The sequence below is a fragment of the Notolepis coatsorum genome (assembly GCF_963971535.1).
Source record: "Notolepis coatsorum genome assembly, chromosome: 11".
Taxonomy (NCBI): domain Eukaryota; kingdom Metazoa; phylum Chordata; class Actinopteri; order Aulopiformes; family Paralepididae; genus Notolepis; species Notolepis coatsorum.
The window spans coordinates 77,784,065-77,919,249 of NC_140175.1; the positions used below are offsets into that span (position 1 = coordinate 77,784,065).

Below are 135,185 nucleotides of genomic sequence, written 5' to 3' on the forward strand. Positions count from 1 at the left end.
TTCACGTGTTGTCATGGAATAACCTCCACTGGTTCCATCCTAGAGGCAAATCTTTCCTGTGACAAAATGGCATCCAATGTAATAAAAAAAGTCAACCAACGAACAAGATTCTTGTACCGGATATCCTCTCTGGTAAACAAGAATACCCTGAAGACTCTCAGGCAGGAGCACTCATTCAAGGGTACTACGACTTAGGGGTGGACGGTATAAACGGTATTAATTTGCTCTACGGTATGGATTTTGACTATACCATGTAACCGGTAGAGCAGCTCTAAAATAGCAATGATGTCATGTAACCACAGCGCGACTATTTCAATCGCATTTGCCCCTAAAAATAGATAGAATTAGTCATAGATAATAGATATGTGCAAACTGGAAAAAGTAATTTAGGAGGCTTCGCGCAGTGGGCGTGTCAACACGCAATTGTCATTTCATAATAAACGCATATCACCGCGGCACACAGCAAGTTTTAATTTCAGTTCCTGGCATTTTTAACCAGTGGAGAAAGGTAAGATATTTCCCTATCATTTTTCTTATATGAATTATTCTACGTTAATAAAACATACCTGGTGATCAACTACAGTTTGCTGTAAACATTACGATATGTGTGTAGTGTTATGATAACGACGGCTGCAGCGGGAGGACGGCTGCAGCAGTGGATTTGCGAATAGCATGCAGCTGCAGAGCCGCAGAGCCAGGGGCTCTTTCAGGTCTGGTCACAGGCCCGTCAAACAGCGCCCCCCCACCCAACGGCTGAATTGCCAATGGCTGAATTGGAGTATTGCACTGTGCAATACTCCAATTCAGCCATTGGCAATTCAGCCGTTGGGTGGGGGGGGGGGCGCTGTTGAGCGGGCCTGTGACCAGACATGAAAGAGCCCCTGGCTCTGCAGCTACATATGCTTCTAGCAAAATCCAGCATCCAGCCCAGCTGTTTGCAATGGGAGCAGGAGTCTCGACTCGGGACTTATTTTATTTGGAATATAATGACTTTATACGCAAAAGTAGCCTAGTTTTAAGTTAAAATATTATAAATCTACATGCCTTGAGGATGTCATTCTTTATATAGCCTGCCTATCAGGCAAAAAAAATTATTCTAAAAGAAACACTGATACCGTGATATATACCGTTACCGTCTATGCTTCAAATTATACCGTGATATACATTTTAGACCATACCGTCCACCCCTACGACTATGCTTGCACCTCAAAGGCACTAAAAACAAAATTACAAACATCACAAAACAAACTGGTCAGACTACTGCTTGACCTTACTCCTAAAACCCACCTCACCCCTGCCCATTTTGACAACCTAGGATGGCTTAGAGTAGACGACAGAGTACAGCAACTTGCAATGGGCCTGGTCTACAAGATACACTACTACACCACTAAGGTACCCATTTACAGGTCGAAATACTTCCCAACGGTCAGTGAATACCACGACCACAATACCAGAGGCCGAGGGAGTTCCACAAATCATGTTCAACCCAGATTCGGCACAAACAAGGGTTTAAACACGTTTCGCAATTATGCCACATCAATGTGGAACGCCCTACCCACAGCCGTAAAAAAAATTGAATCGCTACCTACCTTCAAAACAGTCCTCAAAAAGCACCTACGGGAGGCTGAAATTCGAAACTGGCCCCCGTAAATGTCCAACCACCCCCCCCCCCCCCCCCCCCCAATGTACAGTTTCTTCCCCCTCGTATGTATATATTTACTGTTAGGATATCTGTTTAACAGTACTATATATTTGCATATCCTGTATGGCACAAATGTAACAGTACTGTATACCTGTATGTCAAGATATATATCTGTATATCTGTATGTTATTAATGTCATTATTAATTGAAAATGGGGGACCCTGATGCATCCCCTTAACAATTGTGTGTATTGTACCCATTCTGCAATCTGTTAATAAAGTTTTCAATCAATCAGTTTTTTTTCAATAAATCAATCAATCAATTAAATGTTATATCAGTCTAGCCGGAAGCATGAAGTCTCACTACCAAATTACAAAGCCACATTTCTCTGTAACTTGTTACCGTCGTAGTGTGTAGGATTGCTAACGGGATGTTAAGTAAATTTCACTTTCTTTGATAACTTGTCTTCGGAGTATCTGAGCTATAGTGCAGCAACATGCTACTCTATCCAGGGGAGATTCTGATGTAGTTTCACCAAATCGCCAATGGGTGTCGCTCAAACACGTCATGGACACATCAGAAGAGCGATGGGCCTGCTTCGTGTTGAGCAAGGCTCTGGTGTCGAGTAGATGCTTTTTCAGTGTTTAGATTAGAATGCCAATTTATCCTCCATGTTGGAAGAAATTACACGTGCTATGTGTTGGTATATGAGAAATATGCAAACTAAAATATTTTGGATTTATTACTGAATCTTGTAAACAAGTCACAGTGGAACAGTCATATGCTTTCCCAGTCTGTACCTATTCTACCACTACACAGAATCTTTTTTTCTATAGCGGCTACCAATTGTTACAGACGGAGCCATGTTGGAATAAAGAGAATTACACTAGCATTGTGTGCATTGGCCTTTGTAAACATTCAATATGTTCCTTACTTAATTTGACCATGTCTCATGGTCAGCAAACATAGGATCCCTTCATGGATTAGAATCATGTCGCTGTTGTAATCACGGCGAGAGCCTTCCTCACCCCTCCTCCTTCCTCACCATCACGGCGGAAGCCTCCCTCACCCCTTATCCTCTCACACCCTTATATGGGCAGCATCCGTTCCCCGGTTTCCCACGCTGCCAGCCCATCAATCAACACGGCTGTGACGGATTCCCTCATCAGCGTGAGGATACTTCAGCCCGCAGTTCCTGTTCTACCCTCGTCAGAGTGTTAACCTTACTTCCTAGGTACGACGACTAGCTCTAGCCTTGCTACTCAAACCTTGTTGAATTGCCTTGTCGCTAATCCTGTTCTCTCTGTGGCCCAGGACCACCGGTACTCCGCTCACCTGGACGCCCCGTGCGGCACATGGAACGCACCATTCCTCATCCCAAGAACATTCTTGTACCTGTCGCACATTCCTGTTGTGAAACTGTCTGCTTGGGGAACCTTAATTAAAACCCACCTAAATCGCTCCATTCTCTCTCCTCCTGTGTTCTGCAATTGGGCTCCGCCAAACCCCTATCCTAACAGTCGCTTGCAAAACAACACATTATGGTGAACCTGCAAGTATAACACAGCACACACAATAAAAAAAAATTAAATGAACAGAAACAACCATAGACAATTGTAATTTATTTAAAAAAAAAAATAATACATCTAACATATTGTAAAAAAATATATATATATTTAAAAAAATCTAAGTAGAAAAATACAGCCTACAAGAAGATACACAAACATCTAACACAAGATAGAGACAGAACACGTAGAAATTAATAATGAATAGAAACTATCTCATGTAAAAAGACCCAAGCGTGTGAGTGTGTGTGTTAGGGTTGCCCCTCCATATAGTGTCTTTATCCGAGCACCTGCATCTTTTGTCACTAGTTCCAAAAGAGCAGAGAGTGTTTGTGGAGGTCTAGAGCATCTAGGTCTGTCATCTCCCCAGGTCAGTATGAATGGTTTTCTGCAGACTAGCGATGCTGGCGTCCAGTGCTTCCAAGCCGCTCCTGAACTCTTCTTCATGTCTGGTGTTGAAGGTGGAACCCGTCCCAACGCTCCAATTAGACATCACAGATCTCACCTCACACTGGGAGAGGGAGGAGCCGAGAGACAAGTCCAACTCCCTCTCCAGCCGTCTGCGAGCTGGTTGGGTTAAGCTTTGGAGGGTGGGCTCCGGTGGGAGGCAGTCCGGTTGGTTGAGGTGAGTGGCGCCAAGATGTTTTGATTGGTCGAGAAGTTTGAAGCTCTTGTCCAGGCTTTGGGTATTGATCGTCGAGGTCGCCAGGGCCCCGCCTCCTTGTTGTGACCTCACAGCAGGAAGTGATGACATTGGCTGTTCTCGTATTGCACACATGCTCGCCTCCTGCTCAGATAAATTCACACCTCTCTCTACACACGCATGCATACACACATCATCCTCTGTTCGCACAAACTTACTCTCACCGGCAATCTCACACCCACTCTTTCCGTGATCAGGGTGCGTGTTGGAGTGAGCAGGGGGACCCTTACAGGGCGGGGATGCGGGGACGCGCCCATTCTGACCCAGCGAGCTCAGGTATTGGCTGACAGGGTCAAGGGCGGGCTCTGAAGGATCCTGCCTGAGCTGGTATTGGTGCAGAGCTTTCTTAGTGAGAGGGGCGCGGGATACGTAGCTGTCAATCACTGGCAGATAATCTGATGGAACAGGACCCTGAAGAAGCCTGAGAGAGAGAGAGATAGATAGAGAGAGATGGAGATATAGATAGAGAGAGATAAAGAGAGATAGATTGAGACAGAACGAGAGAGACAGGCAGCCATACAGACAGAGAGCGCTATTGGACTGTTGTAGATATTTAAACTTATACTAGCTAGTGTCCACAATGCATAGCTGAGGTAGTTCAGCCTGCTGCCATGTTAGCCAAAGGAAGTGGTGATGGCAACTCTGTTGCTACTGTGATTAGTTAAGGATGATGCAATCTCTAATTACTTACTTAAGGGGAATACCACCAATTTTAACTCATTCTGTGCCATCGCTTAATGCGCGAGAGGGCGCTAGAACGCCACCGCTTTAATCAATGGGGGGACTGCGAGATTTGCAAGTGCTTAAAATATATCTTAAATTATAGCTATATAGGTCTAATACTGATCAGTGAGTTGCTTCCAATCAACATGTACAAAACGGATTGTTTTTTCATCCGTACATTTCCGTTTTGAATATGAATATAGTTTGTGATTCTTAGTAATCCCAGGAAAAGACGCGATAATAGCCCTTTAGTTGAATACACTAAACACGTTGTCATTTTTCGCCTGATTATCTAATCATCCTGAAATCAGCGCTAGATCATCGTTATTATCCTTCCTCATGCAAGAATGAAAAGGGCCTCGAGGCGCGAGGCTCCCCCAGTCCCCTCCTGTACCCAACGGCACACAGCCACACACAGACAGCCGCGATCGCGGTAGAAAGAAATATCAGATCAACGCAAGATTTCATATATAGAGTCCTTACCTGGTATCTGATGTAATGCAAAAGAAATAATCCAATTATCTGATCACCATTCCAAATACTGCTCGTGGAGGTCCGTCCCACATTACAGAGCGTTACACACCGACGGGCGGGCGGGGTTACTGTTCCATGCCATCGTTGTATAGGCCTACCTCGCCTGAGTATTTAAACCGCACGGCTCGGATCGTCCCAGAAAAGAAACTACACCATTTATAATGGAGTGCAATACCAGTTGGAAGGCGTAGGCGGCGGTATTTGCCCTTTTGCGAGCTCAGACCCATTCCCAATGATAACATCAGGCTGGATGGATGAAAATGAATGGATATCTCTAATAATAGAAATAACTATTAAAACCCGACTATACTCGTGATTGGAGCTGAACGGTCGGCGAGTTAACCCGACTATCATCGGGTCTGGCGTTGAATGAGTTAAGAATTCATGTTTTTCCTGTGCCCCACGATAGTTCAGTCAGTACGCACCACTCTCTCCTAAAGCTAGAAATCAGAGAAAAGACCCTCCAATCTGTGATGTCACTAGTAGGGGTGGGAATCACCAGTTTCATCACAATACGATATCGATTCTTTGGACAACGATACGATATTTTCCGATATCACAAAGTCTGCCACGATACGATACGATTCGATTCAGGTGCCTGCGATCGATATGAGACTATATTATATGCCCATTTAACACAATCAGTAACATTTAAATCAACAAAAAAAAGGCAATGGAAATATCATGACATTTTTATTTTTGATCTCTTCCAGACATTTAAATGAAAAACAATCTATTGTTTTTAATACAAATAGACCTCCTGTTCACTGTTTTTGGTTCGTTTTTCTTTTTTTTCAATATTAATATCCTATCACAGCGCTGTATTTTGGCTGGAAAAGGCATATTGGGAGTCAGAAGGTGCAGTACCGGCCAGATCCTGTTAGTGGGGCTATCACGAGAATGCAGTAACCCCCCCGCGTGAATATTAAAGGCAACCAACTTGTGTTCGGCTTTTCTCTGATTGGCCGCGCCCCCCCGCCCCCACGCGCAGGCAAGCGCAGCCGTCCCACGTCGCAAATGAAATCCAAAGAGCAAGTGCGGCAGCGCGGGCAACCAACTTGTGTAGTGTTGGGCTGCTGTTCCAACGCACTTGTGTTGGGCTGCGGTAGCAGTGGAGCGCTGCTGACTGATTATTATGTTTCGCGTTTTTAACAACCAAAGTTAGATTCACTCGTCACTGTACATGTATAAACAAAGCCCATACAGTTATGAAATAATAAACACTGACTATCTGACTCTTACTAATAAACACTGTGTTAGGACTATAAACACTGTTAGGACTATCTGACTCTTAATAATAAACACTGTTACAGACTAGTGTTAGGACTATCTCGATTCACGCGTCACTACTGTAACTAGAAACTCTGGGTGTCACTGTACATCAGTAACGTTATTTCGCGTTTTTAACGTCAGCTGGGCGATGCGGTGGTTAGTCCCCGGCTTCCGTGCACCGCCGCCGGCTCTACTCGGTCCAGCTCCAGCAGCAGCGACGTGCTCCGTTGTAGAACGAAGCCCTTCAATGACAGAGCTCTCATATTTTGCGAATGCATAAACTATATCTTAAATTGTGGCTATGTGTCTAATATGGCTGTCGCTTATCAATGACTTCGCGACAGCCATATTAGACACGCGTTGTTTTTTCCCCGGCTTGCGTGCGCCGCCCGCGGCTTGACTCGGTTCAGCGTTCACCCTGATGTAAAGTAGCGATTTTTATTGTTTTGTCATGAAAACCCAATTACATAATCCAACATATGTGTAAAAAAACAACATATTCCAGTTAACACTTTGGTTGCCTTGGGTTAAATTAATGATATACCATAGATTGCCAGCGCTATTTGTCTATGGAGAAAGTCCCCTTCTTTGCAGGGCTATAACTTTTTAAATTCTATTGCTACATTGCCATTATTAGGGCCCATTCAAAGTCCTATATGTATTGTTCATTGTGTAGCAACGTTAAACTTTTTCATTCACATATTCATAGTAAAGTATGGTCTAATGTATAAGTATGTTTTCATCTCTTTCTGCAGCTTTCTCCAGAACGTGATATATAGCCCCAAATGCATTATATTGATGATGAAATACAGTTTGATGGCAATCAGCGCGATATAAAAAATTCCAACTAGACGTACTTCTAGAAGTTACTACACGTCATCTGATGTTGACCGGATGGGCGAGGGGGCGTTTATAATTCCGTGGGCAGCGTTATACCAATCATCTAATGTGGGTCAAATGTTGATAAAAGCAGTTAGTATCGAAGATGGTAACGTTACACGCTGAAACTCACCCCAGTCTCCGCGCGCCGTTGGGCGATCATCGTCGAGTAGAAATTTTATCATTATGGGATATATTATTACCCGGTCCATCTCCAGCTTGTATAATGGTATATACGTCCAAATCATGTTGTTTATCGAGTTATTGGCAATCGATCGCTATCTAGTGTGACAAGCTAGAGTGCCGGAACCTATCCCGAGTGGCCGGAAGCAATAGGGCCGACCAGCAAAACCTCTACTGCGCTTCCTGTTAAGCAGTTGCGCCGATCGGCCACCAGATGGCGCTCCTGAACCGCCAGAGAGCTCAGTGGGTCCTGCTGATGGATCTCAGGCCAGCGGAGGGGGAATATGAATCCGATTCCAGATTTTTGAAATATTGATATAAGGACGCTGTACAGCGTCCCCCGGCAACTTTAGCATGGCCAGCAATGACGCTGTAAAGCGTTTTTAGGCAGTCAAAGTGTTAACGGTATATTTTTTAATTATTCATTACGGTATAAATTAGGTTAACTGGAGCTGTGGAGGCTGCTTGTTGAAGAGCCAGCGGGGCGACGCAGTTGTTTTTCCCCGGCTTCCGTGTGCCGCCCGCGGCTTGACTCGGTTCAGCTCCAGCAGCAGCAGCGGCCGTTCCTCCGTTGTAGGAAGCCCTTCAATGACAAGCGCTCTCATATTTTGCGAATGCAGAAACTATATCTTAAATTATGGCTATGTGTCTAATATGGCTGTCGCTTATCAATGACTTCGCGACAGCCATATTAGACACATCGCCATAATTTAAGATATAGTTTATGCATTCGCAAATATGAGAGCTCTGTCATTGAAGTGGGTGGTGGCAGATTACTAACAGTAGCCATTTTTATTGTTTTGTCATGACCAAACATAATCCCAACATAGATAGGAGGTGTACTGTATGTCAAATGTCGGTCATGTGGTGGAAGTGTTTAGTACAGTCACACAACAGAACACCGCTGTAGAGTACAGTCACACAACAGAACACCGCTGGCTCGACCAGCGCTTTTGCCGTGTCTCTCTTTGCGCGAGGGCGTGTGCTAGTGGATTGATTGATTGGCCGTGTGGCCAATCAGAGAAACGCTGAACGAAAAGCTGAACACAAGTTGGTTGCCTTTAATATTCACGCAACCCCCCCTCCTTCCCAGTCTCTCTATGGCTCTATCAGATTAGCTTAGTTAGCTCACGCTAACGCAACGTTAATTTCGGTATTTAACGCGACGTGGGCATAAAGGAATGGCGAGGATGGAAAGCATGTTAGATGCATTTGACCCCTTGTGGGGGAAAAAACAACAGGCACTTATTTCGGGCAAAATAGGCGGACTCTGAAGCAATGCTGTCTAACGTCTACACACGCTGAGATATTGTTGTTGTTGCAGCCGGGCGGATATGCTCACGAGGGGATTTTCAAAATAAGAGTATCGCAATATGAATCGCCCTTTTTTCCTTTGCATCGATCCTATTTGATAATTGATAATAGATCGATATATCGATCTGGATCGATGTATCGTCCCACCCCTAGTCACTAGGATGTAAAATTTGAGTAGATCTCAGCCTGCCTGCCCGACATTTCCACCTCGACCAACCACCTCAAACTGAACCCAAGCAAAACAGAGTTCCTTCACCTGCCGACCAAATCCTCCCCGCTGACCGACCTTTCCATCACAGTGGAGAATGTAGCCGTGGCTTCATCCACGACCGCCAAGAACCTAGGTGTAGTCCTTGACGACCAGCTGTACTTCTCTGCTCACATCGCCTCAACAACCAGAACCTGCAGATTCTCCCTGAGCAACATCAGAAGGAGCCGCCCCTTCCTGACAAAAGAAGCCACCCAACTCCTCCTGCAATCAACACAGTCATGTCTCGACGCGACTACTGCAATGCACTGCTAGCTGGTTCACCGGCTACCACCACCAAGCCACTTCAACTCATACAGAACGCAGCGACCGACCTGGTCTCCAACCTACCAAAGTCAGTCCACAAGTTACCCCACTTCTTAGAGAGCTGCACTGGCTTCCCATCGCCACACAAATCCGCTTCAAGGTCCTTGACCTGGCATACCGTGCAGCAAGGGGAACAGCTCCCTCCTACCTCCGGTCAACGGTCCAACTACACATCCTCAAGACCCTTACACTCTGCATCTTCTGGCCACCCAATTTTCCATATTTTACTATTGTGCACTTTGCTACTAATTAATCTACCATGCCTATATTATATACACTGTTACTTACCCTTAGCTGCCAGAGTTGTTCTGACTTAGAATGTGTAAAGTCACTTTGGATAAAAGCATCAGCTAAATGACTAAATGTAAATGTAATGGCAGAAAATCATGGTTGCATTCAGCCGGTCCTCATCAAATGGTAAAGTCAGCGTATGTACAGCGTGTACCTGTATGTGTGTATCTCCTCTAGTCGTTGTTGAGCCAGTAGAAACAGCTCAGTCTTCTCTCTCTGAAGCTCCAACAACCTGCTGCTAGTGACCTTCAGATCTAAACACACACACACATGTATACGTATAAACATCGAACAAAAAGTTCAGAAATCAGTAACAAGGAAGAAACAAGACATATTGGCAATTTTACAATTAATTCATTTAACAAACAGTCAGGAGCCTCAGTAGCGTGTGGAAGAACCAACATACACAGCCACAACAGCCTGGCACCTCCTCAGATATGGACCTCGATCGGACCTTCCTACGCTGAGCTATGGTCACTTTTCCGCACCTACCCCCTACCAGTGGCAATCCCATATCTCCAGTCTGGGACCGAACCCCATCCTCCAAGATGACAACGCTCACCCCCACAGAGCGGGGTTTATCAGAGACTACCTCCAGAATTTGGGAGTAGAGGGAATGGAATGGCCTGCCAACAGTCCTGACCTCAAGCCAATTGAACACTTGTGGGATCAGCTTGGGCGTGCTCTTCGTGCTAGGGTGATCAACACAACCACGTTGGCTGACTTGCAACAAATCCTGGTTGAGGAGTGGAATGCCATCCGCCAGCAGTGTGTGACCACGCTGGTGTCCAGCATGAGGAGGTGCCAGGCTGTTGTGGCTGTGTATGGTTCTTCCACACGCTACTGATGCTCCTGACTGTTTGTTAAATTAATCAATTGTAAAATTGCCAATATGTCTAAATTCTTCCTCGTTACTGATAGACTTCAATCATCCAATCCACCAAACAACACCAAACAAGAGTCAATAGCAACAGCAGAATAAGCAGTTTGGCATTGGCAGAGAAGATTTGTCAAATTTTTCATGGGCGCAACCCACATACTCAGCTGTGTTGCTCATCCCACAAATGCATGTTCCTTACAAAATGGGGCACCATTTAAAAAGGGAAATAAACAGGCTTTCCAACGGTATAAAATGTATTGCCAAGAATCATTGTACAACAGAGAAATAATCTAGGAAACACAAATGTCCTAACTTTTTGTTTGATGTTTATATATATATATTTATATAGAAATAGTTCAGCTTCAGGGTATCTGCAGCTTTCAACAAATTAAATGTAAGACTTTTTAATACAAATAAAAAAAGGGATTCGGTTCCAATTACCGATGACCGCTCTGAAAGTGTACTGGCAGGAAGGCATCAAAACCTACATCAGTGCACAAGAGGCAGCGAGGGACATAAATCGGGATGGAGAGGGAACGCCGGGACGAAGAGAGGGGGGAAAACCCACATATACACCCACCCAGATGGAGAGACTGGAGAAGACGCGCAGGTGGAACAGAGTCAAGAAGAGGAGGACGGAAGAGAGATGGGGATTGGAGATGATTCGAGACAGAGCAGCTGAGGAGAGTGACAGAGGGACATCGGAGAGAAGCACAGGAAGAGCGCAAGGGACCACGATGCTTCAAAAGGAAAGATAAGTACAAAACAAAAACATTTGACTAAAACCATGACTAAATGTGAAAGATACAAAGAAATACACACGACATAGAATATGAGTAATTGTAAACATGAAAAAAAAAAAAAGACTTAAACAGAGAGAAGGCATGGGATACACAATACAAATGAATGTGAACATGAAAATGACTGATTCTATGTCTCTGAAAATGACTGACATAGAGAGAAAAACACACGTTGGACAGATAATAATATAAAAAAAATAAATAAGAAATATTCATATTACCGGGAGCTCAAGGGCAGGGCAGCACACAGACAATGCTGGACTTACATGGTGAGCTTTTTTCTTTAGCCACTAGGGGGAGCCCTCTCACTAGGAGAGCCTTTTCTCCCCACCCCCCAGCAGGGGATAGAGGAAAGAAAATAATTACCTCCGACACCATGGAATTGTCAAACTTTGTGAATGTTGTAAATGTTTATTATAGTTCTTTGAATGTAAGTTGAGTAGAGTTAGCAGTGGCTACAACTACAAATATTATTTTATGTGACATGGGTAGAACGGGAGATCATTTCGAATGGAAAGATGACACAAATTAAGGGTATTAACACTTTGATTGCCCAAGGTTAAATTCATGATATACCATCCCTTGCCAGCTCTATTTAACATGGAGAAGTTCCCCTTCTTTGCAGGGCTATAACTTTTTAAATTATATTGCTAGATTGCCATTATTATAGTCCATGGGCCAGAGGCCAAAATTTCACTTGTCGGTGCCACTCACGGTGAATAAACTTACATATCATTTTTTCAAAGATCTATGTCTGTAGATGATATTTTTGTATGATAGCCCTTCCAGAGTGGTAGCTTAATCTTAATTATCAGGTCATGAAGTATACCTACCCCCTCAGGAAATTGCATTTCAGATGCTGGCGCATATCCTGTTTAGACTCACATAGAGGACATCTGTCAATGTTTCACAATATTGTGTTTGGTATCATTTTAAAGGGGTTATGCACTGCTATTCCTAGCACTATTTGGGCAACTTTACACACTTCCTGTGAGTCTATGTAACACATCTGTAATTTTTATTCAAAAAATAATCATTGTTTTATATTTCTAATCTTGTACTCAAAACCAGCATTTTTCAGCCTCATGAAAGCAGGCTATTATTGGCTTGGCTCCACCCATACTAGCAGAATGCTTTGAGTGACAGCCACCCACCAAATAGTATTGAGCAGTACTGTAGCAATACAAATATGGTATGTCATAAATATAGAGATGTAGCAGTACTGTCTATCTATATATATGTTACCACTATTTGTAAAAGCCACAACCACGTTACCATATTTGTAATAAATGTAAATCATTGTGTCGTTGTACATATTGTGTATACACCGTTAGAAGCTAACATAGCTTAGCTTGGTAGCTATTGTGCTAACAACATATCCCGACGTCCGGCTCGCTGGCCGGCATGCACGCCCGACACAAAATGGTTCTCTCCTCTCTGTACACCCCCGTCCCCACGGGTACCCTGCCGGGGAGCCCATGGACGCGACAACGGCGGCAGCCGTAGGGTGCTCGAGCACACCGTAACGCTAGTGGTACACAATAGCTATGAGCTAACTAACGCTACGGCCGCCGCTGTTGTCGCGTCCACAAGCTCCCCGGCAGGACACCCGCGAGAACGGGGGCACACAAGGAGGAGAGAACCACCCCAAATCGAGCACTCATGCCGGCCGACAAGCCGGACACCGCGGTTGTTGTTAGCACAATAGTAGCCCACTGTGATGCACCGAGTGGGCCACCATTGATCAACATGCAGCGATGTGTAGCTTGCATGATGCGTGTGCAGTGCTTTGCCACACAGGTCTGAGAAGAGGACCTGCACATGATAGCAACCGGGAGCGTCGCGGAGCATTCAGCCTGCTGGCTACCTAGATCCACTTCAACCAGCCGAGCGTCGGGAGCTCCAGCAGCTTGTCGATGTGCTAATAGCCTGGAGCCAGCTAACGTTAGCTTGCAGAGGCTCCAGCACACCGACAAGCTGTGTAGCCAGCTACCGTTAGCTTGCAAAGGCTCCAGCACACCGACAAGCTGTTTAGCCAGCTACCGTTAGCTTGCAGAGGCTATTAGCACACCGACAAGCTGTGTAGCCAGCAGGCTGAATGCTCCGCGACGCTGGTTGAAGTGGATCTAGGTAGCCAGCAGGCTGAATGCTCCGCGACGCTCCCGGTTGCTAACGCCGGCCCCGGCTGGTGCTAACTAGCTAGCGATCGCTCCCGAGTCCCGAGAGCTAACGCCGGTCTGTCTGTCGAAGACCGAGGGAACCGCATCAGGCTTCAGCTGATTAGTGATCTTCTGGACAAACCTTCCACCCTGCAGGTAGCAAGAATGGAGGCGGGCATTACTAAAACCACAGAGCCAATCACATCACCGTGCGCTATAAACAGCGCCCTGTGACGTGCACCAGGTCGTCAAATCAACATGACCTGATTTACTAGAGGCAAAGAGGGGATGGGCTGTAGCTGAGGAATTCGCCAATATAGTATTTAGGCCCAAAAACACATTGATACGAACTCCTATTACTATAATACAATGCTAGAGACTGAAAAATGACATTTATAATGCATAGCACCTTTAAAGGGGACTATGTAATCTTTCATTCAAGCTAAGATGTGAATCTTTCTGACCAATATAGAGGTCACTGGAGCTCTTTGAACAGTCAACAACACACATTTTACACGATTTTCGCCTAAATGATATACTATCTTTTAGCCTTGTGTCATCTAGGAGCAATAGGGACACAAAATACAAAATCTACAACACTCTCAGGACGATAAGGATTCAGGAAATGTATAATATGCCTATACTATTTCTTATCAGGGGTGATTGTGAGCCTTAAATTAGAAGAGCGGTATTAGGCTCCTATTAAAACTATACAGAACAGCCACTAGGATAATGTCACAAAGTGGTCGGTCTTTATCATACATATACAGGAGCAACAGGGGCACAAAATACAAAATCTACAACACTCTCAGGACCATAAGGATTCAGGAAATGTATAATATGCCTATACTATTTCATTGTTACGGGTCATTGTGAGCCTTAACCTGTCCATGAATGAACTTGCCAAAGAAAACCAGTCTCTTAAAAGGGAGCTTCAGACCTTGAAAAGTGCTAGTGCCCAAGATGTCATAGCCAACACAGCCATCAAGATGAGAGAGGACATCAATAATCAAGATGTTCCTCAAGCCTGGCCACCTGACATCAAACCAGAAGCAGAATGTCCTGTCATTCCAGAATCCCTTAGAGCAGTGGTTCTCAAACTTTTTACACCAAGTACCACCTGAGAACGTAGCTGGCTCAAGTACCACCATATGACCGGTGTTAAAATACAGTCTATTCAGCTATGCACAGTTCACGCAGGAGGCAAATGTATTCCTAATACCATTATTTATTGTTAACTTTTGTCAGACCAACTTTGACCATCACTTCTTCATTCAAGGACAAGCTTCAAACAGACACAATGATTAGCAGCAACACAGATTTTGATGGATTTTTTGTAATGTCAGATTTAACACCAACTCTTTTCAGAAAAGTGGGAGTATTTCATTTTTTATCTGACATTACAAAAAATCTAAAAAGATAAATGGTTATGATCAGGGCTGAAGTTGAATTAAAGATGTATGACTGTTTAGACTGCACTACTCTCTGTCACAGTGATCTCCTGGTTGTTCCCAACTTAGGTTATCTAACTATCGCGCCGCCGCAACCAGAAACACTGGCCTGACCTGCTTCTAAGTTCAGTGGCCTGACTGAAAATCACTGCTTTTTTGTAAATGTTTTCAAGTACCACCAGCAGTACCACCAAGTACCACTAGTGGTACGCGTACCACAGTTTGAGAACCACTGCCTTAGAGTCTTCCTGTGCTCTAATGATCCTGATCATGCATCCCAGAAAGTTTTGCGGCTCATACAGTCATTCGGCCATGACATGGTATATGCAGTGACAAGCATCATGCAGTGCTTAGACCTGACAAAGATTGTCTGTGTCTTTGACCAAGCCCTGTATGCAAAGGCTGTTGAGATCACATGGAAACATGCTGGCAAGTTCCAGAATATCATCATCAGACTTGGGGTATTTTACACCATCTGCACACTGCTGGCAATCATAGGAAAGCGTTTCCAAGATGCTGGACTCCAAGACCTGTGCATTCAGTCTGGCATGATCGCAGAAGGCTCCATTGCTGGGGTCATGGGTGGCCGCAAGTACAACAGGGCAGTGCAACTACACAAGCTCTTGTATGAGGCTCTCATGCGACTGACATGGAAGGGTTTCCTCTCTTGGTTGGAAACAACTGAATGAGATGGTTTATTTGGATGAAACACTGAAGGTAATTGACAGCCTTGGGGAAAATGTCTCACAAGCCACTTTGAAGGAAGCCCTCGAGAACAGCTCTTGTGCACGCATCATAGAACTGTTTGAAGTCTACCGCAAGTTCCTCAGATGTGGGAACAGCAGCCTCTCCAGCTTCTGGGTGTCCTATTTGGACATGGTCGAAATCTTGCTGGGGCTCATCCGAGCATCCCGAGAGGGAGACTGGATGCTACACTTGGCAAGCATTCGAGCAATGATCCCATGGTGCTTTGCCTATGACAGGATGAACTACGCACGCTACCTCCCCTACTACTACGCCCAGATGTCTCAGCTGTACATCACACACCCAGATGTGTACACAGAATTCATGAAAGGAGGTTTCTCTGTCCAACTGGGCCCCACTAATCCCTTTGGCAGGATCCCAGTTGACCAAGCTATAGAAGAAACAGTGAACAAAGACACCCAGACAGCTGGAGGGACGAAGGGATTCAGCTTGAAGTCAGGAGCTGTGGCCAAGTATTACCTAACTGCTGAGTATAGAAGCATGTACCTCAGACAGCTGAGAGACCTGACAGATCAAGGCACGTCCAAACTGTCCCATCCAGATCTACAGCGTCCAAGAATCAAGAGAGATTAAGCCGATGTCCAGTCTCTTCTTGACCTTATGCAGAACAAGTGGTTCAATCCTATGTCCCCTGATGAGAACGATCTGGTTAGCCTGTCCACTGGCTTCATGGCTCCACCTGATGTGACAAGAGATCTCCTGAGAGCTCATGAGATAGGAGAAGAGGCATACCAGGTATTCAAACAAACAAGGTTAGATGAGGACCCACCATCTTTAAAGTTTATGACAAGATGACCAAGCAAAGCCTGAAGACATTCTCCAGTGTCGGCACAAAAAAAGCTAAAGGAAAGAAAGGGCAGGATGTGGTGCTGAGGGCAGACAGAAACCTGTTCAGCCACATGATCCTGTTGGCTGAAAGCAGGAAGATAGACATGAAAGATGTCCTTGCCCACCCACTGGGCCCACTGCCATGGGCACTTGCTAATGCTGATGGGTCTCTATGAAAAACAAACAAGGCTGCACTTGCCAGAGAGCTGGAACAGAATGTGTCTCCTGTTGAAGAGATCCCAACACCATCCACTTCCATCATTGATGGGATGAGCCTGGTCCAGAAAATGAATGGCAACAACAAAACCTTTGGACAGGTGGCAGAGTCACTCTTCACCCAGGTCCTCCACGAGGGGGCACAGAGTCAGAGGATTGATGTTGTGTTTGATGTTTATCGCCAGACTTCAATCAAAGATGCTGAATGACAAAACCGGGGTGCAGACACTACGGTCCAATACAAGAACCTGGCAGGAGGACACCACGTACAGCAGTGGAGAACTTTCCTGTGCAGTCCTTCCAACAAGACCAGTCTCATCAAGTTTCTGGTGGAAGAGTGGAACCTCCCACAATACAGAAAGAGGCTGCATGGCAAAGTGTTGTACACAACCTGTGAGGAAACCTGCTACAGGTTGACAGATGGTGGGTGTGAAGAAGTAGCAGAACTGCAATCAACACATGAAGAAGCTGACACTCGCCTGCTCCTGCATGCATCAGATGCTGCAAACATGGGCTCAAAAGCAGTCATCATCATAGCTGAGGACACTGATGTCATGGTGCTTTGTCTTGCCTTCCAGAAGGACATCACCTGTCCCATCTACATGAAGTGTGGGACCCAGAACCGCACACGATATGTGAACATCAGCAAACTTGCAAGCTCAGTTGGAGACAGCCTCTGTGACAGCCTAATTGGCTTACACGCCTTCACTGGCTGTGACACTGTCAGTGCATTCGCTGGCCGGGGGAAGCTGAATGCCCTGAAGATGGTGAAGAAGGATACTTCCTACCAAGAAACCTTCAGTGGACTAGGGCAGTCATGGGATGTGAGTGAGGAGCTGTTCCAGAGAATTGAGGAGTTTACATTTCACATGTACTCTGCTAACAGCAGCACAGTAGAGGTGAACCAACTGCGCTACCAGCTCTTCTGTACTAAAAGGGGAGAGGTCGAGTCCAGCCAGCTTCCACCATGTAGGGACTGTCTCTTCCTGCATGTTGAACGAGCCAACTATCAGGCAGCAATCTGGAAGAGCAGTCTGCAGTCTAACCCTGTGGTCTCAAGTCCTACAGAGCATGGATGGAAAGATGATGAGGGCAAGCTGGAAATTTACTGGATGCGCTCCCCACCTGCACCAGATGTAGTCCTGGAATTGCTAAGATGCAAGTGTGTCCGTTCATGCAAAATGCCAAGCTGCACATGCTTATCAAATGGACTGGCATGCACAGATATGTGCAAGTTACAGACATGCAGCAACCAAAAACTGCAGGATGATCCAGAACCTGACTTCGAACTCGAGGAGTCAGAGGATGAGAGAGACGAGCAGTTTGAGTGATTCAATGTACATTTAGTATATAATGTTGTTCTGTTTAATAGGTTGTTCATAAAACTCTAAGTGGTTCCTTATCTCATTGTGGTGTCCTTTATGTCCTGTATATGTATGATAAAGACAGACCACTTTGTGACATTATCCTAGTTATCTGACCCAGTTAATAATGCCCATCTAATTTAAGGCTCACAATGACCCGTAACAATGAAATAGTATAGGCATATTATACATTTCCTGAATCCTTATGATCCTGAGAGTGTTGTAGATTTTGTATTTTGTGCCCCTGTTGCTCCTGTATATGTATGATAAAGACAGACCACTTTGTGACATTATCCTAGTGGCTGTTCTGTATAGTTTTAATAGGAGCCTAATACCGCTCTTCTAATTTAAGGCTCACAATCACCCCTGATAAGAAATAGTATAGGCATATTATACATTTCCTGAATCCTTATGGTCCTGAGAGTGTTGTAGATTTTGTATTTTGTGTCCCTATTGCTCCTAGATGACACAAGGCTAAAAGATAGTATATCATTTAGGCGAAAATCGTGTAAAAATGTGTGTTGTTGACTGTTCAAAGAGCTCCAGTGACCTCTATATTGGTCAGAAAGATTCACATCTTAGCTTGAATGAAAGATTACATAGTCCCCTTTAAGATGATACCAAACACAATATTGTGAAACATTGACAGATGTCCTCTACGTGAGTCTAAAGCAGGATATGCACCAACATCTGAAATGCGATTTCCTGAGGGGGTGGGTATACTTCATGACTTGATAAGTATGATTAAGCTACCACTCTGGAAGGGCTATCATACAAAAATATCATCTACAGACATAGATCTTTGAAAAAATTATATGTACGTTTATTCACCGTGAGTGGCACCGATATCTGGTCTGGCCCATGGACTATTAGGGCCCATTCAATGTCCTATATGTATTGTTCAGGGTGTAGCAACGTTAAACTTTTTCATTCACATATTCATACTAAAATATGGTCTAAAGTATAAGTATGTTTTCATCTCTTTCTGCAGCTTTCTCCAGAACGTGATTTATAGCCCCAAATGCATTATATTGATGATCAAATACAGTTTGATAGCGATCTGTGCGAGATCAAAAATTTCAATTGGACGTACTTCTAGAATTTACTACACGTCATCTGATGTTGACCGGATGGGCGAGGGGGCGTTTATAATTCCGTGGGCAACGTTATACCATTCATCTAATGTGGGTCATATGTTCATCATAGCAGTTAGTAAAGAACACGTTAGAATATAACGCTAAAACTCACCCCAGTCTCCTCGGGCCGTTGGGCGATCAGCGTGGAGTAAACAGTTTTCCATTATGGGATGTCGAAATACCCTATCTATTTCCAGGTTGTATAATAGTATATACACGTCCAAATCATGTTGTTTTTTCGAGTTATTTCCACCGATCGATGTTCACTGTGTGAAGACTGAGTCTCTCTAACATTAGCGAGTGCTCGGACCACATATGGAGTGAGTCCTGCCGGGTTAAAGGTTGACATCCGGTTTTTCGATCTGCCGATCGGCCACCAGATGGCGCTCTTGAACCGCTAGAGGATTGAGAGGAGATCAGAACTGTGTGTCAAGGCTGCAGAGGGGAAATATGATTCCGATCACAGATTTTTGAAATATTGATATCAAAGACGAGTTCCGGCATCCGCGGCAACTTGAGCATGGCGGGGAATGACGAGTTCCGGCGTTTTCGGCAGTTAAAGTGTTAAGATATTACTAGTAGCAGCCAAGAAAGCATTGACGAAAATGTGGTATAGAGTAGAAGCACCGACGAGGGAACAATGGACAGAGATAGTGGGTGGGATACAGGAAATGGAGAGAATCACACATAGGCTGAGGCTACAAGACGAGAAGTTTGAGTCAAAATGGGAGAAGTGGGAAGAGTATAGGAAGAAAAGAAACGACATCACAGGAGTGAAAAGGAGACAAGAAGAGAAATCGAAATGAAAATGAAAATAAACTATCATCATCATTTATTTATTCGTACATGGAATTACCACAGTCCAACAGTACATATTCATATAATTCACCAAAAATACCATGGCCGAAAGGAACAGGAAGAAGAAAAAATCGTATATACCTGCCCCTACACACACACAACACACCGATAGACATATTGTGTAAAACCAAACAGAATATACCCATTTTGCAAAAAAAATTTAACATCAACACAACCAAATTAAATCAACATAAATAAACCCATTTTATTTAGGTTCATTCATTTACACACACACACCCCCACACACACACTTATATAATGTATTATACTTCTATATACTATCTCATTTCTATTTTATTATAATATAACTAAATCATACTATTTATTCTACACCATATTGGTACAGTATTATACAATATTTTAATATATTATTATTATTTTTTTTTTTTATTGGTCTTTTTCCCCCTCCATTTTCCTCCGATTTTTCTCCCATCCCAATGTTAGTCGTATGCCAATTCCCAGTCCCTTCCTGGTCGCTGCGCACTTACCCCCCACAGTCAGATCATCTGGGAGAGTGGAGGCTACCACATGCTTCCTCCGACACACGCCCAGCCAATCACAGCTTCTTTTCACCTGGCAGCGCGGATTCTCATCGAGAGGGCGTAGCGTGTGGGAGGACCACACTATCCCCCTCGAGTCCTATCCGCGCTTAGCAGGCGCCCCGACCGAACTGTAGGAGTCGCTGTTTACAACGACCCGGACCCACCCCGCCAGCTTCTCCCACCCTCTAATACAGCCAATTGTATTAGTGCAGACGGCCAGCCAAGCAGTATACTATACTCATACTGGCCTACACTACAACTCTATGCTACGTCATCCTGACACGCTAAACTGCAATATTATACTAAACTGTGCTATACTGTCTATGTATCTTTTCTTTGCACAACCTTTTGAAGTGAAATATATTATTGGAACTCTTTTCATCGTTCTGCAAAGAGTTCCATAGTTTGATACCTATAACTGAGGTGCACCTTTGTTTTAAGGTTGTTCGTGCAAATTGGTGTTTAAAATTTAATTTCCTTCTGCTGTCATCTGGACAGGGAACGAACAACCTCTGTATATTTGCTGGTAATACTCTGCATAAACTATGAAGGTACCAAAGAACCCATGTCACTTTATTTTTTTTATCTCTTTTCTTTGTTTTTTGTTTTGTTTGTTTTCCCTTTTCCCTTTAGTTAATTTATTTTAGGTCAACTCTTCATTTGATTGATATTATTTTCTACTATCAGCTATATCTTTTAGTTCTTATCTGTCGAATTGTATTGTACTGTCTTTTATCATTTTGACCGCCAATTGTATTGTTGTATGTGGATGTTTGTTTGTAAATCAAGAAACTGAAAATAAAAATGTAAGTAAAAAAAAAAAGAAAAAAAAAACCTTTTTAATACCACTTAGAGCTAAATTGAATACCAATTTCACAACCATACTAGCAAAAAAAAACATAAACCACATAGTAACACTGAACTGGCTGCACTTTGCGCGCCAATTTAATTTCTTGCACGTTCCATACAAACTCTCACCAGACGCACCAAGCTCCCAGTAGCCCCGCAAAAAATTACGACTTGAATACAAAAACATTTAATATATTTAATATTATTTCATCAGCCGGGCTGCCCCCCCCAAAATGTATTACCTGTGCAAATTAGACTTTTTTAATACCTTTTAAGGCTTTAAATTGAGAATTGTGAATTTAATACATTTTAATACCCTACAGATAGATGGAAGGATATAGGAATAGAAAACCTAAATCAAGGATAAGGACTGATCCTGGGTCAGTTTGTTCTATATATTGGATGAATAGGTCTACCTATCTCAAAGATAAGGACTGATCTTGGGTCAGTTTGTTCTATACACAGGAGGAAAAGACATCTATTTCAAGGATAAAAAGCAGCATGCACTGAAAAGCTACTCGTTTGCATGTGATAATAACAGACCTGTCCTGATGCATATGTTTTCAGCCTTGCTTGTTCTCAGCTGGCTCTGTGTGTCCTGCAAGGCTTGCTGTAGTTCCATGATGTCACCCTGGAGCTGCCGGAGCTGTGATTGGGCCTCGCTAAGCTCCACCTGCATAGAGGGCACTAAAGGGGGTGGGGTTATACTGAGGTTAGGACACGTGTAGTCTTTTACCAACGCACTTGCAGTTCCGCGTTCGGGTTCCGCAATCTGATTGACCAGTGACGTTTCTCTCTCTGCGCCAATCGCGTAGCTGCCGCCTCGCAGGTTCTCATTCAACTACTGTCCAAGTTGCTGTATAACAGCAGCGTGATTATGTTAGCGTAGTAATATCTATACTTTTCAAGAAAACAAATGGTGTATCAGTCGGTAGAGCATGAGACTCTTAATCTCAGGGTCGTGGGTTCGAGCCCCACGTTGGGCGCACACTTTTGATCTGAGTGAGGCAAGAAAGAGAAGAGAGACGAGTGAGTACAGCTGGCTTGTGAATTTACGACAAACTACACATGATACAAAATAGTATACGTGTATGTACTTGCATACTGCATAGAACTAACCATCCAATATATAATTATGCAACATTGAAACTGTTGAGTATCTCACTGCTTAGAGTTAAAATCTAATTTCTCAAAAAAATTGGCTTTCCAGGTAATAAGAAAAAGAACATTCTTTTGAAATTACACCAATGCATTTTTCAACTACAATGGATTTCTATAGTTTTTCCCCTAAGCTCATGGAACCTTTTTATACCACACACACAATGAAGTGCCATTAAATGTACCTTAAGTTTAGATGAAAACATGAGACAGCCATCAAGATTTGTTATGAAGTTTCCATGCAACTGAACCTTTATGCATGGTTCATATTATATTACTTTATATTTCATAGATAGTACATTGATTTAATACTAGGGATGTCCGATATTATCGGCCTACCGATATTATCGGCCGATATTGGCATTAAAATGTGATATCGGAAAATATCGGTATCGGTTTTCAAAAAATATATAATTTATTATTATTATTTTTTTTTTACATTTCTATAACCTTTATTTACCCAGGCAAGCAAGTAAGAACAAATTCTGATTTTATTTATTGTCAAAAGTATGCATAATGTTGTGTTAATTCCACAACAAGAGATATGTAATGTTAATTACCTGAAATTATTCAGTTTTTTGGGGGGGAAACCCTGCATATATCGGTATCGGTTGATATCGGTATCGGAAATTAAGAGTTGAACAATATCGGTATATCGGTATCGGTAAAAAAGCCAATATCGAGCATCCCTATTTAATACCAATATTTACCAGCCTAAAAGCTTTCCCGTTGTCGGCAGGATTCGAACCTGCGCGGGGAGACCCCAATAGATTTCTAGTCTATCGCCTTAACCACTCGGCCACGACAACATAAAGTTAACTTCATGTCACGCCCAGGTTGCGGAGTAATCTGATATAGGCGCGTGTGTGTGTGTGTGTGTGTGTGTGTGTGTGTGTGTGTGTGTGTGTGTGTGTGTGTGTGTGTGAGAGACTTCAGGGGAGCCAGAGTTAAAGTGAAAATACAACATAACTAGAAAGGTACGTATAGTAGAGAGCAAATCTCCACCAGGCAGCACGCCGGACACACAGATAAACACACAAAAAGAAAACAAATATTTGACTCCACCTGGCTACTCTGTCTAGTGAGATCTAATCACATTAGATAGACAGTAAAAATCTATCAAATCAATATTCACGTAAAAAGTTAATCCGTTGTCGGCAGGATTCGAACCTGCGCGGGGAGACCCCAATAGATCTCTAGTCTATCGCCTTAACCACGACAACATAAAGGTACCCTCATGACACACCCAGGTTGCTGAGTAATCTGATATAGGCGCGTGTGTGTGTGTGTGTGTGTGTGTGTGTGTGTGTGTGTGTGTGTGTGTGTGTGTGTGTGTGTGTGTGTGTGTGTGTGTGTGTGTGTGTGTGAGAGAGTGAGTGAGAGTGAGAGTGAGAGTGAAAGTGAGAGAGACTTCACTGGGCCCTATTCCCCGTACGTGGCTAACTGAGTTAGCCGGATAATCTTCAGGATAACTTGACATAAATCAGAATTTTCGGTTCCCCAAAGCACGTTTGTCTAAATCACTATGGCAACAGATCGAAAAGTTTGAACCTGCTCCAGTGCAGGGTTTAGTTCAGTTAGCTGGATAAACTGTCCACACCCTCGCAAGAAAATGCCAGCTCCCTTCCTCACAGATCCCATTATACCATTCTGAATTATGTTTTTGTGCTTCGTTTTTCTAGAGGGGGCTTTTGAAATGTAAAATAATATACCAAAAATTCTGATAATAAATCATATTCAGCCTATGGATTTACTTTGTCCTAAATAATGCACGTCATAGCTATAAGGCAGTCGCGACACACACTATGTCGCAAAATATTTTAAATTGCAATAGCCTACATAAGTGAATCGACCCACCCTTTCAAAACAAACGCACTCATATTCAGAGGAATTGCAATGTGATTTTATGTTGTGTAAAATTATAATTTACTGCATTTTAAGGTGAATGTGACTTGAAATTATATTTTTAATCAATAAATAGATCACTTGAGTAGCACAATGTAAATTCAGTTTTAGGGTGGAGTTTTTCTTTGAGTGTGTTAAATGGTTGAGCAGCCCGGCTAGCTCAGTCGGTAGAGCATGAGACTCTAGGTCGCTTTCACACAGGGGCTGTTTGGTCCGGACTTTCGGACCAGAATTCGATAGTCCGGTTTTTCGGGTTTGTGTGAATGCGTGTCGAACTCGGTTCGCGGACCAAACAGGCGAACTCTGGTCCGCCTGAAAACGTAGGTCTCGGTTCGGCTTCATCGAACCAAACGCGAACCAAATATGGAAGTGATTATTATTACCACTGCTCGCAGCACTCACTGCAAAACAAGCACACTGCATCTAATCTCTCTCTCTCTCTCTCTCTCTCTCTCTCTCTCTCTCTCTCTCTCTCTCTCTCTCTCTCTCTCTCTCTCTCTCTCTCTCTCTCTCTCTCTCTCTCTCTCTCTCTCTCTCTCTCTCTATCTATCTATCTATCTATCTATCTCTAACTGTGCATCTTGGGAAGAAGGAAGAAAAAATGCGGCTTATTATTATTACCGAGGCGCACGGCATTGGATCAATGGATCAATGCCACGTCAATACTATTATTACCTTACCACTGCTCGCAGCATTCATTCACTGCAAAACAACCACACTGCATCTATCTCTCTCTATCTATCTATCTATCTATCTATATACCGTATCTATTTATCTGTGCATCTTAGGAAGAAGGAAGAAAAAACGCGGCTTATTATATTATTAATAAAACAGCTACTTGTGGGCACTCATAAAAACAACGTGGTCTACAAGTTGTTTAGCGAGAAGATGGTGGTAATGTGCTTCAATAGAACAATGGATCAATGCCATGTCAAAACTCGGCTCCGCTGATCTGGAGGACTCCGCAGTCCACACACAGACACACACACACACACACGCACACACGGGCTCGCAGCCACACACACATTTCCACTGTCCAATAGACAAGCGCCCTTTTCGACCGCGTGACATTGTTCAGAAGGTTCGGTGCGCTGACAGATTTCTGTGTGAACGCAGGCGAACAAAATGAAGAATGCAACAATGTTGCAACTTCACCCCCAGAACCGCACCGAGTCCACCAAAACTATATGTGAAAGCGACCTTAATCTCAGGGTCGTGGGTTCGAGCCCCACGTTGGGCGCACACTTTTGATCTGGGTGAGGCAAGAAAGAGAAGATAGAGAGAGAGACGAGTGAGTACAGCTGGCTTGTGTAGAACATGTGATAAACAATTCTCAGGGACCTCTTCTACTGTGCACTATTTCCATCAACTAATGTTCAAAAACTCTATTGAGAGACATTTGATGCGTTTTGTGATGATGTCACCTTCAGGTCCAGTATGAAGCCTCCGAGAGTCTCTCTCTGATCTCTCTCTCTCCCCAAGCTGTTGGTTCAGGATCCTCACACGCCTGACAACACACACACATATATATATATATATATATACTGTATATAAACACTGTATATTAGATTAGATTAAAATGTATTGTCATCATACAGCACAAGTACAGTACAACAAATAGAAGTTGGCAACTAACCAGAGTGCAAATGTAACAGTAAAGGGCAATAGTAATATCAAATGTACAAGTGATTAAACCAAGTATATATATAAATAAATGGATACTACTAGTGATGCACCGATGTGAACATTGTGGCCGATACCGATAACCGATATTAATATTGCTGTTCTGGCTGATACCGATATTTACCGATGTCGATATCTCTGTATAGAAAACTCTTTTTTATGATAATCAAATAAAGAGCTATTTTCCAAAACGCTTTTTTTTACTTTTGTAACTTATTTTCAGAAATGACTGATATTTTGAAACTATTTAAGGCCAAAACATGTACAAAGAAGAAAAAAAAGATTAAAAAAAAAATGATATCGCCCCCTATCTTGATATTGGACCGATACTGATGTGTAAAAAAACGGCCATATCGGCCGATATTATATCGGCGGCCGATATATCGTGCATCACTAGATACTACTGAATAATAATGATAATCAGATGTACAGTGATGAGGTATAAAAACACCTTACTGGCCAGCGGTATAACTAGTAAGAGTAGGCAAGGGATATATTACAGATATAGGATACAGGTGTAAAAATCTCTCTCTCCCTCCCTCTCACACCCTCCCTCTCTCTCAGTACCTGCGTAGCACTGAGTTGTCTTTACGTAGTGGTTCCAGCATCAGAGCCATTTCAGCTTGGCGGTTCCTGCAGTCACCCAGTGCTGGTAACACACTCACTATAACCTCCCCCACAGCCCATAATAACCTCTCTGATTCACCACCTAGAGACACGGACACAGAGAGAGAAAGAGAGAGACATACAGACAGAGAGATGTATGTTAGAGCTATGAACCACTATTGGTAAGAGGGACATAAGTTCTCTGCTGAGATAGACAGGTAGATAGAAAGGTAGACAGACAGAAAGACAGACATTGACATATCTATCTAGACAAATGTAGATAGATGAATAGAATAGAATAGAAATACTTTTATTATCCCGTGGGAAATTTGACACTGCAAATCGCTCAACATTTAAACATTTAGACAGGACAGGTCACACATTAGAATAATAACACAAATCAAACCAAGTTGCCTAGGATAAGAGTAGAGTAAAATAGAATAAAATGAAATAAAATATACAGAAATAAATACACTACAGTAAGAATATACTGAGCATGGGGGAAGCAGTGTAAACAATTTGGTCAATATAATTATAATTTAAATCTAACTAAATGAAATATATATTCACAGTATTCACAGTGTCACATAAGGTGCAGTATGCTTCAGGTAGTGTATTGTCCTCCTTGGGTTCCTATAAGTCCTAGATCAATGTCTGGCAGCCGTCGCTGCCCCCTGTTGTGGAGCCTGGAGGGCGCTAGTCGCGGCCTCCTGCCACTATTGAGCTGCCGCTCTGTGCTCAGTGATGCAGTGAGGCACAGTGATGCATTATATAGTCTGATGGCTGTTGGAATGAAGGACTTCCTGTGCCGTTCAGTGCTGCATTTGGGTAGTGTGAGCCTAGCACTGAACATGCTCCTCCTGTCAGCCAAGTCTGTGGATAGTGGATGGATAGTAGGGGTGTGAAAAGAAAATCGATCCACATTATAATCGCAATTCTATCTCTACCGATTCAAAATCGATTCACAAATTCCAAAAATCCATGTTTAGAAAAAATTATATATATATATATTATGTTTTGGCTTGCTTTGCAGACAACTGCCAGTAACATGTTTCCAACTATTGCATTTATGTTTCATATTGAGTAGACTAAACTGAAAAGTAAATCTTACTCAAGGTTTACATTTGATTCAGTGTGATTTTCTTCTTTGAGACCTATTATATTTACATGTAGTCATTTAGCCGACGCTTATATCCAAAGCAACTTACAAGTTATGTACAACAAGTCATCAAGACGGGTACAACAGCTAAGAGTAAGTAACATTGTTCATCAAAAAGTGTTGAACTTGGGTGCTACAGTCTTGAGTACATAGTAGTATAGACAAGTCTCTACCACAGTCAAATGGGAAAAGTAACTCAAAAGAGCAATCTAGAATCAAATCTATGCAGGTATTGAATCGGGAATTGATTGTGAATCGAGAATCGATCGAGAATGTCTGTCAATCTACAGTATATATAAATAGGTAGATATATAGATGTAGACAGACAGATATAAAATAGATATTTAAATAGACAGACAGACAGACAGACAGACAGACAGACAGACAGACAGACAGACAGACAGACAGACAGACAGACAGACAGACAGACAGACAGACAGACAGACAGACAGACAGACAGACTACCTTGTCCAGTTACCAGGGTCTTCAGTTCTTTCAGTAGATTCTGGACTCTCTTCTCCATGATTTGTGGAGACGGTTCTGGTATTGGAGGGTATTGGAGGGTATTGGAGGGTATTGGAGGTTCTGAGTGATGCTGCTGCTGGCCTAGAGAGTCTGACATCTGAGATGGTGACAGTTGAGACTGTGACAGCGTATGCGACTGTAACTGCATTTGTGACTGTGGTGGCACTTGAGTCTGCGGTTGAGTTGGATCAGTTGACCCGGTTTTGTTCTGGGCCAGAGCCTGTATCAGAGGCACATGGAGTTGACAGAGGCGAACAGAACAGGAGCAGAACACACTCGGAGCTAGAGAGGCCTGAGAACCAGGCGGGGGAGCTGACCATGGAGGCCTGTCCGCAGAGGCAGCGCAGAGAGGCGGGTAACTTCCCTCACAGGGCCCCTGAGGTGCTGGAGAAGAAGCCCCAGGGTAGGGTAAGGAGCAAGGGAGGGATGGGGGGAGAGATGGAAGAAAGGAGGGAGGGAAGCCTGGTGGTTGAGGAGGAATTAAAGCCTGGGGCTCGCCTGCCTCAGCCGAGGAGGCCCGGCGCTGGGCTGTGGGGGTAGAGGCTGAAGATCGGAGGGTGTTAGCTGGGGGTCTGTCAGGGCTCAGAGTGGGTGTGGAGGTGGTTAGATGACCGTTGAAGAGAACACCTGGACCAGACTGAAGCTTTCTTCTAAAATAACAAATAAACACAAGAAAACTGTGTTCAGACTAATCCAAGCTCTTTGGACTGTTATGGGGTCAGGGTTAGGTGGTATTAGGTTTCAGACGGTGCAGGGCTGTCAAACTCAATTACCAAGGAGGCAGAAATAAAAAATACAGATGAATTTGCGGGCAGGACAAATAATAATACCCAAAAAAGGATAATTTCCCTGAGATCACTAGCTTAATTGCTAAATAAATCTATTTTATATATTTAATTTGTGCATACCAGCTCAATATGTTCAATTGCTAATTCAATTATGTTCATTCTCTGGTCCTCAATGAATACAAGGAAGGTTATTTGTTTAAACGGTGGGTAAGGAGTAGGGCTGTCAAGATTGGCCAAAAATAACATTCAACTATTCCTTCAAAAAGAAATCACATAGGTTCAAACCATTCGAATATCTACTATTGCGCATTATGTAAACAAAATAAATTACCTTTAAGATCAACATATACCTACACTAGGATACATATAGAATAATGTATTGATAAGTAAATTCAGTCTTGGGGCTGGATGAAAATACCGTAATTGGCCCACGGGCATTGAGTTTGACACATGTGGGGTAAGGATAAGGTCGGTGTAATTTCATTTTAAGGTTGTTTTGAAGTACATTTTGTAATAACTACAATGCCCCCTGTTTTTAAAACTGGAATATGTGTTTGTGAGCTGTATTTAATGATTCTAGCATAAAGTATGAATGTATGGCTTCTTGCTTGAGAGCTGCTAAGGGTAGGAGAGAGTAGGAAGAGTATTGAGAGTAGAAGAAATGCATCGTAGGTTTTGGTCTTTTCTATGTTGGCATTAAGAAAAAAAATGTATTACACTGGCCTTATCCTTTACAACAGGGGTCTCAAACTCGCGGCCCACGGGCCAATTGCGGCCCGCTGGATGATATTTTGCGGCCCCCTACTTGACATCAAAGTTTAGTGTTAGTGCGGCCCGTGAGCAACTTGTTGCCGAGTCGTTGTGCGAGTTGGATGTTTTATTTATTTTGTCACTTGTAGGCTACCATAGCGCAGGCTCATGACAGCAACGTTACGTTAGTGACTTGGTTGAAACGTGATTTCGGAGTGATACCAAGTGGAAGGAAAATATATCCAGTGCGTATGGCAGGCACTCTCGAAATTCTCCGCTGTCTCCTCTGCAAGCAGTGCTCTGCCTGTCTGTGTCTGTCTACTCTGGTCCAATCACATTCAGCGTCCCGTCAGCGTTTCTCCCCCCCACCCACAGTCTGCGAATCAGAGCAGAGTAGGGCGGATTTTCACTGAATGAGTGTTGTCTCTTTCAGCGGGTCCGAGTCAGAGCGAGAGTTGACAGCGCATCTACAGGTAGTCTAATCTGCAGGTACTGTAGCTAGTAACCTCGTTCCCAGTTTTACAGTATCTCTGTGAGATAAATGTAGCTAGTAGCCTAGTCGCCAGCAGGCAGTTAGTAGAAAAATATGGCATGCTTATGCTGAATGGACTGAAAAATATGCGTGCATCCTCCCAGCACCAAACCAATGTGCCTAATATGCCAAGAAACTGTAGCTGTTGTGAAGAGTGGCAATTTGAAACAAAACAGTTATTTTGATGCAGTCTTTCCTCAAAATTCAGTGCTAAGAACCACAAAAATAAATGGAATGAAATCATCATATCAAGCTGCAAGCAGAATTATTGTTAAAGCTATGTCACAACGAGAAAAAGCAACCAAGTCCTCACTCAGTGGCATGGGTGTTGGCTAAACACAAGAAGCCATTCTCTGATGCATACATAATAAAATAATGTATGACTGAAGTGATGGAGACCATGTTTGAAGGCAAACAAAAGCAAATCATCAGATAGCACAGCAACCAGAATAACTGAAATACTGGCTGATGATTTGATTAAACAGCTTTGTGATAGAATAAAAAATAAATGCACAGTGCATTTCCATAGCTGTGGATGAGTCCACTGACACCACTGAGAATGCTCAGTTGCTGGTGTTTGTGAGATGTTAGTGAGTTTGTGAGAAGATTGGATCAGTTGTACTTTTTTTTGAATACTTGAAACCCTTTTTTTGTGGAATATTTGATGCGGCCCAGCCTCACCCAGACTCTACCTCCAGCGGCCCCCAGGTAAATTGAGTTTGAGACCCCTGCTTTACAACTACAATTTATGGTAAAAATATGACATCACAATATTTTTCTTATATATATTTTGATGGTTTAATGATATATCGGACAGAATTTTGTTTATCCGGTGGGATTTAATTTATTTTTGATAACTTTTGATACGATCTTCTTGGTGCTTTTTTGTTGAAAACGGATACAAGAACATTTCATTTTAATCCAAATCTTTAGAATACTGCTGCAAGGAACACATTTTAGATGAACATAAATAACGATGTGTATAATTCTATGATTTATATACATTGTTGACGACTGTATACAAAAAATCCATATCTTTGCATGGACCCATTTATATTAGATGTTTCGCCTAGCCCTACTTAGCCTACTACAGTTGCCTAGAATATCTATGGTTTATTGTTGAGTGGTAAAATTTGTCATCTTACCCCTGGGCTGGATCATGTGGAGCAGACCGGTGGTTGACTGGAACACCTGGACCTGGATCCACTGAAGTCGACTGGGGGATGGCTGTAAATGGTGGATGTGGATCAGAGGCAGTGGCATAGCTGTCAACATTGGGATTCGAAAAAACTGGATATTTCGCCCCGCCCCCTTCCCGCCCCCTCCCAATGTAGTCTCCTCCCCCTCGTATGTATATTATATATATATTAGGGCTGTCAGTTTATCGCGTTAATTAGATTAATTAATTACACAGCAAATTATCGCGTTATGAAAATTAACTCAAAATTAATTACAAAAAAAAGTTTTCTTTTATAATTTTTTTTTGCATCATTCATCATCTCAGGGAATGTATTCCCAGTGTCAGAAATACTGTGGGCTAGATCCACAAAGAATGGATTGCACGGTGCAAGTTGCACCCTTACTTACAATTCATTATGAATTGAAAATGGGGGACCCTGATGTAAACAAGACGAAAGTCTTTCTCTGGTCTGCATGTCCTTAACAATTGTGTGTATTGAGCCGTACTGTATTGTACCCATTCTGCAATCTGTTAATAACATTTTCATTCAATCAATCAATCTGCGCTGTGATTGATTGATTGAAAATCTTATTTTGAGTCAATTGTAATGAACCAAATGAGAATATCAATAAATTGTTTGTTATCTTTGACTGTGAATAACACCATGCTCAAATTGACCAGACCTGAAAAATCTAAGCAAATTTGTAGATACAGTTCTGAATTCTGCCATCTGGACACATGCAATTTGAAATATGAATATAGAATATCAGGCATAAAATGGTTATGCGATTAAAATGCGATTAATTAGATGAATTAATTACAAATCCTGTAATTAATTAGATAAATTTTTTTAATCGCCTGACAGCACTAATATATATATATATATATATATATATATATATATTGTCTGCACTGCGCAGCCGTGGAATCGCGAGGCCATAGATTTAGAATAGATAGAAAGGGCACATTGTGGTGTATCATAATTAACAACAAACAATAGGATTTTTATAACGTTGACACAAATTAAAGAATATTTACACTAAGTTCTCTTTTACCTCTTATTTAATTCATTCATTAATTTAATTGCAGGCACTGTTTATATTGTACATAGTCCTGTGTGTTGTATATTGTGTCCTATGTTACTTTTGTGTTTATTGTCTCTTTCTATATACACCGTGGGAAGGGGGGCACGTAATTGAATTTTTCTGTATGTCTTGCACAAATTGGAAAATGACAAAGTTGACTTTGACTTTTAACATGTGTCTATAGTGTCAGACACTAATTGTAATGTTAAAAACGGATACTGCTGTAATATAAAGTGAAATTCTACCATGCCTCAATGTATCAACTTTAAACATACACTAACAATCCCGGGAAAAACGGGATGGTTGACAGCTATGGGCAGTGGACTGAGAGTTGGCTGGAAGACCAGTCTCAGTAGTCAAACTATGTATAGATTAGTAGTCTACCTATGTATAGATCAGTAGTCTTAACCAGTGATGCGTTCTTCATATCAACTATGGTTGCACGCACGCTAATGACGCCACGTGTGCGCACTCCCGCGCATGCGCATAAATGTTCCCTTGCTTAAGCACAGACTAAAGACGGTGCCTAATTGCCTCTACGAATGGAATGTAACACATTTAATTCACAAGTTCTGTGTGAATGTATCTGAGAACGTATTTAACACACCTGACGACCGGCGCTATTGATATGCAAAGTAGGCCAGGTGGGTACTTAGCAAGTGCAGCGCATTCCTGTGTGCACGCGCGTGCCTGTGCGTGCCTGTGCGTGCACGCGCTTCTGCTCACAAAACTTTGGCTGCACTGCGTGCAACCCCGTCCCATGAGGAACGCATCACTGGTCTTAACTATGTATAGATCAGTAGTCTTAACTATCCATAGATCAGTAGTCTTAACTATCTATAGATCAGTAATAATAATAATAACTTCGTTTCATATAGCGCCTTTCAGAAGACCCAAGGTCGCTAAACTATAGGCTTAACTATCTACATATTAGTATTCTAACTATAGATCAGTAGTTTAACTATCTACAGTGTTCCTACCTGTCCTTCTCACTGTTTTCTTGCTGTGTTTCTTCCTGTCGGAGTCTGTCTTCTTCACAGCACTAGAGAAGCATCTGGGTTTGGCTGCTCCGCTCTTCACTGCTCTGCTAAAGCTGGGCTTGGTGTCTAGCACACACACACAGACATATCGAATACATATTTTGATCTAAGAAAAAAATAAACATTGTGAGTGATGTGAAATTTAGGTCAGTGTCCAGTCCCATAACCTTGCACGGCAGCTAGCTTCGCAAGATCACGAGAGAATCAATCTTGTCAGGTTTCAAGTTATGGGTTTGTTCAGACCCCTCTGCATCCTTAGAGGAACTACTGGCAGATACGAGAAAAGATACTCTGCCAAATATTTTTTTAAGATGTGATATTTAGGTCATAGGGGCCAGTCCTGTATTGATATATTTAGGTCATAGGGTCCAGTCCCAGTCATGTAGTGATATGATATTTAGGTCATAGGGTATAGTCCCAGTCCTGTAGTGATGTGATATTTAGGTCATAGGGTATAGTCCCAGTCCTGTAGTGATATGATATTTAGGTCATAGGGTATAGTCCCAGTCCTGTAGTGATGTGATATTTAGGTCATAGGGTATAGTCCCAGTCCTGTAGTGATGTGATATTTAGGTCATAGGGTATAGTCCCAGTCCTGTAGTGATGTGATATTTAGGTCATAGGGTATAGTCCCAGTCCTTTAGTCATATGATATTTACTGTAGGTCATAGGGTCCAGTCCCAGTCATGTAGTGATATTTATGTCATAGAGTCCAGTCAAAGAGCCCTACCTGCCTTCTCTGTCTGCAGGATGCCAGTGAGCAAAGCAGCACAGCGATCCAGCCCCTTATGGATGGTAGTCACCTGGGGAGAGAGCGTAAGGAGATAGTAGCAATACAATAAATTAAACATTATTTGGTGACCCTGCCACACACCACCTAAGTGGCTTTCAAATGGGCTCTCCGACACAGGGACTGGTTGATTGAAAACCTTAGGGAGATGCAGGTGTCCATAACAACAACAACAACACCATTATAATAGAATAATAAGATACAAGGCAAAAGACAGTACTATAAATAGAGCCAAAGAAAAACAAATAAGGTGAAAAAGAGTCCAGTTCAGATTGTTATTTAATGTCCTATCAGATCGAGCAGCGGTGAGCCAGTTCCGGCCCTGCCTGGTTGTGCTTGATGGCTACTGGCAGTGGCACCAAGGACTGCCTGAAGCCTTGGCGGTATGTCTGGGGAGGATAGGTCTATGACTGAACTAGGGCTGACCCCGATTAGTAGAATAGTCAACTAATCGATCGAAAGGAGCTGTAGTCGACTGCCAACCTCTTAGTCGAATGCAAAAAAAAATATATATATATATATATATATATATATATAATATATATATACACATATTTTTTTTTATCATTCTTTCCAAAAGCAAAGAGACCTAGAAACGTGGCTAACGCTAATGGCGTGCATACCAGCAAGGCTAACTGCCTAAGAAAACAGGCACAGAGGCACTGAAAGAGGATTTCACCCATCTAATGAACACACTAGACTAGACAAAATGACAATCAAGATGTGTCCGTCAGTGGACCAATTGCATGCTTTCGCAGAGGACAAGGAGCCTTCAGTCGACTCCTTCAGACATTAAGCACCCCCCACAGCCCAAATGGAATGATTAAAAAAAATATTTTTCTTTTGCATTCAGGGGGGTAGTCGACTACCAGTATCGGCCAATAACAGTAGACTATCCAAATCCTTAGTCGGGGACATGCTTCTGATTTCAGTCAGCTCATCGTGGAGGGGATGGAGGGGGTTCTCAAGGATAGCGTACAGCTTTGCAACCACCTCCAGACTGTACAGACCAGCTCCCACTACAGAGCCGGCTTTCTTCACCAATTTGTTCAGTCTGTCAGCGTTGGTGTTGCCCCCCCCAGAATACCCACGGTGAAGAAGAGGTCACTAACAACAGACTGATAAAACATCTGCAGCAGGCTTGTTACATACAGCAAGTTAAAGGACCTGAGCTGTCTGTCCCTTCCTGTAGAGGGCCTCAGTGTTGTTCATAGGCACAAAGAACTTAGTTCTCCACCATCTCCATCTCCACCTCCCGGATGGTGATGGGAGTTGGTGGCTTCTTCTTCCTCTGCCGATGTTGAGCTGGAGGTAGTTGTCGTTGCTCCACTCTTTGAAGCTCTCCACCACAACTCTGTATTCCTCATTGATTGTCATCAGTGATATAACCAGCAATGGAGAACTTTTGAAGGTGATGATGGTGAAAACAGCAGACCAGTTTGAAGAGTAGTAGCAAGATGTTACAAGCTAGAGCAGATGTTACTCGCCGTCTAAACAGAGCTCTCCTCTTGTGTGTGTGAGGATGGCAGATTTAACATTGATAACCTCAATGTGCAACAGGTGCACAGCCACTCCTGCTCCCATACGTCCAAAATGTAATAATGGATTTTCTTAAAGGAAAACATCAACATTGTGGGAAATGCGCTTATGCGCTTACCGTCTTCTCCAGAGTCAGACAAGAAGATAGATACGAATTTTCTCTCTAATCTCATGATTCAATTTGATGCTTCATCTTCATTTGATGCTTCATCATGATTTGATTTTAAATTGATTCTCAATTCATAATTATTATTTAGGAAATTTGATAGATTAGATTCTAAATGACTATTAACGTTATAATGAGAAAGTTAGAAAGAAATCACAACACTGAAAAATATTCTGAAGAATTTTAGAAGATTAAATCTCAATCTTGTGCACTTAAATATACACCCAAACTCATTTCCACTTAGATTTAGACTGTGAGTCTATGGAAACAGTTGCCATTGTTATTGTTTTACATAAATCTTGGAAGAGGTATTTTATAAATGTTTAACCCTTTACAACCAAACCCTCCAACAGTATCTAAAGTAGGCTATAGTGTTGAGAAATGTTTTTATCGTGAAGTGTAACAATTATGTTCTTAGACATATTATGTAGTCAACTAATGTAGAAAATAATAAAAAATCACAATGCACTGAATGGGATCTAATCTAAAAACCACTGGAATTCTATATAGCAGTACGTACCTGATTTTCTGAGTCGGTAGAGTAGAGAGAGTAGGCTGGCTCAGTCCTCACAGGCTGGCTTCCTGAGACCCTGGAAGACAGCAGAGCTTCAGTAACCAGGCCCCCAGGTGCCGGAGAAAAGGCTCATTCTGAGAACCCATGTGACATGAAACCGTTCTAAAAACTGTGGTTACCTTCCAAACGATGCAGCTTACAGTAGCTTTCAGTTTCAGTATGTTGACTGTAGGGGTGGGGGGGGAAATCGATACGTAGTAGTATTGCGATACTTTGCGTGGCGATACTGTATCGATACAGGGACGCCAAGTATTGATATTTAATTATTCATAAATATATATATATATATTTTTTTTTGTATAAGGATGTTGCATTGTTCATTTCAATACCTGTAATAGTACAGTAGTCCACACACACACACACACACACATACATGTGCATTCAGTTAAGTTGGAATATGACTAATACAAACAGTTCAGTTTGTCAGGTACATGCAACACAGATTAGTGTTTACATCTGTCTGTTTGAGAAAATACCATGTTCTGCAATAAAAATTATTGAAGTGAGATGAACAGACTGAACTTTATTTTATTAGATAAAACATGTTGACAGTTTTACTTTGCAGTTGAAAAAGGCAATAAATTAAATTTGATAGAAAAAAAAAAAATAATAATAATAATAATAATTCGCAATACTCAGCATATCGCGATACTATCGTATCGTGGCGATAGTATTGTATCGTGAGGTCTGGCGATTCCCACCCCTAGTTGACTGTGCTGTTTAGGGTTACATAACATGTGTGTGTGTGTGTGCGTGCGTGTGTGCGTGCGTGTGTGTTTCAATACACCAAGCTAACTTGGCACAGAGTTTAATTAGATAGTGGTGGATTGATTAATCTCCGCTGTCACACTATTGTCCCTCTAACGTTAGTCACTTGGGCCTAACAAAAATAATGGTTGGTTTCAGGTTGCCGACCGACCCTGCCGATTTAGGTGCGACCCAATATATTTTATGAGTTTTTAAAAAAAATTATATATTAAAAAAAAAAAAAAAAAAAAAAAAAAATCAGATTTTTTTTTTTTTTTTTTTTTAGAATAAAGTTTCATAGAAATCTTAGTCAAACATTTAGTATTATGGATATTAAACATGCTGGCAGAGTACATGCATCCATGTTGTTGTGAACATTTTAATTAAATAAAGAAATTCCCTATCCATAGTCGCCGTGGGAAAGAATAAAATAAAAAAATAAAATAAAATAAATTCCCTACCTACCCATGGCCAAACTGACAACCAACCTGAAACCAACTATTATTTTTGTTAGGCCTTGTCCGGTTGAGAGTGAACAGTTTCAAGTACCTCTGAGTCCACATATCCGAGGACTTGACATGGACCACACACACATTGACAGTGTTGTGAAGAAGGCACGGCAACGCCTCTACTTCCTCAGGCGCCTAAGGAAGTAGTTCCAAGTCAGTCAGAAGATCCTTAAGAACTTCTACTCATGCACAATAGAGAGCATCCTGACTGGCAATATCACCTCCTGGTTTGGGAATAGCACCGCACAAGACCGTAGCAGACTACAGAGAGTGAACGTCAGCAAAACAAAGGAGATGCTTGTGGACTTTAGGAGGTCGGGGGTCAGGGACTACAGCCCCCTCAGCATCGACGGGGCACCGGTTGAGAGAGTGAACAGTTTTAAGTACCTCGGAGTCCACATATCCGAGGACTTGACATGGACCACACACATTGACAGTGTTGTGAAGAAGGCACGGCAACGCCTCTACTTCCTCAGGCGCCTAAGGAAGTTCCAAGTCAGTCAGAAGATCCTTAAGAACTTCTACTCATGTACAATAGAGAGCATCTTGACTGGTATTATCACCTCCTGGTTTGGGAATAGCACCGCACAAGACCGTAGCAGACTACAGAAAGTGGCCCGTTCAGCCGAACGCACAATTGGAGGGGGGCTTCCCACTCTCCAGGACATTTACAACAAGCGGTGCATGGGTAAGGCTAAGGCCCTGTCCACACGAGAGTTTGGATTTAATATGACCGAAGTTTGAAAAAATAAAACTCCGTCCACACGGTGAACACAGGTGGACAACCGTGTATAACTGCGTACTCACGGCAGAGCTGGAACCCAGCAACCGATACATTTAGTACAATGTAATACAATGCCAAAGCAGTAGGCGGCGATGTTGTTCAGACATGAAGGCCATTTCAACCAATCAGAAAAGACTGAACGCTCACTAAACTTCCTGTTGGGTCGCGATCTGCCATTAATTAACTGAAGAAGAAGAAGTAAACTTCCTGTTTAGAAGCACAGCTGGACTGGATCATTTTGCCAACGGAACATATTATTTTCAGCAAAAGAAAGAAACTGCAATAAACAAACGGATACATTCACTGTGTTCTGCCTCTCATTTTGTTGATGAAACAAAACCATCAGCAACACAATTTACCACCAAGAGCGGATAGTTTAGTCTCACAAAAGACCGCCGGTGTTGTTAGCTACATCATGCTAATGTGAATGGCTATATCCATATAGCTTAAATGCTAACGCAATGTGGTAACGTTACCGATATGAAATGGATGTAAACGTTGTTTAACACATTGCAGAATGGGTACAATACAATACGGCTCAATACAAACAATTGTTAAGGGGATGCAGTCTGGACTGGGTTCCTTATAACAATAACTTGACAACACATGAGTTTAGTTTAGCTGCAGCTACATGTTTACTCTCAGCGTCAGGTCAGGAATGCGACAAGACATCAGTCGATCACAACACTCTTCAACACAGACGATACGTTTCGAACAAAAGTTTGTTACAATCATTTTCATATAACGCTACTTGGGACTGCTGTAAACACTCTACCCCGCGGTCTGCCGTGAACATGGGAAATAATTGCGACAGCTCTGCTGTAAACACTGGGAATAACCTCGGTTGCTATGCCCACACGCAACTGCAAAACCGCACAACTTCACCCTGGCCACCGGTTTCAAAAGACCGCGGTTGCAGTGTAGCAAATCCCCGGTTGTGTGTGGCCGAACAGTGCAACTGCGCACATACAATCACGGTTACATTAAACCCAGCGTTCGTGTGGACGGGGCCTCAGAGAATGATCAAAGACTCCAGCCACCCAAACAACTGCCTCTTTGAACTGCTGCGGTCAGGCAAGCGATACCGGAGTCTCATGGCAAGCACAGAAAGACTCAGAAGAAGCTTCTATCCCCAGGCCATCAGGATGCTCAACGAACAATAACACTATGTAACAACCATCAAATGCACTCACAGCACACACATCCACTCACTTTAAACAAACAACTCACTGCAGCACCCACTTTACCCACTTTAGAACACCTAAACACACTTTATATTTATTGGTAAATAATTTGCACTACAACCCATACCTCATTACACCTTAATGTAAATTGTACCTCATCCCATTTCTGCTTTGCACTATATAGTATATTGTATAGTATATTGTATGGTAACTCAGTTACTTCTACTCTGCATTGAACATTGTACATACTGAACACTTGTGTCCACGTACGTGACCTCTATTTTTTACTTGCTATACTTATTTTATACTTATCTATTTTTGTCTAGCACAGTCTCCGGAGCGTAACAGAAAGAAGCATTTTGTATAAAAGTATTCTGTACTTCTGTATGACAACTAATAAAGAAACTTGAACTTGAAACTTGTTTGGTAATGCAATGAGAGTGAACAATTTAGAATAAGTGCACTGCAGAGACAGAGTGCAGATCTACTTAACACATTGAGTGCCACGGACGCGGTTTGTCGTTAGTTCATGCCGACCTTTGAGTGCCCCCGACGCTATATAGCGTTTGTTTGTCTTTTTTTATTTATTGGCAATTTGAATTCATATTTCATCAATTGAGCCTCGGGTTAGTGCTGCAGTCTTCAATTGGGAAGATACCGCCCCCTATCGTCTCTCCCTGGGTAACTGCACCCCATTACTTTACACTGCTGAAGGGGGGGTGGCCAGTTTGCTCATTTTACTTTTCCCTCAAGCCAACTGAAGGATCGATTGTGCTCGCCGGCCCGGAAAACGCGTGGATTATGTATTTACAGGACCCAACACTGTAATCAATAAGCATGATCGATATTTGGAATGGCGATCAGGAATTGGAATAATCTTTTTGGATAACATCTGATCTCAGGTAAGGAATTTATTTTACCAGTCTTAGGATAATCAGAGCTGTTTTCACAGAAAGCGTTTGGCCTATGCGTGTGTGTGTGGCTGTGATCGCTGATGAGGAAATGAGAGAATCGATTTTTCAGCCCGCCTCTATAGCGTGCATAAGTACACATATACTATCGATAATCTAGCGTTTATTTGAAAACGATTCATAAATAGGCCGAAAAATTACAACGTTTTTGTGTATGCTTGAATATTCCAGTAAATGCCTTTTATCACGGAATCTATATTTTCCTGAAAAACGAGAGCTTTTCAAAATGCTATAAAACAAAAATGAACCGATTAAAAAAACAATCCGTTTCGACAATGTTGACTCCAAACAAGTCATTGATAAGCGACAGGCAGATTAGACACATAGCCATAATTTAAGACAGATTATGCGTTCACAACGCTATCATTGAAGTGGGTCCTGGCATTTAACCATGTTTCCCATGTTAATGGCCGGCACTGAAACTGTTAAGCAAACAGAGACGATGCAGACAGACAATAACATTAGTTTTAAATAAAGCTATTTCGTGTCTCATTTGTTATAATTATTAAATTGTAGTATTTTATCAGATGAAAAACCCATATTGGTTGATCACTAATTATCTGTCAACATTAATGGTGTATATTTTAGATTTGATGCAGATTTTTCATATTACAGAGTGCTAATTATATATTCCTATATATTACACAGTTTGGCTTGACAGTTTTATTTCCAAGTCGTAAACAATGAAACTAATGAGCCTTAAACATTATGCTAATTGCAGTAGCCATAATGTTCAACGGTGCACACTCGAGAGGTTCAAACGGGGCACCCAAAAGCCTCACCAGGACTAATTGGAGGTCCCAGCTTGGGGACAAATTACGTTTAACAGGCTCTGCGCCCAGCAGAAAACGTTTTACAAGAGGGTGGCTGAATTGCTTGCTCTCGAAGCCTATGTGACATGAGGATATAGCCGCGGCATATACCTTCACTGTCGAGGCCGAGAGCCTATCCAAGATAGACTGAAGGAAGGACAGAACCGAGTTTAGAAGACATGACATACGGTACAGACCCTCAACCGGACACCACTCTTGAAATATACGCCACTTCCCTGCGTAAACTGCGGTGTTGGACGGAGTGTGCGTGCTCCGGATGGTATTAATCACATCAGCGTTAATACCTATCCTTTCCAAATTCAACCTCTCAGCAGCCAGGCCATCAGACACTGTCCCAGGACAGGGAGGCCGAAACACAGAGCTGTGTGCTTAAGAGGGCTTCCCGAGACCATGGTATAGGCCAGGGGTCGGCAACCCGCGGCTCTTTAGCCACTCTGCGGTGGCTCCATGTTGCAAAAAGAAATAACTCTTATTTTGGAGATCGAGGTGATACTGTGACACTGAAATAAAAAATATTTGCATCCTAGTCATTCATTTATGTCGCGGTAAACTAACGTTAGCCGCTGACGCTAGCTAAGCTAGCTAACCCAGCTGAGCTGAGCTGGAAAGGGTGGGGGGAGCGGGGCTCGGGAGGAAGCCTGTCTCCCTCTCCCTCCTGGTTCAATTAACGTAGCAAAACTTTGCACAAGGAGCCCTTTCTGTGTGTGTGTTAGTCACAGACCAGGTAGTCACAGAGGCGATGAAGACGAGGGAGGAGATATTTGATTCCTGAAGAGAGTTGATGAAAAGTTTCTCCAAAGTTTGTGAGAATTGATGAAAGGTTGTTCAAGTTTGTGATAATGGATGAGAAGATATTCCAAAGCTTGTGAAGTTCAGTAAATTGCCAGAGATAGCTTCTGTATCGTTCGCTTGCCCAGTGAGGACTGAAGAGTTTGCATCAAAATCTCCTGGTTACAGTCTAACCAAAATGCACCAGCCAAACAATGCTAGCAACAAAAAAAACATTTTGGGCTGCTTTAAAAAAAAAAATCGATTGTAATCACAATCGTAATATCGGTCAGAAAAATAGCAATTTGATTATTTCCTAATCTTGCAGCCCTACCAGTAAGCTAACCATGGATAAATACCAAAAAAGGAGAGTCTGAGAGGAAAATAGAGGGTTTAATTCAGCGTGGAGTCGTGGACAGATTAATTTGCTTTCACGACTAACGATGCAGGCTTACCTGTATGTCTGATATGTGGTGAGAAATTTGTGAACAAAATGTTTTTTACTTTTTATTTTATACATTTTCAGCAAATAAGGGAAGGACTCAAATAGAGCTGCATAGTTCTGTGTTTTATTTCAAAGTAGGTCTACAGATGCCAGTCTTTTTTCAAAGTAGACTACTTTTTATTTGATACATTTTCCACAAATAAGGGATGGACTCAAATATATCTGCATAGTTCGGGGTTTTATTTCAAAGTAGGTCTACATATGTCTGTGTTTTTCTCCTCTTCTGTGTTTTATTTCAAAGTATACACATGCCAGTCTTTTTCTTGAGGTTTTCCTTTGTTATAACAGGTAAAAACAGCAATAAAATGTAAAATATTAAATTTTTGTTTTATAATTTCATAAATGCAACATAAAGTATAATAAATTTAATTTTGTGGGAGGGGGGAAAATGGCTCTTTTGATAGTAAAGGTTGCTGACCCCTGGGATAGGCCATGAGTTGAATTAGGACGGGGAACCAACAGGCTGAAACCCGGTCCGGTGCAACCAGGAAAAGAGTCCTGTGTTTCCTCCCCGTCCGCAGACGTTATGCTGTCTGTCCTGACCAGGACGAGTTTGTTCCTGACAAGAGTGATAAGCTCCCTGAGGACCAAATGTACTGCCTTCAGTTCCAATACATTGATATGTAGGGTAGACAGAGCAGGACAACTGCCCCCTACTGCATTGGTCCGACATACCCCCCCCCAGCCTGTGAGCCTGCGTCGGAGAAGACTGTCACGTGAGACGTGATGCTGCCCATGGTGACACCTCTGGTAAGGGTCCCTGGTTTCTTCCAGTGGTTGAGGTCCCCTATCACTGATATGGGGACTCTCAGGTGCCTACACTTGCCTCTCACAGGGTCGATTCTCATGCTGGAAAACCACCTCTGTATTTTCCTCATAAAGAGGAGGCCAAGTGGGACCACAGAGTGGGCAGACGCCATCCTGCCGAGCAGGCGCATTATGGACCATGCCGTAACCGACCTGCGAGGATGGAACTCACTGAGCGCACTGAGAATATCTTCCCGGCGCCGCTCCGAGAGAGTTGCCCTCATAGACCTTGAGTTTAGGATTAAACCCAAATATTCCACCTGCTGCTGACTGGGAAGATGAGTACTCTTCTTCCAGTTCACAGCACAGCCCAGACAGGACAGGTGTTCCACCACCCACATGGTCTGGGACCTGGCGATTTCCTCCGACTGGCTGAGGACCAGTATGTCATCTAGGTAACACAGAGGTCCTAGCGCGGTCTCCAAGCACTTGGTGAAAGTGCGAGGGGCCAGAGAGAATAGCCGAACAGCATTCTCTGGTATTCGTACGCTACTCCCTGAAAGAGGAAGCGCAAGAATCTCCTGTGAGGAGGAAAAATCAGGATGTGAAAATACGCATCCTTCAGGTCTATGGAAGTGAACCAGTCTCCCACCCTGACTGCATGCAGTAGGTGATTGACGGTCAACATTCTGAACGGTTTCACCACAATCGACTGATTGAACGGAGATAGGTCCAGTATGGGCCCGATACCCCCCGTTTTCTTGGGTACCAGAAAATATCTGGAGTAGACACCTCTCATCACATCCTCTAGCGGGACCGTGATAATGACCTGCTTTGCCAACAGAGATTGAATCTCGTCGGCCAGGGCTGTCGCTGCCATGGCCTCTGATAAGAGAGTAGGGTTCAAACACGTAAACGAAGGGTGGGGGTGTGCGAATTGTAACATGAGCCCCAATCTCAACGTTCTCTCTATCCAGTTCTACATATCGCACTTCTGTAGCCATATTAGGGATGGGCGTGAGTAAACGATTAATCGATTACTTGCGGCTATGAGAAAACTTGATCTTAAATTATTAATAATTTTCATGAAAAAGAATATATATATGTATTCAATTTTCTTTTATACATTTTACATATTTGTTTCACATGTATGTGTACGATTATAACTGTTGGTTTCATTAAACATATACGTGAATGAACAACATTTAGTTTTAATAATTTTTTTTTTTTTAATTTTAAAATTTTTTTTTATGTTTTTCCCCCCTCCGCGAGTAATCCATGATTAATCGAGTATATCATGCGATCTATCTGGATTTTTCTTTAAAATGCCCATCCCTAAGCCATATGCGGTAAAGGTAGCAAAGCGGTCGTGCGGCTAACTGGCGCTGACCTGCTAAGAACTGTAGATAAGAGGTCCCGGTACCTTCCGCCATGTGCCGTGCACCCATGGGGGACCCCGATAGAAAGGGAGGGGTTTGAACCAGGGGAACACCAGCAGTGTTTCCCCAGAAAAAAAAATCCAGCAGCTGTGCTGTGCCTCTAGGGGGGTTCGGGGGCATTAAATGCATCAATCTGGTGCACTTTGAGAGCAAAGTAAAGAGGCTAGATCAGGGAGGGGCAACTGGCGGCCCGCGGGCCGCATGCGGCCCTCACCGACGTTCCATGCGGCCCCAGGCCAATATGTGACCACGACCAGTGCTTTAGCCCACATGTCTCCATTTTCATTTTCCAGATTTTTCCAGATTGTGAAAGTACAGAATGTAAGCTTTCAAATGATGTGTCATACTTTGAAATATGAGAATGTTTTGAATATCATATATTCATTTAAATCTTGTAACTCAGTCTGTTGTCTAAAACACTCAAGGGGAGAAAACGTCTCTCAAAGATGTTCACACTTCAGCTAGTTTGGGGGGGGGGGGGGGGGCGTGGACAAGTACCCTCACCTGAATGTGTCCATCGTTAACGTTAATGACTCTCTCTGTGTGAATGCCTTTACCTGGCTCAGTGAATCTGAATCCCAACACGCAGCTCTATTCAGATGCAAAAATAAACCCAGCCCCCACCTCTCTTCTGTGGAGAGCACAAACTGTGTTTCAAAATGGCCTTTTTTAAACACAGAATTCTTACAATTAGAGTTATTATATCTGTTCGCTGTTGTACTAAATATGTTCTTCAACTCTCGAACTGTAGTTATATATAAAAAAAAAAAAAAACACAAAAAAAAAAAAAAAAAAAAAATCTTTTTTTATTGTGTCTATCTGTCATTTCACCCTGGCGACTTGTAGGCTACATCACCAGACTGGGTCACATATAATAAAAAAAATATATATATATATTATAATTATAATTTTTATATTTGTATTCGACTAAGAAGAGTTGGCAGTCGACTATGGCTCCTTTCGATCGATTAGTCGACTATTTGACTAATAGGGGTCAGCCCTAGTGTGGACATATTCAACGCTGTTGAAAGTGCCGCAGCAATATGGGGTTTTTGATAAAACTGTCGGCTGTTGTTACCGATGGAGCACCGGCAATGAAAGGAAAACGCACAGGATTCGCCGGGCTTCTAAGGCAGAGTGGCGTTGAGTGTTCAATGCTGCACTGCATTATACATCAGGTAAGTTCGCTAACATAATTTCCATCTATTGTGGGTCACTAATAATGACCAATGCGAGTCGAGTGTAGTCAAATTATATGCGAGAGTCGTTAAATCGTTTTTTTTTTTTTTTTTTGTATCTGATATAGGAGGCTCTCTGTGCCAAGAAGCTTGACTACAGCCATGTTATGGATTTGGTTACCAAGGTTACCAATCTAATTTGTGGAGGCAACAGGTCACTAAACCATAGAAAGTTTGTCTCCTTTTTGGAAGAGATGGACACTGATTATGGCGACTTGCAGCTACACACAGAAATCCGATGGCTGAGCCGTGGGAAGTGCTTGGAGAGGTTTTTTGCGCTGCGTAAAGAAATCCCCACATTCTTGGATGAGCAACTGACGAGCGACACAAGCGCATACTGCACTAAACTCAGAGATACAGCGTTTCTCTGTGACATGGCCTTCCTCACGGATATCACTTCGCACCTTAAACTGCAGCTTGAACTGTGCGAGCTACAGTCAGATCCTTTTTTTCAAGCAAAGAGAAATGAGAGGGGAATTTCGTTTTGGAAACTGCTACCTGAGCCCCGCTTCCCACTCCTCAGGGACTTTGCCCTCTCTATGGCCAGTATGTTTGGGAGCACATACATATGTGAGTGCAATTTCTCAAACATGAAGCACATCAAGTGAAAGGAGAGAAACAGGCTGTCAGATGAAACATTATTTCATCTGATGCAGATCGCATGCACAAACATTGAAGTTGACATTCCTGCTATTGTGCGCCAACAAGAGAGACAACAAGTGTCTCATTAAAGACAGGGGGGGAGGAGATGATGAAGAGGTGTAGAGGGGGGGAAGGAGATGATGAAGAGGTGTATTATTATTATTATTATTATTATTATTATTATTATTATTATTATTATCACTTTAACTGCCGAAAACGCCGGAACTCGTCATTCCCCGCCATGCTCAAGTTGCCGAGGACGCCGTAACTCGTCTTTGATATCAATATTTCAAAAATCTGTGATCGAAATCATATTTCCGTTCTGGAGCCTTGACACACAAGTGCTGATCTCCTCTCAACCCTCTAGCAGTTCAAGAGCGCCATCTGGTGGCCGATCGGCAGATCGAAACCGGATATCAACCATTGAACCGGCAGGACTCACTCCATATGGGGTCCGGGCACTCGCTAATGTTAGAGAGACTCTGTCTTCACACAGTGAACATCGATCGGTGGAAATAACTCGAAAAAACAACATGATTTGGACGTATATACTATTATACAACCTGGAAATAGATCGGGCATTTCAACATCCCATAATCGAAAACTGTCTACTCCACGCTGATCGCCCAACGGCCCGAGGAGACTGGGGTGAGTTTTAGCGTGTAGTATTACCGTGTTCGATATAAACTGCTATGATGAACATATGACCCACATTAGATGAATGGTATAACGTTGCCCACGGAATTATAAACGCCCCCTCACCCATCCGGTCAACATCAGATGACGTGTAGTAAATTCTAGAAGTACGTCCAGTTGAAATTTTTTATCTCGCACAGATTCCTACCAAACTGTATTTGATCATCAATATAATGCATTTGGGGCTATAAATCACGTTCTGGAGAAAGCTGCAGAAAGAGATGAAAACATACTTATACTTTAGACCATATTTTAGTATGAATATGTGAATGAAAAAGTTTAACGTTGCTACACCATGAACAATACATATAGGACATTGAATGGGCCCTAATAATGGCAATCTAGCAATAGAATTTAAAAAGTTATAGCCCTGCAAAGAAGGGGAACTTCTCCATGTTAAATAGAGCTGGCAAGGGATGGTATATCATGAATTTAACCTTGGGCAATCAAAGTGTTATTATTATTATTATTATTATTATTATTATTATTATTATTATTATTATTATTATTATTATTATTATTATTATTATTATTATTATTATTATTATTATTATTATTATTATTATTATTATTATTATTATTATTATTATTATTATTATTATTATTATTATTATAACCATTATTGACCCACTGTGGGGCGAGGGTGAATGTCATGCCAGTTTGATAAAGGGTCAATGGGAGGCATGTAGTATTGCACTTTACTTTACTTGCACTTTACTTGTTTACTTTTGTAGTGTTCAGATAACACTATAACACAAACAAGCATTCCTGCTGCATTTCACTACAACAGTAAATCAAAAGTGCAATAATAAATTATTTTGTTAAATGTATAAACTTTTATCCTGCTACTAAACAAAACATTCCTGGGTGCTTCATATCCATAACATGCATTTCAGTGTTATAATGTTTTGTTTAGTAGCAGGATAAAAGTTTATACATTTAACAAAATCATTTATTATTGCACTTTTGATTTACTGTTGTAGTGAAATGCAGCAGGAATGCTGCTTTGTGTTTGTTGAGCAGTGGGCTTTAAGTTCATACATTTATTTGATTAGAAGGCTTAATTATAATTGATCATTTTTGTATATATTTGGGGTTACACAGCAATACTTTTAAATTCAGCTGTTTATAAATTCATAAAGTTGAAATTGCATTACTAAATGCATTTGAAATGGAATAAAAACAAAGTTACAACAAATTATAATTGTTTATATACCTTATTTATCACATCTGTGACTATTATGGGCTATTTGAGTGATGGGGTACTACTGGCGGGAGTACTGCCGATAAACAATGCGGCCCCCCAGATTGATTGTGGAAATTTTGTGGCCCTCACCATATACAAAGTTGCCCACCCCTGGGCTAGATCTATGATGAACTTTGTGCTCAAAATCGACTAGACTGCAGTGCTTTCTCCCTGCAGCCTTTTCCTCAGGTCAGTCTTTTACATTAAGCACCCCCCAGCTTCTTCCCCCAGGCCATCAGAGCCTTGAACAATGAACATCGAGAGCCACAGAAACTGAACTATCCACACACAAGCACACACACGACACGCACGCTGAGCACGCTCACACACTAGCAGCCACTTTAACACTCATGCCGCACACACGCACACTTATGGCCAAGAGGAAAGGCCACTTTAAATTAGTATAACAACAGAAACAGTGTATTGCACTACTAAAGCTACCTAGCATGTCCTATATGCTCTGTAAATACTATGTACAGATACCGAGATGTCACACCATGTTACCTGTTTATTGCACTGTTTTTATTGGATTCTATTATATGTTGTACCACTGTATTTTTATTGGATTCTATTATATATTGTACCACTGTATTGCACATCGTCGCGGGCAAGACCACCCGCATTTCATTGTATACCTGTATGCCGTGACAATTAAAACGCTTGACTTGACTTGACTCTCGGAGAAGACCCGCGCACATCATATTTGCATAGACACACACCTGCCGGGTCGGTATTTCGGGCACACTTTAGGAGGTGAAATTACCGGTACTGCTTATTTGTCATCAGAACCCAAGAACACTCTGCCCGTCGCCACTTTTGACATGAAAAGTGTCAAAACTGTCCCTCTGAAAAAATTCGAGATGCCCCGATCACGTTTTTTGCCACCGCTACCGATCACCGATCGTCTTGAGCCATATCAGCCGATACCGATCCGATACCGATCGTTTTTGGTTTTATATAAAAAAAAAATTAAATATATATTTTTTTTATATATATAAAATACATATAATTATACTTGTAGTTGTATCATCTGCGAGACATCGCCACCACGCAACAAGTCAAAATGCTCGCTATCTCCACCGTCTGTGTGTATACTCTGCTTTGTGTATACTCGAGTAGCCTCCAGCTCCAGCAAGGATTCTCCGGCGCTGCAGCTGGACCCTATAGAGGACCTGACATGGTCAACACACATAGGCACAGTAGTAAAGAAGGCGAAACAGCGTCTCTACCACCTGAGACAGTTAAGGAAGTTCAGAGTATCGGGGAAGATACTCCAGTCCTTCTACTCAGGAGCTGTAGAGAGCATCCTGACCGGAAACATCACTGCCTGGTATGGAAACAGCACGGCACAGGACAAGAAGGCCCTACAGAAAGTGGTGCGCTCAGCCGAGCGTACCACGGGTATTGCACTACCCCCCCTGCAGGTTCTATACAACAAGAGGTGCAAATCCAGAGCCTGCAGGATAATGAAAGACCCTCACCACCCCAATAACAGCCTGTTTCAGCTGCTGAGGTCAGGCAGACGCCTGCAAATCTCAGCTACTAGGACAGAGCGGCTTAGGCTCAGCTTCTTCCCCCAGGCCATCAGAGCCATGAACAATGTACATTGAGTGCTCAGAACATTGAACTGTCCACACACAAGCACACATGAACACACACACGACACGCACACTGTGCACGCTCACACACGAGCAGCCACTTAACACTTTAACATGAGCGGGCACACACTCATGTCGCACACACGCACACTTATGGCCAAAGGAAAGGTCACTTTAAATTAGAATAACAGGAACAGTGTATTGCACTACCAAAGCTAACTAGCATGTCACACATGCGCTGTAAATAACTATGTACAGATACCGAGATGTCACTCCATGTTACCTGCTATCTGTTACTGCACAATGTTGTTTCTTCTTTTGATTCTATTATATGTACCACTGTATTGCACATCGTTGCGGGCAAGACCACCCGCATTTCATTGTATACCTGTATGCCGTGACAATTAAAACTCTTGACTTGACTTGACTTGACTATACTCTGCCCTCATGCGATGGAAGCCAGGGGCTCGAATACGCATCGAATCAATGTTATAAGACATTGATATCAGGAGCTATCTGTAGCTACTGCTAGCCGGCTAGATAACGTTAAGACAACGCCTCAGTGAACTATTTAGTTTAATGGGACATTTAGTCAGTGAGCTAAAGTGAGCTTAACGGAGGTATCAACATGCACTACTAGACTATTGCTGGAGCATTTGTTGATATCAGGAGCTATCAGTAGCTAGCCGGCTAGATACCGTTAGACAATGCCTCATGTAAACTAAAAGTGAATAGTTGACTGGGTCATTCTGTTTAAACAGTAATGATAGCTAGGTAGCTAACGTTAGCTCACGGTCCCATGCACTATAGACTAGAGCAGAGGAGCCTCCTCTGTGTTTACACGGGTGCGGGAGGGGCAAGAAGAGGAGGAGGAGTGGCAGTTTGCAGCTCTGTGAGATCTCCGCTAAGAATTGGATCATGTTTTTCGATCGGCTTTCACGATCGGCGAAAATAAAGCATTATCGGAATTCACCGATCTCATATTTATACTGAATATCGGCAGATACCGATCGCTGGCCGATCAATCAGGGCATCCCTAGAAAAAAATCCCCCACCATGCCATCCGGGACAGGCATCGGCGGGACCCCATTGGCTGTGGTCGTCTGAATAGACGGTGACACACCAGGGAAGACACACGGGTCTTCCCCCAGGCCCGGGAGTGACTCTCCCTGCGGGGCCGGGGTGATTAGCCCTGGCACAGCAAACAGGGGGTTATATTCCACCTCTACAAACTGCCCGCTGCTCCCGCTTCCCGATTGCTCGGTGCGCTGAGCGTAGGCTTCGACGCCACTCATCCCAGGGCCGGGGGTCCCTCTCCCGCGAGAAGGCCTCACCGCGACCGCGGCTCCAGCGATCTTCCGGAGAAGGATCGCCGGTCCAGGGATACTCCACGACAAGCGGTGGACAGCAAGTGCTGAACTTACTGGGGGAGTCCTGAAAAGGACTTTTTGGGTGGTGGTATATCCATCTCTAACTAACAGTAACAATAACACAAACTCTCAACGCTGCAGGTGCTTGTGAACAGCCTTTTCGCATGAAAAAACGAGGAAGGGTGAGCATGGCCACTACACCGGGTTATATACTACCGGAAGTGGGCGTGGCTAGGTAGATGTAAGGTGCATGAAAGGTTTTTTTCAACGTGCGGCATGTGCACAAGCAATAGTCCAATAGGCGAAGCAAGACGCGGAGCCAGTATGAAATATAACTACCAAGGCTCCACTCACTGTTTCCTCCCTGGCTGGGTCCGCCCTCCTCCATTCAGTCTGCCCGATGACACCACCTGTCAATCAAAAGCAACACAATTTCACTAGTATATCCCTTACCTTAATCACTATAACCCTTACTTCTGAGCTTAATCTCACTATATCCTTTACCTTATACACTCTCACTATATCCCTTACCTTAACTCTGACCTTAATCTCACTATATCCCTTACCTTAAATCTTACCTTAATTTCAATATATCCCGTATCTTAACTCTGACCTTAAAGGGTCAGTTCATCCAAAATTAAGAAACATATTTTCCCCCTTACCCGGAATGCTATATATATCCATCCAGATTGTTTCGGTGTGATTCGCCTACAGTAGTTTTGCAGATGTCTGCTGCCACTCCGATACAATGGAGTTGAACGGCGCTCAGTTTGTGGCACTCAAATCACACACACAACAATGTATTTTAAAAACTCAAAAGCAATGTCTCTTTCCAGAAATCATTCTAATCATGACCCGGTTACTCAACTTAATCTACAGACCTTGTTGTGAGCAGCTGTATACCTGTATGTCATGTATTGTCATAAATGTGATGATATATATCTGTATATCTGTATGGCCCCCGTAAATGTACAAACCGAAAGTCTTTCTCTGGTCTGCATCCCCTTAACAATTGTGTGTATTGAGCCGTACTGTATTGTACCCATTCTGCAATCTGTTAATAAAGTTTTCAATCAATCAATCAATCATGCTCTGAGTTTCGTAAAAGTCAGTCAAAGCTTACCAAAAGCTCGAGCAGTGAACTCCAAGCCCACGTGACTGAACTCAAACTGCAAAGAAACAGACTAAGAAATGACGTAAACTCCATGATCAAAACTGCAAAGAATAATTTCATCAATGACAAAACTGAGGAAAACAAAAATAAACCCTGTGAACTTTGGAAATTACTCAATAATCAACTAGGCTGCAGTAAAAAACTTAAAACCAGATTTTCAAACATAAACATGGACACGGACAACACACTCATCACAGACAAGCTGGATGTGGCCAAAACTTAAACATTTTCTTCACAAACATAGCCACAACACTGGTAAATAAACTACCCTCCCACTCAGGGCATTTTGGGGTTTACACATCATAGCCTGGCTACTACAATAACCTAGGGGTCCGCAAAGACGATTTCAAACTATAAATGGTAACAACAGCTGAGGTACTCAAAAAACTGAGCGCCCTCCAACCTAACAAAGCCACTGGCCATGACAATATCCCCTCCAAATTCCTCAGAGACTCAGCAGCCGCCATCACCCCAGTCATCACCTAAACCTCTCACATCACATCACATAAACCTCTCCATAAAACAGGGACACGTACCCAAAGACTTCAAAATTGCGAGTGACCCCCCCCCTGCACAAAAAGGGTAGCAAATTAGACCCAGGCAACTACCGCCCTGTTTCTATTCTTGCCTCCATCTCGAAAGTCATGGAAAAACATTATACGAACAGGTCGAAAAGTACCTTGCGAAAATAAATCTAATCTACGAATTCCAATCTGGCTTCAGAACATCCCACTCCACTGGCACTGACACATGCCTTCTCTTAGGGCTGGGCGATAAAACGATAACGATAACTATCGCGATAAATTATTTCCTCGAAATAAACATGAACCGTGGTCGCAAAGTTTCGATATATCGATTTTCCAAGCTTGGATATGAACACACGCACTAACAACCAATCAGTGAAGGAGATGGCCGATAGCGGAAGGAGACCCGGAAGGAGGCGCGGAGGTAGGACGCAGTAAACAAGGCTGGCTATGGCTAATTAGCTTGCACGCCGCTATTTCACAGATTACCTGCCGAGTTGGTGTGTGTTTTGAATTCTGAGGGTAACTGTTATAGTAGTGTGGGGTATACGGTGGACGCCGTTGCAATGAATTGGGCGGAACAGAGTATTTTAGGGCCATTTTTTAGTACATTGTCATGAAATACTCCGCTCGGAAACGAGGCTGGCTATGGCTAATTAGCTTGCACTGCGCTATTTCACAGGTTACCTGCCGAGTTGGTGTGTGTTTTGAATTCTGAGGGTAACTGTTATAGTAGTGTGGGGTATACGGTGGACGTCGTTGCAATGAATTGGGCGGAACAGAGTATTTTAGGGTCATTTTTTAGTACATTTGTCATGAAATACTCCGCTTGCTTTGGCTAACTCCTAACGTGCGCGGACTGATGACGACATCAACTCGACTCTCGAGACATTCACAGCAGCAAAACAAGTCAGCCCGCGTATCGGCGCCGGGCATAATAAGTTAATTAAACTTGACAGACATTATATCGACGATAATTATCGATATCGAGTTATATGAGAATAATTTTATAATTTTATCGCGATAACGTTTTTGGTCATATCGCCCAGCCCTACCTTCTCTATTTGAACGACCACATCAAACAAGAGGTGGACGCGGGCAAATACTGTGGCATGGTCATGCTGGACCTACAAAAGGCAATCGACACTGTCAATCACTCCATTCTGATTGACAAGCTAAATGCAATTGGTTTTGATAGTCTATCAGTGAGCTGGATGCAATCCTACCTAGAGGGGAGAGAACAGATGGTGGAGGTAAACGGTACCCTTCCCCCACCCCCCCCCTCCCAGTGAGCTGTGGTGTTCCACAAGGAAGCATACTAGGACCGCTACTGTTCCTAATTTATGCGAATGACATGTCGTCAGCTTGTGACTGCAACTTGTTCCTGTTCGCGGACGACTCAGCCCTGCTGGTCTCCGACAAGAGCAAGTTACAGGTTGAAAAAACCCTCAGCTATGAACTAGGCAAAATCTGCACCTACTATCATTACCTGGGTAGTCCATTCTCTTCGGTTCAAATAACAAACTCAGCAAGACCACTCAGTTACAGTGGGTGACAATATTGTCACAAGGAAAGATGAAATTACATACCTAGGTTCCATCCTAGAGGCAAATCTTTCCTGTGACAAAATGGCATCCAATGTAATAAAAAAAGATAACCAACAAACTAGATTCTTGTACCGGATCTCCTCTCTGGTAAACAAGAATACCCTGAAGACTGGCAGGAGCACTCATTCAAGGGTACTACGACTATGCTTGCACCTCATGGTACCAAAGCACCTCAAAGGCGCTAAAAACAAAATTACAAACATCACAAAACAAACTGGTCAGACTACTGCTTGACCTTACTCCTAGAACCCACCTCACCCCTGCCCACTTTGACAACCTAGGATGGCTTAGAGTAGACGACAGAGTACAGCAACTTGCAATGGGCCTGGTCTACAAGATACACTACACGACTAAGGTACCCATGTACATGTCAAAATACTTCCCAAAGGTCAGTGAATACCACGACCACAACACCAGAGGGAGCTCCACAAATCATGTTAAACCCAGATTCGGCTCAAACAAGGGACTAAACACGTTTAGCAAGTATGCCACATCAATGTGGAACGCCCTACCCACAGCTGTAAAAGAATGTAAATCACTACCCACTTTCAAAACCTCTCTCAAAGAGCACTACGGGAGACTGCAATTCAAAACTGGCCCCTGTAAATGTCCGACCTAACCCAACCCCCTCCAATGTACAGTAAATCCTGACCCAATAATACACGAGAGACCCAGTAAGGTTTCGTCGATAATCCAATGTACAGTTACCCCACCAACCCCACCCACCCCCCCCTCCCGACCCACCTCCAATGTACAGTCCCCCCCCCCCCTCCACCCCACCTACCCAACCTCCTCCAATGTACAGTTTCTTCGTCAAATGTATATACTCTCTTTTTTAGACTCTTTTTGTATGAATGAATGAAAACTTTATTTAACAGATTGCAGAATGGGTACAATACAGTACGGGCCGGCTCAATACATACAATTGTTAAGGGGATGCAGACCTGAGAAAGACGTTTGTCTTGTTTCCAACTTTCCATCAGTTTTCAATTCATATAGACATTATGACATACACAACATACATGACATTTATGGCATAGGGACATATAGGTATTTAGTACTGATACATTTGTGACATAAACGGTATTCAAATATACAGTACTGTTACCCCTAGATCCTGACAGAGTATGATGGGGAGGGGACTGTACATTAGGAGGGGGTGGGTGGGAGAGAAATATACATACGGCGGGGAGGGAATATATACATGCGGTGGGGAGGAGACTGTCTATTAGGAGGTGGTGGGGGTTTTGGGCATTTACGGTGGCCAGTTTCGAATTGCAGCCTCCCGTAGGTGCTCTTTAAGAGCGGTTTTGAATGTGGACAGGGATTCACATTCCTTTACAGCTTTGGGTAGGGCGTTCCACATTGTTGTGGCATAATTGCGAAACGTGTTTAGTCCCTTGTTTGAGCAGAATCTGGGTTTAACATGATTTGTTGAGCTTCCTCTGGTGTAGTGGTTGTGGTATTCACTGACCTTTGGGAAGTATTTTGACATGTACATGGGCACCCCGGTCGTATAGTGCATCTTGTAGACCAGGCCCATTGCAAGTTGCTGTACTCTGTCGTCTACCCTAAGCCATCCTAGGTTGTCAAAGTGGGCAGGGGTGAGGTGGGTTCTGGGGTTCAGGTCAAGTAGTAGTCTGACCAGTTTGTTTTGTGATGTTTGTAATTTTGTTTTAAGCGCCTTTGAGGTGCTTTGGTACCATGAGGTGCATGCATAGTCATAGTACCCTTGAATGAGTGCTCCTGCCAGAGTCTTCAGGGTATTCTTGTTTACCAGAGAAGAGATCCGGTACAAGAATCTAGTTCGTTGGTTGACTTTTTTTTATTACATTGGATGCCATTTTGTCACAGGAAAGATTTGCCTCTAGGATGGAACCCAAGTAGGTAAACGTCTTTCCTTGTGACAATATTGTCACCCACTGTAACTGAGAAGCCGTCGGTCTTGCTGAGTTTGTTATTTGAACCAAAGAGAATGGACTCTGTTTTGCCCATGTGTAATGATAGTTTGTTATCAGCGAGCCATATGCAGATTTTGCCTAGTTCCGAGCTGAGGGTTTTTTCAACCTGCAACTTGTTCTTGTCAGAGACCAGCAGGGCTGAGTCGTCCGCAAACAGGAACAAGTTGCAGTCACAGGCTGACGACATGTCATTTGCATAAATTAGGAAGAGTAGCGGTCCTAGTATGCTTCCTTGTGGAACACCACAGCTCACTGTGAGGGGGGGGGGGATAGAGTACCGTTTACCTCTACCATCTGTTCTCTACCATCTGTTCTTTCTCCCCTCCAGGTAGGATTGCATCCAGCTCACTGATAAGCTATCAAAACCAATACTGTATTTGTAAATCTGGTATGTCATAAATGTATAGATGTAGCAGTATTGTCTATCTGTATGTCATTACTCATTATGTTATGATGAATTGAAAATGGGGGACCCTGATGTAAACAAGACGAAAGACTTTCTCTGGTCTGCATCCCCTTAACTGTTGTGTGTATTGAGCTGTACTGTATTTTGTACCCATTCTGCAATCTGTTAATAAAAATTTCAATCAATCAAGCTTCATGTTAGGAACTATTTTCTACCGAACTGCACCCACCATACTAATCAATGGTGGTATAAGTTCATTCGGTAGAAACTTGTTATTCTATCCATCTCTATATCTGTCTATCCATCTAGGTTATAGTTGTCATTTTCATTGAGCTGTACTGTATTGTACCCATTCTGCAATCTATTAATAAAGTGTTCAATCAATCAATCAATCAATCAATCAATCAATGGTATAATATCTTACTTTGTACTTTTCCGCTGCAATGTTACGTCTCACCACCTGTATTCAGGTGTATCTTACTTACCTTATGTTTGGAGGTCCCTCTCATAGCTGAAAGGCTATCTTGCTAATTTAGCTCCAAACAAGATAATAACGTCGTGTTTTCTTTTGTTGGTAAAAAATGTAGAGGAGAGGAAAGCGAAGGGTGTCACCTCTTTGCTATAAAGGTAATGTTAGTTCACTAACTTAACTGAAACGGATAAGTTGTACATACATGCACACACCTAGTAACGTTACACGGCGGGTTTTGATTTGAACCGACTCTTATCGTTTCGCTCCGCCCACTCGTCTGCTGCTTTCAAAATGGCAGCGAAACGGTCGTTTTTTTCATAGATATTATAAACACTAGATGGCTCAAGGCGGAGTCTCCAGCGTAGATCACGGGCGGCCATCTTCCTTCAGTGGACTATTCTGTTAGGTGAATGATCTGCACAAACAAAAATACTCTTACGCTGAAATCTTGACGGATTTACAAATGGTTTGGTTTATTACAAACGTGATTAACGTGGCTATGATTCTTGCTTGGAATAATTTGTATTCCATTTAAAAAAAAAATGTATATGAAAGACAGTCCATTATAAGTATGCAGTGTGATAACTACATATCTGACATTTTTAACAAACCAAACGGTTGAAAATGTAGCAGGCTATGGTTATGCCACATCATAATGTGAAACAGTTCAAAAACAGAAGCCATCCTCATTGGTACCCCCCACCAGGTCCAATCTTCCCCCATCACCAGCATCTCCTTCTCCGGCCACGACCTTCCCCTCTCATCCAGATCCACGTCACCATGGTGTAAAAATGTACCCCCACCTAACCCACATCAAACACATTTGCAAAACCTCCTTTTTCCACCTCAGGAACATTTCAAAATTCCTCCCAGATGCTGAAAACTGGTCCACGCCTTTGTCTCCTCCAGGCTGGATTACTGTAACACACTTCTCATCGGGATTCCTAGCAAAAGTCTCCAGAGGCTCCAATACATTTAGAACAGCGCTGCTAGGATCCTGATGAGTGCGTAAACACGACCACATCCACTCACTTCACTGGCTCCCCATCACCACAAAATATCAGTTACATCAGTTACAAAATATCCCTTAGTTCTGACCCATCAATGCATCCACGGAAATGCCCCCCCCCCCCCCCCCCCCCTACCGCAAAGATCTCCTCACCCCAGAACCCTCCACCCTGTAACCTTCGCTCCGCCAACACAAACCACCTCCTTCCCCCCAGGACCAAGCTCCACACCATGGGCGACCGGGCCTTCTGCTCGGCTGTTCCTCGCATATGGAATGCCCTCCCTGACCATACCTCAGAGCACCACAGACCACTGCTTCCTTTAAAAGAGGACTTAAAACATACCTCTTCACGAAAGCCTTCCCTTAGTTTTAACCTTTTTATACATGCCTTGTGTGTTTTATCCCTTTTTTATGCTTTTATGTCTTGTTTTTTAATTGCCTATGTTTTTAAAGTCTGTTTTACTCTGTAGCACTCTGAGATTTGGTTTCCAAATATAGAGTGCACTATAAATCGAATGTATTATTATTATTATTATTATTATTATTATTATTATTATTATTATTATTATTATTATTATTATTATTATTATTATTATTATTATTATTATTATTATTATTATTATTATTTTTATTATTATCAATGTGCAACGCCCTACCCACACCTGTAAAGGAATGTGAATCATTAGCCACCTTCAAAACCACTCTCAAAGAGCACCTATGGGAGACTGCAATTCGAAACTGAACTGGCCCCTGTAAATGTCCAAATGTCTTTATCTGGTCTGCATCCCCTTAGCAATTGTGTGTATTGAGCTGTACTGTATTGTACCCATTCTGCAATCTGTTAATACAATTTTCAATCAATCAATCAATCAATCAATCAATCAATCAATCGGTCTCCGTTGGCCAGCAGCGTGGGTGAGTCATCTAGTGTTTATATATATCTATGGTTTTTTTCTCTTCTTATAAATCTTTATTTCAAACTGTCCACATACACAGGCAATATCAAAAGAACACATCAAAAACAAGCACATACACGTGAAATAGATGCAACAATGTAAGTTTTATTTTGTGAGGTTTTTCCTTAATTTCCTTCATAAATACAAATCATTATTTATTTTTGGTTGTAAATTTACATTTGTGAATGGAATTTGACGAGAAGTAACATTTTAAAGAGGAAACATGCATGGTCGTCTTTGTCACTACTATAGTCATACCAACCAAATAAAATATTTCTATAGTACAAAGTGAAATCTGAGAACATTTTGTCAACTATACAATTATTAACACCTTTCCACAGTTCATTATGTACCAAAACATTGAGGGGGTTGGGCATATTCCTGTTGGATGATTTTTGGTAAAGTTATATTTCTTCCAACATGGCTTCCCGTAATCATTGGTAATTACTTTTGAAAGAACATGCCTGACTTCTGTGCAGTGGTAGAGTGGTAGTTTACATTCCAAACATTCTGTCTAAAGCATCTATTTTAAAGGGATATTTTACTTTAGTAGAACTTTCAGCAACACGTTTCAGCAGTCTTACCCCTATGTATCATTCACTTCCATTCATTTTGAGGACCTAGTCTAAATATCATACTTCTGAAGTATAAACACATTACTGCTGTGCAGATTTCAATAAAACAGACAATTCTGAGTCAAAGGTAAGTGTTTGTTTTGGCATTTGATGTGTCTTCACAGATTTATTTCCTTTGAAAGATAAAAGTAGATCCAGTCAATTTGTTGTAGGTGTGTATATAGGTTGTATGCTGTATATCCTCCTTGCCCTGCGTGGAGTGGTTACCATGGTTACGATTAGAAGATTCGAAACATTATGTGAGAAGTTGACCAGCAGTTGGTCAGTTGAGAAATAGTTCATTTACTGATCATTTGAAAATGGCAACAACAAAAAAATATATATATATATATTACACATAATAATATTGCTGTATAGTTTGTTTATACTTAAGTATTATATTTAGACTAGGTCCTCAAATGAATGGAATTGAATGAGGTGGAATGGTGGTGTTGACAGCATTGATTGATTGATTGAAAACTTTATTAACAGATTGCAGAATAGGTAAAATACATTACGGCTCAATACACACAATTGTTAAGGGGATGCAGACCAGAGAAAGACTTTCGTATTGTTTACATCAGAATCCCCATTTTAATTCATAATGACATTAATGACATACGCAACATACAGGTATACAGTACTGTTACATTTGTGACATACAAGATATGCAGATATACAGTACTGTTAAACAGATATCCTAACAAATAATATATACATATGAGGGGGAGGAAACTGTACATTAGGAGGGGGTGGGAGGGGGGGTTTGGACATTTACGGAGGCAGGTTTCGAATTGCAGCCTCCCATAGGTGCTCTTTGAGAGCAGTTTTGAAGGTGGGTAGGGATTCAAAAATGTTTATGTGCATAATTGCGAAAAGTTTAGACCCTTGTTTGTGCCGAATCTGGGTTGAACATGATTTGTGGAACTCCCTCTGGTGTTGTGGTCGTGGTATTCACTGACCTTTGGGAAGTATTTCGACATGTACATGGGTACCTTAGTGGTGTAGTGTATCTTGAAGACCAGGCCCATTGCAAGTTGCTGTACTCTGTCGTCTACTCTAAGCCATCGTAGGTTGTCAAAATGGGCAGGGGTGAGGTTTAAGTTTAAGTTTAAGTTTATTTGGATCCCCATTAGCCACAGCAGTGCTGGGGCTATTCTTCCAGGTGGGTTTTAGGAGTAAGGTCAAGCAGTAGTCTGACCAGTTTGTTTTGTGATGTTTGTAATCTTGTTTTTAGTGCATTTGAGGTGCTTTGGTACCATGAGGTGCAAGCATAGTCATAGTACCCTTGAATGAGTGCTCCTGTTAGTCTTCAGCACAGCCTGTAGCACAGGGCCTGTAACTCACGGACATGTCTCTTGGCCAATAAGAAAACGCGCCTGTGACGTCTTCAAATGGCCGGGGGAATCCCGTGTCCCACCTATCCTAATTTGGTGTGGGAAACAGGGAAATAGCACAGGGGCGGATTTAGGATTGTAGGAGATCCGGGGCGCCTTTTCCTTAATGATAAGCAAGCAGTGCAAGAATGCGGAAGCATTCTACCGTAGTGGCGTGGGGTAATGCGCCTTTCATTTTCCGCCGCCCAGCGCCCGTGCGTGCACCGGCGTGCTCGCTCAGGTGCGTGCGTGCGCCGGCGTGCTCGCGCGAGGTGCCCGCGCATGCGCATGAGATCCCGCCTTGGTTCGACACGAGCGGAGCTCAATATATATAAGTCACCGCCCCTTATTCAGTATCTAGAAATAGCTCAATTGGCAAGACTACATGGCTGTGGATCCTATGGCTCGTTTGCTGGCGAGTTCGAATCCCATCGAATATTTTTTTTTTAACGTGATTTTTTTTTTTAACGTGTATTCTTTCACCGGTTAAGGTTAGGCATGGTTAAGGTTAAGGTTAAGGTTAGGCATTGTTTCGGAGTTGGTTAAGGTTAGAACGGTTAAGTTTAGGCGCTGTTAAGGAGCTGGTTAAGGTTAGAGTTTGTCAAAGAGAATGGCAATATAATTTCTATGGTTAAGGTTAGGCATGGTTAAGGTTAAGGTTAAGGTTAGGCATTGTTTCGGAGTTGGTTAAGGTTAGAACGGTTAAGTTTAGGCGCTGTTAAGGAGCTGGTTAAGGTTAGAGTTTGTCAAAGAGAATGGCAATAGACAGCCTATTTCCGCGCGACAGCTCCCAAAGCGGGCCTGAAAAGAAAGGCGCTTTACCGTAGTGGCGTGCGGTGACGAATGCTTCCGCATTTTTGCACTGCTTGCTTATCATTAAGGTAGACGCATCCGGGGCTTAGCCCAGATGGCCCCCCCCCCCCTTTCTTTTTTTTATTTTTATTTTTTATTAAAATTAGATTTTTTTATTTTTTATTTATTTTTTGGGCAGACAAGGGGTGGTTTGGAGGGGCTCAGGCACGACCCCCTCCACGACAGATTTTATTTGAATTTAATGAACCTGTACGTGCAATTTCCTGCAATATAGAGCCTTCAATCTTGACCAATAAAGCTGCTCTTTTCACTATAAAACTCAGTTAACCATAACGTAGTTATGGTTAGATTTATATATTGGGGGGGATATATCATATTTTTCATATAATCAAAAAGTCGTGGAGCAAGATTATACCTTTGCTCCCCCAAGTTCAATAGTGGGAGAGCAGAGATGCTCCGAATGCTCTTATGGCCAGGCGTCTATGATTCACTGATACAAAGTAAAATAGTGCAGTGCAATAAAATAGTTAGTAAAATAGAATAAAATAATGCAATAGTGCATTGCAATAAAATAGTTATCATCGTATTTAATCGGGAGGCCGGTAAGGAGTGCATTACAGGAGTCGAGTTGGCTTGAGATAAAGGCATGGATCTGGTTTTCAGCGTCCTTTTGATTTATAAATGGCCGTACTTTAGCTATGTTTCTAAGGTGGAAGAATTAAGTTTTTGTCAACTTGTTGATTGTGATTTAAAGCTGAGGTCTGAGTCTACCATAACACCAAGACTTAACTCACTCAAATACAGTTAGCAGCTGGATAGACCACAGATGGAAATTAGCTTCTGCTAAATCTGGTGCAAACATATTTTCATGTAACAATGATGAATTGTTCAAAAAAAATACAAAAAAAAGATAAACCATTTTTTTATTTTTTTTTTATTTTTTTTTAAATAGATTCGGGGCTTTTCAGAATACATCCGGGGCTTGAGCCCAGGTAGCCACCCCCTAGCTCCGCCCCTGGTCGTATCCCCCAAAATACAGTGAAGTAAACACACGTTTTGTTAAACAAAAACATTCCCCCCTAGGAGGCCCTTTGTGTTATTAACCAAAAACATTTTGGGGGGGGGGGGGGGGGGGGAGAGTGGGGCATAGCGGTAACGTGTCCTACCTGACCCCTGGACGCAGGATGAATGGCCGCAACAATGGCTGGTCCATCTCATTGACGAGGCCTCTTGCTGGCGGGCCCAGAAGTGGCGACCGCTGGAGTCCCGCTCCGGGGTTTCGCCCACACCCTGCGGCCGGCCATGGTGCAGGCTGACGACATCTTCTGCCAGAGATGACGCAGAATCAGAGTGTTCAGGGCCCGCTACCTCCCCACGGCTAACGCCAACGGTTAGCAACAAGCTAACGCTAACTCCAGGCTGACTGTTAGCACCAAGCTAACGGCTAGCCTTCACAGGCCCATCGTTGGCTCCGACCAACGGCCAGCTACCGGCTAACGGCTAGCTCTTACCGGCCCACCGATAGCTACCGGCTAACGCAGCAGCAAGCTAACGGCTAGCTCTCACAGGCCCACTGTTAGCTACCGGCTACTACTGAAGCTGTATAATGTGAGGAATAGCGATGCGGGCCTGATCACTTCAGACAGCCGACTGCCTCTTCTTTAGCCCAAAGAAAAAAAGGGCAGACAACACCCGCCTCCCTCACAGGATGGCGTTGCCAGAGATACAGTGGCCTCGGCAGCGAAGCCCCGTTTTATGCGGCCTGCTGCCGCCTTGAGCTCTGGCTAAAAAACATGCAAGCTTGCACCCCTCGCGCCGGGAAGCACAACCCACTTTATTTTTGAAAGGCGGGGGCCAACGTCCAGTGCGGATGGCAGAGGGCATCCCTCCTCAGAGACTTGGGACTCAAACCCAGACTCGGAATCGGGGCTCCCAGGAAAAACAAAGCCTCTGTTTTCGTGGGGCGTCAAACAAGAACCCCCCGTCCCCTCCATACACCCGCGATGGAGAGGTAACGGAGGAATCCTCGCTTGGAGCCGGCTGTTCTGCGGGGCCGCAAGCCTGCGCAGCCGACCCCGTACAACTGACACATCTGTGGCGGAGAGCCCGCGTCGCAAGACACCACCCACCCATAGTATCCAGCTGTACAGCCGAAGCGCAACGCTTGCGGGGGAACTTCCCAGCGACGCGCACTCCCCAAATGTGAAGCGCCGGTGGAGGTCAGAATAATCCTCTAGACTCTCCGGTGGTGACGACATTATCCTTTCTCTCTCCCGTAATTAGTGAGAGAGGGAGAAACAAAAGACAACGCCAACACAGCTCCTATAACTAAACTAACTACTTTAAAGCACTGAACTTGAAGCGGTGCTATACACGGACTTCACGTGGTGAAAGTAGGGAAGGAGGTGGTATATGGCCATGGCCCCGCTTATGTGTGAGCGGATGTGGGCGTGGACAGGCAGGTAAGGAGCATGCATGTGGTTGAAAGTTTTCATGATAGCATATGATTAAAGGGACAGTTCCAATAGAGCAGAGACCAGCAGGGCTGAGTCATAGAGAGTACTGTTTACCTCTCTCTCCCCTCCAGGATTGCATCCAGCTCACTGATAAACGATCAAAACCAATTGTTTTTAGCTTGTCAATCAGAATGGAGTGATTGACAGTGTCGAAGGCCTTTTGTAGGTTCAGCCGCAGTATTTGCCCGCGTCCACCTCTTGTTTGATGTGGTCTGTAACTGCAGCTATGCTTAACAGCGGTGGCCTAAAGGTTAGAGAAGCGGGTTTGTGACCGGAAGGTTGCCGGTTCGATCCCCGGGACCGGCAGGAACACCAACCGCTGAAGTGCCCTTGAGCAAGGCACTTAACCCCCAACTGCTCCAGTGGAGTTGCTCAGTGGCCAATGGTGTCAACTGTGGTTGTACTGGGCAGCTCCCAGGTGTGAATGGAACTGTGTGAATGTGAAGTAGGGCGTTCCTAAAAAAGAGCATCTGTGCTCAGCAAACCTACCCTGGGTAAATAAAGGTTAAAAAAAAAACAGTTGTAGTTATAGTTATTTTTTATATTTACAATTTATATGCTTATTTTGTATAATAGTAATAATACACTCAATTGCTTTTCACTGTATTTCTTATTTGTTTTATATAAGATATATATTAGTGGCACACTATTTTTCTATTTTGTTTGCGCAATTACCACATCTCACAAGAGTTGACACACCTGATCCGGTGACGTGTTTCCGCCCTCTCGCTCTGAGTTGGATCCGTGAACTTGAATGGTAATGGACTTACCTGGCGTTCTAATAAGCAAAGAACAATCCATCAAGTCAACGTAACAAGACAATCTTCCAAGAAACGGACAGAAGACATACTTCCATAACGCATCGATGTTCTCATATACTGGCATGCAGCCAATAAGGTATTGATTGTTGTAGATAATAATTGTGGTATATGTTACAGTGACGTTCCGACCATGGGTTTTAATGAACTTGTAATATTAATGGTATCTTTTGTATGCATTTGTATTTCATGCAGATTTTACGGTTTGGATGAGGTTGGATGGAGCATCTTCATTAAAATCAGTTCAAGAAATCTGCATGCTTGTGTTTTGCGTCGTGCCGGAGGATGTCACAGTAAAACGCTGTCTACGCTAAGTCAAGTGGAAGCAATATGGCGCCGCTGGTCTTCGTCTCATGAAGCAATGCGAGTGAAGGACCACGGTGTAAACCACAAGATGGCGCTGGTTAGGCCTGCCACGATAACACATTTTGCTGGGCGATTAATTGCCCCCGAAAATATCGCGATAAGCGATATTATTGCGACCGGTTAGAGAATTTTTTTTTGGAGAAATTTATTCCCCAAAACTTTTATTTTGAAGCCCACCGCTCCGTCTTTTCCTGTGTTTTAGACTTTTATTTTGAAGCCCACCGACCGGACCGGAAGTATTGTTGCGATTATCAGGTACTTTGGGTACCAGAAAAGTCACGTGAAACACTGCAGACCACTGATTGGTCAGAATAGAGACGCGTCTCTAGGATTTCATAATCATTATGTTTGCAGCAGGCACAAGTGCAATAAACAAAGGATACAGTCACTGTGTATTCTGCCTCATTTATTGATTAAACAAAACCGACATCAACACAATTTGCCACCGAGCGGAGAGTTTAGTCTCGCAAAAAGATCGCTGACTTGTTAAGGCTTGTTGTTAGGTTAGGTGCTAATGTTGTGCTAGCGTTTTAGCATGGCTATCGTACATAGCGTGATCAATATAACTCGCTATTGATTGTTTGTATGAGTAACGTTAATGCTAGTAGAATAGACACAACGTGAGGTAATCACCATCCATTTTAAACCGGTTATTACCTAATGCTAACGTTAGCAAATAGACGCGACTGGTAACGTTACAGCTTGTTAGCCTAATGTTAACGTTAGCATAGACAGCCTAGCTAACGTTAACGCTTGTAGAATAGACACAATGAGAGGTAACGTTAGCAGAATAGACACAACGAGGGTCTCGTTAATGTTGTTATTGATTGATTGATTGAAAACTGTGTTTACTCTGTTTGTATGAGTAACGTTAATGCTAGTAGAACAGACACAATGAGGGGTAACGTTAGCCCCACGGAGCTCCTGTGCTGTGCTCTGTAGTAAAGCCAGCGGCCCGCCTCCCAACACGGACAGTGACTGACAAGGGGCACTGGGTCCGCCTCATTAAAACAAACGCGCAAATAGCAATTAATCGCGCCCGTCAAAATCATTGCATTCATTTTAATTATCGCGGCAATTAATCGATTTATTGCTTATCGCGGCAGGCCTAGCGCTGGTGTTCAAGACAACGCTTATCAACAACAGCATCTGGAAGAGGGCATCTGCGTAATGTTCTAAACTCACGTTCTTCACTATTATATTTGCAAAAGCCATATGGTTGGACACTTGTAAGAAGTAGTGTTCTAACAAAGGGTAATTTTGTAAACGTGGGTGATAGGAGTGAGTCACAACTACAAGGTGTCGCCTTTTTCCATGTGTTTAATTTGTAACGTTTTTGAAACACCGTATACTTACTGTAGTTTAGAACAGGGGCGGGGCTAGGGGGTGGCTACTTGGGCTCAAGCCCTGAATGTTTTCTGAAAAGCCCCGAATCTATTTAAAAAAAAAAAAAAAAAATTGACAATTCATCATTGTTACATGAAAATATGTTTGCACCAGATTTAGCAGAAGCTAATTTCCATCTGTGGTCTATCCAGCTGCTAACTGTATTTGAGTGAGTTAAGTCTTGGTGTTATGGTAGACTCAGACCTAAGCTTTAAATCACAATCAACAAGTTGACAAAAACTTTATTTTTTGCGATCACCTCTGCAATCATCCCAGTCTGTCTCTCGTCAACAACCTGCCCAGCAGAAGAAGTCCTTGTGTATGCGCTGCTGGACTCCCAGAGCGACTCGACCTTCATTCTAAGGGAAGTCGCCGACACGTTGAAAGCCAACAAAGACCAGATCAAGTTACGACTCACCACGATGACTGCAACCTCTACAGTAAACTCTCTAAAAGTGAGTAATCTACAAGTCCGTGGCTACAATACAGGCAAGACGATATCCCTGCCACCAGCCTATGCAAGAGTTCATCCCAGTCAACAGAGCTCACATTCCAACGAGAGAAAAAGCAAAGTCCTGGTCCCACCTGGAGCACCTTCAGAAAGACATAGCACCTCTGTTGGACTGCGAAGTAGGCCTGCTCATCGGGTACAACTGCTCCCAAGCGCTTCTACCATCCGGCAAATCGAACCAGCCCTACGTACAACGGACGGACCTAGGATGGAGCATCGTGGGATGTGGAAGTCCCTGTGTTGATTTCGGAGATGCCATCGGAACGAGTCATCATATAGAAGTAAAACAAGTGACACCGGATGTTGAGTCTTCAATCAACCTTCGAACAGAACTATGTAAATCGGCTCAAAGTGAAAGAAGTGACCCCTACAGAAATACTAAAGGCCCTAGAGTCCGACTTCTCAGAAAGGTTCAAGGAAGATAATCCCATCTCACAAGTTCTTATCAAAGCTGAAAGAAAACATCACACAGAAGGAAAACGGTCACTTTGAGATGCCCTTGCCGTTCAAAAAGGAACGACCAGAGTTACCTAACAACAAGATCAGCGCGATTCACCGCCTGAAAGGTCTCGAAAGGGGGAGCTCCAGTAGCTCACCATGTACCTCGACGCGAAAGCGTCGGGGAATACCGTGCTGCGTCACGGATCTGGTTGACTCCGAGTTCGATTCCCGGACCCGCCGTCATTTGCCGAATGTCTTCCCCTGTTCTCCCTCCCGTTTCACCCTGCAACTGTCGGTCATGCTTGACCAGAAAAGCGATAAACGCTAAAAAAATTAAGTTTAAAAAAAAAAGAAAGGTCTCGAAAGAAGACTGAACAAAGATGGAAATTATTACAAAGACTACTGTACCTTTATGGAGAATATCATCTCCCGTGGTGACGCAGAAAGAGTCCCTGAGGAAGAGATAGACAACAGCCCGGCCTGGTACATACCTCATCACGGGATGTATCATCCGCAGAAACCAGGAAAAATATGCGTCGTATTTGACTGTTCTGCCCGCTTCCGAGCGACTTCCCTCAACGACCATCTGCTCACTGGTCCTGACCTAACAAATGCACTGGTTGGTGTCCTGTGCCGCTTCCGAAAGGGCTCTGTCGCAGTCATGTGCGACATCGAAAAAAAATCCACCAGTTTCAAGTAAGAAAAGAGGATCAAGATTATCTACACTTCTTATGGTGGGAGAATGGAAAAATGGATACAGCACCATCAGTCTACAGAATGAAGGTCCACCTGTTTGGGGCAGCCTCGTCCCCAGGCTGTGCCAACTTCGGCCTAAAACATCTGGCAGCGCATGGAAAAGGCCAGTTCAACAAGGAAACCAGACGCTTCATCCAAAGGGATTTCTACGTGGACGATGGTCTGGCAAGCGTGGAACGTGAAGACAAGGCTATAAGACTTGTCAAAGAGTCAAGAGAGCTCTGCAGCACTGGGAGGTTGAGACTGCACAAGTTTGTCTCTAACAGCAAAAACGTCATGGCAAGCATCCCAGAAGAAGAATGTGCTGTAGTTAAGGAACAAGACATGGACTTAGGAGAACTACATGTGGAAAGAGCTCTTGGAGTAGAGTGGTGTGTTACATCCGACACCTTCCAGTTCAGAGTCCAAGTAAAGCCCCATCCACTGACAAGACGAGGTGTGCTCTCTACCGTAGCCTCCATATATGACCCCCTGGGGTTCGTGGCACCCTTCGTCCTCCTCGGGAAGCAAGTTCTCCAGCAGATGTGCAGAGACAAAGTCGACTGGGACGATGAACTACCAGAAGCCCTAAGACCTCAGTGGGAGTCATGGCTCAGAGACCTCCCGAACTTGTCCGAGACACACGTACAAAGATGCTACGTACCTCCAGATTTTGGCGACGTCAAAGGCTACGAACTTCACCACTTTGCAGATGCAAGCATCACAGGATACGGCGGATGTTCCTACCTTCGAACAATCAACGAGTCTGATGAAGTCCATTGCTGTCTAGTAATGGGAAAGGCAAGAGTTACTCCAACGAAAGTTACAACAATACCAAAACTCGAACTCGCTGCAGCAGTTGTTGCCGTTAGAACCAGCGACATGCTCCGGAATGAGCTCGAAATCCAAGATCTACAAGAGTCCTTCTGGACGGATTCCCAAGTTTGTTCTTGGCTACATAAACAACGATGCTAGAAGATTTCAAACCTTCATAGCCAACCGCATCGAAAGAATTAAGTCAAGTACAAAACCTGAACAGTGGTTCTATGTTGCTTCTGAGGACAACCCTGCGGATCACGCCTCTCGAGGTTTGACTGCAGATCAACTTAAGTCCTCAAACTGGTTCACCGGACCAAAGTTTCTTTGGCAAAAGGGTCCAATCCTCAGAGAACGCAAGAAGGGAGAGGTCAACGAAGATGATGTTGTGGCTGAGTAGTCGTTAACACAGCAGGAGACGTTATTTCCAATTTCAACAAGCAATTTATTTAAGGAAAGAAGTTTTAACAGAAGAGCTATGGATTTAGCAGACGGTCACCATAACTTGAAGAAAAACACTCTGACTTCCCAACTCCATGTGCCCCCAGATAATACCTTCCCAGCCCTGCCCCAACATGACAGATATGATGACGTGACATATTATATCAGATATGACATGACGTACATTAAGATGACACATAGATTTAACATCGAAGAGAGAATACAAACAGAAGATAAATCTAAAGGTTTATCGTCCCTGAGATAAAGCTGGAGTCAAGATTAAAGCAGAAAAGAACAAGATGTGATTTACTCTAAATGTCTATCTGTCCCTATCTGTCCCATACTCTATCTGTCCCTATCTGTCCCATACTTGAGGTTGTTTTAAGAACATCAGCCAGACTGTCGCCCTAGTGTCTTTGAGCACTGCTAGTTGACCTATATTAAACTAGTCCACCCCGTATACACATTTTCCACAACAATGACCCGGAACTTCGCAAGGCTCTTGTGTGTAACACTGAGACAAAAGAAGAGAGATCTTTACTAGACAACCTGAAGAAGTTCTCTGACTGGACAAGAGCTGTAAAGGCAGTGGCAAGGTTAAAACGAATGGCCAAAGAACATAAAGGTCTAAAAGAACGCACCAACGAAAATACAAGTATCGAAGAAAGAAAAGAAGCTGAGCTTGCTATCATTAAGCTTGCTCAAGAAGAGGTCTTCCTGGCTGAGATAAAAGGACTCAAGCAAAAGCAGGAACTTGTCAAGACCAAAGGAAGTAAGCTACAAAGGCTAAGCCCCTTCCTGGATGAAAACGGGATCCACAGGGTGGGAGGGCGTTTAGGCCAAGTGGAGCTACACCCACACATAAAACATCCGGCGATACTTCCACAGAAAAGCCACATCTCATCCCTACTCATCAAACACCACCATGAAAAGATCCAACACCAAGGGCGTGGAATGACCACAAACGCACTCAGAACTAATGGATAGTGGATTATGGGATGCAGCAGCGCTGTCTCGTCGCACCTCTACAGATGTGTCAAGTGCCGAATGTATAGACGACCCCACGAAGAACAGAGAATGGGCGACCTACCTCAAGATCGGATGGAAGCAACTCCACCTTTCACCTACACCGGGATAGATTACTTCGGCCCAATCTCCGTAAAAGAAGGAAGAAAAGATCTAAAAAGATATGGACTTATACTCACATGTCTATGCTCAAGATTTGTTCACATAGAAGTGATTGACGATATGACTACAGATTCATTCATCAACGCACTCAGATCATTCATTGCGATCAGAGGAAACGTTCGCCAACTCAGATGCGATCAAGGAACCAATTTTGTTGGCGCAAGAAGAGAATTTACAGAACTCATGAAGGGAATGAATGAAGAAAGACTGAAGGCTCTGGGATGTGAGTTTCTCATGAATCCTCCAGCGGCAAGCCACATGGGCGGTGTATGGGAGAGGCAAATAAGAACGATAAGAAGCATATTGACTACCATACTGGACCAGTCCTCACAAAGGCTTGACAGCACCTCTCTCCGGACGTACCTGTACGAGGTCATGTCCATAATCAATAGCAGGCCGCTCTCCGCTGAGTTTCTGAACGACCCATCCGGACCTGACCCTTTAACCCCGAATCACATTCTAACAATGAAATCTACAATCATTCTGCCCCCACCTGGACAATTCATCAAAGAAGATTTGTACCTACAAAAGAGGTGGCGCCGGGTTCAGTATTTAGCCAACGAGTTTTGGACAAGATGGAGAAAGGAATATCTTCTCAACTTACAACAGAGACAGAAGTGGTGTAAAACCAGAAGGAACTCCAAAGTCAACGACATCGTCCTTCTCCAAGATGAATTGACACCACGCAACGAATGGCAACTAGCAAGAGTCACTGAAGTCTACCCAGGACAAGATGGTAGAGTCAGAAAGTTGAAGCTACAAGTAAGCCACACCACATACGATAGCAAAGGGAAAGCTACAACCAGTACAGTGTATTTAGAGAGACCAATACACAAGTTCATTACATTGGGTCTCATTCCCGAACATTTTTCAAAGAGTTATTCTGGAAGACTTATCTGGGAACCACTGAGACAGAATCAATGACAAGTCCCCAACGTGCTGGGAATATGTCTTAAGTGGCTGAAACGGTCGCACAAATGATATGATGTGATATCTGCTTGGAGAATGGCATTCTGTCTTAAACTCGAAACGCGCGTTCCCGTTCAGGTCATTTGCATACAAAACAATGCCTCCAGAGCTCCTTATAAGGCAACTAGTGACGCAGCTGTGTGAAAATGGAATGGCGGAAGTGCTTTGCGAGTCTTGCGACCCATCAAAACTAGATTAAATTAATGTATTGGCATCATATACAGCTTGTGGTACACCTGCCGCAGCGCGCGCACACACATACACACGCGCGCGCAGTACTGTATATGAATGAATGAATGAAATATAATATATATAGCCTATGGAGGGCGTAATGAATGAACGCAGTATGGCTTATTATTCCATAATTAAGCCTATACTGTTCATTCGTAGGCGCACACAAGACTTGTTATGGAATATTAATGCAGTCTATTTCTACCGATTAGCTTTAGTTCTTATTTATTTATCCACTGTAATTTCAGTGTTGTATAGGCTATATAGTGTATTTCAATATAAGTTTAATTGATTAATGATATATTCGAAGGAATGCAGGTTTATATATCAACCCCCTCCAATTCGCCGTAAATGACCAAGTATGGTTTTGTCAATATTCCAATGTACATTTTTGCTTGTACAGTGTAAGTCATATACAGCTTGTGGTACACCTGCCGCAGCGCGCGCACACACATACACACGCGCGCGCAGTACTGTATATGAATGAATGAATGAAATATAATATATATAGCCTATGGAGGGCGTAATGAATGAACGCAGTATGGCTTATTATTCCATAATTAAGCCTATACTGTTCATTCGTAGGCGCACACAAGACTTGTTATGGAATATTAATGCAGTCTATTTCTACCGATTAGCTTTAGTTCTTATTTATTTATCCACTGTAATTTCAGTGTTGTATAGGCTATATAGTGTATTTCAATATACGTTTAATTGATTAATGATATATTCGAAGGAATGCAGGTTTATATATCAACCCCCTCCAATTCGCCGTAAATGACCAAGTATGGTTTTGTCAATATTCCAATGTACATTTTTGCTTGTACAGTGTAAGTCTATCCCCCACCCACCCCTCCTACCCAACCTCCTCCAACAGTTTCTACGTCAAATGTACTCTCTTTTCTGGAGTACAAGTTCTGTACTGTATTTCTGTACTGTATTTGCAAATCTGGTATGTCATAAATGTATAGATGTAGCAGTACTGTCTATCTGTGTCGTGTGTGTCATATATGTTATGATGAATTGAAAATGGGGGACCCTGATGTAAACAAGACGAAAGTCTTTCTCTGGTCTGCATCCCCTTATGTAATTGAGCTGTACTGTACCCATTCTGCAATCTGTTAATAAAGTTTTCAATCAATCAATCAATCAATCAAACAAAGGTCTGTCCCATTGTATACCAATCAATGGGATACATTGCATGTTGACCTGCATGCTTTCAAATGTATATAATTAATTATTAAAACAGATGTGTAACAAATAAGAAATACAAATTCCACAGAAGGCATTAAATAATTATTATTTTCAATCATTTCACAATAATTGCATAATTGTGTTTGAATATCTGAGTAATTAAAGTAATTATACATTTGTCCAAAATAGCTGGTTCAGCTGCCCAGTGCCCTGTGATCAGATGAATCCATATTATTTATTTTTCCGACATCAAATGCATAATTTCTTATCGTACAAATATTGTCATATTTATTTTAATTATGATTAAGTAATTAATTCCAAGGAGGCCTGTAGCGTTGACATGAAGGAATCACTATGAGAACACAGTCTGTCAAGTTAATAAAATTTTCAATTACTCAATCAATCATAAAACTGCTCCTCAGCACTCTTAAATCTGCTCTCAGCCACTTATCAAATCTGATCTCAGGAAAATTTGGGGACTCGCGCTCCCAGCCCTAATATGTCTTAAATGGGCCAAAATCTGGCTAAGACGAAACTTTTGGTCGTAAATTCGTTCGGGAATGAGACCCATTGATAGAAGCAGATTAGAGCACTAGTGAGTTATTTAACATTATTACATGGCGTTTTCACATTCGCCGAAATGCTTGCTTGTGATTGGTCAATAGCCCCCCGACAGCGGTCATTATTAGACAATAATGACCGCTGTGGGACAATAATGACCGCTGTGCGCAGCTGTTCGCAATCAAGCCCACTGACACACACTGTTTCAGTGCAATTAGACACTGCCGGTGTTCTGCTGCCGGCGATGACAGGGGGCGGAGCGACGAGCGGAGCCAGAACGCAGCCAGAACCAGTGTTGCGAGTCGATGTAAAATGAATTAGGTATATTGTTAGTAAGTTAGCCATGTAATAAGCGGGATAATGTATAGCTATACTCGGTCATTGTCGCAAAATAATTGACCTTCACTGACGTTTAAAACACCTCGCCGAAGCGGCTCGGTATTTTAAACTCCGTGTCGGTCAATTATTTTGCGACAATGACCTCGTAGCTATACATTATCCCTTACTTAAGTTGTTTTGGCACTTACCCATTTTCTGCTTGCCTTTACTCTAAAATAGGAGTTTTTGTTTTGTTTTGCACTAGAAAGAGATACTTACCTGGTTGAATCCAATTGATCTTAGAGACATATATTCTTTGAAGTATCCACAATAAGAAATTCCACATTCTATAAGTATGTGCAATAAGACATTCCACATTTATTGGTATGTGTAATTGGTGGGAGTGTAACTGCAGCTATGGTTAACAGTTGGTTAATATAGTTATTTATGTTTACAATTTATATGCTTATTTTGTATAATAGTAATAATACACTCAATTGCTTTTCACTGTATTTCTTATTTGTTTTATATAAGATATATATTAGTGGCGCACTATTTTTCTATTTTGTTTGCGCAATTACCACATCTCACGAAAGTTGACACACCTGGTATCCGGTGACGTGTTTCCGCCCTCTCGCTCTCTTGAGTTGGAACCGTGAACTTGAATGGTAATGGACTTACCTGGCGTTCTAATAAGCAAAGAACAATCCATCAAGTCAACGTAACAAGACAATCTTCCAAGAAACGGACAGAAGACATACTTCCATAACGCATCGATGTTCTCATATACTGGCACGCAGCCAATAAGGTATTGATTGTTGTAGATAATAATTGTGGTATAAGTTACAGTGACGTTCCGACCATGGGTTTTAATGAACTTGTAATATTAATGGTATCTTTTGTATGCATTTGTATTTCATGCAGATTTTACGGTTTGGATGAGGTTGGATGGAGCATCTTCATTAAAATCAGTTCAAGAAATCTGCTTGTGTTTTGCGTCGTGCCGTAGGATGTCACATGGTCGTTCAAATAGAGAAGGCATGTGTCAGTGGAGTGGGATGTTCTGAAGCCAGATAGGAATTCGTACTTTTCGACCTGTTCGTAGACAATTTTTTCCATGATTTTCGAGATGGAGGTAAGAATAGAAACAGGGCGGTAGTTGCCTGGGTCTAATTTGCTGCCTTTTTTGTGCAGGGGGTTCACTCTCTCAATTTTGAAGTCTTTGGGGACATGTCCCTGTTTTATGGAGACGTTTATTATGTGTGTGATGACTGGGGTGATGGCGGCTGCTGAGTGTCTGAGGAATTTGGAGGGGATATTGTCATGGCCAGTGGCCTTGTTAGGTTGGAGGGGGCTCAGTTTTTTGAGTACCTCATCTGTTGTTACCATTTCCAGTTTGAAGTCGTCTTCCTAGGTCTTTGTAGTAGGCTATGATGTGTTCTACCCCAAAATGCCCTGAGTGGGACTGGGAGGGTAGTTTATTAACCAGTGTTGTGGCTATGTTTGTAAAGAAAATGTTTATGTATTTGGCCACATCCAGCTTGTCTGTGATGAGTGTTTTCTGTCTTTATGTTTATGTTTGTAAATCTGGTTTTTAGTTTTTTGCTGCATCCTAGTTGGTTGTTGAGTAATTTGATCATGGTGTTTACATCGTTTCTTTCAGCAGACAACAGGGACAGCATTGGTTACTAACTTACTCGAAGATAACTTTTTAGAGAGAGGTAAGACTGACTGCCATCTAGACAGAGGCAGTACAGCCCGAACTTCGGTGTGGTCCTCGCGCAGTGTCGCGCTTGTGCAGAAGGGCCGCTTTTGGACTATTTGGGGAATGTCGCTGAGTTGAGGGAGTCAAAGCTATATTTGAATAGGACTCACGAAACTCGTCAGTCACGGAACCTGCCGTCGCTGTGTTGGAATCGGTTTTGGACCAGCTGTTGCTTCGTGCAACACAGTGTTTGTTAGGTACCACAGCGGCATCTTCCGCGAGGTAAAAGAAAGCAACATCACGAGTCCTCGGAGTCCATGGGGCTAACTTTAACATAGCTCAGCTAAGAGCTGTTTATTACCATGTATTGACGTTACCTAACGGTAACGGCTAACGCTATCACACAAAGTATAAAACGTTAGTAGTTTCACAGCAAGGTTGAGCGACCAGCCGACCACGGAGCAACAACCCTCATGGACACCACAACGAACGACCCAAATTGCTGCACAGGTGAGCCAAATAACTATAGATATAGTGTCCGTCCAAATGTAAAAACACCCCCAAACAAGATACAACGTTTTGTCGTATATTACGGGGCTTGTCAAATATGTCAAAGTAAAATATGAACACACACTTCCCCCCAAAAGGTTGCATATATGCGACCATTGTACTAGCAGTCTAAAACCCTGAATTAAGCCAACCCCTGAATATAGTGTATTTGCCAGCCTTTATAGAGCTCTATAGAACCCGGAAATGTCGGTACCGTATGGGTCCCCAGCATTTAGAAACGGCCGAATGCTACCTTGTCTTCATCTTCTTTTCTAGACATTCTTGCCGTCTTGCTGTGAGCGGGTTGCAACATGCAGGGGTGCAGTCGTAATATGGGCGAAGGCCAAATGCCCGCGCACGCGCGCGCGTCCATGCGCACGCGCATACATGTTCCCTCGGTTGCGCACAGAACAGATGACACACCTTGTCTCATCCTTCCAGTGGAGAGATCAAGCAACCCCCCACCTACAGGGCTTGTATTTGGTTGTCGGTATCCTATTATTATGCAAAGTCTAGGTGATAAGTGCCGGCGACGAGTCATTTTTGTGTCGTCGCCGCGGCACTTATCACCTAGACTTTGCATAATAATAGGATGCGCGCACTTCGGCCTCAGTGACGAAGCCCAAACGTCGTTTGACCGCGTATGCCCAGCACTGCACCCCTGGCAACATGTTATCAGCCGTTGCAGAAGCAGTAGCTGGTACAGCTCAGTACCCTGTTGCACCAGCTGTGTGTTAAGTTCAAACTTAGCTTAGTTGTAACGCAAATTCCTACTAAATTGTGATTTACACATTACTAAATTAAAAGCGGTTGCAACACAGATATAATAAGTTACAACATAACTCTTAGTAACAACTAAATAGTTACACATGCTCTAGGCGGGTAGGTGTCACATAATTGTACTCACTAATACTAATAGTAAAACAGCTGCCACACAGCATAATTTCTTGATTAATTACATGCCATTTTGCAACACAGTAATCCAGGAGACCTAATTGAATGATATTCTATTCCAATATCGATCCAGCTTACTACAATGTGCTACAACGCCAAGTGGCTCATGCCAGCCAGAAAGCGAATGTGCACATTAACCATGACGATGGAACTCTCCAAACTAGTTAGGTTATGTCCTATATAATCATGGATACATTTTAGTAGCTGATTTAGTTACAAACTAACTAGTAGTTACTAAGCCTTGAGTGTCGACTTTACACTTGAACTTAGGAGATGACTTACACATAGCTGGTGCAACCTGCAGTGCAGGCCTGCAGCTGTACTTTGCTGTTGCACACAGCTTCAACCCAGCTTTGCTGCTACAGCTGATAATGTCCAACAAGGCCGGAGGAGCAACAGGGCTTGCATCCAAGACAGGCATGATGACTTCTTCTCCTTCCTTCTCGCCTTCCTTCTTGTTCCATCCAAGCTAGTGACGTCCACAGCTGGTGCAACAGGGAAGTCTGCTGCTTTCCAAAGGACCACCTGACCTGTAGATGAAAGATCATACGCCTCAAGGTCACAGGATCTTCCCATTGACCTTCACTCCTTTCGACTTGAATTTCATCTTCTTTGAGAGAGGGGTGCATGCTATCCCCCTAGAAGCGATGAAGAACAGTGTGCATTTATGATATGGTGGAGGGTTGTGTGTAGTCTCCGTGGTGAGTGGGTGGGAGTTTTCCCATAGCACTGTCAGGACTTTAGCTCCGTTCTCTGTGTCCAACTCCCACCGTCCTTCACCCTTTTCTTTGTGTTTTTTGGCATTCTTTGTCTCATACTACACTTCAGCGTCATCATACATCTCATCTAAAGACTTGGACAGATGGGAGATGGGATGCTGAAAGAGTGAATCCACATGGCGACCTGTTCCCTCCCCTTGCTCGATGCATGTTCCCCAAACATATCTTCACTCACTGCAGCTGCACCGTCTGAGTGGCGCCACATTATGGCAAGGAGGTCATCCTTGGCAAGTTGGCAGTAGCAGGAAGGTGCTGCGTGTTGCGGAGATGCCATGTGATCCATCTTGGGTAGTAGTGATGATTACTAGGCAATGTTGTTGCAGCAGCCACCCTCTCTTTCTGCTCGCCAGGAATCTTTGAGCTATTAGGGTTGGGGTGGTGAAGCAATGAATAGAATAGAATAGAATATAAATCCTTTAATAATCCAAAAGGAAATTTGGCACTACAGATCGCTCACATTGAACAACAATAAACATTTAGGTAGTCAATAGGACTAAAATAGGAATAAGAATATAATAATATTAAAAATAAGAATAAAATAGAATAAAGAATCAAATACGGTCCGGGATATACATTCTGGTATGTATATAAATTATAAAATCTTAAATATACAACTATCCAGCCAAAAATATACAGAAATATACAGTAAAATGTACAGTAATAAGTGTGAAATACACCCATAGCCGGCCTGTGGGGCGCTTCCTGCACTTTCTCCAGGAATTTCATCATCTGTCAAACTATCAATAATTAACTTCAATTCAAGAAGTCTGTACGCAAACTTTAACAGCATTAAGGAATATTTAAACCAGTTTACACAACCATTTAACATAATTGCCATTTCAGAAACTTGGATGAACGAGGAAAAGGGAATGGATTTTGAAATGGTCGGATATGAACTCAACTGAACAGAAAAAATAAGAGTGGAGGAGGAGTGGCTGTGCACGTGGATAATAACTTGAATTATAAGATCGTAGAAAGAATGACAAATGTGATTGATAATTTATTAGAATGTATAACAATAGAAATATGTGTAGAAAAAAAGAAAAATATAATTGTGAGCTGTATATATATAGCACCAGGTTCAAATATTGAAGTTTTTAAGGACTGGATGGAAGAAATGTATATAAACAATAATCAAAAGGCTATTTTCATCTGTGGGGATTTTAACATTGATCTTTTAAATCCAAACAAATATAAAATGACTGAGGAATGCATCAACACATTGTATAGTTTGAGCCTTTATCCAAAAATCACAAGACCCAGCCTAATCACATCCCATTGTGCCACTCTGATAGACAATATATTTACGAATATTATAGAAAACAATACAGTGAGTGGATTACTAATAAATGACATCAGCGACCATTTACCAGTTTTTACAGTTTACGACAACAACTACACAGAAAACAAGCAGGACAATAAACTACAATTTAAACGAGTGAGGACAGAAGAATCAATGAACGCTTTCAAAAATGATTTGCTACTACAAAATTGGGAGATAGTATATAAAGAGGATGACACTGATAAAGCATATGAAACATTCTTATCTATATTTAACTTATTATATCATAAACATTGTCCAATCAAATATAGCAGTAAACATAAACACTCAGACAGCCCATGGATCACAAGGGGATTACAGAATGCATGTAAAAAGAAAAATACACTATATAGAGAATTTATAAAACATAGAACTAAAAAGGCAGAAAATAAATATAAGAAATATAAAAATATGTTAACTAATATTATGAGAAGATGTAAGAAGGATCATTACAGTAGAATATTAGATAACAACAAATATAATATTAAAGGTGTTTGGAATTAAATGGTATTATTATGGATCAAGACAAATAAACTATCCTCAGTATTTTATGGAAAATGATCAAACTATTAGCAATATTTTTTTTGTAAATATTGGACCAGAATTAGCGGGAAATATCCCAGATCCAGTGACTCCTGAAGACATAAAAGACAATTATATTGAAATAAATCCTAGTTCAATGTTTCTGGAAGCGGTAGATGAAAATGAAATTATAGAAACTACTAATAAATGTAAAAACAAGACATCTACAGACAGTAATGAAATAGATATGAAAATAGTAAAAAAAATGTCATTAGTGGGATTTCAAAACCACTCACGCACATCTGCAATTTATCATTCAAAACTGGTCGATTTCCAAATAAAATGAAAATAGCAAAAGTCATACCTCTGTTCAAGACTGGAGATAAACACCACTTCACAAATTATAGGCCTGTTTCTCTACGTCCTCAGTTTTCAAAAATATTAGAAAAACTCTTCAACAACAGATTAGATAAATTCATTGATAAACATAACTTACTCACCGATAGCCAGTATGGATTCAGAACACACCGGTCAACATCACTAGCATTAGGATCAGGAAATTGGAACGATATGGGATCAGGGGGGTAGTATTGGACTGGGTGAGAAGCTATAGATAAAAGACAACAATTTGTGACAATGAGAGTTTGGACATTGCTTGTGGTGTCCCCCAGGGGTCAGTGTTGGGTCCAAAACTGTTCATCTTGTACATTAACGATATATGTCAAGTATCCAATATATTTAAATGTATTTTATTTGCGGATGACACTAATCTTTTTTTTCTGGTGAGAATATCCAGCAGCTCATCACGTCTGAAATGAAGAAATAAAAATCTGAATTTGAATTTGAGCAAAACTAAAATTATGTTATTTGGAAACTGTAGATTAAATACTCAAGTACAAGTTAAAATAAATGATGTGATTATTGAAAGAGTTTATGAAAATAAATTCCTAGGTGTAATAATAGACCATAAAATCTGCTGAAAACCTCACATAAAACATGTCCAATCTAAACTGTCAAGAAGCATTTAAAAGTAAGTAAAGCATATTCTGGATAGAAAATCACTCTACATTCTCTACTGTTCACTAGTTTTACCATATTTAAATTACTGTGCTGAAGTCTGGGGAAACACTTATAATTCTACACTACAACCACTTTTTATACTCCAAAAAAGGGCCATAAGGATAGTTCACATTGCAGGTTATCGTGATCACACAAACATATTATTTTTAAAGTCAAAAACATTCAAGTTAAATGATCTTGTGGAATTTAAAACGGCACAATTAATGTATAAAGCAAAAGGTCATGTACTTCCAGGAAACATTCAAGAACTGTTCTTTGATAGGGAGGGGGGTTATAATCTGAGGGGAGAACTCAATTTAAAAGTTCTTAATAATGTATGCACTACCATGAGAAGACACTGCATCTCAATATGTGGAGTGAAACTGTGGAACAGTCTGAATGTGGTGCTAAAGCAATGTCCAAATATGAGACAATTCAAACAGATTTATAAGGAAATGATGTTCACGAGGTACAGGGATGAGGAAGGGACTTGATATTCACGGGTGTTTACATTTTTATTTTATTTCTTTCATGTTTTACATATATAGTTTTAGTTTTTTTTGTTTTGCATATATATATTTGTTTTGAAATGTTTTAAATTAGTACACTCATTTGAGTAGTGGAAAAGGGGTAGGATTAAATAAGTGTATACTTCTTCCTACTCCTTTTTGAACATGTAAATTGAGTTATGTTTTGCTTTTGTTTAGTTATTTATTTAGTTTGAGTTATGTTTTGATTTTGTTTAGTTATTTATTTAGTTTGTATTCATTTACATGTTCGAAATAAAGATTTTAAATCAAATCAAATCAAATCTGCTCATGAGATCATGACGGAAGAGCAGACACAACCATAGGGAAGACCTTGGGCCAGGCCTTCCCACTGAAGATGGACGTCAGGCCTCTAAATTACGCACCTACTGACTCTTCCACACCGGTTGTATTAATCAGTTCTCCACGATTGAGCCGATGAAAGATGTGGAGAGTGTGCATCATCCCAGGTCTGAGCACCACTGATGATCATCGCTGCGGATCACTCACACATTATCAGGCAAGCCATCTCATACAGCTGCCTGTCAAACGTTATTATGACTGTGGCTCATGCTGAGCCGCCTGGGCGATGGTACTGAGCTCTGTATCAGGGTCTAAGTAGGCGATGGTACTGAGCTCTGTATCAGGGTCTAAGTAGGCGATGGTACTGAGCTCTGTATCAGGGTCTAAGTAGGCGATGGTACTGAGCTCTGTATCAGGGTCTAAGTAGGCGATGGTACTGAGCTCTGTATCAGGGTCTAAGTAGGCGATGGTACTGAGCTCTGTATCATGGTCTAAGTAGGCGATGGTACTGAGCTCTGTATCAGGGTCTAAGTAGGCGATGGTACTGAGCTCTGTATCAGGGTAGGCAGGGGGCGAGTCAATAGCAGTCCAAAGACACTCATCACCATTGTGACCAACAGTCATCATCACCATTGTGATCTTGCACAACATTGTAGGCCGACCAGTCCAGGAGAAGAGAGGAAGCTGAGAGCCAAGCAGCATCCTTCTTCTGTGCTCTTTCAGGGCTGTACAGTTCGACATGTTGCACCTGCTATGAAATAATCGGTGTGTGAGATGAATGAATTGACTGCAGTAGCACCTGTACTAGTGTTGTCACGATACTGGAATTTCTAACTTCGATACGATACCTTGAAAAGTATCGATATTCGATACCATTTTCTATACCACAGGGAAAAGATTTTAATCTTAAAATGTAAATGTCTTTATAACATTTTTTATTTTATTTTTTAGCTTTTGTTGCTGGTCGATTCTCCTCACCTTCTCTCTGGTATTATAAGAGAAGAGAAATATAACACTTTTAAAACCCTTTGTTTCTCTTTAGATCAGACATTTAAAAATAACTAAATTATCTAATCCAGTGGTTCTCAAACTTTTTACACCAAGTACCACCTGAGAACGTAGCTGGCTCTCCAAGTACCACCATATGACCGGCGTTAAAATACAGTCTATTCAGCTATGCACAGTTCACGCAGGAGGCAAATGTATTCCTAATACCATTATTTATTGTTAACTTTTGTCAGACACAGCCACAATGTACAAAGGGATAGCACTAGAACTAGCAAACGCTTCCACACAACTCATACAATGCAAGGGGCATTGAGAACATAATAACTAACATTCTCACATAGCAAGTGAGAAAATTAAGAACTGTATTTCAGCAAATGTACTTAATTCTCTCTCTCTCTCTCTCTCTCTCTCTCTCTCACTCTCTCTCTCTCTCTCTCTCTCTCTCTCTCTCTCTCTCTCTCTCTCTCTCTCTCTCTCTCTCTCTCTCACACAGCAAGCAATTGTCCGTCATTCTCTCTCACACTCACACACACACACACACACACACACACACACACACACACACACACACACACACACACACACACACACACACACACACACACACACACACACACACACACAATTATTTTGTTACAAAAACTTAATTTCCTGCATTCTGGTGGGCATCACAAATTATTGTAAAAAAGAAAAGAAAACACATATTCAATACATTTTTGAATGTTTACCCTTTAAATGCCAGTTTGTGTGATGGCATCACAAATTATTGTTAAAAAAAACACACAAAAAGTAAAATATTTACAATATATCAAATGCTAAGTACATTTTTCTGGGGGGGATTATTACAGGCTAGGCATGTGTCAATTATTAGCAGCAACACATATTTTTATGGATTTTTTGTAATGTCAGATTTAACACCAACTCTTTTCAGAAAAGTGGGAATATTTCATTTTTTATCTGACATTACAAGAAATCTAAAAATAAATGGTTATGATCAGGGCTGAAGTTGAATTAAAGATTTATGACTGTTTAGACTGCATTACTCTCTGTCACAGTGATCTCCTGGTTGTTCCCCACTTAGATTATCTAACTATCGCGCTGCCGCAACCAGAAACACTGGCCTGGCCTGCTTCTAAGTTCAGTGGCCTGACTGCAAAAAAAATAAAAAATAAATAAAAACGTTTTTTTTTGTGCTTTTTTGGAAATGTTTTCAAGTACCACCAGCAGTACCACCAAGTACCACTAGTGGTACGCGTACCACAGTTTGAGAACCACTGATCTAATCTAATCTTAGAAATTAAGTAATGTTAATAGTACTTTGAGAACTTTATTAACAGATTGCAGAATGGGTACAATACAGTAGGGCTGGACGGTATGGTCTAAAATGTATATCACGGTATAATTTGAAGCATAGACGATAACGGTATATATCACGGTATATTCATTCATCTTAAAATGTCTAATATAAATGCTTCTGAAGGGGTAAAACACTGGTATGGTAGCTATTGCTGTACCTGTACTCTTGTATTACTAGGACATATTTCACATAGTACAGAGGTATTTTAAGAACATTTATTGTGCAAAACTGCAATAGAAAAATGCAAAACCTTTTCTCAAGTTACTTCCATCTCTGAAAAACACTTTTTTCATGAAATACAATCAAATCAAGCAGCACAAAGTGAAAATAAAAACTACAGGAGGTTTCTTTCCCCCAAACAACTCAAACACAATACAACTCCAACATAACTATTTTACTATTTCTTTCACTATTTGGGCACTTTTACACAATTCCTGTGAGTCTATGGAACACCTATGTAAGTTTTTTTTCCAAAAAATGCATTGTTTTGTATTTCTAATCAAGTACTCAAAAACTGCATTTTTCTACCTCAAGATCTTAAGCCGTTTTGAGGCTGGGCTCCAACCACTGTGTGGCCTGGTGGCTTGTATGCTTTCTACAACGCAGTTAGACGATTTGCGAATCTGATTGGCCAGGTCATTTCTGGTCATGTACGCCAAATCGTGGGACCGCAAGTGTCTACACTGGTTAAGCTTAGGCGCTCTTTCGAAGTTGGTTAAGGTTAGAGTTTGTCTTAGAGCATGGCGATAGAACACCTGCCCTTCTTTCGACGGTTAAGCTTAGGCACTCTTTCGAAGTTGGTTAAGGTTAGAGTTTGTCTTAGAGCATGGCGATAGAACGCCAGGTGCTTTGCAGGCTGTTCGACGCGGAAATGGGCAAAGACACAGCTCGTCACGCTATTGGCCGCACATGTCACATGACCAGAAACGTCAGTGGCCAATCAGATTCGCAAATCGCCGAACTGCGTTGTAGAAAGCATACATGCGGCCTGGTGGCAACTGCCACATTATTATGCAGCTGAGAAATCTCTGACATCACAGATATGCACATTTTCAGATGACTCAGTTCAGTGAGGGTGAATATTGTGAGAGGAGAATTGGAAGAATGCGCCAATATGAGAATTAGAGACATATATCCTATTAATATAAGTCCACATAGCTAGGAAACAATGCTAAACACTGAAAAAGGCCATTTATAAGATAGTTCCCCTTTAAATGTTACTGATTGTGTTAAATGGGCTTATGATATCGTCTCATTGTTACAACCCCAGACCAGCTCAGGTCTGGGAGAATCAATGCCCCAGGGTCATGCCGCCATCTAGCGGTCATCTGCAGAAGCTGCAGTCAACATTGACCCTACTTGCTCATGTTAATAATATTTTGTTGTGGCAACTAAGTGTCTATGTTTGAAGTGTTGTCTGTTTAGGTTTTCTCTGTGTTGGCATTTTGATTCTGTGTGTTGTATTAGTTTAGTCCTTGTTCGGTATTGTTGTTTATTGTATTTGTTCTAGTGTCTTCTTCCCCCAGGTGTTTTCCATTGTAATCAGTGTTAATTAGTGTCTGTATTTATTGCTTGTGGTTTGTTGGGATCTTTGTGGCGTCATTGTCTCCTCGTTTTCCCCGTGTCGTGCCTGCCTTCCCTGTTGATGTCTAGTGAGTTCATGCCTGTCTACCCCTGTCGTTTTCTTGTTTTCCTTTGTTGTTTTGTTAGTAGTGGTGCCTTTCGTTTGTATTGTATTTTGGAATAGTTAGTAAACACCCTTCTTTAAGCCTCACCCCACGCCTCCGTTCCTCCTCCCTTGTCTGCATATTGTGTTCTCGCCTTCATCATCACCCCCAACCGTAACACTCATATCGATTGCAGGCACCTGCATCGTATCGTATCGTGGCAGATATTGGCAAATATCGTATCGTTGTCCAAAGAATCTATATTGTATTGTATCGTGATGAAACTGGTGATTCCCACCCCTAGTAGAGTCCATACATCCAACACCAAATCCCATAATTCCTTACACATAACATGTCTGGCTGTGTGACGTCAACTTGTCAGCATGAAAATGACAGCCAAACATGGCACTGCAACTAAATAACAGAAATATAATAGGCACATTTTATACTTGTGCTACAAGATTTTGGCCTGTGCTACAAAACTATCAACCTCTGTAGCACCAGTGCTATGTGCAAAAAAAGTTAACGTACAGCCCTGCTTTTGGGGATCCAACCGGCCCACGGTAAGATCTTTTTCATGTAAATTACATGCTGATCGGGCCTTGCTTTGATAGCCAACCAGGCGATCAGCAAATGTGGCTACTGAGGCTAACGCGGTTATTGGTAATCAATAATCAGAAACGACGTCCCCCGCCCCCCCCCCCCTTTCATGCATTCATGGTGGACCATGAATACCGACAATATGCATTTTGCGTTTTAGCTCTAGCTTCTGTAGGGCTGAAACGCTGTTCGATTTAATGTTATTAGCTTAGCGCCCTGTATCTCGCCTTCCAGGAAATATACTAGACCAAATCCCATATAACGCTTATATTCACGAGGCTATAAAATGAGAACGTATTGATGAGAAAATTATTTCTTTAAGCCATTTTGAAGGGAGAGTTTATGGTCTCAATTGACAATGGGAATGGACAGATAGCAATACTATAAAGCAGGGGTCAGCAACCTTTTTGACATGGAGTGCCTGTTTGAAATATAGTTGTAACTAGTGTGCCTCAACAATATTCCATGCATCGTAATCTTTTTTCTCATAATCAGGTCTTTTTAATGATAATTTTTACATTATTACATCATTATTGTTATTGTTATTATTAACAATATTATTATGATGGTTGTATCAACCCTAAATCTGAGTTGGGGGGGGGGGGTGCAATGCAGACAAACAGCTGCATACAGTGCGACCATTTCACTCACATTTGCCCATTCATTTTTGGACACATCACACACCATCGGTGTGTGTACTGTACGTGTGCTGTCATAGCTCCACCTACAGGCCTAATGGAGAACACCAGGAGAACACCAGGATGTGAATGGAGGGTGAATGTGAGGTATATCGTGTAAATAAGTTTTGATTGATCGCAAGACTACACTGTAAAAAAAATAATAATAATAAGTTACCAGAACTTACAAATATTGAGTTCAGTTACTGTGCATTAAGGTTTTCAGTTTTCAATCCATAATAAGTTAACAGAAAAATAAGTACACAACCACATTATTTCAACCAAATAAAACTATGTTTATTGTCATTGTTTTAAGAACACAAGTTGACTTGGTAATATTCACATTTTGAGTAAAAAATTTTTTTAACATGTGCAATGTTCAATGAAATAGAAAAATAAATAATAAAATTTGTTGATTAATCCCACTGGTCACAATGGTGACCGTAATAATGTTTTTGTTATAAGGCTCTGCAAATGTTACTGAATGATGTAGCAATGTATTTCCAGCTAAATTGAAATAATAAACAAATAAAGGGTCTCAATTAAATATGTGGTAGTAAAAAGAACATGTGGGAGGATTTCAACAAGATAAATGCGACAACAGTGCAAAATATTTCACTATAATATTAACAAAAAAAATAAACAAAAAAAATAAAAGACAGAGAAGTCAGAGGAATAACGACCTGTTGAATGCAACTACGGTTCAATAGATTAAATTAGTTTAAGATATTGAACTGTAGTTGCATTCAACAGGTCGTTATTCAATAGATTAAATTAGTTAAATTAAATTAGAGAATCTCAAATACATTATTTTATTTAAGTGTATAGTTAATATACATTTTTTACAGTTTTTGTATTTTTCTGACATAGGGGCTCAACAATAAATTACAATCAGAAATGTGTTAGATTCTGATCAAAGCGGCCAGTATCACGTCTTCATCTGATTGGCTTGTGTAATCATCTCCCCATCTGCGTTGTGTTTTATCTCTCCGACATCTCATACACTGGCTGATACAATTCTTATCATTCCCCGTTAGTGCAATCCGCAAACCATAATAATTCTCCACCTTCGTAAGAATTCGACACTTTGACAGCATACCTTTCTTGAAAGAGCGTTGTTTATTGATATAAACAGAAGCCTCAGCCCAGATGATCAGATTGTATTTTCATTGCTATCGTCTCTGCTGTTATTCAGTCCAATGGTGGCCCAGGCCTTGTCTAGCCAGAACCCTTCTCCCGTTAGCCGAAGCTAATGATGATGTGTCATTCCCTCCCCCCACCGGCGAGGGTGAGAGGGATGAGAGTCTCTGATGGTATCTTCCCTCCTGTGGAATTTGTTTCTTTTGTTCTGCCCTTACCCGGAACCACTGTTCGATTTATATGATCTCCGTCATAGCAACAACGGCCCGCCCCTCTTCTGGTTGTCATGCGATGCGCTGTCTTGACAACTGCTAATAACCTTTCACACATTTCAAAACGTTTCATTACTGTCAAAACCTCCATCGCCTGCGTCCACACTCGCTGTTATCAATGTGTTCCAGATCGGAATGTCAACATCCCCTGCTCAGTGTGCTGCTATTCAGTGACTCCTGCTCGCTATGAACCACCTCTTCTATCACCGTCTGCTAAGGCAAGCACATTTCTGCCCTCTCTGACCTGGCACCGTTAGATGCTCTCATCTCCCCCCAATCTATACATCAGATACATTGAAAAACACCCAAAAACACCCGTTTCCTTCAAGTTGCATGTTGTTATTCTAACCAGCTTAGTTCTGTTGCATTTCCAATTTATTTATTTAAATTATAAATTTATCAGGGATCAATAAGGGAATCGATAAAGAATCGGATCGATAAGCAGAATCGATAATGGAATCGTATCAATAAAATCTTATCAATTCCCATCCCTAGCTACGATGCAATGATGAAACAATTATGGATGCATCTATAATCTTGATGCATTGATGCATCTTTTTTTGTGATCAATTGTTTTATTGAATTATTTCTTCATGCATATTTTCTTCTACATGATTTATTTGTTCTCACTGTGTGACTACTAAAACAAAGTATTTGTAATGATCCATAATTAAAATAAACATGTGAATTTACTTCCATTATCTTTTTTTAATAAACAAATTGATGGCAATTTTTCTTCCTCATTCGGGTGAAAACATGTAATATGGTTTCTCATATTTGTGTTCCCAAAATATTTTGCGTTTGTTCACGTTTGGAAAAAACCTTGTTGCTGAAGAGACTAAGAAAGGAAATATTAACGTTGTGGCTCAACGTTGTGCACTGAAATTACAATTGGGCTGTGTAGTTTGCTTTGATTGTGGATTTTGCCCTGTCAATATCTTAACGCAGAGGATGTCTTGTGTAACAGTGACGCATACGTATCGTGGGTCAACTAGGATCCGTTACTCCCCTAACTTGCATACAGGCTCTTGTCCAGCTCCTTTTACCCTTCAACTTCATCAAAGACAATGTGCTTATATACGCTTGCTTTTAACCCAGAGGGTGCTGTCGGGGTTTTCTGTTATGTGCTATAGACTGTCGGGGCGGACGCTGCACTTTCACGCTTCTGAATTCCACGTTATGCCATTTTTTGTTCCGTCAACATTACAACGTTATACAAATTTATTTTTGACATTTGTGAATGGATTCAAAATCGTCCACATCATGATGCATCTTAGAATAATTATTTTCCCCAACCCCTATCCAAGATCATAGAAAAGAGTGTATGAGTGGACTTCTATTACTAATTTGATTTAGCTCTTAATCTACTGTCTCTCTCTCTCTCTCTCCCCTTTGTAGCCTCTCAGCCAGTCGTCTCTGCTGGAACCTGCTCTACCCAGCCCCCCAGTGAGGTAATTAAATGGAAGAATGTGTTGTCAGCTGTAGGAGATGGTATGGAAACCGTAATTTTTCTTTTATCAAAATGTCCAGCTGGTGTAATCACTGTTTATTTATTTAAAAAAAAAATCAACAGTAACTGCTATTGACCGCTGCTTGTTTTATGCTCCTAATAGTGTGACCCCTCCTTGTTTTCTGTTCCTAGCCCCCAAGCAGGAGAGAGGGAGCTATGGACAAACTGAGACCTCATCAGTGTGAGCAGTGTGGCAAGACGTTCACTCAATCACAGCACTTAAAGAGACACCAACGGATCCACAGTGGAGAGAAACTCTACCACTGTCTACAGTGTGGCAAGTCTTTCACTCAATCACAGCACTTACAGGCACACCAGTCGATCCACAGTGGAGAGAAACCCTACCATTGTTCACAGTGTGGAAAATGCTTCAGACACTCGGCTAGCTTTAAGAGATACCAGCGTATCCACAGCGGAGAGAAACCATACCACTGTCAACAGTGTGGAGAATACTTCAGCCTATTAGGTAACCTTCGGGTACACCAGTGGATTCACAGTGGAGAGAAACCCTACCACTGTCATGAGTGTGGAAAAGACTTCAGCCAGCTACTTCACCTTAAGACTCACCAGCTGACTCACAGTGGAGAAAAACCCTACCACTGTCAACAGTGTGGAAAAGACTTCATCCGATTGGATTACCTTCAGAAACACCAGCGGATCCACAGTGGAGAGAAACTCAACCACTGTCAACAGTGTGGCAAGTCTTTCACTCAGTCTCAGGAGTTAAAGAGACATCAGCGAATCCACAGTGGAGAGAAACCCTACCATTGCCAACAGTGTGGAAAAGACTTCAGACAGATAGGTAACCTTCAGTCACACTAGCGGACCCACAGTGGAGAGAAACCGTACCACTGTCAAGAGTGTGGAAGAGACTTCAGCCAGTTATGTTCGCTTAAAACACATCAGCGGACCCACAGTGGAGAGAAACCATACCACTGCCAACAGTGTGGAAAAGACTTCAGCCGGTTATCTATTCTGAAAAAACACCAGCAAATCCACAGTGTAGAGAAGCCCTACCACTGTCAACAATGTGGAGAGTCTTTCATTATGTTACACCACTTACAGAATCACCAGCGGCTCCACAGTAGAGAGGACCACTGTCAACAGCATGGGGAAGACTTCAGCGTACCAGGTCATCTTCAAACACTCCAGCAGATCCAAATTAGAGAGAAGACACTACGAGTAGGAAGTGTTTTACGGGAGAGTAGGGACGTCACCATACCAATGTTATATCCTTTGGTACATTTTCAAAACACCTCTATAACCTACGATAATAAAGTATTATGATACAACATCCAGAAAACGACCTGATTAATACAACCTGTGAAAAGAGCTAGTGGTGAGGAGACTGATCGTTATCATATAAGACTCAAGGAAAACACAGGTGCTGTTGATGAAAAAAGAGACATCACATGGAGACAAACTTCAGAAACACTTGTGTCGAGCAGGAACAAAAATAGATTCTAGTTTAAAAGCCTTTATTCTAACATGGCTAATTGTGTACAACAATAAAGAAATGGACCGCTTTCAATCTTTTAGGTCTTTGTCGGGGTACAAAGCTTGTGGGTCTGTCAGCTCAATGGGAATGCGTAGAAGAATCCAGTAATTCCTTATCAGTATATTACCATGTCGGTAATAGGGCTGTTACTTTTCAATCAAAGTTTGGAACCTTTGTTCGAACCTGGTGAAATATTAAATGTTTTAACTGTAATGATGGATATGCCCGGCCCGAGCCCTCTTGAGGACGATTTGCGGCTCGGGTGTGCATATTTTTAATACAATATATAGACCGAATTAAAGCCCTATTTGCTGCCTGTCGATTGCCGGTGACAAAATCCGGCAAATAATCTTTTCAAATACCACTCCCGACTCCCAAGCCTCTACCTCCATCAATCATTTGGCGATCTCGAGAATTATTGGACAGGGTTGTAACGAATGAGTGTGGCTTTCCAATGATACCCCACGTGGGAATGAGCGAATCAGGGATCTAGGTGAAAAGTCACGAGTGCAAACGAGAAGAGAAATTACCTCGGAATGCATTGGAGTCGATGAGAAAATGGTTTTCTGTAGCCTTTTTTTTCCTCGCTCTTTACCAAAATCGCTCCTAATCACTCATTTCCAAACGGATTCTTATGAAATTCTGACATGTACTACACAAGACTTTAGGCTATGGACAAAGGGTGTTTTTTCAGCCATACCAATTTTTTGGGAAATACTACTTCTGGACTACTAACTACTACAGAAAAACGCGAGTAACAAGTTTTTCTACAACTCAAGTTCAGACCTGTAATGTTACTCTATTTCATTAGCACTAGAGTGAATTATCTTTATTGTATCAGCAACTTCAGAATGTCATCTTTCAAAAGAGACCAGGCTCATGCATGTGCTATAAGTATAAAGTATAGTATTTTGGTTTGCAAAAAAAGTATGCAGTCCTCAAGTTAAAATGAAAAAATTGCCACTTTTGGGGGCACCCGTTATTTTTAAATCAACCAGATATTCTTAACAGTTAAATGGTTAATTCTTATTTGTATTAATCTTTTTTTTTTTTTTATCCACATTTTTCTATATTTTCTCCCATCCCAATTTCGTATCATCCAATTCAACCCTCCCCTGTCATGAACGCTGTTTCTTGCCTCCCACAAGCCGGCTGCAATGTGGACTAATGGCGCTTTTCCACTGCATGTTACCTACTCTACTCTACTCTACTCTACTCTACTCTACTCTACTCTACTCTACTCTACTCTACTCATAGACATTGGATTACGGGAAACTTACCAACTGGATTACTCGCTGGATCAGCTTTCCGAACCACATCAATGGCCTGAAGAAATTCTCCGGAGATTAGGACCAGACCCTTTGTTCCCAGAGCCCAGGAAAAGACGACGAGGAAAGAGGGCTGGGATCCGAAACAGGCTGAGATCCAGATGCCACCGCACACCACTGCCCAGTATATTGCTAGCCAATGTACAATCAATAGACAATAAACTGGATGACATCCGAGCAAGGATTCAATATCAAAGAGACGTTAGGGACTGCAATGTCCTTTGCTTCACCGAAACATGGCTCACACCGGAGGTTCCAGATCACGCAATTCAACCAGCGGATCACTTCTTTATCCATCGCAAAGATAGGTCATCAGAGTCCGGTAAACAACGTGGAGGAGGTATTGCCTTCATGTTTAACAAAAATTGGAGTGATCCAACGAACGTGAAGGAATTATCCAACCACTGCTCCCCAGAACTGGAATATATAACCATCAAGTGTCGTCCTTTCTTCCTCCCGAGGGAGTTAACGGCGATCGTCCTGATCGGAGTGTATATTCCACCGCAAGCCAGCAACAAGGTTGCGCTCTCCAGACTACACGACGAGGTAAATAGAATACAAGTGGCTAACGTTAACGCCGCCATTTTAGTACTGGGAGATTTCAATAGCGCCAATCTGAGAAAGGTATTGCCCGACTTCTATCAGCATGTGACTTGCAACACCAGAGGCGGTAACATCCTAGATCACTGTTACACGCAATTTAAAGGTGGCTACAAGGCTCATTCTGATAGTGGCTTTGGTAAATCAGATCACGCGTCAATTTTTCTTTCACCAAAGTACAAACAGAGAATTAAAAGTACTCCCGTAGTCTCGCGAGAGGTGCAGAAATGGGATCTGACGTCAGAAGAGACGATCCGGTCAGTGTTTCACCACACGGACTGGATTGTGTTCCGCGACACAGATAACATTAATGCCTACACGGAGACAGTGCTGGACTATGTTTGTACTAGGGTGAAAGAAACAATCCCCACTACCAAAATGAAAGTTTACCCAAATCAAAAACCCTGGGTAGACAAATCCGTCCGTGAAGCTCTGAGAGAGCGCACCAAAGCATACAATGACGGCCTAGTGGCAGGCAACATGAATGACCACAAGGTGGCGCGACACAACGTAAGGAGGACAGTGTCAGAGGCCAAACGGCGCTACAGGGATAAAATTGAACTCCAGTTTGAACAAGCTGACTCTAGAGCTATGTGGCAGGGGCTCAAAACGATGACAGACTACAAAGGCGCCTCCCTCAAACTGAACAGTGACATCTCCTTAGCAAACGACCTCAATACCTTCTATGCGAGGTTTGATGCTGGTAATAACAACACCAGCTCACAAGCCTCGGCAATGGGGGGGGGGGGGTCGGCTGCTGATGGAGGCGCAGTGTTCAGGGTAACAGAGCATGAGGTGAGGCGGACCTTTAAAAAAGTGAATATCAGGAAGGCAGCAGGTCCGGACGGCATCCCCGGCCGCGTCCTAAAAGTCTGTGCCGACCAACTGGCCCCAGTATTCACTGACATATTTAACCTGTCCTTAGAACAGGCTGTCATCCCCACCTGCCTGAAGAAGTCCACTATTATCCCTGTACCCAAAAAATCCAAGCCTGCTTGCCTCAAAGACTACCGCCCTGTAGCTCTCACCTCCATAGCCATGAAGTGCTTTGAGAAGCTAGTAAAGGGCTACATCTGCTCCTCCCTCCCCATCAACATGGACCCCCTGCAATTTGCATACCGCCCCAACAGGTCCACGGAGGACGCCATATCCCATGTGCTGCACACAGCAGCATCACACCTGGACAAGAGGCAGGGGAACTATGTGAGAATGCTATTCATCGACTACAGCTCGGCATTCAATACCATAGTCCCCTCCATACTCATAGCCAAGCTCAGGGACCTGGGCTTGGGCTATGACCTCTGCCAGTGGGTCTTGGACTTCCTGACTGGCAGACCCCAGGTGGTGAGAGCAGGCAACTGCACCTCCTCATCCATCACCCTCAACATAGGGGCCCCCCAGGGCTGTGTTCTGAGTCCCCTCCTCTACTCCCTGTACACACACGACTGTGTGGCTCAGCGGAGTAGCAATACAATCGTCAAATTTGCTGACGACACAGTGGTGGTGGGCCTGATCTCTGCCAACGACGAGAGGGCCTACCTGGAAGAGGTCAAGGTCCTGGCGGGATGGTGCCAGGAAAACAGCCTCTCCCTGAACGTCAGCAAAACAAAGGAGATGATTGTGGACTTCAGGAGGTCGGGGGTCAAGGACTACAGCCCCCTCAGCATCGACGGGGCACCGGTTGAGAGAGTCAACAGCTTCAAGTACCTCAGAGCCTACATATCCGAGGACTTGACATGGACCACACACATTAACAGTGTGGTGAAGAAGGCACGACAACGCCTCTACTTCCTCAGGCGCCTAAGGAAGTTCCAAGTCAGCCAGAAGATCCTTAAGAACTTCTACTCATGTACAATAGAGAGCATCTTGACCGGCAACATCACCTCCTGGTTTGGGAATAGCACTGCAAAAGACCGAAGCAGACTACAAAGAGTGACACGTGCAGCCGAACGCACAATTGGAGGGGGGCTCCCCACCCTCCAGAACATTTACTACAAGCGTTGCAAGGGCAAGGCTAAGAGAATCATTAAAGACTCCAGTCACCCGAACAACTGCCTCTTTGAACTGCTGCGGTCAGGCAAGCGATACCGGAGTCTCAAGGCGAGCACAGAAAGACTCAGAAGTAGCTTCTATCCCCAGGCCATCAGGCTGCTAAACGAACAATGAATGAACACTACACAACAACAACCACCAAACGCACATAGCACACACATCCACACGCACACACTCACTTTAAACAAACACACTGTAGCACCCACTCCACACACTTTATAGCACACACCCACTTTAAACAAACACACTGTAGCACCCACTCCCCACACTTTATATTTATATGTATGGATGAAGGATTGCACTACAACTCGTACACCTTACTGTAAATTGTACCTAAAATTGTACCTCATCCCATTTCTGCTTTGCACTAGATAGTACTGTACATTAGTACACTGCATAGTATTGTGTATTGTATATTATATGGTAACTCAGAACATTGTACATATGTCTATACCGAACACTGTGACCTCATTTTCTTCTTCTAAATTCATGCTATATTATGTTATTATGTTATTTGATACTATCTTGTCTAGCACAGTCTCTGGAGCGTAACAGTAAGAAGCATTTTGTATGAAAGTATTCTGTACTTCTGTATGACAACTATTAAAGAACTTGAACTTGAACTTGAACTACTCTACTCTACTCTACTCTACTCTACTCTACTCTACTCTACTCTACTCTACTCTACTCTACTCTACTCGCTTTAGGTACCTGGTACTTTGTTCCTTTTCCACTGCAGGTACTAAAATAAAGTACTCAGTTTGTCTCCGTGTGGGGAGGCGGGGCTGCTGGTGTACAGCTGAGAGCTCCATAGCTCTGTGAGCAGAGCTCCAGCATAGCTATGTCCGTGAGCTAGTAGGCGCAAGCCAGAGTAAAACACAGTTTTCAATCAATCAATCAATAACAACATTAACGAGACTCTCGTTGTGTCTATTCTGCTAACGCTAATGTTACCTCTCATTGTGTCTATTCTACAAGCGTTAACGTTAGCTAGGCTGTCTATGCTAACGTTAACGTTAGCATTAGGCTAACAAGCTGTAACGTTACCAGTCGCATCTATTTGCTAACGTTAGCATTAGGTAATAACCGGTTTAAAATGGATGGTGATTACCTCACGTTGTGTCTATTCTACTAGCATTAACGTTACTCATACAAACAATCAATAGCGAGTTATATTGATCACGCTATGTACGATAGCCATGCTAAAACGCTAGCACAACATTAGCACCTAACCTAACAACAAGCCTTAACAAGTCAGCGATCTTTTTGCGAGACTAAACTCTCCGCTCGGTGGCAAATTGTGTTGATGTCGGTTTTGTTTAATCAATAAATGAGGCAGAATACACAGTGACTGTCTCGTTTGTTTATTGAACTTGTGCCTGCTGCAACCATAATGAAATCCTATGCGAGACATTAAAGATGGCGGCTTTCTGTTTTCGTTCAGACTCTCCAACGAGTGACGCGTCTCTCTTCTGACCAATCAGTGGTCTGCAGTGTTTCACGTGACTTTTCTAGTACCAGTTCTACCCGCTTGGCTCGCGCTTGGAACCAAGACAGAGCAGGGACTAAAAAAGTACCCAAAAAGTACCGAAAAAGTACCTGGTACCAGGTACTTTGGTAATGGAAAAACGAAAATACCGAGTAGAGTAGAGTAGAGTAGAGTAGAGTAGAGTAGAGTAGAGTAGAGTAGAGTAGAGTAGAGTAGAGTAGGTACCATGCAGTGGAAAAGCGCCATAAGTCATACATAGCACAAGTCCCCTCCGGTACTTGAGGTAACAGCAGTCGCATCTTTTCACCTGCGCAGCTCGATCTCTCAGTGGCGAGGAGTAACACGTGGGAGGCTCACGCTGCCCCCGACACTTCCTGATTCTACTGCGCAGGCACACCAACCGACCTGTAGGAGTCGCTGTCCACAACGCCAGATCCCCACCCATCAGTTTCCCACCCCCTAATACGGCCAATGTGTATTAGTATGAACGACCAGCTAAACTGAAAGCAATGTGGAGCGCTGGGCAGCGTCTCCGCATTCGTGGCGAGCGCCTTGCCCACTACGCCACGTAGCCGCCCTTTATTTGTATTATTATTATAGTAGTTGGGTCATCTGTGGCACTTCCGTGACCGTGGAGAGCAAAGGTTCGTTTCTCAATGGATTTGTCATCTAGGAGGGTTAATAAACTAATTTAGCCAGGGTATATTTAAAAAAAAAAAAAGGCAGGGACATTTTGTGAGAGACCAAAATCCAAAATGGCTGCCGTGGAAATTACCTTTTTAATGGTTTGACCTACAATGATGCACAATACATAGTTATTTTACAGAACTTATTTTGGTCAAGGAATACATATTTGATGTTTATATAATGACTTGACCTATATTTTTGACCTTCAAATGCAAGATGGCTGCCAATTTTGAGCTCCAAAAGGGATTTTTTTCAAAATCATCACAGAGCCTTCATATTAGGCTCTAATGAAAGCTCTGCTCATGATGAGTTGAATGATAATACAGTATAAGTGTAACGGTTGTGACATTGTCACCTTAAACTTTGATGCCCCGAGGAAGTTTCGAACCCGGGTCTCCCACGCCACGGGCAACAGCACAGACCGCTATACCAAGAAGTGAACTCACTGCTTTGTAACGTGTCTATGTGTCTTTTGAGGATGAGAGTGAGTTTAACCCATAGTACCGCTACTCACCCCAGTCACTTCACAACGTCTGAAGTCCTTCGTGACTGCGCTTTGTGATACCATCCGCTACACTCACCCTCCTTAACCTGTCTACCCGACGGGACCGGTACCGAGTGTTGCATACATTTTGCGATTTTAATATCAAACGTTTTCAGGTATTAACATCACTAACATGTCACAAAAGCATGTAGAATGTATATTATCATCAATACGTTAGTTTAGCAATAGGTTAAAAGTGCCTTTAGATAGATTTAACTTTTAGATTTGGTGAAGTCTAGTCGCGAGGGCGACCATTTTGGAAATTTTGAACCGTGGGAATTGTAGTCTTTTTGCTGCCATTTTGTTGAGGGGGTGCATAGCTGTCGATCAGCGTTGGAATTTTTCCGAACTACACTTCCTGGAAGATTATATGGGGTTCAAGGTTCAGAGCTCTGTATGAATTATTTCAATAACTGTTATTATTCGGGATAATAAGCCACAAAAGGTAAAGTTTTTGACAAATTTTAAAAAGCAGTTAGTTTCGCTTCCCTATTGTTAACATGTAGGAACAATTAGATCTGAAATTAGTTTCAAAACGGTTGCACTGTGGGGAAAATTTTAAAGTACAGTAGATTACAGTAGATTTCATTATCTGTTCTTATGCATGCCTGGTGATACTAAATCCAAATTGAATTTGGGCATTTGAAAGATAATATATGTATATATATTAAGGCTGTCAAAGTTAACGCGGTATTAACGCGTTATCGCCCGATTCTATTAACGCCACTATTTTATTTAACTCACAATTAACTTTTAAGAAAGAAATTATTATTATTATTATTTTTTTTAACTAGACTTCACTCAGGTGTATTATTGATGCTCTCATTGATACTATGTTTGTTTCTGAAGTGTGTGTGTATGTGAGATATACATATAGAGAGAGGGGGGTGAGAGAGATGAGGAAGGGGCAAGAGAGAAAGAGAGCTGGGAGAGTGTGTGTGTGAGAGAGAGAGGGGGGGGGGGTGATTACTCATCCCTTGTGTGGGTGAATGTAACAAGTTCCTAACGTTTTCTTTCCCCTATTATTTCATGCACACTTTATTCATTGTTTTAAATTATTATTTTCTTTTAAGTTATTTTGTGCAACACTCTGTTTTGAATTTGATGCAAATTTGCAATGCATGAGGGTCATCCTTTCGTGTTAAATGGCTGCATAAAGCAAGCATTTGTTGACTCTCATGTTGATAAGAGTATTAAAACTTGGAACTTGAAAAAGAGCTGTTTAAGGTAGATACATTAATATTTTTTTATGCGATTAATCGCGAGTTAACTATGGACAATCATGCGATTAAATATTTTAATCGATTGACAGCACTAATATATATATAAATGTGCGAATTGGCTAATAAGGTAATTTATAAGCATCATATTCTATATTCTATAATAATATTTCAAATTGCATTGGTCCGGATGGGAGAATTCAGTACTGTATCTACAGAACCTTCGGTTTAATCATCTTCCCTTTATTAATTTCCTTAGATTTCTTTTACAAATGATCTCAAGAGGGTACTGAACGAGATCAGTGGCAGTTTTTTAAGTTTGGTCATTATTATCATGGTGTTATTCACTGTCAAAGATGCAAAGAAAAATCATAATTCTTATTCTCCTTTGTTTCATCACAATTTAAGCAAGCCTAGTAATAGACACAATATTTCTGACACTGAATACATTCCCTGGGGTCCATAGATGTCCCTAGATACCAAGAATATGCAAATAGCCCTTGTAGAAGTGGAGCAATATTCCATTTACCTAGGTATATATTTTAGGCGAAGATATTCCACGGGTGGAACAGGTTAAACTCACTCCACTCCACCCAAGGCATCCGGGTCAGTCGGCACCAATGCAGAGTACTAACGGTTGTGACATTGTCACCTTAAACTTTGATGCACTGAGGGAGTTTCGAACCCGGGTCTCCCACGCCGCGGGCAACAGCACAGACCGCTATACTAAGAAGTGAACTCACTGCTTTGTAACGTGTCTATGTGTCTTTTGAGGATGAGAGTGAGTTTAACCCATAGTACTGCTACTCACCCCAGTCACTTCACAACATCTGAAGTCCTTTGTGACTGCGCTTCGCAGTACCATCCGTTACATATGTAGGGCTGACCTTCGAAGCTTTTTTTGGCAATCGAAGCTTCGGGGCCGAGCTTCGATTTTAATTCGAAGCTTCTGGATTTTTTTCTTTTTTATATATAATTCCCCCCTTTTTTTTTGTGGGACTTGTACAGCACTTTGGTAAACTTTGTTGTTTTTAAATGTGCTCTATAAATAAAGTGGATTGGATTAATGAATTAAGTAGCCCCTTTCGTGACTGTGACGCAGCCAACAAGGTTTCACTCGGCTGTGTGATTTAATTCAAGGTGGATCGCTGTTGTCGTTTGAACAACTTCAGATTTCATGGGAACTACCAATCACCCAAATCAAGAATGTTTAAGATGAATGAAGTAAGATTTTGATTATTTGAAATATGGCCTGTGTAGACTAAACTATGCACAGAATTATGTCAGTCTACAAGGTCCGGATTCTACATGGTCCGGCAATGTAGACCTTGTAGACTCCACTACAGACCAATTATCAGTGAATGTTCATGCATTTTTAAGAAGGGCTACTTCCACAAAAAAACAAAGAACTCACCAAAACATCTCAGTAGCACCTTATCTAAATGTTCTATTTCATATATGGAGATTCATATTTATTTATGTATTGCATGCATTTCTACATTTTATTTCCTATTTTGTTTATTCATCCCAGTATCTTTCTTTCTTATGTGTGGAATTCTACAAGGCATGTAGGTGTATATGTGTTTGAGGATGATATCCTAGTGGCAATAGTGATGATATAATTTGGGCAGTGCTGAGCTGGGTTACTTTCCTCCAGTGTATTTGTCCCCTGGCCCCACCCAATGGCCTCACGCGCGCGCACATGCACACGCACGCACACACGCACGCACACACACACACACACACACACACACACACACACACACACACACACACACACACACACACACACACACACACACACAAATCGAAGAAAAAATTATTGAAAAAAAATGTAATTTCTTTTTTTTAACTTCGATTTTTTTTTAATGTTCGAAGCTTGTGCCATCGAACGAAGCTTCGAAGCTTCGAAGTATTTAAGACAGCCCTATACATAAGTACACATTTGCCGGGGCTGGTCTTTGCAGAATGCATGTGTTATAGCCAATCAAAGGCAGAGATTATTATTTTTTATTTATTTTTTTGAGAACACACATGGCCACGGTGGGGGGGGGGACGCTACACACACACACATACACACAGACAGACCTGCTGGGAGCTGGGAGCACCAGTGCGACAAGGGAAAACATTAAGTAGCACTGAACTGATTTTTGGTCGCACAGTGCCCCTTTCCCCCCCCCCCCCCCTACTTTCCTTGCCCTATTTTTTGTCCTGATTGTAAAGCGACCTTGGGTTCTATGAAAGGCGCTATATAAATTTGATCTATTATTATTATTATTATTAGGAGGAGCCAGAGCCTCCACAGGTTAAAGAGGAACAGGAGGAACTCTGGAGCAGTGAGGAGGACGCTGATACCAAAGACGGTTTCTTCTCCAGGATCAAGATAACCAGTGTGAGAAGTCTCCATGAGCAACACCAAAGTCAGTATCATAATAATAATAATGTTTAAACTTTATTAAATACAGAGATGAACTTGTGACCTATTGGCGAAAAACAGTGTTTTGAATCCAGGGGGGGCAGTGCATTTACAACACAAGACAAAATTTAGATTGTTTTATCTATCAATCGAAATGATTGTGGCGGGCCAAATCGTAATTGAAATTGTATTAATCACCCAGCCCTACATACACTGTCAACGTGATCACATCTGTCCGAATCAAAGGTTTGAATGGCATGGAGCTAGCTAGTTAACTAATCTTCAAACACAAAATTTTAATACTTTCTCCTGTTCGTTCAGCCCTTTCTCCCGTTAATCTGCTGTGATTCTCATCACTTGTTCTCTTCTGCATTCTCTATTCAGAATATAAATACCATGAACGATATGGGCTAAATAATGCAGTCATAAGGAAATCATAAAAAAAATTGTTAGGGAAAGTAATCATAAGTAGTCAGTCACAGGAGTCGCCAATAACGTTGAATGGTAAATAGGCTTGGGGGATAGGACGATAGTATCATTTATGTATCGTGCACCACAATAATGGCCCTCACGTGTCCCTGATAACAGAACGATATTCAATTATTCAACATTATGAATATATTAATCAATTAATATATGAATGATATAGTCAGTCTCTCTCTTTCCCTTTCTCCATGCTTCACTGCATTGTTGTGTCAAAAAAGGTAACATTATCTGAGCCTACATTCTGACCCTATACATAACGTTACCCCATGAACTCTGAGTCCCTCTTACTGTAGCCTCCTAGCTCTCCAAACTGTGCAACGTAAAATACGGTAAACCATAGGCACAAACTACTGATTCTATATTCTAACAGAACAATCACCAACCGAGTCAACGTTTAAGTAAACACAACACATTGGAATCGCAACATGACTTACATTACACAGATTATCCATACACAGATAACATTACTTAATTTCCAATGTGGAAAACACAGTCAGGGATAGTGCTGATCACAGACATGTGGTCAAGTGTTAATTCACAGTGAGATATGTCCATCACTGCTCACATTATCAATTCTGATTGAAAGCTGGAATCAAAATGCTTGAATCTTCCCAGAGATTGTCATTTAAATTTTGTAGCAAAGTAGTGACAACAATAAGTCTTAAATATACAACTATACAGCCAAAAATATACAGAAATATACAGTAAAGTGTACAGTAATAAGTGTAAAAATGTAAAGTGTAAAGTGTCCAGGAAGATTGTGAGAAGTGTAAAAAGGTTTTAAGTGTCCAGGAAGATTTCGCCAGGCTGTACTGTCCAGGAAGATTTTGCCAGGCTGTACTGACTCTGTTCTGCCGTGAGGCACAGTGATGTATTATAGAGTCTAATGGCTGTTGGAATGAAGGACTTCCTGTGCCATTCAGTGTTACATCTAGGGAGTCTTAGTCTAACACTGAACGTGCTCCTTCTTTCAGCCAAGTCTGTGTGTAGTGGGTGGGAGGGATTGTCCATGATGGCGTGGAGCTTAGCAAGGCTCCTCCTCTCCGCCACCACCGCTAGAGAGTCCTGCTCCACCCCTACCACGTTACTGGCCTTCCTGACCAGCTTTTCCAGCCTGTTTGTGTCCCCCGCTCTCAGTCCGCTGCCCCAGCAGGTCACAGCGTACAAGTAGGCGCCCGCCACCACCGACTCATAGAACATCCTCAACATCCTTGTACAGATGTTGAAGGATCCCAGCCTTCTGAGGAAGTAGAGTCGGCTCTGGCCCTTCTTGTAAAGTGCCTCTGCGTGTTTTGACCCGTTCAGTTTGTTGTCGATGTGGACTCCGAGGTATTTGTAGTCCTCAACCATGTCCACATCGACTCCCCTGATGGAAACGGGGGTCACAGGTGTACTCCTCCTCCTCCCCAGATCCACAGCCAGTTCCCTGGTCTTCGTCACATTTAGCTGGAGGTGGTTCTTTTCGCACCATGTGACGGATTCCGCTACCAGTTCCCGGTATTCCTCCTCATCACTGTCCTTTATACATCCCACTATCAGAGTCATCAGAAAACTTCTGAAGGTGGCAGGACTCTGACCGATAGTGGAAGTCATTGGTGTCTGTCTGACACACAGCCTTGTAGGCGCACATACTGTGCCGGTCTGCCCGTCAGATAGTCAACAACCCAGGACACCAGGGGGGCCTCTACCTGCATCACCTCCAACTTCTCACCCAGCAGCCCAGGCCGTATGGTATCAAGAGGGCTCAGGTCTTTTAATGTCTGCAGCAAAGAAAAAACTGCACCCTCTTCACAGCAAAGATCAAGGAGACGATGGCCTCCTTCTCTAGGAAGGAGAGCCAAAAAGTAAAAAAACAAACCCACCTCCCATGGCTAGATCACAGCTGCAGACAGCAATTGAAAGACAGGGACTCACTCCTCAAACAGAGCTTAAAATCTGGACTGTCTATCGACAGACAGAGATTCACGCATAGGAACAAGGTCACACAGACCCTCATAAAGGCCAAAGCAAACTGTATTAGTATAATTGAAGCAGGAGAAGGGAAAAGATCTGGCAAACCTTGAATAACCTCCTAGGCAAACACCACAATCGGGAAAAAGACCCCCTAGAACTAAATGTGAATGACATACTAGTTAAAGACCCCACAGTACTGGCCTGCACCCTCAACGAACACTTCTTAAATAGTGTTCTAGACAGCACCAAACACTTTGCCCCCTCCAGTATCCTACCAAACCCAGTAACCAACACCCAGCCCCTCTTTGAACTGGAGGAGATAACAGAGCCTGAAGTGAAAAAGATCATTCTGGCTCTGAAAGGCTCCAAAGCCAAGGACGCAGGGCACGAAATTAACTTGTTGACTCACCAGCCAGTGGCGGGTAGATGGGAAAAATCTACCCGCCAAGCATATTTCTTACCAGCCAAATTTTTTTTTTTTAATAAAATATATATATTATATAATCATACTTGTAGTTGTATTATCTGCGAGACATTGCCACCACGCAACAAGTCTGTGTGTATACTCAAGTAGCCTCCAGCTCCAGCAAGGATTCTCCGGCGCTGCAGCTGGACCCTATACTCTGCGTTGGTCAAATCACATTCAGCATGCCCTCATGCGATGGAAGCCAGGGGCTCGAATACGCATCGAATCAATGTTATAAGACAGGGGTGCCCAACCGTTTTTGAACCAAGATCTACTTTTTAATTTACCACCTAGCCGAGAGCTACCAGCCAAAGTTTGACCTACTCTCGGCTAGTATTAGTATTAGTATATATATATTTTTTTTTTAATGTTGTGGGACTTGTACAGCACTTTGTTCAACTTTGTCAGTGCTGTAAAGTTTAAACCTTTTTAAATCTTAGACAAACAAAACACTTTGCTTTCATGAAATATTGTAAGCCGTCATTTGAGGCTTTATAAAAGCAGCATAATGAACACAAATCTGTCAGTGCCGAGTCCGACCTCATCTTAAATAACAAACAGCATTGCTTGTTGTAGTTAACAAAGAGAGGCAGAGTTGATTTTGCAAAAAAAAAAAAAAATTATAATCGAATTTTATTGATCAAGGTCTACTTGAAATCAGCCCGTGATCTACCGGTCGATCGCGATCGACTGGTTGGGCACCACTGTTATAAGACATTGATATCAGGAGCTATCTGTAGCTACTGCTAGCCGGCTAGATAACGTTAAGACAACGCCTCAGTGAACTATTTAGTTTACTGGGACATTTCGTAGTGAGCTAACGTGAGCTAACGTGAGCTAACGTGAGCTACCTAGCCAACGGAGGTATCATGCACTACTAGACTATTGCTGGAGCATTTGTTGATATCAGGAGCTATCAGTAGCTAGCCGGCTAGATAACATTAGACAATGCCTCATGTATTAAACTAAAAGTGAATAGTTGACTGGGTCATTTTGTAACGGTAGCTAACGTTAGATCACGGAGGTCCCACTAGACTAGAGCAGTCAACAGACTGCCCGAGGCAATAGCCTCTGTGTTTACACGGGTTTGGGAGGGGCAGGAGGAGGAGGAGAAGCAGTGCGCTGCAGGTCTGTGTGCTTGAGACAGCGAGTGAGAACTCCGCTAAGAATTGGATCATGTTTTTCGATCGGTTTTCACATGACTATTTGGTTGCCCGCCACATGGCGGACAGACCTCTCAGTCTCACTCGCCAAATGTAAAATCTCTAATTTCGTGCCCTGCAAGGACGCCTACGGGCTCGACACTGATTTCCTCAAAACATACTCTGATGCACTCATTAAACCCATCACTCTACTAGTGAATCAATCAATCACCTCCAGGGAAGTTCCATCATACTGGAAGATGGCCACGGTGACTATCTTTAAATCTGGCAACAAGGCACTGGTGACCAATTATAGGCCCATCAGTATACTTCCTGTCATATCCAAAGTTGCAGAGAAGTGGGTGTCGAATCTCATGACTAAACATCTCGACTTGGGCCCCACCCCACTTAACCCAATGCAGTTTGGATTCCGTGCCCTTCACTCAACAGAGTCAGCCAACTGTCTGTTTGTTGAAAAGGTCAAGAGTGCACTAGATAGCAACAAGTATGTTGGTGCTGTCTTCTTAGACCTTAGCAAGGCTTTCGACAGTGTTAACCATAATATCCTCCTAACCAAACTAACTCACTTCAACTTCTCAGCTGCTACAATAGAGTGGTTTAGATCCTACTTATCAAACCGAAAACAATGTGTCACAGTCAATGGCGCCAAGTCCCCATATCTAGACAACCCTGTAGGTGTCCCTCAGGGATCAATCCTTGGGCCCCTGCTATTCTCCCTGTATATCAATGACCTGCCAAATGTGTGTCCCGAACTCAATGTACAGATGTATGCCGATGACGCAGTCATCTACACACAGGGCAAGGACATAGAGTTGATTACATCTAGGCTCACATGCGCACTAGACAAGGTACAATGTTGGCTAAACAGCACCTGTCTCCTACTTAATGCGAAAAAGACTGTGTGCATGTTCTTTAGCAAGCGTCCAGAAACCATCAAGCGGTCCAATGTGTTCCTGGGGAAGGAGGGAAGGAAGGAAGAACTAGAACTTGTTTCCCACTTCAAATTCCCTGGGGTCATCTTGGACTCAAACCTAACCTTTAAGAAACACATAAAGAAAGTGAGGAACACCATCAACTTCAACATTTCCAACTTCAAACAAATACGGCCCTCCCTAACACTTGAAGCCGCAAAGACATACCTACACTGTATGGTCTTCTCCCACATTGAATATTGCCTTCTAAACTGGTCATTTACTGGGGCCACAGCCATGAAACCCATAGAACAACTTTACAACAGAGCATTGAAGGTGTATGACAGGAAACAGTACTCATACCACCACTGTAAAATCCTGGATAAGCATCAAATTTTAAATTTTGAAAACCTCAGACGTTATAAAATTTCCTGTTTTGTATATAAATGCCTGCCCCTCCCCCTCTCAAGGAGTTTATCCACGAGAAAAGGAACACTGGATTAGCCACTAGGTCAAACACCAGAGGGGATTGTGAGGTCCATTTAAGAAAGACCGCCTTCAGCAAAAATGTTCTATCGATAAAGGGAAGTGGAACATGGAACAGCCTTTCCCGTCCGCTTAAGGGAATGTACCACCCTGTCCACCTTTAGGGGCCAACTCAGGAAATGGCTGTTAGACAGCCAAATATGCACTAATTAGGGATGTTAGTGATGTTGTACTGACTGAATGTCATGTTAGTGTGGTCATGTCAGTGATGTCAGTTTTTATGAATGAACATTGTAAGGTCCGTTTTGTGTTTGTTTTATGTTAGGACTACGGGTGGAAATTAGCCCTGTGCTATTCCCGGCATATTTACGTCCTTATAATGCTGTGATGTTATGCATACACTCATGTAAATGATGTTCATAAATTTGCATTGTCCTTAATAAACAAATCTTAAATCTTAAACTGCTGCAGATGTTCTACCAGTCTGTGGTTGCTGGTGCCCTCTTCTTCGCTGTGGTATGCTGGGGGGGGCAAAACACCAACACAGACAAAAAAAAATAAGAAATGGTAAAAAAAGCAAGCTCTGTGGTGGGAGCGGACCTGGACAGTCTGGAGGTGGTGGCAGAGGGGACGACGAGGAGGAAGCTGTATGATATCCTTGAGAACCCATGCCACCCTCTCCATGATGAGCTGACCGTAATACGGTCCACGTTTAGTCACAGACTTATCCCCCCCCCCCCCCCCCCGACATACCACAAAGCGCTTCGGGCAGTCCTTTGTGCCGGTGGCAATCAGGCTCCACAACCAGGCAGGGCCACTGCCGTGGACTGGATGAGCTGGGTTGTGGACTGTAACCAATTAATTAAATTATTTAACATCATGATTGGACTTGTTTTTTTCTTTTCATCACTTTTAGCTCTATTTTAGCCCTATTTTACTTTTTTTTTTTTTTTATCCCTATGTATTTGTCCATCTTGTTTTTAACACATACTAATAAGTGTATGTTATGTATTAACTGTTTTTACTGTTTTTAAATTGCTGTTATGCTGTAAAGGACATCTGAATTTCCCCTCTGGGATAAATAAAGGAATTCAATTAAATTCAAAAGCACTGGAGAAGTCAGGGCAACTGGAGTTGTGTCAGGGGTAGGGATGCTCCCCGAAACCCGGTTCTAAACGGGAACCGGTACTAAATTAGAAAAAGAGTATTGATAAGCTCCGACGTTATTGGTTCTGCTATCGGTAGTCTAGGAGCGGATTAGCTATGGAGCTAACAGAGTGTACCATCCATCTGCGACGCAAAGGTGGCAGCAACACTGGAAACTCCATGGACTTAATTAAGCACTTCATGGAAACGGAGTAACGTTAACGTTATGTCGAGTTCATACTACACGTATGAACTCGACATAACATTAACGTTACTCCGTTTCCATGAAGTGTTTAATTTGCAGCAATCTGTTGTATGTAACGTTAAATTAGGTATCCGACGCCTTCGCTTCATGTTGCCAAACCGGCATTTGATCTCCGACACTGCTATTCCAAATAAGTACAATGCTGTGTTTCTTTTTTGAATGTAGCCAAGAGTATAACCATAACCCTATAAAAACAGCAGTCAAAGTGTATATTGTCAGCACTACTATTGTTTACCAATGATTTAAAAATATCCGTGCATTGCACCGGAAATGCAAGGACAGGAAGCCGTCATGAAATCGTTGTAGTCATATTGTGGTCTTTTAGTCTTATTAACTAAAAGATTTTAAAGGGGACATGCATTATAAATGGCTTTTTTCAGTGTTTAGCATTGTTTTATAGTAATAGGGGTTAGTATCAATGGGTCTGTGTCTCTAATTACCATATTGGCGGATTCCTCTAATTCAGTTGAGACCATTTTCTCCTCCATTGAATTAGGTCATTCTGATTTGACTCGCAAGGTGACGTAACAAGGAGCTGGTGGAGCTGATTGTGATCTGATTGGCTCTGTGGTTTTAGTCACCGCCCACAATTCTCTCAACAGAGCGAGTGGATTACTTCCTCAAACAGGGTGCCGCAGAGTCCGACAGACGAGAGAGAGAGAGAGAGAGAGAGAGAGGGAGAGAGAGAGAGAGAGAGAGAGGGGACTTTGCAGGAGTGTGTGTAAAAATTTGTGTTCGCCGGCGAGCCGCGGGGATGAGTCTTCTCTCACACACTCCGTGTGTCCCTCTCTCTATCTCTCTCTCTCCCTCTCTCCCTCTCTATCTCTCTCCCTCGCAGTTGGGAGCAGCATATCACTGTCAAATATCTTTGCGCATGCTCCGACGCGCACGCCCGTATTCAGATCCGTACAATAATAATCACAGAGGCATATATTGTCATTTGAAACAAGTTACCAATGCATTGTCCCGTGGGATTATGCCCCCGCGCGGCGAAATTAATTAGTATCCCCCTCAATGTCTCTATATCTCTCTCTGTCTGCCACTCGCAGACTGTGTGGGTGACTGTCTTTCAAAGCTCTTATGGGCGGAGCCCATCCAATAACAGCCTGAAATCCTGAGGCTGGAAAATTAGGCTTTTGAGTACTTCATTAGAAATATAAAACAATGCATTTAAAATATATATATATATATATATATACATACAGATGTGTTCAATAGACTCACAGGAATTGTGTAAAGTTGCCCAAATAGTGCTAGGAATAGCAATTGCATAACTGAGTCATGTTTGCTATGTATTTCTTTCTTTAGGGGAGTAGGACATTTGTTTCACAGTTTTAGCATGATGTTTTATAGATGGCTAGGTTAAACACAGGTTTTTGTTTTTAAGAGGGGGGGTTTGATTTTATTTTATTGAAGTTTATTTCAAATATGCAACACAACAAACAAACATCAAGTACAGATATAGCCTTAATAATAATGGACCATTTGCAGTTTATGGAGGGAGCGGGAGGTGATACCAGTGAGGAGGGAGTTGCAGTAGTCCAGGCGGGAGGAGATGAAGGCGTGAATGAGGGATTCAGCAGCGGGGGGGGAGAGGCAGTGACGGATTTTTGCCGTTCAAATAATAAATGTATACATAATTTTTTTTAAATAATAATAAGCTAAAAGAACCGATAAGAGTATCGATAAAGTACCGAACCGTTAAGCAGTATCGATAAGAGTAGTAGTATCGATACAATTCTAACGATACCCATCCCTTGCAGGGGGGGGGGGGGGTGCGGCAGAGACTAGCCGGGGCCACTGTGTCAAACCTGTTGTAAAACTTAGCATAATTAGAAAGCATAGCGTAGCTCGACCTGTGTACCTAATACTTGTTGCTTTGCTGGGAGAGACTTCATCACTGCAACGTTTATACAACTTTGTTTAATCCAAAGGTCTGTTCATGAGTTTTGTATAATGAAATGAGACATTCAGGGGACGTCTGGTCACGTATTATTCTCCTGGTTTGCACGTCAGAGTTATCAGGAACATAAACACACCAGCCACAGAGGCTGGATGTCCAAGTTATGGGAGACAGTTGGGGTCAAAAAGGGTAATGCAATTAACTGTGTTCATATTTTCTATGCATTAAGGTTTTCAAATATATTTTACAGTTGAATTACATTTTACATTTAGTCATTTAGCTGACGCTTTTATCCAAAGCGACTTACAAGTTCTGTATGACAAGCCATCAGGAAGGGCACAACTCTATCAGCTGAGTAATAATGTTCATCAAAGTGTTGAGTGCTACAGTGTAGGTTAGTTTATTAGGACAAGTGCATGACAGTATGGTTAGTTAGGGTTAGATTTTTTCTTTTTTTTTTTTTAATTCAGATAATGGTTGAAGAAGTGCGTCTTTAGTCGACCGCGAAAGATTGGACGTGTTTCGGCTGTCCTAACTGGGGTGGGTAGTTCATTCCACCATTGTGGGGCAAGGACTGAGAATAGGCGACTTCTCTTTGATGACCCTCCCGGAGCTTGGATAGGAGTAGGTCTGAGGCGGCCAGAAGATGCAGAGCGTAGGGGTCTTGAGGGTGTGTAGTTAGAGACCATTGACCGGAGGTAGGCGGGAGCAGTTCCCTTTGCCGCACGGTATGCTAGGTCGAGGGCCTTGAAGCGGATTCGTGCAGCAATGGGGAGCCAGTGCAGGTCCCTAAGAAGTGGGGTGACATGGGCCGACTTCGGTAGGTTTGAGATCAGGCGGGCCGCTGCGTTCTGAATGAGTTGAAGAGGCTTAGTGGCAGTGGCCGGGAGGCCAGCGAGCAGTGCGTTGCAGTAGTCGAGGCGGGAGATAACTGTTGATTGGACGAGGAGTTGGGTGGCTTCTTTTGTCAGGAAGGGGCGGATCCTTCTGACGTTGCTCAGGAGGAATTGGCAGGTTCTGGTTGTCGCTGTGATGTGAGCAGAGAAGTTCAACTGGTCGTCGAGGACAACACCAAGGTTCTTGGCGGTCGGGGATGCGGTCACAGCTGCATTCTCGACTGTGATGGAAAGGTCGGTCAGGGGGGAGGATTTGGCCGGCAGGTGGAGCAATTCTGTTTTGCTTAGGTTCAGTTTGAGCTGGTTGGTCGTCATCCAGGCGGAGATGTCGGACAGACAGGCCGAGATCCGCTCAGAGACGTGGATATCTGAGGGAGGGAAGGAGAGGAAGAGTTGAGTATCGTCGGCATAACAGTGGTAGGAGAAGCCATGAGACGTGATAATGTTACCCAGTGATTTAGTGTAGAGGGAGAAGAGAAGGGGTCCTAAAACCGAGCCCTGGGGGACACCTGTCCGCAGGGGGTGGGTGGCCGACAGGGTCCCTCTCCATGACACTTGGTAGGAGCGGTCATTGAGGTATGATGACAACCATGTCAGCGCAGAGCCAGCCACTCCCATTCCTGCGAGGAGGATCTGGTGGTTGACTGTGTTGAAGGCTGCAGATAGATCTAGGAGAATCAGGACAGAGGAGAGGCCTTTCGCTTTTGCTAAGTGAAGTGCCTCTGTGACCGCAATGAGGGCTGTCTCTGTGGAGTGACCAGTCCTGAAGCCTGACTGATTAGGGTCTAGGAGGTCATTCTGTAAGAGATAACCAATAAGTTGGTTGGATACAGCACGTTCAAGTGTTTTAGAAAGGAAGGAGAGAAGAGAGACAGGACGGTAGTTGCCTATGACGGTAGGGTTCAGGGATGGTTTTTTTATGAGGGGCGTGACTCTGGCTTGTTTTAGGGAGGTGGGGACCACCCCCGAGTTGAGTGAGGAGTTGATGGTTGCAGTTAAGAATGGGAGGATTAACCCCTTAAGAATTAAGGAATTAACCCCTTAAGATTGAGCGGTCGGACTTCCGGTTTGCGACGTTCTGGTGAGCAGCCACATGAAAGAGCTCCCGGTCAATGAGCTCTTACGGCCTAGGCCTACGCTGACGCAGAGGATGGAGAGGGCGCGCAGGTGGACCAGAACCGAGAGACGAGGACGAGGAGAGGAGGACGGGAGGAGGAAAAGAGGGGACCTGAACCGATTCAAAGCAGATCAACTATGAAGAACGACAAAGGGACACGAGAAAGGGGCATGAAGAGACACGGTGATCCAAGGAAAGATACAAGACTAAATCAATGTGGAAGAGCACCCAATACAAACATACTGGGGATGAGAATAGATACAACAGAGGAAAGATAATTGAACAGTTACCCCAAGTAGTGACTTACTTGACTTAAGCCTTTGCACTCCCTGCGGAGCCTAGGCCACTGACGATTTCTTTCCATGTTGCGCGGTTTTTGGCCTCCCGAACGATGTTGTGCCATCCCAGTCCAGCCTCTTTCATTTCCCCTTCCCAAGAACGGCGCCAGGTGTTTCGAGGCCTGCCGCGTTTCCTCTTTCCAGGTGGATTCCATCGTAGGGCTTGCCGGGTGATGTTTGTGTCTTCCTTTCTCAGGGTATGGCCTATCCACATCCACTTTCTCTTCTTTATTTCTTCTGGCGGGGGTAGTTGTTTTGTGCGCTCCCACAGGTCCAGATTTGTAATGACATTTGGCCATCTCACTCTTAGAATGCGGCGGAGGCAGGAATTTATGAAGGACTGTACTTTCTGCTTCAGCCCTACGGTTGTCTTCCAGGTCTCCGAGCCATACAGGAGGACTGATTTAACATTAGAGTTAAAGATCCTCAGCTTTGTGTTGGTTTTTATTTCGCGAGACCTCTATACTCGACCAAGTAGGTTGTATGCCGTTCTTGCTTTTCCGATTCACACTCTGATGTCTTCTTCTGTGCCACCCGCTGTATCTACTACGCTCCCAAGGTAGGTTAGGAGTTAGTTTCTTCGATGGCCTCTCCCTCTAGTTCAATGTTTTGCTGGCACTTTGTGTTTATCTTCATAATCTTGGTTTTTACCCTATTGATCTTCATTCCTAGAGTTGAGGCTGTTTCCTTTAGTTTGTTGGTCTTTTGTTGCATTTGCTGGTGACTGTGTGATAAGAGAGCTAGGTCATCTGCAAAATCGAGGTCTTCAAGCTGGTGCATCAGTGTATCAGTGTCCACTGGATGCCGTTTCTGGCTCCTTCTGTTGTCTTCTTCATGGTCCAATCAATGGCCAGCAGGAACAAGAAGGGGGACAGCAGGCAGCCTTGTCTCACTCCGGTCTTTATCTCGAACGGGTTTGATGGCTCCCCTCTGTGCAGTACCCTACTTGTCATCCCGCCAAGTAGTATAAAACTATAACACCAGAATTTAGAATAATTAACACTATGATTTACAATACACAGGTTATAGACAAACGATTTGAAATGTATTTTAAAAAAGGGACACGCTGATTAGGAAACCTATTGGGGAATAATACACGATGGACTGGTATGAAGGAACTACAGGATTACACGTGACACACAATACAAATTAACATGTGCATAAGAAAGACAAATTCAGAACATTGACCGGGAGCTCTGAGGCCGTCCACAGAACAAATGTTGGACTTAAATAGTGCGCATTTTGCCACTAGGAGAGCCATTACTCCTCACCCTTCCAACGGGGAACAGAGGGATACGACTAAGATCCTCTAACATCATGGGAGCGCCAAATGTTGTCTTTTTTCTTTGAGTTATGTTAGAATAGCAGTTGCTTTAAATGTGCACATGGACATTTGTGAAGGAATAAAAAAAATTTGGACATGAAGAGAGGCTTGGATAATCTCCATTGTGTCATAATCACAGCACGGGCATACTTCACTCCCCCTCCTTTTCCCCTCACGTTCTCCACACGCTCCTCTTCATTCCCCTCTCCATCCACTACACACTCCTCCTCATCCTCTCATTCTCCATCCACCCCTCCATTTACCCTTATACGACCAGCATCACTTAACTTCACGCCACCTAGCCCAGCTGCACTCCATCCCCCTAATTCACACGCGGTCAGGCACCTCACTCTTCACAGCTGCACCCTATCCCCCTCTGATGAGGTGCCTACTTCTACTCCTCGACACTGACCAGAAGTCGTCGTGGTATTAAATACCACTACCCAGGTATGGCGTCTCTACCTAAAAGCTCTGCTGGAATCTACCCTTTGTATTGCCTTGCTCTAACCTGTTCTCGCCTGTGCCCCAAGGACCGCCGTCCCTGCCTGGACCTTTCCTGTCCCCGAAGAGGAACACTTGCTCACCCGCTGCAGCTCAGCAGCCCCCAAGACAAGAACAGGACCACTTGCTCGCTCGCTGCCGCCACGGCAGCCACAACACAGAACATAACCCTGTGCTATTCCCCCCAATTCCTGTGTTGCTCATTTCATTAAAACCCTTGAAAACGCTCCTATCTCCTCTCCTGTGTATTCAGCAATTGGGCTGTGTTCCAGACCACAATCTCACACATTGGGGGTATCTCCGTCACTAGGGGGGGGGGGGGGGGGCTTCTCCAATAGGAGAGCTGATTCCCCTCCAAAACGCCAACAGGGGAAAAAGTGCTAACCCAGGGCTCGAAATTAACATTTTTACTTGGTAGCACTGGTGCTCCCAACTTCAAAAAGTTGGGAGCACCAGCAAAAATTTAGGAGCACCCACAAAAATGTAAGGAGCACCAACAATATATATGTAATATATTTTTTATTGATAAAAAAACGACAATATAACAGTACTGTAATGCAGTAAAACAGTGAAAGTAGCCTTAAACTATAGTATAGTGTAGACCTAGTAGTGTAGCCTATAGTGTAGACTAGGCATGTGCCGGTATGTACATTTTGAGGGTACGATAACCTTGGTAAAAAAAACTGTTTCACGGTATTCGGTACATAAAAAAATCCCCCATTGAACAAAACGTATTACAGTGCACAATAAGCTTTTCTGTAAGTGTTATTTATGAATGTGTGAAGACTGTATTACACACAGAGGGAACTGTCTGACCACTTTCAAACTAATTACAGAATATAAAAATACTTCCAAATAAACTTTCATGATTATGAATATGTAGGCTACATGTCAAAAGGGCATTTTGCTAATGTAATCTACTTGGACAGATGTATGTTATATAGCCTAGTACTATTCTTACTGGATTAAACTTTGGATTCATCTTTTGTGGTGGCTCAACATAATTCACACACAGAACTATGTGTTGGGGATAATGGTTCCGCACGGACCATATTGTTTGTTACATTGCTGTCGGCAAACTCGCTGAGAGTGTCAACATAGTGTTGATGTTAGCTGCTAGCTGGCTACCCGAATCCACAACAGCCAGGCAGCCAACCGTACAAAATACAGTCTCAGCCAATCACATCGATTTGTAAAGGTAGTTAGCTCCACTCCATTGTAACCTTGTTCCCAGTTTTGTCTCCTCTGTGAGCTCAACAGCTAGCTAACGTTAGCCACAGCTGCAAAAACGAACGCCAATGATGTTATGCGCTATCAGTAGCTAGACAGCTAGATAACGTTAGACAACGCCTCGTGTATTAAACTAAAGTGAATCGTTTACTGGGCCATTGTTTAATGCTTCAGTGATGTTAAAAAAGGAGCTGAGGGGGAGGGGCAACGAGGGTGCGTCAACAAGAGGAGGGGGGGGGGAGGTCGCACCAGAACAGTTATTTGCACTCGCACGAATGCTCCCAATTATATTTTGAGGTTGCACAGATACAATTTCGGTCGCTTATTTTATCTTCATTTAATTTGTTCTTATTGTGTTGTCAGTTACATTTTTTAAGTCATGTTAGCATAAATGTATATATAGTCATATCGGTGACATGGGAGGTACAGAGGTGGGCAGGCTGAGTTCAGTGGGCGGGGATGTCGGGGGGAGGGGCCATCTTGCGTGTTGTGGGATCGGTATGGGTAGGGTAGAGTTTCCTGGGGCCCTCGGCCGCCGTGGCCTGGGCGGTCTGGTCGCCGGGCCGGGGGGACACCGGGCTTGGGGTCGGGGGGGCATTGAGGCGTGGGGCTTTGGCCTTCTGCGGGCCTGGGCTTGGGGTTCTCGTGGGCCGGGGACTTGGGGGTCGGGTGGGGGCTCTGGGTGCTCGGCTCCGCGCATGGTGGACCAGGATATGGGGGTGCTCTGTTTCTCGGGGAGGAGGGCGGGAGGGAGGGGTTTCTTTCATGGGGGTCAGAGCGGCTGAGCTTTGCCCGGTGGGGTCTTGTGTGTTGCGGGGTTGGTGTGTGTGGAGTGGGGCTCTCGTGACATGGGAGGTAGCGGGCTTGGCTCGGTGGGGGGGGAGTCTCGGTCCCTCCCCTCTACTGGGCCTGGCCCAATTAATTCAAGGGACCCGTGTCGCTGGGGGCCCGGCTCCGCACGCATCGGCCTGGGATATGGGGGAGTTCTACGGGCTTAACTCGGGGGGGGGGGCATCGTTTCCACGGTTTGGCCCGGGAGAGTGGGGTCTTGTATGTTGTGGGTCGTTGTGCGTGGGGTGGGGTGCTTGGTGACATGGGAGGTAGCGGGCTTGGCTCGTGGGTGGGGAGTACTTTCCCTCTCTCCTCTACTGAGCCTGGCCCAATTAAATTCAAGTGACCCGTGTCGCTGAGTGCTCGGCCCCGTGTGGGACGGACCTGGGATGTGGGGAGCCCTATTTCTGGGGGTGGATGGCGGGAGGGGGCGGGTCCCTCTTATGGGGGTCTGGGAGGCTGAACGCAGCCATATTCAAGGGGCCCATGTTAGTGCATTGTTGTGTTATGGATGTCATTGTAAGTATTGCCTAAGTGTTGTTTGTCTATAAATGTTAATAAAAATGTAAGTTTAAAAAAATTATAAAAGATAGAGCGGTCCGGTACCGGTACGAGATTGATATCACGCCATAAATAGAGGAATACACAACGTATTAATTAATGTTGCATTTCTTTTTCAAATGTAGCCAATAGTAAAGACCCTGTCAAAACAGCAGTCATAGTGTATATTTTCAGCACTACGTTTGTTTACCAATGATTTTAAGTGTTATTAGTGAAATATGATCTTATAAAAATCTCTGCGCATTGCATCAGAAAGCAGAGGATTTAGGTGGAAGTAAAGCAAGCTGTCATAGGTGTGTGTAGTCCTATGAACGGGAAGACCCAGGGCTTTCGATGGGCTTTCGAATTTCATAAAACTACACTTCCCAGCTCACGCCAGCCCCTGTCAATCGTCTGACTTCCAGTGTGAAGCTTTTATTTTTTACATTATTTTCAGGATCATATCTCACAGGGCGAACAAACCTGAATGTTATTGCCATAAAATAGCACATCTAGCAAAAAGCCACGTTGCAATCTGATGAAAAATGGCGGAGATATTTACATTATAAAAAAGTAACTGTACTTACAGTAGATTTTATTCACGTTTTTTTCTGCCCTGTCAGGGGCGAGTGTACAGGGCCGCCTCAGGGTGTGTGCGAGCAGTGCGGTCGCACAGGGCCTCGCGGGAAGGGGGGCCTTGCACAAAAAAAATTAAAAAAATATATTTTTTATTTATTATTTTTTTAATTTAAATTTTTATTTTTTGCGAGGCCCCCCTTCCCGCGAGGCCCTTTTTCATCACAGACCTAAAATCTAGTTTTGCTTATATGCTTATATATTTCACATTAGACACGTTCCTGGCTCTGAGGCTCTGCAGGCAGCAGAATTGGTTTCAATGAGGGGAGGGGTTACAGCCAGGTAAGGTAGCGTCTGTTGAGTTCATTGTGTGTGTCTGTGTGCGTGCCGGGGGGGGGGGGGGGGGGGGGCGTGAACCGACTCATTGCCAGACGTGAGCGATTCGACTCACGCTCACGGCAATGAATGGGCTCTTATGAACGAGTCGCTCATGACCGACCCATTACTAGTGTCTGACTATTTCACGCGTGCAGCATTGGAGCCTAGGTTATGCCAGCCAAGATGAAGAGGACATCGTTCGGCAGATGGACTGAAGATGAAAGTTGTTGCATGTTAGACAGTTCAGTCAGGCTAGCCATTAGCTACGTTATAATATTAAGTGTGGTTCAGTCGGGATATAGCCATGATGATGTCGGCTAGTAGCTAGCTTAGCTAAAGGCTAACTAGCGTTAGCTAACCTAGAGACAGCGCGTGCAGCATTGTTATGCCAAGATGAAGAAGATGGTCGTTCGGCAGATGAACTTCGTCAACTCCACGCGGTTGTCTCCATCCTCTTGGACGTTTGGTGAGTTTTTAATGCACTCTATTCTATTCCCGCCGTGGATATCTCTCTCTCTCTCTCTCTCTGGAGCCAAACTGGCCGACTAGCTGTTGTAGTACTAGTAGCTAACGGTGTGTGGCCTGGTGTCAGCACCTGTATTGCTTTTCTCATGTTGTACAGTTTTTCAGTGGTAGCCGCATAGCTTGCTTCTGCGTTAGCTAATGGTTAGCGATAGCCGGGTTGAGCTAACTGTTAGCCAGTTAGCGGTTTAGCTATGACGTTAGCTGCCGGCTGCGCTCGGCTGGGAATGTTAGTTTGATGCTATCAGTTAGCCTAGAGTTAGCTGTTAGCTTGTGCTACGACCATTGACATTAGCCGTGAGAATAGCAGGGGGTTCTGGCACTCTGACTACGACATCATCTTTGACAGAAGATGTAGTCGAGCCAAGGCACCGGCCATAGCTTCTTTTTGTCCCGCCAGCGAGAGGCCTTTCATCAACATGGAGACCTGTGTTGCGGCCTTTCGCCCTGCGTTTCTCGTGCAGGTAAGATGTCATGACATTACCCCACTCTTCCTTCCTTCCCCTCCCGAATGTTTTGTTAATAACGATGTTTTTTTCCAGGCAAAACATATGTTACTTCACAACATTTGGAGATACGACATGTGCTGTGTGTGAATTGTCTTGGTCGTTTGTGTAGCTTGGGTAGCGTTGGGCCGTTGGCCAAAGCTGTGTGTGGCCTGGTGTCAGTACCTGGCTAGCCTATTTAGCTGAATGCTGTTTAGCTGTTTTCTCTGGTATAGACCCTCTTCTCTTTGGATTTAAGTGTTGATCTTTGTCCTTTTGGATCTATGTATATTCATGTTGCCTTTGTGAAGTTATCTTTTCCTTCTGTTTTGTTCTTCCATTAAAAGTTGAATATCCTTTTAGGGGCTCATCTTTGCTTATCTCTCTCATACATGCTCTCTCTCTAACACACACACACACGACAAACACACATGCTCTCTCTCTCTCTTTCTAACACACACAGTCTGCCTATGGCGGCCTTTCTCTATGGCTAGGCTGTGCTCGCTGAGTCTGTACCTAGTCAAGGATCTTCAGTCACAGTGCTCAGGTATTCTGCCACTGTGTACTCTCTGTTTAGGGCCAAATAGCATTTCAATTTATTTCCAATGTGTCTCTCTCTCTCTCTCTCTCTCTCTCTCTCTGTACACTGTATATTGACTGTAGAACGGGAGCTCTCTCTCTCGCTCTCTCTCTTGCTATATGTTGACTGTATCATGCCCAGCCTCGGGCAGCACTATTATTTAAGAATATGTTGACTGTATGAAAAAAAAAAAAAAATTATATATATATATATTCTTTTTTATTTTATTTTTTTTAACCTTTTGGGGGGGGGGGGGGGGGGGGGGGCTTGCGTGTAGCTTAATCCCAGCGGAAGAGTGCAAGAGCGCTTCCGCATTTTGCCCTGATTGGCCGCGGTAACGCCACTTCCAAGAAGCCCAAGCAGCAAGGTCAGAGGAAAGGCCTTGAAGAAGTAGAGGCTGTGCAAACTGCCATAAACCGTCGGTCTGAGGAGTTGAAAGCTCTCCAACGCAGAGTTGTGAAAATGACTGAGCGTCTATCCAATGTAGAGAGAGACTATGTTGATGTCATCCAGTCTGTGATTTAATCTTTATGTTTTATTATGTTTATGATTTATTTGAGTTGATGAAGTGTCTATTAATCATTTGTTTTATTTTTCAGGAACAAAAGTCCTTGATTATAGGTTTGAGAATTAAATATTGAGCAAGGTTCTAAGGACAATATTGTAGTATATAATGCCATTGTTATATGTATTTTAATATACATTGTATATAATATATTATAAATAAGTTATCAGGAACCTAATCTTGAAATCTAAGCAGGGTCGGGCCTGGTTACTGGTTAGTACTTGGATGGGAGACCGCCTGGGAATACCAGGTGCTGTAATATTTTCCATAACTAGGAGGCGCTATTGCTCCCTCAATGGAGACAGGAGAGGGCACAGCAGTTAAAACAATGTATTTAACCAATCTTTTTCACATTTGAGTAGTATACTGGGTAAAATAAAGGAGAGACGGAGAGAGAGAAAGAATAATTGTGACACACAGACAGAATGAAAGAGAGAAAAAGAGGTTGAGAGAGAGGCTACAGAGTTCCAGACAGAAGAAAGGGAGAGATAGAGGAAAAGAGACAGGGAGGGAGAGTGTGTGACAGAATGACAAGAGAGAAAGAGATGGATGAGAGACGAGTGAAGGAGAGTGACACACATGATGGAGGAGGAGAAGCTGCAGCAGGTCATTCTGACATTATCATTTACCTGCACCCTTAAAGCAACACGCCAACATTATGGGAAATGTGCTTACCATCTTCTCCAGAGTCAGACAAGAAGATACCAATTTCCTCTCTCTGTGCGTTCAGTAGAAGGCTATCCGGCTGCAAGCTAGCCTATAGCTTAGCACGAATGAATGATAGCGGATACAGACCACTAGCCTAGCTGTTTTAAGCTAGGCTAGTGACCACTCAACCACAATGTGCTCACTCAAAACAATTATGCGTCATTCAAGTTTCAATTTAAAATTCCTATAGTATTTAGGCTACTTTAACGATTGTGAATATGTGGACTATAATAGGCCTACTTCAATTACTTAAAAATACATAATACCTAAAATTGCATTATTAAGTTACTCTGTGGCTTTGCTATTATTTCTAATGTTGCCTACTCTGTTAGGAGCCTTCATTTGATACAAAACACTAAAAGGCTTAAAGGGGAACTCCAACATTTTGGGAAATTAGCTTATTTAACATCTTCCCTGGAGTTAGACAAGAAGATACATACCTTTTTTGTCTCTGTGCGTGCATTTTAGCTTTGGGAATAGACGCTCCGTTAGCATAGCTTAGCTTCATCACTGGAAGTGGGGGAGGGTTAGAGCCTTACAGTGCCTTACAGTGTATTGCAAGGTCTGACATTGACCAAACTTGATATGCATGACCTTGGTGGGCTCTAGGTCAACTCCTGAAAAGGGGGTCAATTTCAGACTTTGCAATCAAAAGTTAGGGGGCTAATAACCCTTGCCATAATTTCAGTGCGCCCCTAACTTTTGATTGCAACGGGCGATTCTCCAGAACCAGAGGAACCAGAGTCGAGATCAGGCCATCGCCGGAGCGACGGCACCAAACCCTCGGCTCTTCGGTGAGGCAAACTATCCACCGGCAGTCTCCCGGGCTGGGTCGGCAACCACGAGAGTGGCAACAGCCCAGCACCGAAGCGCACGACGGAGGCGGGAATGGAGAACCGCTGGTGAAGAGTAGGTCTAGCGGGTCTACTCTCCGCGGAATACATTATGACCCAACTTTTTCTTGTACAACAGATGTGAGAGAAGAAAAAATTAAGCACAATGTAAACCCGTCACAACTCTTTTCAACTAACAACACGTCAAGTGGGGTACTACCGAGGCACTTCCTTGTGGTGAAAGCGAGAAGGAGGAGAGCAGGTGACCACACACCTGCTTATGAAGGTAAGCTGATGAGGGGTGTGGTCAGACTAATACTGGTATTAAAGGTACATTTGTGGAATTTATTCAGTGCGCGTGCACGTACGCGAGGGAGTGCAGTGTGATGCCAAGCAGAGCCCCTAACGGAACAGAACTTCCCTTTCATTGTCTTGTTTGTGTGCGTCCTGTGTTCTCTCAGTGTTATTTGATATTTGGCTACCTATGCCTGCCACTTTGTTATATATAGAAGCTATGATCATTTGCCTTTGCAATATATTTCTACTGAAAATTATAAATAGCTTTTATGTTAGCTAGCTTCAATTAAGTGCTTAATTGGACAATTTGATATCATTCCTTGCATATTCCCATATTCACCGCACCATATTTTACTGAATGCAATGTGGTTGATATTGGTTTTATTGTTAGATTTCTTTGTGACAAATAATAATTAGCCTGGCAATAGTAATGCTGAGACTTCTATGCTAGTAGTAATCGACACTGTAAATCCTGGAACTTCATTCAGTTCAATCTCAGTTTCAATCTCAGGTTAATGAAAGTGTGTTGTGCTTTACTGAGGGCATTTAAGGATATGTACCTTCTGTAACATGTCAGATAGGTTATTGTGTAACCCTGGTTAAGGGAAGTTGAGGTAATTGGCATTTGCATTGTGTTGATATTAGGACATATTGTAAATGTGACTCTTACTATTTCAACAATCCACACTCCACCTTCAAATCCCGTCTCAAAACCCACCTGTTCTCCCTAGCATTCAACCTTCCCTACCCATAACCCCCTCCTCCAACCTGTTGTTGTTGTGTGTTACTGTGGCTCTATGTTCCTGTGTATTTCATATTGTTCCCTGTTTCCCCTGTGGTTTTATGTTTCTCTTTTTTCTCTCTGCTCCCTGACTACTAGTCCTAATCTAGTCTGATAAAATCCATAAAATGTAATATAATTAGAGGCTCTCTGACTAGTCCTAATCTAGTCTGATGGCAGTCCATGAGATTAGATATAATTAGAGACTCCCTGGCTAGTCCTAATCTAGTTTGATAGAGTCTGTGACCATTGATATTATGTTGGTCATTTCAGGGAAAGCGTGAATGCTCTGTGTAATAGAGGCCTTGCATTGAATGTTTCTTTCTTCCAACATGGCTGTCCCAAACATTTGGTGATCATGATCACTTGTGAAAAAGAATACCTCGTTTCTATTCTGTGGTAGAGTAGGTAAAACGTTGAAAAGTGTGATATTACCGCGGCTACATGGTGCAGTGGGCAAGGCGCTCACCACGAATACTGGAGACGCTGGGTTCGCCTGTTCAAGCTTTCAGTTTAGCTGGTCGTCCGTACTAATACACATTGGCAGTATTAGGGGGTGGGGATCGGGCGGCGTGTAGCTTAATCCCAGCGGAAGAGTGCGTCGCGTTTCTCTGATTGGCCATGACGCCCATGTGACCGCGGCAGCGCGAGAGAGCGGCAGTGCGGAAATAGGCTGCATCCTCCACGTCAAGAAAGACAGACAGGCATTCTCTGTGACAAACCCTAACCTTAACCAACTCGGAAATAATGCCTAACCTTAACCCTCCCTAACCTTAACTTAACCCTAACCTTAACCAACTCCGAAATAATGCCTAACCTTAACTTAACCCTAACCTTAACCAACTCCGAAAGAATGCCTAACCTTAACCCTCCCTAACCTTAACTTAACCCTAACCTTAACCAACTCCGAAATAATGCCTAACCTTAACTTAACCTTAACCAACTCCGAAAGAATGCCTAAACTTAACCAGCGGAAGAATGCACGTTTATAGCGAGAGATGATAAACGTAAAAAAGAAAAGAAAAAAAATTGAAGTGATTCGAACTTGTGACCAACCGCACCGCAGGATCCACAGCACGGCGGCCTACCAGTTGGATGCGACTGCTGTTACCTCGAGTATTGGAGGGGACTCATGCTATGTATGACTTAAAAGTCCACATTGCAGCCGGCTTGTGGGAGGCAAGAAACAGCGTTCGAGACAGGGGAGGGTTGAATTTGATGATACGAAATTGGGATGGGAGAAAAATAGAAAATGGGAGAAAAAGTGGATAAGAAAAAAAGAAAAGTGTGATATTACTGTTCCATTGTGACCTGTTACAAGATCCTTTTCCTTAAAGCTCCAAGCTACATTAGTGAGCTCATGACCTCCTACTTCCCCAGTAGGGCTCTCCGCTCCTCCAACCAAGGAGTGTTCGTCGTCCCCCGGACCAAACTTAAGACCAAAGGTGACCAGGCTTTTTCAGTCGTAGCACCTAAACTGTGGAATCAGCTACCCTGTGAAATCAGGTCTGCTGATAGTGTGGAGTCATTTAAACAGGGTCTTAACCCTCATGTTGTGTTAGGAATTGGCACCACTGACCGTTGTTAGCGGGTCAATGTTGACCCGGGGTCTAACTCAGTCCTGACCACTAAAAAGAAAGGAGTATCACTCAATATAGTTAATACTACATCCTAACTAACATTATATGCATTCATAACCATATAATCCCATTGTAATTTGATTGTATGCCCCCCAAGACCCATCATGTCCCTTATTTTAAGATGAAAATGAGGTTGTTCAATCATAATATACTAAATGTGAAACCCATAGATAATAATGTTTTCTGACTATAATAGAACAATATTAGAATATAACTTCTGAAAAAAGTTTAGTATATTTATTATTATTTTATTTATTTATATTTAGTATTTTTATAGTATAGTTTTACTAACACCACAGTCGTACCATTTCTTTCTGCAAATACCTTCATAATTTTCAAAATGGTGAAACATAGTTTTGCTGTGCTTATATGTGTTGTGGAGGATATCATAAAGCTAATCGTTCTTGTTAATTGTTCTAATCAAATCAACTACATGGTAGTTATTAAATTATAACCATGAAACGGGTCGCACTCGCTGGAGACCCTAACACCACATAATAATAATAACTTTATTTGTATAGCACATAAGGGTTAAGCGATTTCTATATAGTCAGGCCTTTAATTGATCATGTATGCGGTGCGCGTAACATTTGTGTATGTGGTTGTGTTATTTTAACTTAATTCACTTTTTGTAAAGTATTTTTACAAGCTTTTAATTGATATTATACTGTCTGTATGTGGTGTAACGTGTGTGGTTATGTTATTTTTTTACTGCCTGTAAAGCACTTTGTGATTTTAATCTAGAAAAGCACTATACAAATCAAATTTACCTTGAATGAATGAATGAATGAATGAAAACTTTATTTAACAGATTGCAGAATGGGTACAATACAGTACGGCTCAATACATACAATTGTTAAGGGGATGCAGACCTGAGAAAGACGTTTGTCTTGTTTCCATCAGGGTCCCCCATTTTCAATTCATATAGACATTTATGACATACACAACATACATGACATTTATGGCATAGGGACATATAGGTATTTAGTACTGATACATTTGTGACATAACGGTATTCAAATATACAGTACTGTTACCCCTAGATCCTGACAGAGTATATACATATGATGGGGAGGGGACTGTACATTAGGAGGGGGTGGGTGGGTGGGAGGGAAATATACATACGGCGGGGAGGGAATATATACATGCGGTGGTGAGGAGACTGTCTATTAGGTGGTGGGGGTTTTGGGCATTTACGGTGGCCAGTTTCGAATTGCAGCCTCCCGTAGGTGCTCTTTAAGAGCGGTTTTGAATGTGGGCAGGGATTCACATTCCTTTACAGCTTTGGGCTGGGCGTTCCACATTGTTGTGGCATAATTGCGAAACGTGTTTAGTCCCTTGTTTGAGCCGAATCTGGGTTTAACATGATTTGTTGAGCTTCCTCTGGTGTAGTGGTTGTGGTATTCACTGACCTTTGGGAAGTATTTTGACATGTACATGGGCACCCCGGTCGTATAGTGTATCTTGTAGACCAGGCCCATTGCAAGTTGCTGTACTCTGTCGTCTACTCTAAGCCATCCTAGGTTGGCAAAGTGGGCAGGGGTGAGGTGGGTTCTGGGGTTCAGGTCAAGTAGTAGTCTGACCAGTTTGTTTTGTGATGTTTGTAATTTTGTTTTAAGCGCCTTTGAGGTGCTTTGGTACCATGAGGTGCATGCATAGTCATAGTACCCTTGAATGAGTGCTCCTGCCTTACCTTACATTACCTTACCTGTTCCTATATCAACACATAAGAACTAATAATAATAATAATAATAATAATAATAATAATAATAATAATAATAATAATAATGAATAATAATAATGTCTTGAATTTATATTTATATTGTTCCTTTTATCGTGGAGGGCAAATGGGCATTGTAACGATTGTGTGAAAGGTGTGTATTAAACACGATGATTTCAAATAAAAGTACGTCACGAACAGGATTCGAACCTGTGCGGGGAAACCCCCATTGGATTTCGAGTCCAACGCCTTAACCTCTCGGCCACCGTGACTGCGCATGCTCACTCTTGAAGTTACGTTACATAAAACTCACCGAAAATCCCGTGTTCTGACATTTGATATTATCATTTTGACCAAATCATTAATACTTATATTTGCACAAAGCGATACGTCTCTGTGCTATGCCCGTTTCAGAATTTATTCAATCTAAATATTTGTTATGTCTGCCTCGCACAAAACCGTCGTCTTTAACAAAGTTACTTGTATTTTACAAGCCACATTTATCTTTATCAGTTACCGTCGTACAGTTTGTAGCAGGCTTGCTAACGGGATGTTGATTGTCATTTCAGATACTTTCTTTGGTCATTAATAATTACAATTTTGTCTTCAGTGTCCAAGGAGATTCTGGTTTAGTTTTAACAAATCGCCACTGGGTGTCGCTCAAATACGCTGTGGACCCACTTTAGAAGATTGATTGATTGATTGAAAACTTTATTAACAGATTGCAGAATGGGTACAGTACAGTACAGCTCAATACATACAATTGTTAAGGGGATGCAGACCAGAGAAAGACTTTCGTCTTGTTTACCACAGGGTCCCCCATTTTCAATTCATCGTAACGTATATGACATACATGACATACAGATAGACAGTACTGCTACATCTATACATTTATGACATACCAGATTTGCAAATACAGTACTGTTTGTGATACGAAAAGAGTCCAGAAAAAAGAGTATAATAATTTGACGTAGAAACTGTACATTGGAGGAGGTTGGGTAGGTGGTGGGGGGGGGGGGGCGACTGTACATTGGAGGTGGTTGGGGGGGGGGGGGGGGGGGGAGGTTGGGTAGGAGGGGTGGGTGGGGGACTATTGGAATATTGACAAGACCATACTTGGTAATTTACTGTACATTGGAGGGGGTTGTGTTAGGACATTTACAGGGGCCAGTTTCGAATAGCAGTCTCCCGTAGGTGTTTTTTTAGAGTGTTTTTGAAAGTGGGTAGTGATTCACATTCCTTTACAGCTTTGGGTAGGGCGTTCCACATTGATGTGGCATAATTGCGAAACGTGTTTAGTCCCTTGTTTGAGCCGAATCTGGGTTTAATATGATTTGTGGAGCTCCCTCTGGTGTTGTGATCGTGGTATTCACTGACCTTTGGGAAGTATTTTGACATGTACATGGGTACCTTGGTCGTGTAGTGTATCTTGTAGACCAGGCCCATTGCAAGTTGCTGTACTCTGTCTTCTACTCTAAGCCATCCTAGGTTGTCAAAGTGGGCAGGGGTGAGGTGGGTTCTAGGAGTAAGGTCAAGCAGTAGTCTGACCAGTTTGTTTTGAGATGTTTGTAATTTTGTTTTTAGCGCCTTTGAGGTGCTTTGGTACCATGAGGTGCAAGCATAGTCGTAGTACCCTTGAATGAGTGCTCCTGCCAGAGTCTTCAGGGTATTCTTGTTTACCAATGAGGAGATCCGGTACAAGAATCGAGTTTGTTGGTTGACTTTTTTTATTACATTGGATGCCATTTTGTCACAGGAAAGATTTGCCTCTAGGATGGAACCCAGGTAGGTAATATCTTCTTTCCTTGTGACAATATTGTCACCCACTGTAACTGAGAAGCCGTCGGTCTTGCTGAGTTTGTTACTTGAACCGAAGATAATGGACTCTGTTTTGCCCATGTGTAATGATAGTTTGTTATCCGCGAGCCATATGCAGATTTTGCCTAGTTCTGAGCTGAGGGTTTTTTCAACCTGTAACTTGTTCTTGTCAGAGACCAGCAGGGCTGAGTCGTCCGCAAACAGGAACAAGTTGCAGTCACAAGCTGACGACATGTCATTTGCATAAATTAGGAACAGTAGCGGACCTAGTATGCTTCCTTGTGGAACACCACAGCTTACTGTGAGGGGGGGGGGGTAGGGTACTGTTTACCTCGACCAACTGCTCTCTCCCCTCCAGGTAGGATTGCATCCAGCTCACTGATAGAGATGGCCTGCTTCAAATCAAGGAGATAATATTCGATTATATTCAAATGTGTTGTCATTATACAGTACAAGTACAGTACAACGTAAATAAGTTTGGTATCCAACAAATGTAACAGTGCAAATGTAACAGTAAAGTGCAATAGTAATATACAATGTACAGGTGATTAAACTGGGTATAAAATACAGTATATAAATTAGTACTACTGAGTAATAGTGCTAATCAGATGTATGTACAGAGTTGTAGTATTAATATGTACAGGGATACAGGTATAAAGACACTGGTAGTAAATCATACTGGACACTAGTGTAACTAGTAAGAGTAGGTAAGGGATATGTACAGATAGTATGCATGTCTGATCTGAATACAAGGATTTATGCAGGTATGTACCACTAGGCAGATGTGGTCTAGATAGAAATATAAGATATATGTAAGAATAAATATATATAAGGCTGTCAAAGTTAACGCGGTTAACACGCCCGATTCTATTAACGCCACCATTTTTTTTAACTCACGATTAACTTTTAAGAAAAATATATATATATATTTCTTTTAACTTTTTTTTTTACTAGACTTCACTCAGGTGTATTATTGATGCTCTCATTGTTTGTTTCTGAAGTGTGTGTGTGTGTGTGTGTGTGTGTGAGATATAGAGAGAGATGGGGGGGGTGAGAGAGATGAGGAAGGGGCAAGAGAGAAAAAGAGCTGGGAGAGTGTGTGTGTGAGAGAGAGAGGGGGCAGGGGTGTGTGATTAATCAGCCCTTGTGTGGGTGAATGTAACAAGTTCCTAACGTTTTCTTTCCCCTATTATTTCATGCACACTTTATTCATTGTTTTAAATTATTATTTTCTTTTAAGTTATTTTGTGCATCACTCTGTTTTGAATTTGATGCAAATTTGCAATGCATGAGGGTCATCCTTTTGTGTTAAATGGCTGCATAAAGCAAGCATTTGTTGACTCGCATGTTGATAAGAGTATTAAAACTTGGAACTTGAAAAAGATCTGTTTAAGGTAGAAAAAAAATAAAATAAAAATGAGATTAATTTGTGATTAATCGCGAGTTAACTATGGACAATCATGCGATTAATCGAGTTAAACAGCATTATTGTACATGCTATCATACAGAATGATATGGGTTATGTGTAGTTGTACAAGTAGGTATATAGAAGGAGTATATGTAGGTATATTCAGACATATAGATATATATATATATATGTGGTAAATATATACCTGTATATATTATATACTGTATATACAGAGGTGCACCGCGCAGGGAGGAGTCGGACTGTGATCAAATAAACCTCTTGAATCCTGTCATATATTCTATATTCTCAGTTTCAATAACTACAGAACACATAATAGACAATTAACTCACTTGTTGATGTAGTTGTGGTCCGGCCGTCTGCACAGCACATTCCATGATAAAAAAAAGTATCCATTTAGTTAGATAGATGATAGATCCAACACTGTCTACAGTATCTCGTGATATCTCTCAGACTCCTGTTCTGATACGACCGCAGCAGGCGCCGGCACGGTCACCGGGCAGCAGCACCGGGCAGCAGCACCAGCAGCAGGTGTAACGGTGTCGCCTGTAGATGATCCCGCCTCCTGCTGCTCTGTCAAGTCCATTGACTGCTTCACTTTCATCGTGAAACCAAAATTGGTTAGGCTTACTTGTTGCATTTTTCGTTTAGACATTATCCATTCCTGAATGACCTTATTTACCTGTCAAAACTATCACTGTCAACAAGTCACAGGTTACAACGTGCGGGTCAAGTTTGATTTGTGCCGTGCGTGCAGGCTGCAGCGCCGCCGCGCTCCGAATGGTAATTGCAAGAATAGCATGCATGTTGCCATAATACGTGTGTGAATTAGTGCGCAAATCATTAATCATACATCCAAAATAGCATAAGTTTATTATTATACACGATGATGATACAGAAAATTACAGAAAAATTAGAAATGCATGGCAAAAGTAGCATTTATTTTCAGTAATTTAGAGACCCCCCAAAAAATCACAAATCATGTTTTCAAGGGAGCTGATGTCTGATCTAGGGGAGCTATAGCTCACCCAGCTCCCACCGTGGATCGCACCTGAGGAGCAGGTTGTTGTTGGCGCACCACGCAGCCAGGTGCCTCATCAGGTGTTTTTGTCCACCACCGTTGTGTCGTCTGCAAACTTGATACTGGTGTTGGTGCCATGTATAGGAGTGCAGTCGTGAAGAGGGAGTAGAGAAGGGGACTCAGCACACAGCCTTGCAGGACGCAGATGTTCAGGGTGAGATTGTGTATCCTAACAAACTGGGTCTGTTAGATAGGAAGTCAAGTATCCAGCTGCTGACAGAGGGGGAAGAAGCTGAGACTAAGGCTCAGCTTCTTTCCCCAGGCCATCAGAACATTGACAAGCACACATGAACACACACACACAACACACATTCTGCACTCTCACACACAAACGCACCACAGGTCACTTTAAACACATAAGAAAAGGACACTTTAAAGGAAGGAGAAAAAAGGTCACTTTAAAGAAATAACTTGTTGTGGTTCTTGTATAGTATAGTTAGTATAGCAAGTATAGCATAGGGACATAGAGTAAAACTGTATATTGTATAGTAGTGTACATAGGACCCAGTGCCTTTCATTCGTGGATTAATATTGTATTGCATTTTATCTCAGGACTTTTATCATGTCTATTTTATTATCTTCTACTCTATTTTATTTACTATTGTATTCTTGCACAATTAAAGCAGGCATGGCCACCCGCATTTCACTGTATGCCTTGTGTATGTATGTGACAAGTAAACCTCTTGAATCTTCCACGAGGTTACCAAGTTTGCAGATGAGTTTGGAGGGAATGATGGTGTTGAATGCTGAGCTGAAGTCGATGAACAGCATCCTCACATGTAGTGCTGAGGAGTAGTGTCCCCTGTGCTCCTGTTCTCATGGCAGGCCAATTGGTGTCTGTACAGTGAGGGTGAAAGGCCAGATGCGAGGTGAGCCAGGACCAGCCTCTCGAAGCACTTCATGGTAATGGGGGTGGGACAACTGCCTGGGCTAGTGACAGGTTGAAGATGTCAATTAAGACCTCAGTCAGGTGCTCAGCGCAGTTCCTGAACACACGGCCGGGGATGCCATCAGGGCCAGACACCTTCCGTGCATTAGTCCTGCTCAGTGAGGAACACATGTCGGTGGGGGAGAGTGTGAGGGGTTGGAGGTTAGCATGCCTATTTATACCTATCTACTGCTTCACTGCCTACAACTGCCCTACACTGTAATCATAGTAATCATAATAATCACAACTATCTACCTCATACTATAGGCAGGCAAGGCTGCAGGTCCTGATGGGGTGAGCCCAAAGGTACTCAAAACCTGTGCCTCTCAGCTGTGTGATGTGCTCCAGCTCATATTCAACATGAGCCTGAGGCTGCAGAGAGTCCCGACACTGTGGAAAACCTCCTGTGTGGTCCCTGTCCCTAAGTGCCTGCGTCCCAGCACGTCCAAGGACTACAGGCCGGTGGCTCTAACCTCTCACATAATGAAGACCATGGAGAGGTTAGTCCTGGAGCAACTCCGCCCAGTGACCAAACCCCACCTAGACCCACTCCAGTTCGCCTACCAGCCCCGACTGGGGGTAGAGGATGCTGTCATCTACCTGCTGAACCAAGCCTACACTCGCATAGACAAGCCGGGGAGCACTGTGAGAGTCATGTTCTTTGACTTCTCCAGTGCTTTTGATACCATAAGGCCTGGGCTACTGGGTGAGAAGTTGGAGGCGATGCAAGTAGAGGCCCCCCTGGTGTCCTGGGTTGTGGACTATCTGACGGGCAGACCACAGTATGTGCGCCTACGGAGCTGTGTGTCAGACAGACTGGTCAGCAACACCGGGGCCCCGCAGGGGACAGTCCTCTCTCCCTTCCTCTTCACTGTCTACACCAACGACTTCCACTATCGGTCAGAGTCCTGCCACCTTCAGAAGTTTTCTGATGACTCTGCGATAGTGGGATGTATAAAGGACGGTGACGAGAGGGAATACAGGGAACTGGTAGTGGACTTCGTCACATGGTGCGATAAAAACCACCTGCAGCTAAATGTGGCGAAGACCAAGGAACTGGTTGTGGAGCTGGGGAGGAGGAGGAGTGCACCTGTGACCCCCGTTTCCATCAGGGGAGTTGATGTGGACATGGTGGAGGTGTACAAATACCTCAGTGTGCACATCGACAACAAACTGAACGGGTCAAAACATGCAGAGGCACTATACAAGAAGGGCCAGAGCCGACTCTACTTCCTCAGAAGGCTGAGATCCTTCAATGTCTGTACAAGGATGTTGAGGATGTTCTATGAGTCGGTGGTGACCTGCTGGGGCAGCGGACTGAGAGCAGTGGACACAACCAGGCTGGATAAGCTGGTCAGGAAGGCCAGCAGCGTGGTTGGGGTGGAGCTGGACTCTCTAGCGAGGGTGGTGGAGAGGAGGAGCCTTGCTAAGCTCCAGGCCATCAGGGAAAACCCCACCCACCCACTATACACAGACTTGGCTGACAGGAGGAGCATGTTCAGTGCTAGGCTCACACTACCCAAATGCAGCACTGAACGGCACAGGAAGTCCTTCATTCCAACAGCCATCAGACTATACAATGCATCACTGTGCCTCACTGCATCACTGAGCAGAGCGGCAAGCCAATAGTGGCAGACTAGCGGCCTCCAGGCTCCAAAACAGGGGGCAGCGACGGCTGCCAGACATTGACCTTGGATTAATAGGAACCCAAGGAGGACAATACACTACCTGAAGCATACTGCACCTTATGTGACACTGTGAATACTGTGAATATATATTTCATTTAGTTAGATAGTTAAATTATATTGACCAAATTGTT

At 42.8% G+C, this 135,185-nt stretch overlaps 1 protein-coding gene across 1 annotated transcript; it reads right to left on the reverse strand.

The window, feature by feature from the left end:
• Window positions 1-3,384: 3,384 nt before the first annotated feature.
• On the reverse strand, window positions 3,385-58,531 carry ccdc14 (coiled-coil domain containing 14). Its single transcript, XM_084324654.1, has 12 exons — window positions 58,443-58,531; window positions 52,640-52,695; window positions 36,955-37,024; window positions 34,670-34,742; window positions 33,880-34,005; window positions 31,780-31,861; window positions 28,505-29,214; window positions 26,842-26,983; window positions 26,016-26,098; window positions 22,072-22,215; window positions 9,835-9,934; window positions 3,385-4,331 (listed from the first exon to the last, which is right to left on the reverse strand). Exons 1-12 carry the CDS (start codon window positions 58,464-58,466, stop codon window positions 3,566-3,568), a joined length of 2,376 nt encoding a protein of 791 aa, XP_084180780.1. The 5' UTR covers window positions 58,467-58,531; the 3' UTR covers window positions 3,385-3,565.
• Window positions 58,532-135,185: the final 76,654 nt, after the last annotated feature.

What these genes read in the sequence shown, in the direction of transcription:
- ccdc14 (XM_084324654.1), bottom strand. Translation starts at nt 58,466, where the DNA reads ATGAGAGGGACCTCCAAACATAAG. An exon ending in CTACCGACTCAGAAAATCAG is followed by an intron (nt 34,743 to 36,954) that starts GTACGTACTGCT and finishes CTCTCTCCCCAG; the next exon opens with GTGACTACCATCCATAAGGG. An exon ending in AAACATATGCATCAGGACAG is followed by an intron (nt 9,935 to 22,071) that starts GTCTGTTATTAT and finishes GTGTGTGTTTAG; the next exon opens with ATCTGAAGGTCACTAGCAGC.